This window comes from Varanus komodoensis, unplaced genomic scaffold (genome assembly GCF_004798865.1).
Source record: "Varanus komodoensis strain SLA01 unplaced genomic scaffold, ASM479886v1 scaffold4, whole genome shotgun sequence".
NCBI lineage: Eukaryota > Metazoa > Chordata > Lepidosauria > Squamata > Varanidae > Varanus > Varanus komodoensis.
The window spans coordinates 20,434,363-20,578,541 of record NW_025335941.1 but is presented as its reverse complement, the minus strand read 5'-3'; the positions used below and the strand labels follow the sequence as shown (position 1 = coordinate 20,578,541).

The following is a 144,179-nucleotide window of genomic DNA, read 5'->3' as shown; positions in this document are numbered from 1 at the left end:
TTTATTACATTAAAGAACCTGAACTGGCTTACATAATCCTCCTGATCTCAATCTTATCCTCTCAACAACCCTATGAGGCAGGTTAGGCTGAAAGTCAGTGACTTGCCCAAAGTGAGCCAGGGAGCTTTAAGGCTGAGTGTGAACTACAACCTGGATTTCCCAGATACCAGTCCAACACTCTAACCAATACACTACATTGATTTAACCTTACTTGAGGTACCCAAGTTCAAACCCATTATCTCAGAACAGGGATGCTGCAGTACAAACACATTTACTTGGAAAGAAGTCTTATAAGATTGATATGAAAGGAACTTCATTTCTAGCAAGGATGCTTAGGATGAACTGCTGAGGTTTGAAGATATGCATTTATGGCAATAAAAATACAATAAAATATTTATTTTATCTGCAATAATGCCTAAAGCACACTTGCCAAATAAATTATATGCATGCTTTTAACCATATAAATGCTTGGAGATGTTAACTGCATAACCATGTGCTATTTGTTTTATATTGCTAAACAAGTCTACGACTCATGGGGGAGAAAGGAGGGCTCTCCATATTAGTCAAGCCATAATATCAGCAGCTTTCAAGAAATTAAGAGTTCTTTTTTTGCACAAGAAAAAAGTTTAATTCATGAGCTTGCCCTGAGGGATTGTTCTGACATGTATGTCAGGTGAGAAATGCAGATTTTAAAACATCTTTTAAAAATGAAACTTGCTTTGTGGATGATAACACCTTAATAACAACATTTTAAATTGAACTTGCTTCATGAGTGATATGATCTTCATAATAGGTTGGACCAAGGTCCCATTGCAGTCACTGGCAGAAGTCAGTCATGAATTGACCTAACTTACATTGATTTAAATGGAAATTACTAGCTAATTTACTCTGAATCTATTCTATTTCCAGTTTGGTTCGCAGCTCATTTTCTTACAACACAATCTTAGGCATATTTCTTCCGAAGTATGGTCTGCTAATTTCAATGGGACTTATTCTCCTGTAAGTGGGGCTCAATCCCAGATAACCCAATGAGGTTAATTTATTGATCGATGCCTGTAGGATTGTCATAATGGTATATCAGTCCAATGCCTATATATACATTTATGGAAAAAGTTATGCTTTCTTGTTGCCTCAGAGAGTTGGGAATGATTTTTTACAAGACTTAAGTCAGTGCTATATATCCTTATATCAGGTTCAGGATTTTCTTAAGACATGTCACATGAACAACAGAACATCTGATGGTTTGGAAGTAATGGACTTGGAAGTATGGAGAAACAAAACAAAAAACAAATTAGTTCATGGTGTCTCAGTGCAATAACAAGATGCTGGTTTGGTATTAGAAACAAATGATAAGGCTATTATACAAACTGTCAATCAAAAGCACACTTTAGTTGCTGGGGGGTGGGAGTGGGTAGAGAAGGAAGGGCAGAGTAGGAGCCTCATACCAGCATTTCTGTCTATTTACCCATTTAATCCAAGAGGAAATGCAGGTACCACATCCCTGCAAGCAGTTTAGAAGGATAACTGCATTGTGAAGAACAATTTACATAGGCTGCAATGCTATACATCTCTACCCCGAAGTAAGGTCCATAGAGTTTAATGGAACCATACATACGAGTATATAGAATTGCAGCCTGAGACTATGGGTAGTCCAGGTGCTCTTTGGATCAGATTGTATCTGTCAATATAATCAAGAAAGGTATCTGTTTCCCAGAATAGTCATTCTAATAATAATGTCCTCCTATATTTTCAGTTATATGTGCTTTCAAAATTTAAATCTGTATATCTACTGAGTAACCTTAGCTGAAAATCATTGCTAATCCAATTAAGGTAGCCTCAAGAAGAATGTTGCGCTCAAACAGAAAACTCTTTATCAAGATAAAAAACCCATCTCTTCTAGCTTAAATTTAGACATTGTTGGGCAAGAAGGAAGTTGGCTCACCAGCAGAATTCCTAACTGTTCCCAAGAACAACATGAAGTGGAAACTTCCAGTCCAGATCCTTACTGGTAGATCTCATGGAGACAAAAATGTAGCCCTCCAGTAGGTGTGCGCAGCCTGGCTACAATTCCCACCATCTATGACCACTAGCCATGGAGAATGGAGCTGATAAAATTTGGAATACAATCCTATCAGGAGATCTACAAGTTCCCCAATTAGCATGCCTTTTCCAGCCTCCAATCCTCGGTTTTGATGTTTTACGCAGTGGTTCAACCAATTAAACCAAACAATGGTTTTGAAGGCTCACAACTTCCAGGAAGTCCCAGCTCTGCTAGCTGGGGCATGCTGAGATTTAATGAGATTTGTCTGCCTAAACATGAATGGGATTGCTCCTTAACTGATTAGATCTACTTAATTTTCATGGGACTAATAGTTTTGAAAGAAAAAGCATGCATTTGTGTACTATGTAGTCCATCTATAGCTCGATATGCCATAGCTTACACCATTTCCAAGCGTTCCTGCAGCCATGAAAATTCCATTCTATAAATATAAACTCTGCCTCATTCATGGAAGGAAATTTAGGAACCAAGCTGTACATTGCATATTTTAGATGATGCGCATTCCAGCAGCCACCAGCACAGGAAAGGTGGATCACCTTTAAGAAGATTTAAGGAGAAAAGGAAATGTGGCTTCTAAAATTGTGCTCACTGTTGGCAGTTTATGTAAGTTCTTGCATTTAAATCAGAACTCTGTCTTCCTTTTTTATCTGTCTCTTTCAATTGATGGAAAGGAATTGCTTTTAACATGAAATTCAAAAGATAAGAAAATACTTCTCTGAATTCAGAGTATTGGTAAAGAACACATCCAAGTTCCAACAGTTTCTTCCTTTTATTCTGATCCAATAGAATCAATCCATACCCAATTAATTGGGAGGCTGAGAAGTAGGATGGCCATTTAGAGTCAGAACATTAGAAGTTTTAGGGCAGGATTAGCATCGTGGCAAGCAGAGTCTTGCGCCTGTTGAGAGGGTCCCGTTGAGCTCACTGGGGGCCCACTGACAATAGCCACCTTGGCATACCTTTTCTTCACCATTGCAACCTGTTTGTTCATCTGCTTCTACATCTGGCCCAGATAATGGTGATGGTCCAAAGGAGGAGCAGCACGTGCCACTGGCCACTTGTTTACCACCTGTCAAACAAGCAAGTGATAGCAGTGACGGAGGCATGTTCAGACTATCACTAGGCAAGGTTAGACTCAGACTGTACTAGGTCTCTGAAGCTGTCCTGAGACTTGACCAATTCCCTGGAAATATATTTCTGTGCACTGCGTATTGTTCTGGGGCCATGCACCTCTTCCTCTCAGCTTACTTCTCTCCTGACTTCTGGCCATCTAATGCTTACTTAACCCTCTAGAGACCTGCCCGTCCCGACAACAGATGAAGAGAATTGCCTTGTCAAAGAAGCATGTTGTTATTGCTTCCTTCCTTCCTTGAACAATAAGAGGAAGAAATGTCTCATCCATGTACCCACATGTCATGTTTGTAAAAATGTTCAAGGTTTCTAGTTTCACTTGTGTAAAAGATATATCCTGGTATAGGAACCAATTATTCACCAAAAAGTAACTGGCTGGCCTTCCAAGAAAAGGGGTGGGGGGTGGGGAGTAAAATGGGAAATTATTCATTATTCTATTCACACTGAAAAGGAATAGGAAGGAGTGTTTGATTACACAGGTTCTTTCATGACCAAACTAGCTTTGGCATGCAAGATCTTTGCTATTCAATTCCTGAAGGGAAAAGATTTCCTCAAGTACCTACAGAAATTCAAGCTACTTAATTCTCCTCAGGAAGGCACATTTCCTCACAAGTGGTTGGATGGCTGGCCAAAGACTAATGCATTCTGACTGCCCATCTTCTACCTTATTGAGTAAACCTACCTAGATTTGAGGTGGAACAGAATTAGAAATGAAATAAAATGATATCTTAAACTTGCCTCTACAGAAATTCTGCAAACACAAATATTATTTGAGCTGTTGTTTTGCCAGTTCTTAAGGTTCTTACTGAACTGAGAATCAACTTTATGTGGCCAATCAATTTATTATTGTTTAAAGAAGCAAAGCATCTTTATTTGTTAAATAAATATTGTTGGGTTTAGTTGGGCTGCCACACAATTGCAAGGACCAACCTGAATGTAACACCATTTCAAATCAATCAATAAAAATATTAACTTGTTAAATATTGGGTATATTTAGCCCACATTTTTATTAATTTATTTTTTGATTTATATCCTGCCTTTTTCCTACAAAGGGCTCAAGGCAGCTTACATCATTCTCCTCCATCTTATCCTCACAACAACAATCCTGTGAGGTAGGTTGGGCTGAGAGTCTGTGACTGGCCCAAAGTCGCCCAGTTGGCTCCATGGCTGAGCAGGGACTAGAACCCAGATCATCTGAGTCCCCGTCCCATGCTCTTAACCACTACACCACACTGGCTTGGTGTCACCATGTTTCTAATCTTTATCCATACCATGAAAAAATCCCATATTTAGTTGATGCTGAATTGCTTTCATTATTATAAAAGATAATGCTGCATTGTAAATCCTCCCAAACTTTAATCAAATAATATGAAAAATCATGTAAAACTGAGAGATAACCTACTTCCAGTGTTTTCTTATTCCCTTTTACCATTTGTTAGCATTTGCATATTTAGTTTCCTTTGTTTTTCAAAAATTTGCTTCCTTTGACGCTAAGGATTAGGCAAATTAATAACTTCAAATTGTTTAACAATCTCCTATCTTCAAAAAAATCACTATCTGCAATCACCATCTGTAGTTTAATCTTTGGTATGTAGTATATACTTGAGATGTTGTAAAGGTGTTTTCAGCTGTGAATTTCTCCTGTATCAATGAACTGAAGAATTTTTCCCCACCCTAGAGAACCATGTTAAACCTCTACACTGAGGAATCATGTATATTTCTTCATTTATTACACTTTGCTGCACCCTTTGCCAAAAAGCTTTCTGGGAAGCTTACAAGATTTTGTATATTATTATGTATATGACAAAGGCTTGCCCTAAATTTGTCAAGACTTGTACATTTAATGTGGCATGATCCTTCAAGGTAAGGTGTATGCAATGATCACCTAATTCAGGGCTTACCAACATTGTATTGTGAGAAGAGGAAGAGGAAGTTGCAGCAGCAGCAGCAGCAGTTTCACAAGCAAGTTCCAACAAGTTCCACCAAGTTCACAAGCAGGCACTACAAATTCAAGTGCTTAATTTGATTTCCAAACTTCTTGGTCCATGTTCCTTCCTCCTTTGAACAGTTTCTGCTAAGAGAGAAGAACGAAGGGCCAGCCCAAAACATCTTGCTTCACCAGATGGGCAGTTCAATCCTTTTGCAACACTAGCAATGGGCCCACATTTTCCACCGTAAGAGAAGGCAGCAGCATAGTTTAAAGGTTGCTGGAAGGCTGCACGGCACATGCAGCACCCTAGTCCAACACCTTCCTGTCATCTCCCAACATCTGCTGCCTGAAGCAACCACCTCACTTTGCCACATGCTCAGTACAGACTATGACTGAGGACTTGATGATACGGATACCATACTTCCAGAATCTCTTGCCCTTCTTTAGCATACCTTCAGGGTGCTTTCCCCTATTCAGAACTGATGTTGTATAATCTCTTGTTATACCTTTAGTTCTATGCTTTCATCATTTTAGCTGTTGTTATAGATTTGATATAATATTTTTATTGTCAGGTTTTTAATTTTTTTTCCCTTATGGCATCTCAAGGGCATTGCTGGAAAGTGGGGTTCAAAAGGCTGTTTACTTCAAAGGGCGAATAGCAGCCAAGGATTGATGATGCTGATGCTGATGAATGAAATCATGCAGTGGGGGGGGGGGGCTACTCTGCACATACTATGGTCTGACCCAGATTATGGGCTCCATGGTGTTTTATCTCTCTCAAAACAAAGGAAGTAGTCAGTGCAAAGCATACTTTAAAAACAAACATGCTTGATGTAATGTTTATTTGGGCCAGAATGAATGCCTGTCGCATTTGCTGTAGATTTTATGCTGGTAAAGGCCTTCAGGTGAAAAATCTGCTGACACAGTGTGTGTCACTAGTAAATCTGATGAGCGACTTTGACCAAGTTACTCTTCAAAATGCTGACCAAATAAAAAGTTTTGAATATTAGCAGAATATATGCGAGAACAGGCGTATGCGAGAACAGGCTGCAGCAACTTTCTTAAGCTGGTGCCCTCCATCTGTGAGGGACTTCAGCTCCTATCAGCTGCAGCCAGTATGACCAACGGCCAAGAATTCTGGAATTTGTAGGGCACTGGATTGAGGAAGGTCGATCTTCACAGTTCCGAGGCAGATTTTTGCCCCATGAAGGAAATCCTCTGCATGCTTTCCTGAGATAACTCCTCTGAGTACAGTAGAACATGACTTCCAAGTAAGCATATTTAGGAATGTGCTTCATTACTGTAAATTCAAAATGCATTAAGTCAGAAGTATGTCAAAATGCATTTTTAAACCATTTGTATCTTCTGTTTGCAACCTGCCTTCTGACTGTGGTGCTCAGGGTTGCAGGGTCCACAAAATGAATTATATCGGATACCCAAAACTTAGTCATTTATAGACTGTCAAAACTAATGAGCACAAGATTAAAAATATGTGATTAGATTATTCCACAGCTGGACTGAAACTTCAATTTCTTTTAGTTACACAAACATTTAAATAATCTAATTAGTTACCCTTGTTAGATGTTCATTCACTATCAGTTGAACTTAAGATGGCTATCACATTCAGGTCATTTGAAATGCTGTTTTCATTAGTTATTATTCTGTCTCTGCCTGGCATAAATGTAAATGAAGGCTTGTATAAATTTGTCAGAATCATCCTAATGTTATTCCATTTGTCAGGCGTAGGAGATCTTTATTGCTTCATTGTTTTCTGAGCATATTTCTGCATTTGTCTTTTACATTTCCTTTTATATGAAAATGTTCCCATTCTTGTGCCATAAACCAACATTTTCCACACAAGTGTTGCTTCTTCTTCTTCTTTAAGAGATTTAAACTTATAGAATTACTTTTTTATTTACATTTCTGTAGTGGAGTTGGCATCAATAGTGACATGATTGGCATCAATTTATCATGAACATTGAGCATATAAAGGGGAAGTGTATTCTGTATGCATGTGTGTCCACAATTACTCTGATTCTTGCAACTTTACTCAAATACTAAGTTAACAACTGATTTAAAATGAATAAAAAATAAATTAAATTGCATATATGCATTTGGCTTCTATAAAGCAATTGTGCAGGACCTGAGGCCTAGTAAATGCTTAAACCAGAGCACCTGCAACTTGAAATCTTGCACATTCCTACATCGAAGGATCAGAATAGGTGCACCTAACTAAAATGTAACCCTACAGTGAGGTTTACTTCTGCATAAACATGTTTAAGGCTTGTTGTTGCTGTTGTTACAATATCCACAAACCTGGGAACAAGTCCTCTTGAATTCAATGGGATGTCATTTGGCCTGGATTGCATTCTGGGGTTTCACCTGATACCTTGCATTTATTTTCAAGGCAGTCTCTGTATCCACAAGTTCTCAAACTTGTGGTTGCTTTGCACATGTATTTTGAGAAGCCTAAATTGAATTCTAAGCAGTTCTCTTAGAGTTTACAGCACCTTCAGGGCTGTCTTTTACTGGCTTGTCATATACAAACAAGTTGTGACAAAAATACTTCACTTGTCAGTGAAGACAGAACCAAACTGATACAAAATATATCCAAAGTGAAACCAATTTTCCTCTTCAATGGCTATTTAAAATGAAGGTTGTGATTCCATGGATGCGGACGCTCATTATGAAAATTTTCCTTTCCATTTACTCTTGTTCTCTGTTAAAATTTCACACAATTCAATTATGTACTGAGAAACTGTATTAGAGTAAGTTTTGCTGGTGAAAGTTTTGATTGTTAATTCCAAATCTCAGAAATGGTGCTTCTTTACTCTAAGGTTACACCACCAGGTGGGAACCAAGGAGTGAGAGTAAAACCACATTGGTACACTGCAAGTCTTTAGCATCCAGCTTATGTGGAGCACTATCTAGCCATCTGAAAGCAGGAATAATATTGTGCTTTCCATAATAGGAGTGTACAACTTTTTCATCCCCATGTGTCTGCTTTGCAGATGAGTCTTGATGCAAAAAGAAATCTTATAATGGGTGTACAGAAGAAGTCTTGCTCCAAAACTTCAGACAATCAACACTTTCAGGTATGTCAAAGGAATTCTAGCTGTGCTTATAGCAGGAAAATTATTGCAGCATCTGTCCTGCACAAACTATTTCTTCCCCCTCTTTGTTGATAACAAGGAAGTGCATTAGCCCTTCATCTTCTCAGGTGCAGTTCAAGTATAGCAGGTTGGTAGTTCCACTTACTCTCCGTGTGGGGACACATCTATTTGAAAGGCTCTTTTAGGACACTGCAGAACCACTGCATCTACAGGTTGAGGATCCCCTTGACCTTGATGTGCTTTTATGTGCCAAGGCTCCACCCATTCCAGTAGCCATTGATCTGGAAAGACTATAAAAATGGCTGGGATTCCACCTGGACAATAGCAAATGTGGTCTGGTTCTCGCCACGTGAGACTGGTTAATTGGGTGGCATATACATCAAATAAAAAATAAATAAATAAGCTGCAATGACTTATTCAGTACATTTGCATCTGTCTGTCATGTGTTGCCTAAATCTTTACTGGGAAAGGGTTGTCTAGACATCTGAACTTGTCGGGGTGGGTGGATAGGATGGTTTATACACTGTCATGGATGTTCTAGGTGTCTGGATGGTTTGTAAACCACTGTAGTCACTCTCCCTCAATGGGTTCAGATGTATAATTACCTGACAAAGATAATTATGCTAATTAGGAACATGGAGAGGCAAAATGAACCACAGTCGCTTATTTTTTCCCAATGATCATGCGAACCTGGCCAAGCTAGCTTTTAGGTGGCTTGTTAACTACTCTGACTGGCCACCCGCCCCTGGTTCACATGTCACAACAACCTAACCCTTGTCTGGCAACTGTAATTAGGGAAATGTGGTGGTGAGCACAGGGCAGTTAAATAGCCACAGAGGCTTATCGGTCATAGTCATTTCATGCTAACCAGAACTGTATTACCCTACATGGCCTAGTTCCTCACACAGCTATTCCTCACATCTGTGGCTGCCAAAGGCCCCAAACCGACAGTTATAAGCCCCATTGAAGATAACATTGTTAAGTCAATTCTCCCTTTCTTGCACACAGACAGACATTTGGGGAAAGCCCTCTATTTTATTGGTTAACTGCTCTTCAGTTTTATACCACACACACACACACACACACACGCACACTGACTTACAAAAAGTGCTGCATTGGTTCTCAATTTTATCTTTTTCCTTGTGAGTGCCCCTTATCCTTCACTGTAGCAAAAATCCAGTTGCAGTGCAAAGAATAGCTTCTGTGTACCGAGTTCCTTCCAAGGACCCCTTATAAGTGCTTCAGTGTCCACAAGTATCCTAGTAGCTCTGTTTATGAACCACTACACTCAAGAAACACAAAGGAAGATGCCACTTTTCAACTGAAGAGCTAACGGTCTAATTAGAGGGCAGGCTTATAAAGTGTTTGACATAAGCTTGGCACCAGCAGCACATAACAAGCATATTTTGTTTGTCTGATGAAAGCCCCAAAAGATGGTTTCAGCACACCATCTACTGACAACATGCGCATTATTTGCACATGTGCATACAGTGCAGGATTGGGGATTAGGAAACAGACAGCAATACTGAGTTTATTTTGAGGATGAACTAAAGTCTTTGGAGTAGAATTAGGCAATCTTCTTTAACTTTGTGCTCACTTTAGAAACCACTGATTTATCGACACATGTTTAAAAGTACCACACTTTGCTTTCCCAATTATATTTTGCTTTTGCTTTATTCAGCTACGCACCAATAGGATTTGGGTTATATATGATTATGATGTGATTCTGAAAGCACATCCCTACATGTGACTGAGCTCCATATATATTTCACAGGCAGCTTTTCTATTCCAAGAGGAAATTGTGACTGAGGAAAAGATTAGGGTCCTTGCTTGGGAGAAAATTGACTTTAAAAAGCTGCATTGAAAACATGTGTGCCATTCATAGATGCACACGCTACCTAAGTACCAAAAACCAACCTGTGATAACCCACCTGAGTAGAGAGATTCTAATTTTTATTGAAGGGAGACTTAGCAGACACATTTTTCTTTCATGCTCAGAGTCTATGAGGTCATTTTAGTTAGAAATGGATTTTCTTCTTCAGCGCTATCACTCAAAATATTTTGCTTCTCCTGTAGTCTCTGGCTTAGATCCTTTGCTTATGTTATTTGCTGTAGAAGCAGCTTCATGCAATGTTGCAATAGTACTCAGGTCAAATAAAAACTGGTATAAACTTTTGTTTGCTTTCATAGGTGACCAGGAATCAAACAAACAACTCTCTCTAAAATCTGTGGTGGGGAGAAAGGGGCACTTTTACAGCAACAAGAGCCCCAGCCTTCATGGCAACTAATGTTGACTGGATGTTCTAGTCTATTCCAGCTCTCCAGTTCTCTTCGGAACAAAACAAACCCCTCATACACATCTCTTCACACAACAGCTCCCAGAAGAGTGCTTTGGGAATATGCAGGGACTCTGTCAGGCCTGAAGCCACCAACTAACAGATTTTTCACTCAGATTTGAGTGTGAAATGGCACTTCCTTGTTCATTTGTGCTCCATGGGCACTCAGCAGGGATGGTTTCGATCCAATGGTTTCATTCCATCAGTGGAAGAGATACTGGTGCCAGAACACAATTCCTGTTTCCCTATTATGCTCATGCATACCCAAGCTCTGCTCTGAAGAACTGGGGGCCCTCTGGGACATATCTGGGCCATGCATGGGGGGACTGCAGAGAGAGAACAGGAAGTAGAATGACCATTGGCCAAACAGAGGTCCCATTGTGCAAGCGGACTTCCACTTGCATTGCACTGGATCCAGCCCAGCACATACCCCTGTATGTGCATATACTGTAACTCTTTTGGCATATTAATACTGCGGGCCCACGGCTGTCACACATATCAATTTCATGCAGCCCATGCCATCTCATAGCAACCTTGTTCATTTTTTCAAGGGCCGGGCTGTCATGTGAACAATCCTGCAGAAAGTAACAAAGAACAATGGTGTCAATTTATGCTATGAAAAGGAAAGTATTTATTTTCCTAATATTTAGGCTTTCGTAAAAAGAATGCACAACTGTCTCTCATCCATTTGTGCACTTTTTACTGTCATTTCAACATTAAATTTACTTTTATATACACAAATCAATTCCTTTTGGCGACTTCAGTTTTACAAATGCAGTAAGAATGTTTCAAAAATACAATTTTCCAATTGATCTTTTAGCTTTAACAGGAGTTATTTTACTAAAATATATTCATAAATACAATTAACCAAGAGGCTTCATTATTCCATTTATTCAATTTCAGCAGTAACTTTCTTTGCCTCTCTCCTCACTATTTTAAAATGAAACCGCATATACTAGTTAATTATGTGAGCTATATGAAAGTAAATGAATTAGAGTTAATAAACATGTATAAGATTGCTTTACATGCAATCTTATACATGCTTTACTCATAAGCAAGTCGCATTGTATATGAAGGGGGTTACTGCCAGGTAAGTGGGTATAGAATTGCACTCTCGGAGTTCTGTGCTTTGAGGTATTCAGTCAAATTCATGTCACCATATGCACTGGGCAATTTCATTACCTGTACCTGTAATAAACCAAGTTAAGATTTCAAAGATGTCTTTGTTTACTACAAGATAGAAGATTTAAGATAATTTGCCACATCCTGCATATGTTGTTGTTTTTCCAGAAAGAGAAGAGAAGAGAAGAGAAGAGAAGAGAAGAGAAGAGAAGAGAAGAGAAGAGAAGTCAAGTCTTCACATTACTTGGACACAGTCACCCTTGGATGAACTTTACTAAACCATAAATGACTTGGTACTGTACAGAATAACAAGCCCATTGTGTATAAACTGGGGATGCAGGTAGCTGAATGGATCTTTTGTAGCAGTAAATACAGGTAGCATTACAATATTACGTTTAATTTGACTTCCACAGATGTTTCTGATGAAAATGTGATAATGTAGCCATTCTAGATTATCTAATGTTTCACAGAGCTAGCCTTCAAAAGTATCTTGTGCTACCACCTGAAAACCTTCTGAAGCTGTGCCTTGGAATTGACATGCCTAAACAAGTAATGCTTATTTTAGACCAAGAGATTTGCTGTGGCTAAAGCTTGTATGGATGTCATGCCCTCTGAACTGGGTTCACATTCCCTAGTGCTAGATGTACAATGGTGGACTGTTGTGACAGTGATAAGTTAAATGTACTGTTTACATGCTCAAAGGTCATGTGAACCATTGGAATCTCTTTACTGGCAACAGGGCTAGCCTTGTAACTTGTCAGGGACAGATACACATACAAAAAAGTGAAGGTACTGGTCAAATCATATATAGCATTACTAGTGGGTCCTTACTTCATCTAAATGTAGGGCAATTAGTGGGGGTGGAGCCAATGAGGTCTTATATGTGCTACCAGGTAGTCTTGAGATGTTTTTAGTGATAAAAAGGAAGATGTTAAAGATTGATAGCACTACTATTTTGAAAATAAAATAATCACCTAGGGAAAACCAATGAGGAGAAAACCAAGTAATATTCTGAAACATCTTTTAATTATTGATATTGCTGTTTTTATCATGAAAATTATTAGATTTTAATCTAACAATTATTCAGTTATTATTAAGCTAGAGTTTTTTGTAGAAGCTTCTAGAAAAGGCTGTTTCATTTGTTAAAGAACTTCAGTACTTTGCATAAGTTTTGGTGATCTGAAATATACAAGTGACTTAAACAGAATTAAGAAAGCATAACTTGGGCCTTGTAAATCTCCTAAGAAGAGAGGTAGTTGAACAGTTCCAAGATCTATTTGTGCTAAGAAATGGTTTTGTAGGTTGCTTCAACCATGGGATGTCACGTTTAATTGGTCTTGCTTTTCCATTTGTGTTGCAGCTGTTAATGGGTAGGCCCAAGGCAAAATCCATATGATTAATGGTTAATTTCCTATGCATCTCAAGCCTACTTGGAAGCGTTTATTTATATAAGGATATTGGGGATCATTGAGTTTCTGCACTTAGCCAGTGATAAGGAAAATGGTTTCTTCCATCCTAGAAATACTGGAAATAAATAATAGGGTTGAAGCATGATTCGACTGCAGTTAAGGGTGAGTGCCAAATCTTGATGCTATGCTTGTTGATCCTTGAGATGTCCCACTCTGAGATAATGATGAGCAGGACAACTCAAAACATTTTTCTGTCTGAGGTCAAACAGCAAATGCTGCCACTTTCAGTCAAGCTGCATGGAACCAGAGGCTGGACAGGGTAATTTGGCATCAGAGGAAGAACATTCCACAAGAACTTATTAAACCCACAAGATTTAATCAGTTTGAATTAGCAATGTGCTGCCCTTTCAAGATCCCAAAAAGCAGATCCTTGAGACTGCCACCTGGTGTAGTGGTTAAGAGCATGGGACTGGGACTCAGAGGATCTGGGTTCTAGTCCCCGCTCAGCCATGGAGCCAACTGGGTGACTTTGGGCCAGTCACAGACTCTCAGCCCAACCTACCTCACAGGGTTGTTGTTGTGGGGATGAGATGAGAGGAGGAGAGATGATGTAAGCTGCCTTGAGCCCTTTGTAGGAAAAAGGCAGGATATAAATCACAATATAAATAAATAAATAAATAAATAAATACTCTGCCTAATGGTAGAGTTGGTCCTGCACTGAATGACGGATCTGTTGAGGGTATGCCAGAAGACATGGTGTTGACCCATGCAGGTCTGTTTACAATTGCTAACTCTTTCAAGGCAGTTGAACATATACCGTATTTTTCACTCTATAAGACACACTTTTTCCCCCCTCAAAAGTAAGGGAAAATGTCTGTGCGTCTTATAGAGCGAATGTGTGTGTGCCTGATGCCCGGGACGCTGCCGGCCACCTGCACCATGTGGCACCACCTGGCCGGCACGCACTCGGCGCACACTGCTCCGCCCCCCCCCGGCGGAGGAGGAGGAGCCGCGGGCTTTAACCCGCCGGCCGCATGGAGAGATGGACTGCTCACCCCCACTGCCCGGGAAGACCTGCCGTTGCCGCCGCTGCACCACCCGGAAGACCACTGCCGGCACGCTGCCGGCCCGGCTGCACCACACCTGGCTGACACACGCTCGGCGCGCCCTGCTCCACCACCCTCCTCCAGCACAGGTGAGAGCTGTTAATCACAGGTCGGTGTGTGTTTTCAAATGGCAACCCATCTTTTAATGAAGCCCATGGGGAAGTGATGGGGAATGTGCCTGTGATTATCAGGAAGCTTTCCATGGATCCCTCCTCTAAAAACTACATGCGTCTTATGGTCAGGTGCGTCTTATAGAGCGAAAAATACGGTAATTGACTCAGAAAAACAACAACACACCAGCCATTGATCTGCTATTGTGCATCAACTGTGACTTAATCTTCAGAAATCCGCTTTTCACAGCATGGAGATGAACATTATTGCCTGCTTATTGACAGAGATCAGACTGCTGTAGTACAGCAACAGCAGCTGGTTCAAAAGTTGTCAACCCGAGGACCTCCCGCTGGTAGTTGTGGTAGATAAATGATATTTCAGATTAGCACATTGGAAATCAATGAGTCCTTCTACATACTTGATAATGCTCCCTCATTTTGCATTCCAGACAGGCCAAATGGGAAAGTCCATCAAAACCTTTGTGTGTAACCAGACTTGATTGGAGGACTGTGTTCAACTAGAAACCCAAACTTCTATTTTTTCTGAAATAAAGCTGCATAGGATTGTTGCAGCCCTAATAGGTCTCAGGTCATGTTACATTCAAAAATATTTGGACTGTGACTTCATACAAAGATAATTTGACACTGGTACCAATTAATCAGAAGAAGAAAGATGAAAAGAAGAAAGAGTAAAAATTGAAGGAAGATGCATCAATAATATAAGATATGCTTATGATGCCACACAAATGTGAGAAAGCAGCAATGAATTGAAATGACTCCTGATGAAACTGAAAGAAGAAAGTGCAAAGCAAATGAACAAATTATGAGTGCAGAATTTTTAAAAGAAGTTTTACAGAAACAAAAATCACAACTACAGAAGAACTATGTGGCTTTAATGTCAACAATGAAGAACATGAAATTGTGGAAGATTTTGCAATCCTTGGCTCAATCACCTATGCACATTGAAACTGCAGCCAGGTTGGACTTGGAAGGGCAGCAATGAAAGAAATAGAAAAGGTAATAAAGTGTAAGGACATTTTGCCCATTGTATCCGTGATCACTATGTATAGATGTAAAACCTGGGCAGTGAAGAAAGCCAGGAAGGGAAAAGATACTTTCAAAACATGCTGGATGAGGAAATTTGTAAATACCCCAGACCAATAGAAAAATGAACAAGTAAGTCAAGTCAGAATTTTCTCTGGAACCAAAGATGATGGAATAGATGCCGCTGTTCTTTGGGCATATCATCGGGAGAGCAGTAGTGCTGGAGAAAGACAAAGGCAGTACTTGATATGGTACCCAGATGGGGCTAATTTGGGAACTAGACAAGGCTTCTCCAACCTAGTGCCCTCCAGACAATTCTTACGGAATTCTGAGAGTTGTAGGCCCAGCACTTTTGGAAGGCACCAGGGTAGGAAACAGGGCTTTGGTGTTTGATTAGTGACTTCAACTTGAGTAACTTCACTGGATGCCCCATAGAGCAGTAGTACAGAACCTTTTGAAGCCTAAGGGTCAAATTCCATTTAGGAGTCATCTCCCAGTAGTGTTTAGGGCCATAACAAGAAAGGGACTTTGTCAAAAGCAATAGGGAAAGGACCAAAACTCTGAAAATGCCAGCATGTTTTAGCTTAAAATTCCATGGGACCAGTCTAATATGACTTTTCTGCTGCCAACTGTCTTAAACCCACTGCCAAGTAAACCATTTTTGCATTATTGCAAGAACCCAGCTTGGCCACTGAATGGGAGGAGATAAGAACTGGATGGAACTGGGGTCTGGTGGCTACTAACCCTTAAGCAATATATTTCAGTGTTATTCAAGCAATGCTAGCATGACCTGCAACAAATTGTTAGAGTATATGTGGCTCTTCCCTCCTAAAAGGAGTGCCCCTGTTCAGAAATTCAGCCAGTCATTTCCTTCAGGTACTGCATCTAATCCATTCCCATATGTTCTGTCTCTTTCTGTCTTTCTCCTTCTTAACTACCACTCTATATTCCATTTAGTCCTCGGAAGGTTGTTCTTGGAGGGGAGGGGGGATCCTTTAGATGTTTTGTTGTACTTCTTTAAAACTTGATGTGACATTCTAGGGGACCCCTACAAAGCTCTGCACTCTAATGTCACTGAGCAAGTCACTCAGCTGGGTCCAGGGATCCTCTAATACCCACCTCTTCTCCTAACCTGGTGCTGCCACCACATCCTACATGCCAAAGTAGACAGTGCTTTAAATTGGTATGTAGTGCCTACACCTTCCCCACTACATTTTTACTCAAAAGGAGACACAGAGCCCCCAATTCAGATTGGAGAGTGTGGGCAGGCTTTTAAGATACAGATAGATCCATGTGCCTACAGCAGAAAAAGAACAAAGAAGAGGAAAGAAAGAAGGCATCGCTGTTCGATACAAATTCAAAGTAAAGTCTGGCTTGGCCCAGATTTGCAGAGAGCAGTGGGACTCTGCCTTCTATATACTTGGCTGTGCAATTCAAAACAAGCTTGCAGGATGAGGTATGTTATTCCTAGAATCTGCCTGTGCCAGAAGGGACACAGTTAAATGAGTAAACACATAAGGAACATAAAAGTCAGCACAGCTATTTGTTACAGAATAACAAATGCTTCTAATTCCAATACCAGAAATTAACAAAACTGAGGCTTAAACAGCATTGCTGATCACCAGCCTTGCACCTCTTCATTCTTCTCTCTGTGATTCCACCATCTCCTCTCTTCTTCCTCCCTTTACTCTTGTTCTCTTCTAACCAATTAACTTTCTTTCCTCCGCCCTCTGTATTCTCACAAAGTGCCCTTCTCAACTCTCATTCTAAAACTGACTTTTTCCATTAACCCATCATTCTGTAAGGTAGCCAGCTAGTTCTTCAATTATTCTTCTGTTATCCTTGGGGTGTGTCCAAGTACAGTAATACTTCTGTCTGTTCCTTCATTGGGCCTGTTTTGGCTGCAATCAACTTGCTATTGGTGTAACCTATTAACTGATACACATTTAAGAAAGCATGAGAATTACGGAGAAGTGTTACCTTGGCAATCAGACTGATTCTTATTTAATTTATTGACTGATCTGGGACATTTCTGTATCACACTTTGGCTAAATAATTCCCAGGCCAGTTTACAAACAGAAAAACAATAAAATCACCACAATGAAAATATCACAATTAAAAACATGTCAATGCATATCATTTCTTCATTGTCCTGTATCTTCAAAAGGAAATCCTATTAAGTAAGTCAACTGTGTTCAGTAAAATACAAGCTCAAATGTGCATGGACAGCATTGCAGCCTGCACAAGCCATTTGTATATCCTGAGCAGCAGTAAGAATGCCTTGATTGTTAGTTTCACTTTTTCCTGCTTCTTCCAAGGTATGGCATTTCTGCTTCTCTGCATCTTTGTCTGTGTACTGGGCAGATGTCTATTCTAGGTTCAATAGAAAATAGAATGCATCTCTGCTGAGTGTCTTTTTTCCTTGGTAGAAAGATGAGGTGTGAGTCAAATACATGAGCATAATAAATAGATGGATGCATGGGAAGGCTACAGTGGTGGGGTGGCTTGAGAGGCATACCATTCTGTACCAGTTTATTATCTATATTGCTTAATAACTCCTTGTGCACATCGTGCAATTTTGTTGCTGGCCCCAAGCTTAAAAATACCATGCCAAAATGCTGCATGCAAAGTGAGCCTCAAAGCTTATGAAAGCAATGCATGGGGCTACATTTGTCAGGAGTTTCCAGAACTAGAATAGGAAACATTCAGTTCTGTGTGCAGCTGGCTCATGTGCTGAAGAATCAAACTGCAGCTTGCAAGATCTTCATGGCATGATGTTCTACCAAGCTCTGAACCTGTCCCACTGACCCAGGCTGGCCACTGGGCATTCCTGGGTCTTCCTTGACACACAGAGTCACAGGATCTGTTTTATTCCTGTGACTCAAATCCTGTCCCCAAATTTCTGAGCCACCGCTGTCAGATGCCTACAGCTCAGTCTTGACAAGCTGCCTATAGCACAGCTGAAGGCCCTCTGAAACAAACAGAACTTACTTCGGAAAATGGTCATTTTGTCCATCTTCAACAAGATTGGATTTGGTACAAAGTTCTTCTAATAAAGAAGAAAACAACAACAACGAAACCCTTTGACCACAAAAGCTGCTAAACAGTGCATTCCAAGAGCAGCACTCCTGATGGTTTAGCACAGCTTGATGACACAGCATCTGGCTTGCCAAAGAGACCAGCTGTTGAAGTAGTGTAGATCTTTTGAGCCTAATCTTATACAGCTACTTTGGCATTCTTTGACTTTCTGGAAGCTGAATACTTGCAATCAAAAGGAAATGGCAACAACCTAAAGTACCCACTGGTGAAACAGTACAACTTGAATCATGACGGAGTGCATGCTGACTTTTTAAGCTACAGATACGGCATGTGTGCTTTGCTCTGTTGTAAAGACTCTCAGAAATTTGCTATCCCACAGGCCAAGCACATAATAAAAACCTGTTGTCCTCAAGTTGAATGCCATGCCATATAAATGTTTTTGTTTTATGTTTAATGGGAGAACTGTGTTAGCCATACTCCACCCCACCCTCCAAAAAATCCCTATCACAGCTTGAATCCATAGGATAATCTTGCAAAGTATCCAAGCCAGAGTGCTGGGCTTTTAACCACTTGTCAGAACCATATGTTTATGTATATTTATTCATAAAATGCTATATATATATATATATATATATATATAGAGAGAGAGAGAGAGAGAGAGAGAGAGAGAGAGAGAGAGAGAGAGAGAGAGACACCAAATGGAGCTTGAAACAAGGGAGGGGGGGGGAAATCCAAATAGGCAATCAGCCAGTTAGGAGAAATGATGGTGAAACACAAAGCTTGGCATATTCATTGGGGACTGGTGTAAAAAATTGGAGAGAATGAGACTAATACAGCAAATAAATTTCATCATCCAATTATTTTAATGTCCTCATAATCCAAATCAAATATTTGGATATGCTGGCTAATGTGAGTTTAGATAACACTTGAAAAGCTTGACTTGGAAAAAACTCAGAAAAAAGCACTGGCACACAATGCAAAAACTAATCTAATTGCAGCATTTGTGTGTCAGGGGAGTGAAGTGGGGTATTGTACAAAACTAGGATCATATATTGGAGGTTAGCTAACAGTTTTTATCGTGTTCTTTTTATGTGGCATCAAGCTGTCTTGGACGTATAGCAACCATAAGAATAAATGGCTTGCAAGTCCTTGACAGTCCTACTCAGCTGTTGCACACTCAGTGCTGTGGCTTACTTTATGGGAAGCATCTCATATTTGGTCTTCCCTTCCTTCTCCATAGCATCATTGTCTTTTCCAGGGGCTCTTGCTTTCTCCTGATAAGCCCAAACTATGACAGCCTCAGGTTCATAAATTTTGCCTCCAGTGCAAGTTCTGGCTTGATTTGATCTAGGACCCACTCATCCTCACTCTATCAGCATTCATTTTACAAAAAAGTGTTTGGGGAACACTATTTGCTTGTTCACCAGAAAGTGAGGAAAAGATATCGAATACAATTATTTATTTTGAGGTTCACTTGAGAAAATACCCCAAAGGTAAAATGAGATGCCACCACATTCTGATAAACCAGAGGTTATTTAAAGGAAAGCTTTACTTTCCTTTAAATTAATATTTGTTAATTAGAACAAGATTTCTCTGTTTAAATATCAAAGTCAAATAAATACATGCCATGAAAATAAGCCATGAAAATAGCAGAATCATTTCTGTATAACAGTGGTGGTGAATGTGTGAACCTCCAGATGTGGGTTGACCGTCTGCCCTAACCAGTATGGACAATGCTGAAGAATAATGGAAATGACACTTCAAAATCCTGAAGTGCTTTCTTCATCCCTGCTCTGTTAAAACTTGTTTGCTGAATAGCTAGTAAAACGAACATTAGACTATACAAGATTCTATTGAGTTCATATAACTTTTATTCTTATGCTTCTAATATGACTTGTAGCTTAGCAATTAAGAACAAAATTTCTCAAATTTACAGAAGGTTCTTTCCAAGTCCGCTTCTTTTTGAAACCTGTATCTAAATCTAGTCTGTTATATCAGCAACAAAACATTTTAAGCGTTTGCTCCTGTTGGTGTTTACTTTCAAAATACTTCTTTGGCTGTGTTCCAAAAACAAACTCCTCTTCACTACATTTTTAAAAATGGATTTACATTTTTTTTCTAGGTAAAGAAAAAGCAAGCCCAGGGCATTGTTCCATACCAGAATTCCCAACGAATAGTAGTTTAGTATCTTGAGCAATGAATTCAAATGCATTGGGATTATAAATGCATTCCTTGGGCAAAGTTTCTTCAATACTTTACTTTTCCATTTGGGACCATAAATATCATATTTTATGTATCTAATCTTGGATATCAGCTGCTTTAAAGATTTATCAAAGTCTGATGTTCACAGTTAAAACAGAGCATGTGAGTTTTAAGATTTATTCTGGAAAGTCTGTGGCCACCCAGACTGTGTATGCATGCGTGTGCGTGCACACCCGCACACACACGGAGGGAGGGAGGGAGGAAAAATGCTCCCCTTCATATTCCATATTACAAAAACATAGCCTAGTGTAAATTCCCCTTGAGTTGAAGTAACTAAATTTCCATTGCACATTCTTACACTCATTTTACTTATAAATAGATCTTCAGAAATAAGTATCCAATTTTACATTGTATAATTCACAGCTAATTTGCTCATCTTGGCATATGTACATCAATATTTTGGTTTTGTTGTTGGTCTTTTGGCACTTGCATGCTTCTTCTTACTATTGTACCAAGTGCATTAATTTTAACCTGTTTGAATTAACCTTAGTTTAACCTCAATCCTTTGGTTTGCATATTTGCTGTTTAAACCTTTAAAATTTGATCTATTAAAATCTGTTTAATGAATACATGTTAGGATGGAAGTGAAAGTCTAATGGATGCTACCATTGACTTACACCCTCATACTTCCATTTAATTTGGGGGTAATTCTGATAAACCTACTGGACTGTATTATAATTGCTTCTGCAAGCCTCTTAATATATTGCCACAGGAGTCTGATGTGTGATACAAACTTTGTTTCTATTACTACAGAACTTAAAATGGCTGCTGCATTATTTTTCAGTTGATTGCTGAATTTTGGTTTCTTAAGTGTTCCACAGTGTAATTCAGAACTTTGTTGCACTCTTCCCCAGTTCTCTACAGTATTTCCTTTAAATACTATTTTTCCCAGAAACTTTCTCTGTTCCATAAAAAATGTTTTTCAGTCTTACTTTAATTTCTGTTCCTGTTACTTTTTATGATGGCAGAGAATATTATGAACTTCAGTATAAGGGAAAATAAAATGGCTGCTGGACTAGATTCTGGTTCTCTGGTGTTCCCTACCTCTATTACATGTACCTTTCACATTGCAAGTGAGGGTTCATGTGGATGAAAGTTGATTCATGCAAAACACTGTACACATATAAAAATGAATGTGTTTGGAAGATGGGTTCTGGCCTAGCTTTCTCGGTGACATTTAGTTTTCCATATAAAGTCTTATTTGCCTAAGAAACATTTAATCATATGCTGCAGTTTGAAATGCAGAAGTGAAAATACAGGTTTATGTTTTTGCCTGTGGTTTGTGAGAATGGCGCCTGAGCAGGAGAGCTCCTTCTTTAAAAGATTTGAGTAACCAAGAACTTGAACTTGGGATCATTGGATAGTATGTAAATTACATGAAGCTGGTGTAAGTGAAGCCTAACACACTGCCAACAGCATTTGCTGGTATGTCAAGTTTCTTTGGAAAATTTGTTGCACCAGCAAATGCCATCGGCATAACATTAGAGGTCACATATGCTAGCACACGACATAATTTAAGATAACGTTCATGTCAAAGTGAATGATGCCCATTGTTTGCACTTGGTCGCTGTTGTCCGTGGCACATATTTTCAAGTATATATATATTAGGATTGATGTCCATGCCTCACTGATGTCAATATGCACAGCCTCTTCTTGTAAAAACAGCACCAAAAATCATTTATTTATTTATAAAATGGTATGCCGTCCAATTACTAACATCTCTGGATGGCTAACAGCATAAATAAATTGACGACCCACTCTGGCTGCAAATTAATAAAATAGAATAATAAAATTACACTTGATATAATTTTTTATACTTTAACTACCAGGCAGGTTCTTGAGAACTTAGCTAATGGAATTAAACTTGCTTAAATCCCTAGTATCTCAGTCCAGTTATAATTTGGCCTGGAAACTCCATTTCTGAATATTCTGGTAGAGTTATTAAGAAGAAAAGTAAATGGAAGCATGTTTACCAGGTCAGATGTAGGAATTCCAAATCAAAGTATAGATCATTCTCCATTTCCAAAGTATCAGAATTGAATATTTTAGCTTGGCCAATTTTCTCTTTGGGAGAAGTAGCATGTCTCATGTGACAGGTATTGCACAAAAAAACAGAGCCCTAATCATTCTGTTCTCTTAGAGCAATCACTGGCACATCAGCCTTTGTTCTACTGGCAATGTGCAATGCATAGGAATGTTCTAGAATATATTTTTTTCCCTTTCAGAATTGGAAGTATTCTTTAAAACTGTTGACCGCAGAATAGCCTGAAGACACAATATAGTTTAACTGTTGATGCCTTGGAGCTTAGTAGGGACAGGACAGGAAGTCTTCTGGGAGTCATAAGTAAGTTGCTCTGAGTTCTGAGGGAAAGTGGCATGTAAATATAACAAAGAAAACAAAGGAAAAAGCATGTCTCTGCCCAACCACTACATGACATGACCAACCTAAGCTATGATTCAATTGCTTGCTTCTATATTAATTAGACTCAGACACTTTTTAAAAATCTTCTAAACCAGGAAGGATTTAGCCCATTTTACAGCTGTATGGTAATTCATTACATCTTTGCTGGCAGGTTTTCAGTAGATCTACTTTTATTCACCACTTTGCCCCCTCTTACTTTGAAAGGAAGGTAGGTTCATGTGGAAAAATACTGAATTCTCTGCACCACCATGCATACAGCGGTCTTTGAAGTGAAATGTATGAAACTTGTAATGATCCAAGATTGCATACCAGAGAGCCAAATATTAGCATGACCATTTGCCTGACATTTTAAAAGAATGTCCATCTCCCTCTCTCTCTCTCTTAGTCCCTGTTCAGGTGCAGAATCCACAAACGCATATGTAATAATTGATTTATATGTGTAAAATGAGCTGACTGTATAGCAAGTATTCAGGATTGTAAAATTCCCCATTTCACTGAAGGATCTGCATTTCATATGGGTTAAGTTAGAGCATGATTTTGTTCTCTCCCCCGCCTTTCTTTTTTCTGTAATTTAAATCAGTCTTCTGGAAAGTTGGCTTAGGCAACAGTGGTCTTCTGCTAAAATTAACAAAACTCAAGAATATCCTACCAGATTCTGTTCTAAATTGTTTCCATCTGGTCCTTTAAAAAAAAAATCTAAAAACTTAAGTAATAACATTTTTCTCCTTTACCTGGTTTGACTTCCAAACTTTCAGAAACAGCTTTCTTTTTTAATGTACTGATGAGTCAATTAAAGTGGGCTAAATCACTGCTCTTCACAGACCTCCTAAAGGAAGCATGAACAATCGGTAGGGGACGTCAGAGCTCGTCATTGTCCTTACCCTATAAACACCCATTCTTTTCGCTTTGGGTCCAAGCCATACCACGCCCTTTTCTGAAAGTCCCTTCTATTTCAAAACCCCTTTCCCTTTTGGCAGGGCAGGGCAAGAGCTCCAGTATCTCAGTAGACTCTTCCATGCCTTTGTGCTTGCCTGAAGGATGTGGTTCTGCCTTATCTCACAGTACATTCTACTGCACAAGCACTTGACATTCTACCCCCAAAGGGCAGTGCCTCTGTGAGTGCCTGGATCGAGCGAAAGGCTTGCGAAAGAACTGAGGATACTCACAGAATACCCACATCCACCGTATCCTCTGCTCTTTTCTCTGGGATCCAGGAGTTGGCAGTGGAGAGTGCTACAAACTTTCACCAATGCCCCCATATGATTTCTCTAACGATTTTGACCGTATGCTGTTTTGAAATATGCTCATAATGCAATACCATAATTGATCTTTCTAAAGATTGCAGCAAATGATAAATTCTGGACTTGAAATAGTTTTCAGATAACTGTTATTGCTCCCCCATATTCAAACCGAGATGAAAAGAAAAAGTCACAATTGCTGGAAATTGTGTGATTATGTGAATTTCCCCAAAGTTCTGCACAGGAAGTATACATTATTCCTATCCAAAAGGCTTGAAGGAAGGTTGAACAATCTCTGTTCTTCTTGTAGTTGTGATTATTTGTTTATTTGTTTGTTGCCTTTATATACTGCCCCAATAGCCCAGAGGGTCATCTGGACGGTTTGCAAACATTCAAACCCCATACACAACAATAAAATATCCAAATAAAACACAAAATGCTAAAAACAACACTAAAATTATAGACAGCAATAACTTATTGCTTTAACTTTTTGTAAGCTAAATATTTTATTAAAGTTCCACATACCAGGAAAAAATAAACTTTAATATTTATACAACCAAAAGCACCACAATAAAAAGTCTCAAGTGAAAAGTATTTTTGTTCTGCCCTGTCACTGTTAGGCAACAATATTTTTGTTTCTCAACGCAAAGGCAGAAAGGGAATGATATTCCTGCTACCTGTATAGCTGCTGTATTCCTGCAGAGTAAATATGAGCCAGAGGTCTCTCAAGACCTTGGTCAAACAATGGAATAGTATGGTCTGTTCATTTATTTTTTTCAACTTATATTCTGCAATTAATTATTCCCAAGTATTTCTAAGCAGATTACAAAGAAACAATAAAAACAACATATCATAATAAACCATATAAGCCATATAAACAGTAACAATATAAATAAAATGTACAACACGCAGTGCAGGAGTCAGATATAATTATATAAAATATTATATTGAAACTAAAATAATACAGAACTATATACTTTAACATTGAACAGTATAAAATCAATTATTAAAATGTCTGGAGATAGGATTATTTCTGCCTCACACCAAAAGGATTGTAATGGTTGCACCAAGCAAACTAATCTCAGAAGGCTTCTCCATAAATGGAGCACGACCACTGAAAAGACCCCCCTTCTATTTGCCATCTTCCTTACATCCATGGAGGATGGATCTCTCAGAAGGGCCTCCTCACCCAATCTTAGGGATCAAGGAGGTACGTATAGGAGCAGGCAGTCCTTCAGGCATCCGTTTAGGGTTTTATATGTTAAAATAGGTTGTACTTTTTGAGATACAATCACAAGTTGTCTTGCTAATAACAGGCAATGGTATTTCTCAAGCCGAATCCAACTTGCCAAGTCTAATTTACATAAACCTATACTGGTATGAATATCCACAATGACAAGAGTAAGTTCCTAAACTAGATGAAATGAATTTGTGAGTCAGTTATCAAAACTTACAGCATAAACATTTGGTTTGCTCCCAGTGTCAATTGAATGTTTTTGATCTCTACAAAAATGTAAATTATAATGTTTACAAAGCAAGTAATACTTTTTAAAATATTCCATTTTAAATCACAGGAGATCTATAGGCTTGAAGAAAAGAAGGAAAGAAGAAAAGAAGGAGAAAGTCTATACTAAAGTATCTATAGTATTTTAAAAAATCCTTTACATAAATTGGAACATCAGTACAGGCAGTCCCTGAGTTACAAGAGTTATGAACAACCCATGCTTCATACTTACAAATGAACTGCTATAAAACCTATTAATTATTTTTAAATTACTGCAGAAAATCATCATCACCATAGAGAGAGAGGAAGCAGAGGATGAAAGAGGGAGGCCTCCAAAGCAGGTCTTCTTGCCCTGACCATCCCGAAAGGGAAATCTCTCTGGCATTTCCTTGCTGCAAAGAGGAGGCACTGGTGAGTCGGGGGGGGGGGGGGTACAGATATTGGTGGTTTTTTCACTTTTATGGGGGTACTGCACTTGTATCACCCATGAATGTGGAAGGCTGACTATACATGACCCAACTTACATACAAATTTGAATTAACTCATTCGTAACCTGGATACTGCCTGTATGCATCTTTCACTGACTCTTAGAAAAGAACCATTTTTTAGTTTTCAAAAATCTATTTCAATATTTCTTATTCTCTTTCTCTCTCTCTCTCTCTCCACACACACAAACACACACACACAAAATGGAAATTCTAGCAGGAATACCATGCATCTTATTGTATTTTTAACTGGAAAAAAATACAAGGAGCAGTTGCTAGACTTTCCTTTCACCAGCAGATACATCCACAACTGAGCATCCTTTCGGCTTTGACCCAGTCGTGTCCTTCTTTCTGGTGCTATTAGTACTAGCCCTCTGCTCTTCCTCAGTAGTACATTGGACACCTTCTGACCTGAGAGGCTCATCTTCCAGCATCATATCTCTTTGCCTTGTGGAACTGTCCATGGGGTTTTCATGGCAAGGATACCAGAGTGGGTTGCCATCCTTCTCCAGTGGATCACCTTTTGTCAGAGCTTTCTGCTATGACCTGACCATCTTGGATGCCCCTGCACAGCACAGCTCAAAGCTTGATTGTGCTATGCAAGCGCCTTTGCCACGGCAAGGCAGTGATCCATGAAGGGGGTGAAAGACCTAGGGATCTCTAAATATAAAGACACAAGCATCATTTTTGCAGCAGAAGGAATTTTAGAAATATCTTCACTGCATTCATTGCAAATGTAATTGTCCATCTCCATAGGGAACCCCAGAAAAACGATTCTGACTAGTAGAGATGCAGTGTGAGGATCTGATTGCTGGATACACCATGATGGGACCCCCAAACATTTTGGTCACATCAGGGCTATATTGCACCTTTTTAAAAATTTGCTTTAAAAATTATGAAAGGATTACTGAATTCTTCAGTGTTCATTCATTAATTTTTAAGGCAGGCTTTCCCAACCGGGTATGCTTTCAGATGTGATGCACTACATCATCCCCAGCAATCTTAGTTGGGGATGATGGGAACCATAGTCTAACACATCTGGAATGGTGCCAACAGTTGGGGAAAAGTGCTTAAAACCCAAATCCATAGAGGAGCAAGGTTTGTTAAATTGGGGGATATAGGCAGCTTAGGAATAATTCAGCTCAGGGAAATCACAGAAGGTTATCATCCCTTTTTGCAATGTCATGTCTACAATCTACCCACTGACCCCCAGGAGCTGTTTTTGAGCTTTAGGAAAGTGGTCATGAAGCCTGAACGTGGAAGTCTTTAATAGCATTTCATTTGGTGCATTGTTTGCCCTGCCCCCTGTAACTTTCTACAGTGAACATTGAAACAAAAATGAACATTGTAAAACAAAGTATGAAGTTAAAAGTTTTTTATTCACATTAAATATTTGTTAAGTGTCAGATTCTTCTAATCTTTCAAACACAGTAGCTTCATTTGGTTCTAACGTCATAACCTTCCCAGAAAAACTTGCTATTAGATGACAGATTTATCTCACAAATACATAGAGCATTGTTATGCAAAATTAAAACCATAAAATATAAAATACTGCACGAAAATAAAATGCAAAACCGAGTAAAATCAGAATAGAATAATTACTGATGTCTCTGAACACCATAATTATTTTATTTAGCCATAATCACTGCTCAAACCACACACTTGTCTTGCTTGTAACACTCACCTTTTCAGTGACCCTAGGCTAGCAGTTTACAAATTTGCTATTAGATTGGGAATTGATTGCATACTTCTTAGCATGTGCAGTATGCATCCAAATAATGCCATGTCTGTACACAGACTGCATTAGTTGGAATAGCACTTTTATTGCCTAATCCAGTGCATTTTCCCTCCCGACCATTACCACCAACACTAGTCCCTGGTTCCTCTCAATAATGAACATTTTTAAATTAATTTTTATTGTGAATTTCAAAATCAAAACTCAAATCAAAAAGAAGAAAAAATCTATTTAAAAAAATTACGTATCATAGTATCCTTACATGAGATTTAAATGAAACTACTAATATGATAACATATATACTATGTACCTCGATTTTGTGCATACTACTTCTACTAAAGGTAATTATGAATGAACTCCCACAAAGGAGCCCACATATTCATATATTTGTCTGCTTCTAAAGTATGTCTAAAAGCTAACCCTTCAAAAATGGGGATTTTCAAGTCCTCCACCCATCTTGTTACTATGGGTGGCCATTTGTCCTTTAGACATTAGTCTTCTAGCTGTCAAAAGGGTGCAGAGAATCCATTTACACTGACTTTGTGATAAGTTCCAAAGGATAGGCATATAGTTTCTCTCAAGAATGTTCTCAACAGAGAAACAATAGAATGCAGCGGGGTGATGTGGCAGAAAGCTTTCCATTTTCTGAGGCTTCTCTCTCAACAATGTTTTTGCATGTTTGGTGTACTAGAGCTGGGAGGCCACCTGCTTCTGCCCCTGGAAGATCAGCAGGAGAGGTATGGGCAGGTGATGGTTGCTGAAGCCACACTCACACCTGTACTGGATCAGTAACTTGGGTTTCTTTGGTGAGCTAAGTGTACAATGATTGTAACAAGTATACTTTCTGCCTTACCTCACTAATGTAGTCTTCAATATTTCTGATTGAAACAGAACGACAAGAATGATTGCTGGGAAAAGGTCAAATTTTTAGTTCACTCAGGAGTTTGCAAGCACAAGTGCTTTTGGGATTAGGCTGTTTGTCAAAAAAAATCGGTAAAGAGTCAAGTTCTTATTAAGTTTTACATACAGACTGGAGAAATTTGAAAATTGACCTTTTTATGAGACTACAAAAATCTTGACACATTTCAGAACATGTCTACTGAGAAAATTAAGCAGAAGTTTGCTTTCTGAAGAAACAAATATTCAAATGAAAACAAAAAGTTTCTATATAGAGAGAGATCATTATGGAATATATGGTCTTCTCATGAGCAGATTTTGGAAATAATATTTTAGGATATTAACCCGAAAGCATGCCTCAGTTCAGATGCCACAGGAAACCATGTTTTTCTACTATTTGCATGAACCTGCATGAACATCTTGCTTCCCTTTCCTTCTTTTTTCACAAGCTGCAGGAATATTCAGAAAACATCTGCTTTGAATCCAAACTAACAATGTTTCTCTATGACATTTGAACTCCAAAAACTATGGTTTTTTTAAAACTATGATTGCTGAGAACAGACCAGGATCAAATGTTCATTTCAGATGCTAGCTTGTTGGAAACCCATAGTCGAAGCAACAAAAGTTTCCTGCATATCATCTGCAAGCTTACTTGTGGAGTGTGCTTCCCCTCAAAAACCCATTTTGGATACAAGAGAGCTCAGCATGTTTCCATTTCAGTACCAATTTCCTAAGCCTATGGTAACAGGGGGAGACAGAATACTTCGTAGTTTCTAAGGGCCTCAGCTTCCTTCCTCACCCACCTCATCCTATACAGGGCATGGAATCAGCACAGCCGTATTGAGTGGCACCATGTTGTAGTCCCATGGAACAGCATAGACTTAGTACTTAGAGGTCATAGCTTGGATCCTGCGGGTTACAAATGAGAAAGAGCTTGGAGTAAACACACCTGAACACCTGTCCTGAAGGAAAGTAAAGAAGAGGTGCTCACAAAGCTCAATGCTGACTCCACTGGGAGTATTTATTTATTTATTTAAAATATTTATATGCCGTCCTATTTGCAAAAAGCCTCAGGATGGCTCAGTATTTTAATGAAACTTTACCTTTTTTTTTTTTTGGAGTCACATCATGACAGGAAACAGGAATGATCTCTGAGCAGATAGTTCTGACTAAATTTCACCCCTACCTCATATTTGTCCTCATTTTGCCTCTTGTACTGCTGGTTCTTTGGCAATATAAGGAATTCACAGGTAACAAATGCCATGAGTAGAAATGTGCCCTTAAGGATAGAAATGTGCAAGGGAACCTAGGAATAATTATATCCTTGCCCCTAGCCTCCCAAGCTGTGGACCTCAGTCTCCAGTTGTGTTAGACTTCAAATATCATCATTTGCAGTTTCCATGGCTAATTTCTGAAGATGATAGGGATTATAATCTTTTCAAACACATGGGAGAGGGGTTCTGGTTGGGGGAGGCTGCCCTGACCAACTGGCACAAGCTGAGTACAGGATATATTGATATACAAGAACAGAGTATGTGGTTTGTATGTACACATGGAGATTTGGTAGCTGGTCTCTTCCGCAATCTGGATTTTTCCATTGCAAACTTTTTGAAAATTGTGCATTGAAAAAGAAACTCAACACAAATGCCCTGAACTAATAATCTCAAGGTACTGCTGGAATAATGACAGCATAAAAGGCACACATGGAAATAGTTCCTAGAAAATTACTTTAAAACATTTCCAATTACTTGCAGGTCACTGGGGATCTTATAAGGAAGATTTGTTTTCTAGAAAATGGACCAACGCAATCTTCAACCTGTAGCCAGATTTTGAATCCTTTTGAAACATTTCTTTCACTTTTTTCCCACTTGATAACTCTGAAATTCATTTTTTCTTGATTGTGGTAACTTGCAAAATATGTGTTTATTAATGAAATGTATCACAAGAGGCTTTTTGCACTGAGAGAATGGGAAACTCATTGAGTATTGATGCACTATAATTGTTGAATCTAACCTGACATTGAAAAATGACACAATTGTTGCTCAGTCTCTGGGCGCTTCGGAATACCATTCGATTCTATACAAATGAAACCTCAAAACATCCCCCAACAAATGGGAAACCAATGAATGGTTAACTTGCCATCTTTCAAACAGATGTAGACAATCCAAAATAGTCAGTTCCAAAATGAACACATGGAAGTTCCCTATAAAAATATATTGAGATGCTTAAGAAACTGAAAATTTAACTTGCTTTTAAAATCCTTCTCAACTGATATGGACAATTGGTACATCTTACTTTAATGTTCCTACCTTAAATACATTAGCTCTGAATAATGTCCTGCTGGTGTCACTTTCAAGTAAGCATACTACAGATTGTACCTTTCCCAGGATTGAAAACTTCCAGTTTATGATTCAGTTATAATTAAATGTGAAAAATGCTTTTCTTTCATTAACATTAAGAGTCTAGCAATTGGAGGAACTGGTTGATGCTTCTGGACATGAAGCAAATGGACCTGAAATCCTTTTTACCCTATCATGTCCCAGATATGACATACACTGCTAGCCACAGAGCAACATACAGTATATATCATCAACATCAAATTTTTACACAGGCTTTTGCCATGTGTGAATTGAGGTAATGTGGAGAGGGAATGTGGACACACATGAGCCCTGACCTCTGATGTCCAGCCACAGTCTAATTCTTTGCATGTTCATCAAGGATTTGCAAAGGGTTCTTTTCTATAGACATCACTCCTGCTATTTTTAGTTGTTTAAGTTTGACCAACCTTTTGTTTCTTTGCCACTTGGAGCTCTCTTTCTGGGAAAGGAGGCAGATTATAACTTTAAAATATATAAATAATCATTTAAAACCCACAGGGTAGTTTTTTAAACTTCATTCCAAAACTTTAGCTACTACTGTCTCAGTACTGAATATGGATATGTAAAGGAGCAAAACTCAAGCTTGTCAGTGTCCCCCAAATTCCACCTTGAAATTAATTCTGACTTGCTTTCATATCAAATTGTAAGTTTTTCTTTTTCTCACAAATATTTGTGAATATTTTCATGCATATTTTCCCAGATGTACACAGCTGTTTATACATTTTAAATATACACCTTTTCTCCCATTGAACATACTGTGCCCTTGTGCATTTTTTCAAAAGTGGATCATTTGCATACTCTGTTTTCAAATGTATGCATTGTTCAAATCTATCTTCTGGTTGTCATCTCATGAAAAACAATTGCAGATTGTATTCCACGAGGTTTCTGTTGATGTTATGTGCTGTCAAGTCATCTCCAACTTATAGTCACACTATGAATGTCCTCCAAATCATCTTGTCCCCAGGAGGTATAAATTGGTAGATAAATGAAAAAAGGTTTTCATGCATCCCTTTTCTAATACCCCTCAGTTCCCCATTTCTTTAAAGCCCTTTCAGCTGCACATCTCAGCAGGCAGGGCGCTGTGAAATCTAGCCCTCCTGAGCTCTTCCCATTTCTCTGTTAGCTGAACTTCCCATCGATGCTGTCTCCCAGCAACCAACATCGCCTCCTCAAGGGGAGAGGCCTCTGTGTCGGGCAGACTGCTCAGTCCCTGCTGTGAGATCTGCCCAGCCCCTAACTCCTCATCTGGCCCTATTATTGGTAGACCAGGGCTCCTGTCGGCCCCAGCTGTCAACCCTCATCTCCGGTTGTGCTATCACCCACTCCCATGGCCTGGTTGGCCATCACCTGCATCACCCTGGACTAATAACTCATCTCCCTGCCCCCAGACAGTCCCTGACTGTGATGCTGGAGCTTCCTGAGATTCTACAACAGTTTTGTCTTCACTATCTGAGCTTGAAATCCCATCAAAGCTATACATATGCATTCCGGTACTTTGCCCTGGTGCCCACACAGAACAGTCATGAAAACCAAGACATTTTCTATTTCATAATATTTGCCATTCCTGAGTTTAAGCCTACTGTGGGAATGAACTACTTTTCCTTCTGTTGAATACATACTTTCCCCAGGATTTAGCCTTTCTTACTGTTTGATACTCAGCAGTAATGGAAACCACACCAATAGCTTTTTTTAAAAAATGTTGTGACTTCCTGAGCTGGATCGTCTATCCACATTCTTCTTTTGAAAAACAAAATGAATGATGCCTCACAAAAGCACTGCTTGTTTAACAAGTATCCCTTGCTGTGCTTAATGATAATATAATACTCTGGGTCAGAAAGAAGTCCACAGCCAATCAAGTTCAGCACAAAAGCAATAGCTCCACTTAAACCTTTCCTTTTGAAGAATAGAGAGGTACACAAGCATTTTATTGGCATTTTATAATAGCCTTTTTAAGCAGTGGATTGGTTGGTATTTTCTCTTATGTGGATCAAATGCAAAATTACAAAGAACAGCATTAGTTCCTTCCCTTATTTTAACATGATTTGTTTCAAAATAAAGTTTATAATGCAGGCATCGAATAAAAGGAATACACATAAACAATACAACAAGGTCATTAATTCAGGGGGGAAGGAAATTCACTTATGACAGTCTTTTGTATGTCCTGGAAATTCTTGTGGGACACTTACAGCAAAACAGCTTAAGGATAAGCTTACCAACAACATTGATGATGACGATGACCGACAGACAGATGATAGATAGAGGATAAAATTGACAGAAAAAATATAAGCAGCTGTAATTGCTATCAGAAAGTGATAGGAAGCTTGACATGGGAGATAAATAGAACCCATGGCATCCCAATACCTTTTTTCAAAAACTGGGGTTCTCACTAATTGTATTTGCTGAGTAGGTTTGGACATAACCATGGTTTCCCACTGTTGTCTGGAAGGTTGCTTGGGAAATGCCTCATCATGCGCTATAGATAATGCTGCTGCTGTGTAAGTTCTTCATTCTGAAAGTTCAAATTATGAAGGAACACTGCTTTAGGAATTGCCTGCAATCTAATTTGGAGAAATTCCTGGAAGTAACTGGCAAACATGTCCCTAAACTCCCACACTGGTGGACAATGTATTAATCAATCTGCCCTCTCCTCTTATGGCAACAGTGACTATATCTTGTATATATTAGGTGAAGTATAATATGAACTATTTGGCTGTGATCAAGTCATCCAAGAAATTATATTGCATTAAGACACGCTGGCCATAATATTGATTATCACATCATACATACTTGGATAAGCATTTCTCAAAGTTTCATGTTAGATGCTACAAGAAAAGCAGGTTCTGAACTTAAACCAGGAAATGTTAAAACTAATTTTCTTTTAAAAGCTCAGGAAAAGGAAGGGAAAATTGTGATATCTACCTTTGTGATCGTCTGAGGCCAGAATGTTTTGATTCATTTGTCTTAACCAAACAGAAGACCAGTCAAATAAATAAAAATGCAAAATACTTGATTAAAACTTTATTTCTTTATTTCTAAAATGTACTGCTTGGCTTTCAGTGGTCAGTCAGCATTCCAGGCAGATTATAAAATAGCTAAGAGTTAGTCTAACCATAATGCTAGTCTAACCCTAATTACCAAAGCAACCTAAAAAAGGACAACAATAGCATGGCACAAAACTAAAATCATAAATAATACAAATTTCACTGTATATCAAAGTTTCTTCCTATGAAGAATGTGAAGAGCAATTAGAATATCCAGTGCTAGCTTTTATACATACCTCAAATAAAATAAAGAGGTTCAAGTTTTGATGGGGTGAGCATATTCTTGCCATTAGTGCATAACATTATTTATGCATAACATTATTTCGTTGTGCATTAAAATACCTAAATTTCATATCTAAATCAGCCTTATCAGTAATTAAGAATACAGGTATGTCCATGCCAATGTACACTAGCTGCTGGTGAACACTACTGCACTGATGTCCTATTTGTGGGTTTTCCCCAGGCAGCTGGTTGAACTGGATAGATCCATGGAAAAGTACATCTCTTTCATGTCCTCAACCAGTATTTTCAATAAGATCCAGGGATTCAGATTTCAGTTTTTAGGGGGACAAATTCTAGACATACATATGTACGAAGTGTACATTCCAGTGCTGAGTTGTAATGGCTATATAGAAAAACCCAGACTACAAGAAAGAAGCATCATCATGCTCACAGGAATGTTGGAAGTCCACAGAAGGAGAATTGCAATCTTTAGGAGGAAAATACCCCAACCTGCCAAATGAGAACTGGCCATGCTCAGTGGGCATGGGAAAGCTGACTGGCTTGGTGTGTGTAAAGGGAAAGAAATGGAGAAGGAAGGAAAGGGATATAGAATGGAATATCCCGAAAGAAAGCATGGAAATTTGAGTAAATATAATGTTTGTGTTTGTTTATAATCATATAGGTTCAGCATGGGTGTATGCCTATCCCAACACATGGCTGAAGTCACTAGCCCCACATTATATCTCTGGAGGGAAAGAATGTATCCTAAGATCCTTTCAGAGCCCAGGTTCACATGTCTCCATCTTGCTTATTCTACTTCAAATAAGAATAATATATTGTATCGATACTTTCTCCAGACAGAGGGAAGGAATATGGAAAAGTCATCTCTTCAGACTATGTTGTAGCTTTCATAATGCCAATCTAGATACTTGACTGCAATATCACAGTATCAAGAACAGCCCTTTGTCAAGTTCATGTATTGACTCAGGATAGCACACACTATAGAGAGAAGCTAATAGGAAACCAGTAATACAGTGAAGCAACTCTGAAAATCGATCACACGTTAGAAATAATTCCTTTAGAAATTCTGAGCTTGTTACCAAAACAGAAATAAACACAGAGTAGTCATATTGATCTGAAAGAGTCTTTCACTGAATTCATCAATCCCTTTTAGCTGCACATTCAGTTCTATTTTACATGAATCAACATTTTTACAAAGAGGATATTAACTTGAAGAAATTAATGTGCAATCTATATAGAGATTATTTTATTTGATTGTTGCATATATGAGTTGGATCCATGATCTGCTTTCCATGAGAGGAACAACTCTACTCACAGAATGCCCCTTATTTTGGGGATCCTCCCTGCATCTTAAACACTGCAGGTCACCCCATTCCGTGAAGATTGCTAATGCTCTGTATAGTATTTGCCGGGGGCTGGAAGGAGAGTGACACTTGTGAAAGGGATCTTGGGCTACCTGGGGACAGCAGGCTAAACATGAGCCAGCAACGTCACCCTTAGATGTATAGCCAGAGGTGTGGCTTCCAGACTGAGACAGGTGCTGGTGCTGCTCTATGAGACTCTGGTGCATGCACAGCTGGAGTACAGGGTCCAGTTCTGGGGTCCACATTACAAGTGTGGCATAGCAAGGCTGAAATCAGTTCAGTGCAGTGTCTCAAGATAACCAGATTTGCAGGGGGATTGCCATCTGAGGTGAGATTATGGGGACTGGAACTTTTCAGTTTAGAGAGGAGAGGAGACTCTGAGGAGAATTTGCAGTAACATACAGGTATGTGAAAGGGTGTCACATGGTGGAGTGGCATGGCTTGTTCTCTGTGGTGGAGGAAATGATACAATCCAAGGGGGCAAAGCTAAAGGAACTGGGTTTTAGGTTGGATGTCAGGAAGTACCTCCTGGCAGCAGATAGGACCCCTAGGATATGGAATGGGCTTCCACAGGAGGTGGTGGAGACCCCATCAGTGAGGGCATTCAAGGAAAGTTTGGAGACACCTATGTTAGACATTATATTAGTGCAGCTGGCTTGTGCCAGGGGTCAGACTAGATGGCCCAAGGCACCCCTTCTGACTTTTTATGTTTGCACATTTCTAAGATAAGCTTACATTTTATATCATCACCACTACCACCACCACCACCACCAAAACTGATGTTTTTATGTGCCATCAAGTCATCTCCAATTTCTGGCAACCTCACAAATGAAAGCTTTCCAAAGCGTCCTATCCATGACAGGCACACTCAGGTCTTCTATATTCAAGATTATGGCTTCCTTTACGGAGTCAATCCATGGCTTATTTGGACTTCTTTTTCTTCTTCTACCTTCAACTTTCCTTAGCAAGTTTGTCTTCTACAAGCAGCTTTTTCTTCTCACAATGTGCCCAAAGTATGGCAGCCTCAGACTGATCACTCTGGCTTCTAAGGAAAACTCTGGTCTGAAAACTCTGGGACCCACTTGTGTCTATCAGTCCAAGGTTCACAAAGCATTCTTCCAGCACCTTGTTTCAAATTCATTGTTTTTCTTGCCGCCAGCTCTCTTCACTGTCCAGCTTTCACGCCCATATACAATAGTGTGACTGATCTTCACCTTGCTCTCCAGTGAAACATCCTTTTGTAGTTCCTTCATTGCTGCCCTTCCAAATCCCAGTCTTCAAATTTCCTGGCTATAGTCTCAGAATTGATGACTGAGCTGAAGTATGCAAAGTCTTTCACAATTAAAAGCTATGTAAATCTAATGGTTCTTTTAAATGTCCATTCAAGACCATGCCTCAGCAAAATAATTTGCATTGCAACAAGGAACAATGTATTGTTGTGTGAAAAATGTATGGCTTGCAACATGCTACAGAGGGAACTGGGAATTCTGAGCTGTGTCCTGCACCAGCCCTTACATGAGGCCCTCTGTGAATTTTCAAATGACTGCTGTAGGAGTTTTTTAATCAACAATTTTAGAGTTATAGCTTTCTGTATGTTAGAGGGGGCTTACTTTGCTTTATGTTAACCTTGATCAGAGATTTAATGTTCTTAGTGCCTTGAGAATAAGCATGTATGATAATTTTAAATGAAGATATTTTACATATTTAATGTGACTTTATTCTATTTGTATCAATACTTTCATTCTAATATCTGAACCTTTGTAATCCAAATCGGATTCTTTCACATACAGTTCATATTCACCATTTTGTATGTTCCACATCTCCAATTGCCTACAGTATTGCAGGGGTAAACCAGGACCATGGTTTCTGTTTATTTCTCATGTGGAAACCCTTCAGAGGTCTGATCAAATTCCAGTCCAACACAGACATGTATTTTCTTATAACTTGTCTTTCTAATCTTTTGTTAAAAAGTAAGACTTTTTACTTTTTATGTATTTAATAGGATATTTTACTGTGGTTGCTCCATAGGTATCTATGCTACTGTATGGCTTCAATCTTAAATTTGCTGGAAGGGGAACTCAGAAGCCATGAGATTTTTCAGATCACTTTATCCAAGTGCAGTGAGAAAGGTCAAACCTCAGAGGGGCAGATCTGATCTCTCAAATCTTTCCATGAGACTACAGAAACAACTTCAGTTGATGCTTCTCCAATATTAGAACCTTGATGTCAAAGAATATGAATAGGAGGCATACTGAGGGTTTTCTGGGAATCCACAGCCCTCCCATTCTCCATAGCACCATCTTTCCCACCAAGAAAAGGATAGGACCTATACCAACAGTGATGCTTGTGCAGTTCACTGCAATTGGCATCAGTGAGAGGAAAACAACGTAAACAAAGGAGGTGAGGACCAAAAGGGCAAGGAAATGCCTCTCCTCCCTCCTTCTCATGGAGGATAAGTCCCAGTGGCTACCAGTACCTGCCCGGCTGTATGCTTCTCCATATCATCCGCATGCCTCTGGGGAACTCGAACAGGAGAGTGCTGTTGGCCTTGTGTCCTGCTTATGGATTCCTCTGGGCAGCTGGCTGGCCACTGTGTGGACAGAATCCTGGACTAGATGGACCTTGGTCTGAGGCTGTTCTTTTGTTCTTAAGGGACTGGATATCAAAATAAAAAGGAAAGAGAGAGCTTCGAATAATGAAATACGCAACTAGAGCAGTGTTGAAGAGGTATTAGGGAAAGGAAAGCTTCCTTCTTTTGCCCAAATGAGGAAAACAAAAGGAAGGACAAGCTTGCAGAAAGAAGGTAAGAGCTAACAATAAGCCTTTTGAGGAGTCTGCCACTAGCAACATCAGCACCAACGATAAAAAATTTATTTAAATATATCAGATCCAGGGAGCTAGGGAGAGGCTGGACCACTGAATCACTGGGGGACTACTAAAGGAGGACAACGAGACTGCTGAGAGGCAAAATCTATTGTTTCCATCTGTCTCCATCTGTGGAAGGCGCAAGACTGTACCTAAACTGGGGCACGCCTAGCTGGACAAGCCTGGCTGGGCTTTCCATTCTCTCTATCCTCATCTGTAAGAATTAAATCTAAGGATTTCCTTATTTCTTTAAGGATCTGCTTGTGTTGTTGTGTGTATTCCTTTTCATTCCCTATATTTTTAACATTATTCAAAATAGGCTAAGATTCCATGAGGAGGGAAGGAAAGCACAGAATAATTCCAGTGTATTAAAATTCAGTTCACATCTTCACAGATGCTGTTGTTTTTTTGCTACACTGAATCTAGCTGAAAACTGTGGAGAGATGGAGGTGAAATGTATATACAAGCCTGAGGGGAAAGTAAGCTCTGTGCTAGTAGTAAAACTGCCATTTTTGCTTGGACTCGCAAATTGAAAAATGAGAGCTTTTCCCCACTTTAAGGAAAAATAAATGTTCTTATATTCAATGGCTATCTTTTTATTCAGATGTTGTATTCAGGTATGTTGCTTTTCTTACTCTTGCTCGTGACAACATTGAGATCCCTTTTATTGCCTTCATCTTATTTTTAAAAAGACTCACCGTGAGATCTCTGTGTTCCCTCTGATCAGGACAACTGATAAAGCCACAAGTGATACGAAATTGAAAGGCGTTTTCATTAACTGTAAATGTTGGCATGATATCCATGTATAAATAGATCCTAAATGCCATTAAGTGTCAAAAGAGTACTAGAAACCTTTAGAGCAAAAGCAGCTAATAGTTCTGTAGTACCTTTAAAATTTAACAGGTTAATTAAGTCTTCCCAGATGGATGCCTACCATACCACCATGGCAACGCACTGTTATACAAGTTGACTCAGAAGTTGCAGTGCATTTGATGGCGCTTACTCCTAGGTAAGTTTGTCTAGGACTGCAGCTTGAGGGCACAATCATAAATGCTTTTAGAGAGAAAAAAGTCTTACAGTTCCCAGCATTCCTCATGCCTGGCAGGTTTTTTTCCCTATCTAAACGTGCATAAGATTGTTCCTTACATGTCTTAGTTTTCAAGGTGCCATAAGCTCTTTGTTATAGTTGCTGCAGCAAATGAGCATGGCCACTAACTCTCTGTCTCCAATTGCTTACAATTACTCTATTGCATAGAAAACTATTTTCTAAAAGAAACAGGGCATTCCTCCATGTATTTTCTCATAAGTCTTATTCAGCAGAACATACTTCCAAGTTAAGTACAAATAAAACTACAGCCTAAATTCAGTTCTGTGAAATCAGTCTTATGAAATCAGCACATCCATTTGTGTTTTAGCAAATTCTGTATGCAATTTATTTTGTGTTCTTGCATGAAAAAATGCGCTGTGTATAAAATGACTTTATACTTGGTTTCACAATCAAAAACGAATAGTGGATAATGCAGAAGTAGTGACACAACATTTAGTAACAAGTTTTTCTGTGTGTGTGTGTGCGTGTGTGCGTGTGTGTGCGCGCGCACACGCATGTGTGTGTGAGAGACAGAGAGGGAGGGAGGGAGGGATATTTGGATGTCTAGCACACCTTAGTGGACAAAGCTAGTACTGCTGTTTATAAACAATTTTTTTAAAGACAATCACCAGTCTCTTGCTACTTTGAATAGTTGTATAGACAGTAATAGTCTTAGTTTCATTTCTTGCAAATGAACACAACTTAAATGCATGCAATTCCTTTGTACGTATGGTTCATTTCCTTGTCATGTAGCCTACTAACAGGGGATGCTTATATAATGTCACCGGTGCATCTATTGCACCAATAGCATTCTTGCACAATCAATATCTGTTAAAAAAATCAAGGATCTGTTGTCTCTCTTACACACACCCAACACATGATACATGTGAGAACAGGGCCTAAGCAGAAGCTGCAGAAAAGGGCTGCCTCGTTTTGACTTGCATCTTCTTCGGTTCATACTGGGGATGGAAGCATGTGGTATGTGTTTGCTACTGCTACATGCTAAATTCTTCCAAAACAACATTTTGACATTATCACAAATGCTCAACATAAATTTAGACTACAGCGATGTGCCAAAGGCTGGTTTAACCTAAAATCAACACGTGGAAGCAGCATATAAACCAAGTGGGCAAAATGTGGATCAGTCTGGTAGATTGCTGAGAAAATTGAAGGTGATTAGCAAGCATTTCTAATTCCCAGTTGTTTAATAATAGCAGCAATAAAAGGACTCCCTTCCTGATCTAAATTATACTGATAAAATGAAGAAAACTTGTGGTAGAAAGGATGACCAGGAATGAATTTTTATGTGTGGAAGGACTGCTAGCTCTGTTCAGTTCTAGTACTCTGACCAAATTCCCAGACTTAGAATGGTTTGAATAATAAAGTATGTCTTCTGCAATTGGCTTCATTTGGTGTATTTCAGGTTTCAAGTACAAGAACAGGAACAAATAAGATCTCTCAAACTTGTGGTCTGTCCACCCCTGCTATAAAGAATTTACATCATCATGGGAATGGTAGCCATTCAGATAGGCTGGGGTGACATTTTTCTGCCATCAGACTGGTGTGGTCTTAGAAATAGGATCTGATACTCAGTAATACCAAAACCTAGCTAAAACCATGCATTCATAGAATCATAGAATTATAAAAGACACAGGCGATCACTTAGACAACTCCCTACTCACTGACTTCCATACAGACTGAAGTGCCTGATCTTGCCTAATCTTGAAAGCTAAGCAGGGTTAGGCCAGGTTGGAATCTGGATGGGCGACTTGAGTCCTGCATTGAGCTGGTGGTTGGACCTGATGGGCTCCTGGGCTCCTTTCAACTCTATGATTCTATCATCCAAGAATCTACAATGCACGATAGAACTACAGTCTCCTGACATATAACTATCCAGATTCTGCTTAAATACCTTCATCAAAGGAGATCTTATTGTCTCCCAAGGCACTCTGGCACTGTTGAAGAGACTGTATCGTTTCACTGACATCCATCCATTTCACTGAAATCCATCCACTGCCAATTCTATTTATTGGCACTAGTCCTGTGCTATGGAGCAGGAAGCAGTCAGCAGACCAATGGTCAGGGATGATGAGCTGTAGTTCAATAGCATCTAGAAGGCTTAAGATTCCTCACCCCTGCTGCAGAGCAACATAGAAAAAGTCTGTTCCATATGTTCTATAACAGATCTTCGGGTATTTGAAGGTAATGGATCTCCAGGTATTTGTATTACTGCACTGAGACAGTGAGAAGGGTGGGATATAGAAGCTTTAAATTAATTAATTAATTAATTGTGTTATGTTCCCAATAACTTCTTTTTCCATGGTAAACATAGTTCTTTCAACTGTTCATCATAGGATTTGACTTTCTTGTCACTTACCTGTACAGCCAGCTCTGTCAAGCTACAATTTCCCCATATGGATTCTTCAGATTCAAAGGAGTTGGAAGGGCTGAGATGAGCAGATAACTTTGCAGTTTCAAAGTTAAAGAGTGAAGGCATTCAGACAGAGCATGAGAATCAGCCCGCTATGGAAGAGGCAGAAGACATTTCAGAACAGGGTGGGATGGTGATTGAGGGGAAGTTATTTGACCGTCTAAGAAGATGACAAGTAAAGTGAGTGACCAATTAAGAAGTGTTCAATGATTCTGCTATCTAGCATTCAGGCATAGGAGTCACCCTCAGAATGGAGTCAAGACCTTTCTGACGGATGTTTCAGTTTGTTAACATGGATAACTGCTGCTCCCACATACCAAAGAGAGTGTAACTTTGATTTATGCTATTCGTAACATGTAGAGTTCAAATAAAGGGCTGTGCTTCTAAGGTTCATCTAAGTCTGTGGGAGAAGGCTAAAGTGGTGGAGATATTGCCTTTTGAATCATCCTTCACTGGATGCATACCACTTTGTCCAAATCCTTCTTAAAGCAACCCCTTCTTCCTTCTCTTTCTCCCCCTATATTTTTATTTTATACTGATAATTTTAATTTTATATTTGTAAATCAATGTATTTTTTGTATTTTTATATTTAATGGTAATTTATTATGTACTATTGTATTTCAATGTATTTTATCATGTTGTAAGCCGCCCCGAGGTTTCGGCAAGGGGCGGCATAGAAATGTTATAATAATAATAATAATAATAATAATAATAATAATAATAATAATATCCAGCATGGAACATAGTATTCCAGATTCTGCCAGACAAGCACTAGAGTAGGTCCAGAGTGCTATTTGGGCATTCAGAAATAACTGAAGTTCATACATAAGTGGAGAGCAGGGCTGCTTCACATAACTTCCCCCAGACATTTTGCATATTATATGCCCCCTCCTGATGCTATTTGTGTGCACAGGTCCAACATTTGTAGGTACAGTCCTACATGCCTACAGCATGTGATTTGGAACACATTATTATTGCATTGTGTAGAGGCCTACATGTGTGGAACTGACTGACTGCACATAGGCCTCCTACTTGCAGATGCTCAACGTGTATGTGCAGGTGCTTGGGAGATGGGCTGCATAGTGTGTGTGCCATTGGGAGTGGGCCTAGACACTGAGGCCCTGCTTGCATATTAAGCTAAGGTATTTTTGAACACCCAAATATATACATTTACTTTTCTTTATCTGTACACAATGTTTCTCTTAATGCAACCTAAGTGTGTATTAATTTGCTAAGCAACTGTACCACACTGCTGCCTTATTTCCAGCTTATGATCAGCAAAGAACCTTAGATTCTTTTCATATATACTGCTCCCAAGCCAGATCTGGCCCTGCCTATACTTACACTTAGTTACTTATGTTCTGCACCTTCATGCAGAACTTTATATGCAGAAACTCTGTTGAATTTCAAATTGTTGATTTCTGATTAGTGTTCAGAAAGATGGATTGAATTTTGATTGTGTCATCATTGCTATCCCTCCCACCTTTATGTCATCCACAAATTTAATAAACATCCCCATCTAAGCTCTCATCCAAATCTTCTATAAAAATGTTCACCTAGAACTGTCTTGCCCCCACTTCCATATTGATAAAGATCCTTTACGAACACTCACTGACTATGATTGCTGACCAGTTATGGATTCACCTAAGAATAATATTGTCCAGCCCATGTTTTACCATCTTATGAACAAGGATATCATGAAAAATCTAGTCAAATGCTTTCCTCAGATCCACAGCATTTTCACCGTCTCCTAAACTAGTAACTCCATTAACAAAAAGACATAATCTTGGTCTGGCGTGATGCACTCTTTATAAACCTATGCTAGTTCATAGTTATGTAGTCTTCTAGATGCTCACAGGTTGGCCTTAGCATCTTTCCCAGGATTGGGCAGAAGTTTTCATATCCCAGTGGAAGGGTTAATGTAAATGCCTAGATATCGTAAATTATAGAAAAAGGCTATGAAGCACATAGTGGTAGAGGGCATGCTTTGCGAAGAAAAAGTCCCCTGATCAATGATCAGGTAGCAGGTAGAGTGAAATTACCTATTACCCTAGAGAATTGCTGCCCACCAGAGAAGCAACAGTGGGAAAATGGATAAATGTCACTGGTTATAAGGCACTTTCCTATGTTCCACATATATTACTGTAGATGTGGGAATATGGCATTGGAATCTGACCTTGTGACTCCTTGATATGCGAAGTATTTCTCTTGTCCACTCTATGGATGGCTCTGTTCTGTTCAAGGCAATTTTGAGAGAACCAAGGTCATATGTTCTGTTTCTAAGATATTCTTATTCAAATGTTGCCAGTGTAACTGAAATTGCATTAGTCTCTTCCACCAATCTTCCACCTGCCCTTGGCTTTCATAAACCGTAATGCCTTTGCTAGTAGTGTTAAAGAGCTAGAAAGTTACCACACATTATTTCATATTCAAACTTAATGGATTTACTTATGCCTTTCTTAATTTTCAACCTTCCTTGTGCCACTGCATACAGTGTACACTGGCCTTAAAAAACTAGCTCAAATCACATTATACTGCCTCTGACAACTTCCAGACCAGTCTGCTGCATCTTTATTTTCTCCTGGCAGTTGCCAATACTGAATCTTATATGTTGGAGAAAGGACACTCATTACCAGACACCAGCTTCATGAGGCAGTTTTCTTATGCAACAGAAGTGGTACAGCAACAACAGCCCTGAGTGGAATGGTGTAAATTGGTGTCCTGCAACAGTAGGGGCTTGGACCCGATAGTCTTCATGGCCTCTTCCAACTCTACTAATCTATGATTCTATGATTCTAACAATACTGCTGTGAAAAATAAATAATAACCTCTTCAAATATCACCAAATGGATACAATGCATCATGAGATGTCCTGGAAAAAATAAGCACAAAAGAAAATAGTGAGCAGGTACAAGGAGAAGGCAAAGACTGATCCACAAGATCAAGAACAAACTTTAAGAGTTGTTGACTACTTCATTGTCATCTTGCTCCTTGATTGTTATGCCATAGATAACCCTGTATCGTGAAAATGTTGTTGATACTTCTTCCCTGATTTGGCTCATCTCATGGAGGGAAGTGAGTGACCATCAGCTTTGTTTGTTCTTCAAGGACATGTGCTCCACCTCATCCAAGTGGTGACAGAACTTTAGAGTATCAGGGAGTAGATGTTGGGAAGGTGGAGTTCTTGCAGTCTGATTTTAATATTTCTACATTGAAAGAGCTACAGGTACAGCAATTTGACTTGATGGTTGTATAACCCTAACAGGCAGTGCCAAGGTGGATTAAATCTGGGCATGATTACATCAGAGCCAACATACACAGTCTTCATCTTACTGATCAGATAGCATCTACTGGTAGATGTGAACTCAGGTTTTCAAGATTCAGGCATCATTCTTTCTGGCCTTCCATTCTTTAGAGGACTGCCATCTTTTTTTCTTTTCATATTAAGATAGCAAGGTTGTAGTAAGATTACATATGCTATTTAAAACACATGCACATATTTAATTATGGTTTACCAAAGCTTAAGATAAAACACAACTGAATGATCCAGTTATGCTCCTGCCTGTTATATCTTGTTGGCACAGGACAAAGCATGGAACAAGCAGACTTTAGTCCACTGCTATTTCCCATAATTTGGAGCTGCTCAGTCTTTGAAATAGTGAAAGATATTCATTATGGATGTGATTTCTAAGATCTTCTGCAGGAGACTTTTCCACCCCCACCCTCCAAAAGCTATATTGTTTCCATGGATGCTGCCGTATAATCTAATTATTCCTGATGGGTTGCCTATTGTAGCATTGGATTCTTCAAAGGAAAGGAAAACAGCAAGGTAGATCATTTCAGCAAAATTCTTTTATTTGTTTGGGACAATGTGTGACAAAAGCTCTAGCTGGGAGGGGACGGAAATCTCTTTTGAGCCTCTTTTCATTGGGAATCTAAATTTCTATAATCATGTAAAACATCTCTGTGTACTAGATATTTTATTCCTTTCTTTCCCTGGATGATAGAAGACATTTCAGACCCATGTTTCTTTTTGCTTCTCTTTGAAAAAATAAAGCACTTGCATTGTAAGATTTACTGTAGAAAAGGAGGAGTAACACAATCCCAGGCAACCAGAGAATGCAGCCCAGACGGTACACCTGCAGCTTGTGAAAGGGATAATTCCATTAATCCCAGTAGGGAATCTTTTCGTGATAAGACATGCAGTGGTTGCAAGGGAACGGATATATACATCCACCTCATTAAAGGGTGCTTTAATCAGCTTTCTGTTATTAACACTGGGATCTCAATGCCCTGATGAAATTCAGTGTGGAAATCTTCCTGATCTAAGACTTACCCCACTGCACTGTTGTTGACCTCTGCCTTTGTCCAAGCCAGTCTCTTAATAATGGCTGGATGCATAAGGCAGCCCCTGGCAACAACTAAATATACATATCCTTGCCTCCCTACCTCATGTCTGTCAAGCATGCAGCTGGTTGTAGCTAGACATGACATGCTAGCCTTGTTGTGTATGGTAATAGAGAATTGTCAACTCCTCATTTTCACACATTGCACTGACTGAAATGTAGGGTGTTGATGAATTTGTTGCAAGATCCATGGTTTTGCTTTGGGTTTTTTTTGGGGGGGGGAGGGGTAATGTTGACCATATGAATATATTAACTCTTTAGCAGCAAAATGTTTCAAACACTTCTAGAATGTATGGCAAGTCGTGTTTTGCTACCCCTTCCACCAGGTCATGATGGGTGGAAATGGTCATGGGTCTTTCAGTTATATATGATTTGATGCAGTAACACATGTTTAAAGTAACTGTAGACAGATGTTAAAGGACAAGGAAGAACACTGCTATAAAAGGAAATTAGCATCCTATGGAATTCCATTGGCATTCTAACTCCTAACCACTAAAACTAGTTTGTTCTTTGAAGCTAAGAGTCTGGTGAACCAGGAAAAACCTCATTCAAAACTGCTCTGAGTTCATTAGGTGTCATGAAGTCATTTTTAATTTTCCTCACCCCCTTATATGCCACATGAAAATAAACACACCAGCCTTCCTCGCAGGGTTATTCTAACAATAACTGAGATAAATGTTATTCCAACTCAACAACAATAGGAGCTGTTAGGGTCTATTTCTCCCTTGTATTCAGTGGCAATGTTGTGGGGCCAAAGCAAATATTAGTTAAGCCATGCTATTCTCAAATTATTTTCTTTCTTCTTTGCCCCTTAGTCTACTTACCACCCTACAGGACTGAAGAATGTTAATTTGCCCTAATGGCACATTAATTATGCTTTTACTTACTTGGGTCTTTAAATACATGCATGGAGATGAGGGTATCCACATATATAAAATCCCCATAATGTTTTAGCAACTGTAAACAAGTCCCATGCATGTGCTTGGAACAGTAACTTGAAGACAATGTGCTGGATCCAGATTCTGCCTCCTCTGTCATGTCCTCAGCAGTTCATGTTCATGTTATTAGCTCATTTTTCAGCAGGTCCTCTGTGTATCATTGAGCCCTCATTCTGCAGGGCTCCCTGGCCATCTGTGTAGATTCAGAGGCTGCCTTGGGAAGGAAGAAGAGGATAAGATCATAGCTAGGTTGCATATGCCTGAATATGGATCCAACCTGCTTTATCTGTTGCATATGTCTGGTTATATCTGAGCCTCTATTAATATAGATGTATACAACAAGAACCCCTTTGTCCCTGTTTCTTCACATGCATTTTTAAGACATGAATAATAAGAATGATTGGTACTTGGGAAAATGCCCTACACTGGGACCTCAACACTACATACTGGCAGTGGCTCTTCTGGGGTTCAGGCCGGAGGTTTTCTAGCCCAACCTGGAGGAGAGGAGAGTGAACCTGGGACTTTCTGTATGCAAGGCAGATGCTCTCCCACAGATGCTTTATCCTTCCCTAAGAAGTAGCATCTGAACTCAGCCTTAGGGAGGCTTGAGGATTAAAGCTGTGCATTTGTTTTAATAACTAATGAAAGAGGAAACAAAAGAGCCCATTTGTTTCATTCATGCGAGTTATAAAAGGAATGGGAATTCAAACAAATGAATGTTGAATGCAAAATCTATTACTAATTCACTCCTTTTTTTCCCTTTAATGCATTATTCATTAGCTTCTATTGAGAGGAAGAACCTCCCCCCCCGCCCCCACCCCACACACACTGCTTGCAATACCAAGAACAGCCTCTTTATGTCACGAAATGTTACTGCAAGATGATGGACCCCTTTCAGCCCAAGGGCCACACTGCATTTTGAAAAAGTTCTTGGGGGGTGGATTCCAGGGATAGTTGGGGCCACACACAGAAGGAATTTGGCCAGACCACCCAAAAATGACAGTATATTTTAGCTTATAGCTCTTACTGTCAGTAGCCAAATTTAGGAGAGGCATTTCAGCTAGGGCTATGCTGAAAGAGGAGCATTTTCTTTCAGATTCTGATCAGCCTCCTTCAATTGGACCGAAGAGAAATTGCTTTGGAAAAGAAATGCAAAGAAGAAAATTTTGGAGAGATTTCCATCAACTGAGTTCAAAGTCCTTATGAGGTGGCTGAGAAGTGTGCACAACTGTCTTTTTTATTGTAGAATCTTCTCTCCAGCACCTTGCAGTCTTCTAGGATTCCCACACTTCAACTAAAGCCTGGGCAAATACAGTGGTACCTTGGCTCACGGATGCCTCAGTTCATGATCAAATCGGGTTGCGAACAAAAATTTCATAAAAATTTTGACTCATGTTGTGAACTCTGCATTGGGTGGTGACCACGATTGTGGTCATCTCCCCCCCCCCCCCGAGTGGGGAGATGGCTGCAATCGTCCTGGGGACGGGGGGAGATGGCCAAGATCACACCTGTCTTTCCTGCACGAGCATGCCCATGATTGCATCCCTCTTTCCTGCAGGAGTGCAACCACGATCTCAGCCATTCCCCCCCAGCATGATCACACCTGTCTACCTCCCCGAGCATGCCTGCGTTCACGCCTGTCTCTCCCCCCCAGTGTGCAGGGATGAGGGGCGCATGCAGGGATGAGGGGTGTGATCATGGTCATGCTGGGGGGGGGCGGAAAGATGGCCAAGCTCATGCTTGGGGTGGGGGGGGGAGATGGCTACAATCTTTGTTGTTCTTTGTCACTTTGCTTTACATTTTTCTGATTTAAAAAATAGTTATAAAACGGATTAACCTTATTTACATTGAACCTTATGGGGAAATTTAACTTGGGTCACGACCAATTTGGGTCACGACCAGAGTCCTGGAATGGATTAAGTTCATGAGCCAAGGTACCACTGTACATCATGAGGTGTTTCTTCCCACTAGGGTTTTCCAAATAAGGACATGCAGGCAGCCTGGGAAGGAAGGAAGGCAGGCAGGCAGGCAGGCAGGCAGGCAGGCAGGCAGGCAGGCAGGCAGGCAGGCAGGCCCTTTTGCAGCAATCTCAGCAACCACTGTCACTTCACAGTGAATAAGTAAGCTCAAAATCACCACTGAAAGAAATTCAGAATAAATTATAAAATGCCCCAAGAATGAGACAATTAAAAAGAAAGCCTGTTTCATGGAGAAGAAAAAGGCAGAATACCTGAAGATATCATGTCAGATTGACAAGGAATTCCTGGGTGGCCCATTGAAATGAACGGACAAACATAAAGTAATTACAGTAAGTAGGGGTGAGATCTAAATGGGATATCCATAGTCTTTGATCTCACAGGATTGCAGACCTCCTGCGAAGGAGGCTAGAGTGCAAACAGGATATGTTGTATTCTGGCAGACCAGGTGACCTCCTTCCCTATGCCCTATAATGCAGCCTTCAGTCTTATGACATCAGAGAAACAACCAACGTGGATCTTTCTACACCAGCTGCAGGAGAGGGGTAATTCATGCACATATCCGTAGTCCCACAGTTGGCACTGTTGTCTGACCTCAGATCTGGAAATCCAAATGATCATATGGCTCTCTAGATGATATCCAGGACCTGCTTCTAATAAGTTATGTAAATAAATGAAAAATCAAATGAATATACAGGAAATTAAAATGTTGCATTGGAAATAAGTGGAGTAATTTGAGCACAATTCTATGGAAATGCAGACAGAAAAATGGTCTACCATCCCCAGTGACTGGAACATGATGAGGTTATAGGCCTTTCTTCTGTTAAAATTGATATAGGGTTGAACCTTAAATGATTTTTGTTCTTGCATATCCTTATTAAGTATCATGGATTCCAAAACTGGACAAATAGTTTCATGAATCCATATGGAGCTTTGGACATATAGTTCTTGAAAAAAGAAAAAGAAAACAGAACCCTTATGGTCTGGTACAAATTATTTCTTTAATTATGAAGACTGCCAAAAGCAGTCTGTGACATCGCTTAGGAGAATTTTCTGTTCAAAGCAAATAAGTAAGTAAGTAAGTAAGTAAGTAAGTAAGAAAAATCACACTGGCAGAACATCTGGAGAATGAAGAACAATACTGAAAGGAAATATTGGTCCTCATCTTTCAGAAGCACAGAGGAATGTATTATAGGTTTAAAAAAAACCCTCTTCAAATTCTATCTGCAGCACATCAGTCAAAAATATCAGAAGCTGATACATGTGTGGCACTAAACACCAGTAAAGTTGCATCATATTAATACAGCTACATATTCATTCATACTGATAGTATTGCAGTTACTAGGGGAAATTAGGGCCTTTTCAAAAGTCTGCTTTTCTATATCATCAAAACTGGAACAACGTGCTAGCAAGGGTTTCTTTATTTAATTTATCTATCTACTAGGTTTATATGCCACCTTTTTTTCTTTTTTAAAGGTCTCAAAGCAGCTTATATCATTTTCTTCCTGATCTCAATCTTATCCCCACAACAGTCCTTTGTGACAGTCTGTGAATAGCCCAAGAATACCCAAACCCTTGTGTATATTTAATGAAGCTCTTTGGAACATGATCTATATTTCCTGTTTTATTTCATTTACAATTTTAGGTAGATTTACCATATATAGCATCAGTATATAAAATATCTGGATTGACATTGTACAAACCTAAAAGTTTTGTTTTGTGGGTTTTCCTGTTCCATTACATATGACTTAGTTGATGTGACCAAAATGATAATTTCATGATGATAATGAGCATAGATAAGAAGATACACTGCAATCAGTACTTTGTACTTTCTTCATCAATGAGCTCTAAGCACTGAACAAAGCTAGCTTAATTTTGGAGTATATTAGGCAGAAAACATTCATGATTCCAACAAAGCACTTGAATTACTAAATAACAACATTGCTAATTGATTCCCTTAGTTTGGCAGACTTTGAATCAGAAGCCCACAGAACAAAGAAAACTCTGAGGGAAACATTTTGCTCCATTAGCAGATTATATAGCCATTGCTAAAATAATTACTGGATGAGCATCTCAAGCTATATATGGAGAACAGTATCTGGAAACTTTCCAAACTGTTACCAGCAGTGACATGTTTGGTAACTGTTGCTTAAGCTATACTTACTTTGATAATGCGCATTAAAGTATTATGTAATCCTTCAGGCAATGCAAAATATATATAAAGCATTAACTAATAATACATTGCTGTGCCAAACCGTTCATCACATGCTTGGAACTGCTTATTATATCTTCTTTGCTCATTCTGATTCTTTTCTTCAACACTGTCAATATTTGTAATAAGCTTTTTTGTGCAACTGGCACAGACTTTTTTTTAGAAAATACACATGTACCAACCACTGGATTGCATGATATTCATTAGTTGAATAGTAACAGCAGCAGCAACAATACTGTTTCTCCCGATCTGATTTTTCCCACTCTGGTAACTGAGCTGCCTTGTAATAAGGCTGGTATGAATAGGATGGCTAAAATCATTGCAAAACGATATAGCGACTAACCCAGTGAGATCTAAGGTGTGTAAAATAACTACTTTGAAAGAAGAGGGAGAATATTCTTGCAAACCATCTGGAAACTTCAGTTGGTAAAGAATAGAATGGCTAGGCTGCTCACCAGAACTGGCCGACAAGATCACATAACACCAGTCCCTACCAACTCCACTAGTTACTGTTTGAAATCCAGGCCTCATTTAATGTGTTGATGCTGATGTATAAAGCTCTAAATGGTTTAGGGCCTGGATATCTGAAGGAATGTCTTCTTCCATATACACCTGCCCAATCTTAAGATCATCTGCTGAGGTCCTTTTCCAGGAGTCCTCTTTGAAAGAGGTTAGAAGAGTAGCTAAGGGTTCTCTAAGGGCCTTTCACTGGTAAGCATCCCGGCTATGGAATCTGCTCTCCAGAGAGGTGTGCCTGGCATTGACTCTTGATTCATTTTGGTGCTAGATCCAGACCCTTTTATTTAGAAAGCATTTAATGGCTTAATGTTTTTATTGTATACTTTTTTATATATTGTACGTTAGGATTCAAGTGCTGCTGCGGATTTAGCTGTTTTGTTTTATTCTCTGCAAGCTGTCTTGAGATCCTGAATGGATATAAGATGGGGCACAAGTGGTTTTTAAATAAATAAATAAATAAAATTCTGAGTACCAGTACTTGGCTATCAAATGACACTGGTAAAGAATTTTCAAAAAATCCCCTTTCTTTCTTTCTTTCTTTCTTTCTTTCTTTCTTTCTTTCTTTCTTTCTTTCTATTTTTTTACAATGTAAGAAGAGTTTTATTGGACTAGAATGACAGTTATCCTAGACCTTTCTTTACTAATAGGATCTTTGGAAATCAGTAGCATGGTTATAGAGCATTAATAGGTTACTCTGTTCCTATTTATTTAATTATTTATGGCAATCTGAGAGTGAAGACAGATTATGTGTCTGTTGGATTTTTTCCCAAAGCAGAGAGTTGGGCTTGATGGCCTAAATAGCTCCTTCCAACATAGAGATTCTATGATGCTAACAGTGCATTTCTAGGGATATCTGTTCCAAAGGAAGACCCAGTAATTTCAGTAGGACTTGCTCTCAGATAACTGTGCACTGGATTGTAGCTTCTAGCTGTGCTTCAACTCTTCAGGCTATTATAAGTGATAGAAAGATGGACACAAGCAGGATGCAAAATCTCTATGTGGAAATACCGAGATGGCTCTTTTGAGTACATAGGGATATCTGGAAAAATGGACAGTCAGTGTGGTATATTGTTTTGAGTGTTGGACTGGGACTTGGGGGTCCCCACTCAGACCTGGAGCTTCCTGGGTGACTTTTGGCCAGTCACAACTCCCACAGAGTTGCTTGGAGGATGAAATGGAGAATAGCAGAACTTTGTAAGCCTCTTTGAGTTTCTTGAAAGCAGAAGAATGATGGGATATAAATGCAGTATAATAATAATATGGAAAACTCAATTGGGATTGCTGAATCACAGTACCTCAGTCAGTACCTCAGCTGCAAAATCAGTTGTTTTGCAGGCTGGCACAACACTGTTAAATAATCCAGTCTCCTTTTTTTCTCTTATTTTTTCCAAGGAAATGGATGGATGGAACAGTTTAACAGAACTTTGTTAAATGTGTAGAGAGTTCTTCCTGAAGAGCAAGGAGGGTATTAAAAACATGCTTTAAATAAGCTGATTTATGCATATACTGTAACTGCACCCATAATGAGACAACTGGGTTCTCTCTTTCTCTTGCAGGCTACTATAACTTTTTGTCTGGACTGCTGAACTAGGAGGAAACCATTATGTGACATGCAAGTCAAACATCGATGTGACATAGTGAATTAAAAAACAAAATAAGTAGCTGTCTATACCAAAGATTATTATGGCAGCACTGTCCATAATATTACACTTTCTACAGGTGACAGGCTGTTAGTATGGAACTTAACAGAATGGTAGAACCTGGTAAACTGATATCTTCCTGGGAAAACCCAGTCCATATTGTACCTGAGCAACTGAGAATAAACTAGTTCCACACAGGACCAAATAGATAAAACAATCATTTTCTGTTGTATTCTTTTTCTGCCTCATTTTTCCATCACAGATAGGGGAAAGATAATGAAAATAACCAGACAGCACACACTGGATAGTTTTAAAGATGAAGACTTAGGTTAATGTAATTACCCTCAGTATCAATATTATACCCAATCCACTTAAGACATCTTCAGACAGATGCATTTATGCAAGATTTCCTAGTTCAATTAACCCTTATTGGAATTTATATTGAACTAGGGATGTGTGAGGAATCAATTTGAGGGTGGAAATCCATTGGATTACCTGGACTTGGCTCTCTGGACTTTGGTCCACTTTGCAGTGACCCAGAGACTGAATCCCTGGTGATAAATCCCAGAATTTGTGGGGAACTTGCCAGGAATTGAGGCCCTCATGCTGTGCACACAGTGCCCCTTTCCCCCATGCACCACCACTGCCACCAACAGTAGGTTGATCACTGGGAAGGGTGCCTGGGAGCAATGCTCTTAACAGACACGTCATGCAGTCTATGAGCTTGTGGTATGCTATCTTGAGCTGTTGTTCCAGATTCATAACTACCTTGGTACTGGATATTGGCGAATCTATGACCCAGGTTTTGGGTGCACTGCAGTTTTCTTTCTTGGACCTTTTGCTCTCTACTCTCTACAGATTCTTCCACAAGTAGTAGTAGTAATAGTTGTTGTTTCTTCTCCTTCTCCTTCCGTGAAGGGCAACATTTTATGGAGATCAGCATTCAATGATATTTTAAGACAACAAATACTTATTTCTTACATTCAGTATTGTTTAGAGTCCTTTATGTAAATTGTCATATCTAAATAATTAAAAGGCAATCTTTTCCACTAAACGGATAACAAAAAAACTGAACACTGTGTAAGGATTAGATAGAGGTGCACTGCCTAACTGGTGTAAGTTAGATGTGACTAAGTTTTTTTATATTTATACTGCAATTCAGTGACCTATGAAATCCAAAAGTTTGAATTAAAACCTCAAAACTACTCAAAAATTAAGCCTTAGTCTCTCTCTCAATCTTCCTATCCCTCATACACACACACACAAAGTTCTTTTGCTCATTTTGCACTATTGGAAAGAATTAACCTTAAATAGGATTATTTGTTTCAGGATTGCAAAATTAGTCATTATTTTGTTTGGGAAATGTACAAGAACAGTATGGAGGAATGCTGTACATGTTGCCATCCTGCACTAAACTAGATGGCCTCAAGGCGCATTTCACCCTGTTAAACTGTGTGGATGGTACTTTCCAGTTGGGCACTTGTACCTTGCAGAGATTCCAGCGAGCAGACGAATCTGTGACTTGGGTCTACAATTCTGACAGACATCCAGCTCCAAAGAAATAGTAGAGCTGGAACTAATCACAGCATGGGATACCAAATAATACTCATATCTGTATTGTCTATTTGATGACCTGCTTCACAGGTAATGACAGCTTATGAGTTCAACAAACCATGAGTGATTGGGCACAAGCAAAAACTTGTTAATGGTTTAATCACTGGGTTATTTAGCCCCCAAACAACCTAATGGTCTGGGTTCACATTAATAACTTACAAAGAAGCCAATCATGGATTGTGAAGTAAAAGTCAAAGAAGCAGGCACATTGTTTGCAGCATACCTGCTATCTCCAGCTTGTGCACAACAACCCATCAACAGGGGGTTGTCATTATATGTGAACAGCCCCAGTACCTTCATACTAATTTCTGACATTTTGGAGCCTCAGTGCAGATTGAAAGCCCTTCCACAACTTGTTAGACCAAAAGGCATTTTGCTGACTGAATATAACTTCCTGTGGAAAGGCCAGCCATTAACCTGTGAGGGATATGCCAGAGGTGGCAGCAGCTCCCCAATGTTGACCTGAGCCCTCTAAATTAGCCTGCTCTGCTGCCAGAAGGTATCCTGCTGACTTGAGTTACAGTGGAGTATGTTCTCCAATTTCCAATGTTGAAAGAAAAGTCTGATCGCCTTTTGTATGTAGAATGGAGGGAAGGGGAAGTGCCATCATCTCCTTTGCCTTGGGCAGCTCAATGTCTTGGACCAGCCCTGTCAGGTGCTGTTATAAAGTGCTACTAAATAAATTGCCATCATTCTGATTGGTGGGAAGAAGGAGGGAGAGGTCTATACTGCAGGGAGCCTAGAGAAAGCACAACAAGTGGTTACATATATCAGTGCTCCTTTTCCCCGGGGTGGTGATTGCAAAAGAAAGCTAGCTTTTGTGAGGGCCAAAGGGAAGATGCTTCCTCTTCTTTACTTTTCTTGTGGTACTTCTTGAGAGTAAGCACTAGCTACATGGGTCTGTATTGTTGAATATGCCTTGTTTTATTTCTACATTTGTGAAATATACAGTAATTTGAACATTTCTGTTGTTGTTTCATTTGTCACCACTAGAGGGAATGCTGTGTCTTTCTAGCTAGTTGATTAAAAAATACAGTTGGAGGCTATGGATGGTACAGGGAGGGGTGTGGTGAGAACTGGAAAGGATCATCATCATCAAATCTAATTAATACACAACAAAATGAAACACAACAGCAAACAATGGCAAATGCTTCCATTCAATTCTTTTATCCGTCTTATAGAAGCAGCTGAATTCTTCATGCTGCTGATTTTAATACACATGGCAGATAATAAGGATTTACATGCTATTAGAATGTTAAAAATGGGAAGGGAGGGAGGATGAAGGAAAGAAAGGGTATCAATCTGATTAGAAGGACTCATTGAGCATCTGTTCAGGCTTCCATGTGGCCATGCTCTTCTCAAGATTACTATAAGCTGTATGGCTTTGAAACATCCTACTCCTTCTCTCTCCCTCTCTCGCTCGCTCTCTCTCTCTCTGTGTTGTGGGGGGTTTACCTTTCCAACTGCAGAATTCAAAATCCTCATGGGACTTTACAAGTGTAAAGCGCTCACAATTCTCATTAAAGGAACAGTACATTTATGTGTTACTTCTACACATCCTAAGTTGAAGGTCGATTCTAGGAGGTTGATAGGCATGTCCTCAGCTGGATGAACGTATGATAGCTGAATGCAGTATTCACAAACTGGTTTATCAGCTGTGCTTCAGGTGTTGTGGCAGAGGCCCTATTCTCTTCCTTACTTCTTCATGCTGGATGAAGTGCCTGCTTAAATGTGAGTGCTGGTGAAGTGTCTTGTGAGTGCTGCAACATCAGGGTGGAAAATGGAATCACTGTGGAAATCAGCTATGCCTTACAGCTACTTCTGCACACACCCTCACCCACCATGCTGACCTCCTGCTTCAGCTTGTTATTTGAGCTCTTGGTCATCTTTGTGCCAGGTGCTTCATTTGGCCTGTGAACTGGTTATTAGATATGAGATGCCTGCAAAATGGAACAGAGTGAGAAAAGCATCAACATCTTGGAAAGCCGTGGGTTAAATTCTCAGTCCCAGAAAGGTGAACTGATTGTTTGGGTTTCTAAGAATGAACTCCTCCAACTTTTCTTATTTTCCTGTAACTATAAATTAACTTCTTCCATGACCTGCTCCTTTAAACTCTCAGTCACTTGCATTGAAGCAAATGGCTTTTCATGTAGATAAAAAGGGAGAAGATATCAGGCTTGAAAAATAAGCAGTAGTACATCTTTAGGCCACGAAAGACTGACTAATACACAGCTGTTAAAACACAAGAACAAGAGTAGCAAGTGTAGATGAAAAGCAGGGGCTCGCTTGCTTATGGCATATTTATTTTATGTATTAATGTTTAGAGTCCCTTTGTGATGCCTGCAAGGTATTTCACCCTTTGCCTATAAACCCTCCCACCCTTAACTGTTTTGACTGGATCTACTGAAAACCCTTCTAGAAACATCCCATCTAGCATGCACAAAATAATTACTTGGCTCCACACTTGGTAGTCACTAGATCCAACCAGTCTACTCTAAGTAAGACTGTGTCTAGCTGCAACACATAATAATTCTACCTTTTGAGAACCTGATTTTTAAAGTAACCTCCACACCATTCTTTAAGTGAACATGTTTCATTAGCAGAATGCAAGTATTTATCTTGCCTTTTATGCAGGAAAAACAGAGAATGACCAAAATGTTTCTCTAACCACAAAAAGCTACCATTCCCTTTACCCACTGAAATTACATTTAAGTACACTCTCAAGTCCTTGCTTTTCAACTAATACATCTAAATGTCTATATCATACTAGAAACAGACAGTAGGTGGCAATACTGCCTTAAAAATGATCACAACGTTTTTGTAAAAGGAAAAGAAAACAAATATAATTTGCAGCAGCAATCTGCCCCAGTGTATACTTTGACTTTTATTTCACAATAAAATGTTTCTAATATCTAGGCTTTTATTACATTCCTTCTATTTAAAGCACAGCACAGCTGTATTACAATGTGCAAGCATCCAAACTTTACATAACAGGCACAGAAGCTGCAGCTGAGTATTGATGTCTCTTCTTAATGCTTCAAGGAGGTAGGTTGGAACACCTGGATTCAGTGAGTCTGGTGAATCTTTTGCATACCTCTATTTACCAGGTCTGCATTTACTAGAGAAACAGTTGGATCTGAATGGGTCTTGCTGTGCAAAGCACCCTTATGATAAAAGAAAAAAGGAAGTTTTCCTCATCTTGCTTAGACCTTTTCCTTTTCCTTTTGCTCTTGGTGCCCTGTGGTTTCACTAACAGGAGGCAAGAAGACCACTCTTGAATCCCCCAGGAATTAGATGTGATCCCGGCCTTGAGAGTATGACTCAGATCCTAAGTTGTCCATCCATGGACATCAAACAAAGGCTTCTTCTGGATCCAGCGGAGGCTTTTGACTAGCAGAAGGGAGAAGATAATTTCTTCCACTTCACTTTGAACTATCTTCCGTGAGAGGGATTTCCAGCCTTTTTGGACTTGTTGGCACATTTGAAAATTTGAGGAACTGCCTTGGACACCACAACAAAATGCCTAATCATTAGGTCTCTGCTTTGACATCTATCTATGGTGTCTAATTCATCTAATTGTTGGCAGTGCAACACAGCTAATACTTCTTTTAAACATGCATTTTGGCAAAGTCCAGTAGTTGCTTCTTTTTGGCAGAAGGTTATCACACAGATAAATTTTGTTCTGGAATGGTGTTTAATATTTGCTGATGTACACTTTTCAAATTATTTACCAGCTTCATGGAAATTTAAAAAAGGAAGGTGAAATGGATTCTCCACACCCTTTGACAACTAAATATTCTGATATTATGAAACTGAAACAACAAATAACCATCTCCTATATTACCATGGATTGAAAATGTAACAAGGCTTTCAACGTTTGAACAAGTAGCATATAGACACCATCTTCAAATACATACCTATTTGAATGTTTGGTTCACTTTTGTTGAAGTCTATGTGTAATTCTTAGGAAGCTGTATGCATTTCGTACAAATTCATGTGCAAACCAATTTTCAAAATGGGTGAAATAATTTTGTAAAATTCCAGATTTTTCATTTCCCCATGGTCTCCAAACTGAGGACATCTTTGTAGATGCTACATGGTATTATGGCACCCATCCCTGTTCTATACTGTTCTAGATTATTTCCAACTCTCCATAGCAGATTTTGAGGGGTTATGGGAAGATCCAGTTGACTTCCCATCTCTTTCCACCAGTGGGAGTATTCCAGTAATGTAAAGTCTAACTCAGAAATCCCCACAAAGTACAGGAGGGGCCAATTGTTGTGCTGGTCACAGACCACTGTGAACATTTCACCGAAGGGCAAGACTGCTGCATAAGAGCTGCTCATTCTTTGCTCTGCCAGGACATCATACATTTTTCATTTACTCATGAAAAAATAACAAACATGAGTTTCAGGTTGACAAATTATCCTCTGTGCTGAAGCTGGTGGAAAGCACCACTGTGACAGAGATGGGAACTGGTCAATGAACAATTAAGTCTAGAAAGAAAATGTGCATCCCCTTGTATGTCAAAGGAAAGTTTCACACAACTCAACTTTCTGAAACATAGCCGGAGACCAAAGACTCTAATTGGCTGTGCTAAGAGTGCCCCTGAAGAAGGACTATATTAGAAGTGCACTGGAATTTATTTATTTCATTTTTATACTGTCCTGTAGCCAAGGCTCTCTGGGCTGTTAACAAAAGTTAAAATTAAACTAACATTTTAAAAATATACACATTAAGTTAAAAGAAGACTACCATAATAACAATAGCAATTGCTATGATTTAGAATAGAAGCATAGCAGTGGTTCAGAATAAAATGGAATATATAAAAACAAAGTTTAAAAGTGAAATTATTAAAAAACTGGAAAAATAAAAAGGTCTTCTCCTGGTGTCAAAATGAGTACAAAGCAGACACCAGGCATACGTCTTTGGGGAACTCATTCCAAAACTGAGATGCCACAACCAAAAAGGCACTCCTCCTGGTAGCCACCTGGCTCAATTCCTTTGCAAAAGGCTCCCATAGAAGGACCCCAAAGATGACTTCAGGGTCTGGGTAGGTAAAAATGGGAGGAGGCAGTCCTTCAGATAACTTGGCCCCAAGCTGTTTAGGCTTTTGAATGTTATTAATAGCACTTTGAATCAGACCCAGACTTCAACCAGAAGCCAGTGCAGCTGGAAGAGGACTGATGTAATGTGTTCTCATGAGCCAGTCACCATTAACATTCTTGCTGCCATTTTTGGTTCAGTTAATGTTTATGGACCATTTTCAAAGACAGCCCCATGGACAGCACATTGCAGTAAACCAAATAGGAGGTTGCCAGAGCATGGATAACTGTAGCTAGGCTGTCTATGTCCAGAGAGAATCATAGTTGGTATATCAGCTTAAGCTAAGAAAAGGTGTTCCATGCCACAGAGTCCACTTGTGCCTCAAATAACCACTCTGGGTCCAGGAACACCCCCAAACTATGAAACTTGTTCTTTAGGGGGAGTGCAGGCCCATTCAGAGCAGGCTGAATATCACACAACTGGATAAGAGACCTACTAATAGCACCTCTATCTTGTCTGGATTGTGTCTGTTTGTGGGCTCTCATCCAATCCATTACCTGAATCAGCTACTGATTCAGAGCAGCCATTGCCTCACCTGGGCTTGATGAAAAAGTGAGGTAGAGTTATTATCCACAAATTGATGATACCTAAGCCCATACCTCTAGATAGCCTCCCCAAGAGGTTTCATGTAGACATTAAACAGCATACGAGACAAAATAGAACCCTGGCACAAAGCAATAATCCCCCAGCACCACTTTCTGGAATCAGCTGGGCACTGCAAATCAGTGCCTCCTACTCCTAGCCCAGCCAGCCTATCCAGAAACATGCCATGGTCAATGGTACTGAAAGCCACTGAGACATTCAGGAGAGTCAATATGACAGCACTCCCCACAGGTCATCCCACAGGGTGACCATATTAATGTGCCCCTGGATTGTCTGTTATCATTGTTGTTGATTTGTTTTGGGCTTTTTCTCCCTGAATTTGGTGCCTGGCTCCTTCCCTCTTCAACTGGCAAAAATGGCCTGGTCAGGAGATCATGTAGAGCTATTGAAGGGAAATAATCTGGATTTTGATGCATGCAGAGTTAGTTTGATCTGGAAGACATGGCTGAACTGATGTTACTTGAGCAGTAGCATCCTATACCCCCAACAATGCTGCCAGAAGGCAAACAGCACTTTGGGGCTGTGGCATTTTTAATTGTGAAAATGGTTCTAGTGGGAGGAAGGGTTAAACAGCCCTTCCCTTCTAATACTGCTCTGAAAAGATGGCATTTGTCTGTGGCTACATTTCTCTCTCTCTCTCTCTCTCTCTGTGTGTGTGTGTGTGTGTACACATGTGCGTGTGTATGTGTGCATGCATGCAATGTCAGGCAACCCAGTCATGGTTTCCTGCATGAGGTATAGCTTGTCTCTAAGCCAAGTAAGTAGCATACTTTCCTTTTCTTTCTTTTTCTCGCCTTTTCCCTTTCTTGCAATAACAGATCTTGGTCTGACAAAAGATGTAAGCATATACATTGTATATTCTGGTTCTCTAGCATCCATCACCTTGTAGAGACAGGGGCCAAATGAAAGTTAATAGTCAGCATCTGTGGTTCCCACTCAGCCTAGCTCTGGAAATCAGTGGAATCTACTTAGTACCCATTAGGAACTCACCCCAGAAGTCACTTCCCAGCCCATCTAAAGCCTTGCATGGGCATCAGAACTGAAATAGGAGCCATGAAATCTGCTGGGGGGAGAATGTGTGTCAGGCTACTCCCTGGACCATCTGTCAATTTTAATTGGCTATCTCCATCAGTGCCTGTGGGCTTCATTGGATGTGTATTCAGGCAGATTGAAAGATTTGGCTGCATTGAGATCATGCCAGTAGATAACACTGCAGCTTCACTGGCTTGCTAAAGCTAATAGCATTAGGCATGTTACTGCCACACCATTTGGCATTTTCTATTGCACTTAAATGGTCTGACTGGTATGGATACTGCAAGCAGCTAGCTCTTACCATTGTTACTGAATGTTGCTGCTACTGGGGTCCGCAGTGAATGAGGCTTAGCAGGAACAGCTGATTTGATACATTATCTTGCATTTCTATTTGAAAGACACTGCTGTTAAAATCACACAGTAAACACCTAAATAAGTTGATTTGCACATTGCTGTAATCCAGACATTTATTTCATGCATTTACTACTAGAATGTATACCTGCCCTTCAGTGGCTCATGCTCATTCCCAGAGCAGCTTATGAAACAATTTAAAAATGCAAAACCAATAAGACAGCATGGTTTATAACCTTCAATCAAGACTTTTACATTTTGGATTTTCTTCTTATGGGCAGCATGGCTGGCTTTTGCTTTCTGTATTCCTATCAACCAGCTGTCCTAAGAAATCCGTAATGAGACCACTGGCACCCAAACATATTACACACACATTGGCATTTTTAAAATTCCAGATAAAGTAATATATTAGTACTTGGAATGACTGCCCAAAAATGGATATTCCACATCACAAGAGCTTCAGATTGCAGTGGAAACAGCAAACAAAATGATCTTCTGGCGTGTATGATCACATTGTGGACCAGAATGGGGAGGGGAGTGCTTAATGGAGGTCCAACACTAACATTAAGCAAAAGTGTATGAGTTAGTTAAATCACATGGTTGCCACATGCATAATATACTAGTTCAATGTGGAAATCTGTGGATATGCTGGGGTTTTCTAGTGACAGAAGGTCAATGGTACTGGCCTATGAATTGAGCTACATCCCCCACGAGCACAGAATGAAAATAGACAGAATTGAATTAGTAGCAGCCAGATAAAACTGTATGCAAGTGACCTAAAGAAGAAAGTTTAATCATATAATAAATGATTTTTATTACTCAGAGGCAGGGACAAATATGAAGACATATCAGTATTAGTAATGTGGGGCTGAACAGTCAATAAGACAACCAGATCAGGTTTCCTGAATGGAATCCTATAGATTTTTGGAGAGTCCCGGAATTCAGCACAAACCTTCATGGCCTATAAGGGCAAAGTGTAAAATAGTTATTAGGTAGCTTGCTAAATGCAGAATCTATCCTAGCACAACAGAGAAAGCCAAGGTTTGTGCTACTGTGGCTAAACCAGATTAATAAAATACAGGCATTCCCTGAGTTACTAATGTCTGAGCTACAAACAACCCATACTTATGAACAAACTGCCATAAAGTCTATTAACTTTTTTAAATTACTGTGCAAAATCATCATCACCATAGAGACAGGAAGTGAAAGGGGAGAGAGGGAGGGCTTCCAAAGCATCACCAAAGAGACAGAGGAAATGAAAGGGCATGGAGGGAACTGTCCAAAGCATCACTTCCTGCCCTGCCCATCTGGAGAGGGAAATCTCTCTGGCATTTCTGTGCTGCAGAGGAGGCACTAGTGAGTTTGTTTCAGGGGAAGTGAGATTCAGGATTCGTGGTTTTTCCACTTTCACAGGGGTCCTGTGCCCCTAACCAGCAATATGTGATCCGAGTTACACACAAATTTTACTTAAAGATGAATTTCTGTTTTTTCATGAATGGAACTCATTCATAACCAAGTAACTGCCTGTAAGGGCAATGCAAAGCAATTGCTTTATTACCATATTACAAAAGGCTCTCTTCATTCTGATTAGGTAGAACATAGGAAGCCGATGTATCAAGTCAGACCACTGGTCCACCAAGTTCAGTATAGTTTACAGTGTTTGGAGAGGGGGAAAACCATGCTTTCTTCAGCCTACCTGGAAACCTAAAATGTGGTCATGAGACCTTGGGCATTGACCTTCCGAAGTTTATAGAGACAGTTTATAATGGGATATATAGAAATAAAAGCAAATTCAATGTACACACCTATCTTGTTGGAAGAAAGAATGCCACATGTAACAGGTGATGTGTGCAGGTCTTTTCTCATTTTCTGATTATTTCTCAAGACTTATTGTGTGTATTAATTTCCATTTAAGCTGGATTACTAAGATTATCCATGCAGCTCATGTGTTCTAAAATCTCAGCATTTGTGCTGCTTAATCCCACTACAGCAATATGAGGCAAAGATAACATCTTTCCATGCCCTCTTGTTTTATTGTATTACTTCCTTCAACCACAAAAAGACAAGTAAGTCCCAGCTGGTTAGGATGAAATAATGGAGTACACATGCACACCTGCTACAATGTTAACTTTTATTTAGTGTCAGCCGCGTACTCCGTGATTCATAGAACATCAAAGCAACGTGGTTTCTGCTGCATTGGTCAGAAGGGAGCAATTACAGCCTGCAAGTTCGGATAGGAAAGGAATCAGGTGGCCATGAAGATGCACACCAATTGCATGTCAGTTTGATGGCTTAAGAAAAGCTTTGCTGGGAAACGTGGTTCTCCATATGGATGCCAGTATTTTTCTAATACGTCTTTGTCTGATGTAATTTCATTATTACTTTAGAAAAAAACTTTTTGTTTATTCTTTATTGAAAGGGTTTTGACATTATTTAAATGCCTTTTTGGGATTCATATTGTTTTTAGATTATTTAGGACGTAATTCTAGCACCCCCAGAAAGCATCTGGGAGGCCATGAGATATTTAAGATACCCAGGTCCATGTTGGTAGAAAGCACCCTGACCTCACAGACTTCCAGACCCTTCCCCAACAGCTAGCATAGGAGGAACTGTCCTGGCTTTTCTCCAAGGTTGGAAAAGCAGCCAGCCTGAGACAGGAGTTATTTGCAGACCTCCCCACCCTCCTTCTCTGCCTCTCTGAAATGCTATTGCTAGACAGTCAAAAATTCTGCCTTGCAAAAAGGCAGGGTGGAATAATAAGGAAAGATAATTTCTTCTGCTCTGCATAATGTGATCATAAGCCTCACATTACAGGGATTATGATCATCACTATAGGACTGAGCTTGTACACATATGATCTTAGTCTCAGATACTAATTAACTTATGTTAATTATATTAACAATAAGACTCAATATTTCTGCTTCATTAGTCATGTGTGAAGTTATTAACTGATTCTTTCCAAGACCCAGAATAAACTTGTCCAATGTTTGATGCAGTTTGATGCTAGCATTCATGACAACTATATGCTACCCACAATATCAGAAGCTGTATGTCTCTGCTGAATCCAGCTTCTTTTCTGCTGGTGGCAGCATTACCTGAATGGAGTTCCACTCAGAAGGTTCCCACTGGCAGAAATGGAGAAAGGAATACCATCTTTTCTCTGCAGCCCACTGTACTGAAAAAGACAGAAACTTTACTTCCTTGCTTTTCTAGCTCTAATCCTCACTTTCTGTGTACATTTCTTGGTTTTTTTTAGTCCTAATAGTAACCAAACAGGAAAAAATCCCATATTATTGAAAGTGTTTTGTAGTTTCTTTAGGAAGTAACTACTGTGTGCATATCTGAGAATTAAGCTGCATTTCTATAAGAACTTTACTCCATGGGAGTAAACCCAACTGAATATGGGGAGATTTATTTGCAAGCAAACATGCATAGGATTGTGCACCTGGGCATAGTAAATGTATTCATTTATTGTTCAGTCAATAAGCTGCCTAAGGGAATCATCCAACTCATTCACAAATAATGGCCCCAAAACTTCAAGCAGAGATACTGCATGAAACTAAATTGACATTATTGATCTTTGAAGTGTTCATCAACATTTACTGAGAGATGTATTGGACCCTTAGTCTGTCACTACTTACACTGGAAATTAATGCTTTATAGCACAAGAATGCTCCAACCAGCAAAAAAGAGGTTGGATTTTTATTTTCGTATGTTCCAGCAATCTGTTCCTTAAGAAGAAAAAGTTTTAACTTACCATTGCTTTGCATTTCTGAAATGGGAGCACCTCCTGGAATTTGTGTTAGTTATTATAGTTATTAATTAAACACATACATATATAAAAGCCTGACAGTGATGGTTTTACAGATTTATAGTTCAGAGCAGCCTTCACGTGTGCCTTGTTGAAAGGGAGACTGCACCCAGAATGGGCAAAGCCTGTGGGCTAGCCCCAAATGTTTACATGCTGGGCATGGACATCTACAAGAGGAAGCCCGCTATAGATCTCTATATGCATAGTTTTGTCTTTGGTCTGAAACTCTGAGCTATGAAGGGTTATATGTTGCATAGGTACATACTGTAGGTTATATGATCTGTGCATAGGCTATATGATGATCTACACAAAGAGGTGTTCTGTTTCAGATGTCCATGTGAACAAATGGACATTGTGAGTGGGGCAAGCAGTATCAAGAGCTTTCAGGGGCCAGGACAACCTATTCTATGAAACCCTATTCCAGAAACCCTATTCTATGCATGATTCCATCTGATGCATATAAAATCATAGAAACATAGAATAGTATAGTTGGAAGGGATCATAGGGCCATCAGGTCCAACCCCCTGCCCAGTACCCCCTGCTCCAAGTAAAACCATCCCTCTCAGATGGCTGTCCAGTTGCATCCTGGATGCCTCTAGTGTGAGAACACACACAACCTCCGTAGGTCATTGGTTCCATTGTCATACTGCTCTATCAGTCAGGAAATTCTTCCTAATACTCAGGCAGAAGCTGGCTTCCTGTAATGTGAGCCTGCTATTCCATGTCTTGCACTCTGGAATGATCAAGAAGAGATCCTGGCCTTCCTCTTTGTGACAACCATTCAAGTACTCAAAGAGTACTATAACATTCCCTGTCAGCCTTCTCTTCTTGAGGCTAAACATGCCCAGTTCTTTGAATCTAACCTCACAGGGTTTTGTTTCCAGTCCCTGGATCATCCTTGTTGCCCTCCTTTGAATCCTTTCCAGCTTGCCTGCATCTTTCTTAAACTGTGGTGGCCAGAACTGGATGTAATGCTCCTGATAAGCTGAACCTGTGCTGAGTAGAGGGGAACAAGTACTTCACTGGATTTGGAAGTGATATTTCTCTTACTACAGCTTAAAATAGCATTTGACTTTTTTGCAACCACATCACATTGTTGACTCATGCAGTTTGTGATCTACAACTACAAGATCAATCTCCCTTGAAGTATTGCTGAGCCAAATATTCCCCATCTTGTAGCTATGCACCTAGGTTTTCCTAGGAGCAGAATTTGGCATTTGTCCCTATTGAATTTCATTGTTGTTTTCAGCCCAGCATGCCAACCTATCAAGAGCACCTTCAAACTTTTTTCTTTCTTCTGGAGTGTTAGTTATCTCACCTGGTTTTGTGTCATCTGTGAATGTGATCATTGTTCCCTACACTTCCTCAGGCAAATCATTAATAAAAATGTTGAAAAGTACTGAGCCCAGGACTGAACCGTACAGTATCCCACTTGTTACCTTCACCCAGTTTGAGAAGATGCCATTGATGAGCACTCCTTGGATCCAATTCTGTCGCCAACTGTAGATCTAAATGATAGTTGTTCCACCTAGCCCACTTTTAGGGAGTTTGGTAAACAGAATATCATGGGGAACTTTGTCAAAAGCTTTGCTGAAGTCAAGATAGATTATGTCCACAGCATTTCCATAGTCCTTTAGGGAACTTACCCAATCAAAAAGTGAGATCAGACCAGTCTGGCTGGATTTGTTCTTGAGAAATCCACGTTGGCTTCCAGTAACCACATCATTATTTTCAAGGTTTTTGCAGGCTGACTGCTTTATAACCTGCTCCAGAATTTCCCCGGGGATTGATGTCAGGCTGACTTGTCTGTAGTTCCCAGGTTCTTGGGTTTTTCCCCCTTACTTGAAGATGGGGACAACATTAGCTCTTCTCCAGTCATCTGGCACTTCCACTGTCATCTATGATCTCTCAAAGTTAATAAATAGATGTTCTGAAAGTTCTTCTAGCAATTCCTTTATGACTTTATGGAATTCATCAAGCCCTGGAGATTTGAACTCATTCAACTCAATTAGAGGATCCTTGACCATTAGGACCTTAGCTGCCATCCTGCTCCTTCAGCTTGTACTTCCCTTTTGTAAGGAATGCCAGAGGTCTTCTTTTGGGGAAAGTCTGAGCCAAAGTAGGAGTTGAGCACTTCTGCATTCCCTTATTATCTGTTATCATGTTCGTGTTGCCACCTACCCTGCAATCCCATATTCTTATTCTCCTATATTCTTCTTTTATAGCCTGGCCTTCCTTCCACTTCCTACACATGTCCATTTTGTTTTCACATCATCTCTAAGCTTTTTGTGAAGCCACATGGGCTTCACATGTGAAGGAGGCATAGAAATATGCAAGAATCCAGTGTGATGTAGTGGTTAGAAGTGCTAGACTGAAACTCAGAAGAGCTGTGTTCTAACCTCACCTGGTCACAAAGCTCACTAAATGGCCTTGGGCCAGCCACTCACCTGGACATCTCCTAGCACATCCTGATCTACCTTGCACTCACCTGTGCTGAATAGCATGCAGCCACATCAATCTCCATAGATAGAATAGCATAGGTAATGCAGATCCAGACATATAGGTCTCAGGAAAGGAGATGTGCACCAAAGGACCCTACACCTAATCATCATCATCATCATACTATCATCATCATCATCATCATTTTATGATCAACTTGCAAACAAAACACTTCTCATTCATGTCACAGTCATTCATACTAAAAACACTTGCCTGTGCCCCAAATCACTTATTCACTTTCCTGAAGTAAAGAAAGTATTTTCAAAATACTCCAGGTACTTCACAGTTAGCTTATGCATCTCATTCTCCCAGCAGTAACAAGAATTCTTAGGTTACCACTCAAGTATGAGGGCCTTTCCATATTGTACCAAGCAGAAATACTTTAGTCTTCCTGCTTATAGGGTACATATCACCTTTTATTTGCACTTCAAAAATGAGACATGACTATGGACCTTGTTGAGCATGGCAACTTTACTTTTCCGAGTAGCAGCAATGATCTTATTCACTTACATGCATCACTTTAAAGTAGCTGTTTTTTCCCCCTCAATCTAACTTTCCCCCATAAAATCTAGCATGTATTTTCTTTTCTTTCAAAAGTTCTTCTTATTTTCAGTGACCAAAACATGGAAGGCACTAAAGAATGAATCATCAATCATCAGGATTAAGTGTACAGAGTTTTGCAATGTGCCACAAACTTGTATCTGAAATCAATTTGTCAGATACAAGGCCTTCCTCCATACATATTTTAGTCCATATGGTCTTCAGAAAAGTTCTTGATGTGGCCAGAATGATGTCTAGCATTGTATTCAGAAAATTGATTTAGAGGAGGGCAAAAATAGCTTTTAAAAAGCAAACAGTATCAAACCTCAAAAATATTATGACACTGAGCTGTTCATAAACATGTCACAGGTTGTATTGACTATTGTGTGTATGTGTGTGAGTAACAAATAATTATATCTTCAGAACAAAACTAACTTATCTCAAAAACTGTCCCTGCTGTTTTCTTATTGCTACTAGTTTGCTTCTTAATGCCATAATTATTGTTTTTGAAGGGTTAGGATTTGTATGGCTGATTCAAGAACACTCAGTTAAAAAAAGGTTTAACCTAACGTTATGACTCATACGAGTTTATGTACACACTAGAAATCACCCTAAGGTTTTTTTGTGTGCAGTGGTAGCCTCATCATCATCATCATCATCATCATCATCATCATCTGAAAATCATTTCCAGCAATGATTTCAGAAAAAGTAGCATTTATGAAACTATGATATGGTTAATATGTCCATATCAAAAGCCCCATAGTGCAAAAAGTAATTTGGCATCTTAATTCATGTAGAGGAAAGAAGACTTATGGCAATCAGAGGATTTCATGAAGATCACAGGATTTCACAATGATCCCAAAGCAAAATATAATATTTCTCATCAGAAGCTGATCTGGTTTTCAGAACCAGATTAATATATATGGTTCTCACAAGGAACTTCACTTTGCATTAGCCTTACACGGTAAAGACTCCAGAGGCAAATCAGAATGAGAATATAAGCTTCATTAAAAGAGATTAATTCAGAGCAGACAAGCAGCAGTGCTGGAAAACTCACAAAACAGAAAATGAATTACTGTATTGTCAGCAGTGAGCCAGTTGTTAGATTTCCATTTTCTGGAAAGTCAATAAACAAATGTTTTCTCCAACTAGCTGAGAGTGATGTCTGAAGTGTACCTTAATACATCTTCAATCATACAAACTTCACATATGCTGACCCATGCCAAGTTGTTTTCATCCCTTGGAATATATATATTAAACTATTGACAACCTGACAGCAAAATATTGGGTTTGATCCAGATTTAGGGTTCTGAAACTAGGCCCCACCAGCCTCCTCAAAATGCTGCTTGCAATGCAGGGAGATTTGGGTTAAGCTGTGGCATGGGGACAGAGCCAGTCCCTGAGCCCTTCTGTCTACAGAAGACAGATCCTGGATCAGGTTCATTATGTCTGCAGCACCAACAATGCCATGACACAGAGTAAAGCAAAACAAATACAAGGTCCTGCTCAAAAAAGTATACCGTTTAAACTTCAGTATGGCAGAAACAACAAGGGGAGAAACAATAGTTATAGGGTATAAATATGTATGTCAGAAGCTGTAGGACATAAACATTTTATTCTGCATATAGGCATGTGGTGAACTTGAGACGTTTTCTTGGCAGTGAAATATTGAGAGACTCTGCTCAGACTTGCTCTTGGGCCATCCTGGACAGGAAATGCTAGGTAAAGTTTTCTGTTAGGAGTGAGACCTCTCCTAAGCAACATGGTCTTCCCTGAGCCTAATGTGCTTCTGTGGGTTCCTCGCTCCTCATTCTTTGACTTCTTGTTTACCAGAAACAGCTGCCTACAGTTTAGCTTTGAAAATGTGGAAAATGCACATAGCCTTAGTTCTTGCTTGATAGGATGACAATTACCCATTCTAAACATATATATTTCCATATTTTGCATGTTGCAAGTGACAATATTCTGATGAAACTGTTAGGAGAAATACCAGCAGCATCTATAATTATTTTTTCTTCCAGCCATAAATTGAAGTGCATATAGATGTACGTGTACATGATGTACTACCATGCTTATTTATGTATTTTGTCTCAGTAGAGTAACACTGGTTTCCCTCTACCCATCTTCTTCAAATGGCACCTATACCCACTTCTGCAGCAAATAAATTCACTAGTCTTTCTTCCCCAATGCTAGTTCCGATTGGCTTGTCTGTCTCATGTTGTTTGTTAAAGACCTTGCATGGTTATGCAACCACTATTCATTTATAAGACCATACATTCAAACAATCATGCAGTGTTGTCTGATTCCCCTGAATTCTCAACAGCAACAACATGGCTACTGTTTCCAGAAGTAAGTCCCTTTTTAATGTATGTCTAAACCAACGATGATGCCAAAAGCTTGATCAGTCACATGAATCTAATTTTCATATGTATGAGTGCCAACTGTGATGTGCTACAATTATGTTTGTAACTGAACATGTGATTTAGCACCAGTTCATATTTCTGTTTGCACCTGTACAGTATGTTATATTCATATAGTTCAAAATGTGTATGTGCGTATTTCAACCTATTAGAGTTATATAGAGTACTGTAAGCACATTGACAGAGAGGATCCAGTGGACATCATTTCATCACTTGGATTTCTGAAAGGCTTTTGACAAGTCCTTTACTGAATATACCTGAGCATGCTTAGATTTCATGGAATAAGGGAGGTGTGTCCTTCTACGGATCACTAACTGATTGAAGAATAGAAAGTTGATAATACTTTATCCCAGTAGAAGGCTTTAAACAGTGGGATCTCACAGGGGTCTGTATTATGACCAATGCTTTTCAAGCTATTTAGAAATTATCTGGATTTAGGAGTAAGCAGTGAAGTGGCCAAGTTGATTGGCAACACCAAACTATTTAGGGTGGTTCAAATCAAAAAGGACGGTGAACTGCTCCAAAAGTGTTCTCTCCAAGCTGAGACAATGGGCATCCAACTAGCAAATGCAGTTCAATGTTAACAAATGTGAAGTAATGCATGTTGGGGCCCCAAAATCCCAACTTCAGGTATAGGCTGATGAGATCTGACCATTCATGACTGATCAGGAAAAGGATTGTGGGCTTGTGGTGGACATTGCAATGAAAATGTCAACCCAGTGTGCAGCTGCTGTGAAAAAGCCATAGTAGAAGTTAGGCATAGTTGGGAACAGTATAGAAAATAGAACTGCCAAGATCATACTACCCTTATACAAATCTTTGGTGCAGCCAAACTTAGAATATTGTGTACAGTTCTGATCACCACACCTGAAAAAGGACATTATTGAATTATAAAAAGTGTGGGACAGGGCAACTAAAGTGATGAAGGGGTTGGAGCAACTCTAGGAGGAACAGATACAAACAGGTATTGTTTAGCTTCAAAAAATAAAAAGGGATAAGTGGAGTGGTCTTTAAAGTTACGTTTGCTGTAAAGAAAGTTGAGAGGAGGCATTTTTCTCCTTCTGTCATGATACTAGAATGTGTGGTTGCCCCATGAAGCTGATCGGCAGGAGATTCAGGACAGATACAAGGAAGTACTTCTTCACACAGTGCATAGTTAAACTATGGAATTCACTGCCACAGACAATATTTATGGCTACCAATTTGGATGGCTTTAAAGGGGGATTTAACAAAATTATGGAGGGGAAGGCCATCAATGGCTATTAGCTGCAATGGCTATGTGCTACGAAGATGGCATGCCATGTGCAGCAAGTTGCTGAGGAGCTTGGTCAGATGTGAGTCTTGCACTCATCCTGCTTGAGGGAACCTGTGGATCGCCGGTTTGCCACTGCGTGAAGAGAGTGCTGAACTAGATGTTCTATTGGCATGGCCCAGAATGCATTTTTTATGTTCCTATGTTCTTAATGACAACAAACATTAAATTAAATCAAGATAATAAATTGGAGTTTACCAGACATACATATAGAACTTTGGGGATTTTACTCTTTTCTGAAAGCTTCCATTTAAATGGAAAGAAAACCCAGACAAAGATAATACAGTTTGTTGTTGTTGCTGTTGTTGCTGCTGCTGCTGCTGTTGTTGCTTTTGACAGGGCCAAATGCAAAGCTGAGACAGCACGTGCCTCAAATCCCATTTTAGATTGGTCTGTGGACTTTACAAATTGTGAAGAGGACGTCATTTGTTAACCTTGCTTCAGAGTTGGCTTTTGCCGAGTTCAAGGAATCTTGATATGAGGCATAGCCTTTGGGAAAGAATAAATAGCCAAACAAATTAATGTTAAATGAGCTGATGTTAAAACAAAGTTCTGAGCTTTCCCACAGAGCAAAACTAAATAAGGGAGATTTTTCTAATCAGAATGAGATAATGAATGAGAACAATTTATCAACTGAGGGATTCTTTATGATTATGAAGGATAGCAAAGGCATTAAATCCTACTCGTCTGAATATAATAACCTTTTGATTATACTAGTGGATATACCTAAAAAGGGTATCTCAGACTCCAGTTCAGGGAGTGGCATCAGTAATTTAAAAAAGCGGGATGCTTAGTGCCTACTGAAAAGTATGTGGATTTTAAAATGTTCTCCATGAGCAGATATGAGATAGTTGGAAGATGAAGGACTAGGCTCCCCATAGAGATCAGTTAAATTTGACCTTCCTCTAACAAAAAGCATGTGTTCAATGCTTTCAAATGTTAGTAGGCTGAGTCCCACAATTGATGTAATTGGATATATAGAGAAGAAAGAGCTATCTGTGGAAAGAGCAGATGATAAACCCTGGTTTTAGTAACTAACTATTTAAGCAGCAGGATCACAAACTGAAAAGTCCCCCCTTTACTAAGGAGAGAAAATAAAAGGGGGTGTTACTGAAGTCTAAAATGAATGGCTATAAGCATTTTACAAGACTGTTGGTATTAAGTAATTGCAAGGTGGAAGTCTGGAGTACAGAATATTCAGTTAATGAAACATTTATAAATATGCATTGAAATTATTGGGATACAAGGAGGAAACTGATTTCTGTTACAAGGAACTTATTAATACATGGTATGGAGGGTTGCCTCTTTTGTGGTCATAGCTGCAAAATGAGGGAAGAAGTACTTAGACTCTATTGCATGTATAATGTTATAAATTTTAGAAGCAATGCCTGTTATTTCAGGAGTATGCACTAATTTTAATTTTACTTATGGTAACTGGATATCTGATTTTGACGTCTAAGCCATAATTTCTTCCCAACTTTGTTGTAGGAGAGAGTGTTGTTCATGCAGGCACATGACACTGTCATTTTTAAGAGAACATTTTAACCTTTAACAGTCTTACTGATAAGACTTCATTGGTCTTCATCATATTGTTATGCAGATTTATGCATTTATGTTGAATTTTGCTTTGTGCTGCTATGGTTGGAGGAGTAATACAATAAATATTATTTATTCCTGATTTGAAAGCTTGGAATATAGCAGAGGTTATTTCTGAGTTTTCATGCTACTAGGCTTGTAAATCTTGTCCAGTTCCAAATTATTTTGGGATCAGTTCTTCCATCAGTAGTTTAGACCTTCCATACGATAGTTCCCTTGTGTCAGCTTCTGTGCACTTGGATAGGCCACGTTAAAATGGGATGGAATTTAGACTAATACTGGATGTCAGAACAGGGCATGTTACAGAATAACAGTGTTTGTCTGAAGGATAATGGATTATTTTCAGATCCATGCCATTGCCTGGATGGATTAATGATTAATATCCTGATAACTCTAAAGGGAAGCTTTATAGTCCCAAAAGCAAGTAACACCATTTCCTACCTTTCTGCCTCTTAGATGTTTACATGCTGGTTGGTGCTTATGTAAAAATCTATGCTTAAGACATACATTCTGACAATTTCTTATTAGTTTTAATTAACATTTCAGGAAAAGAATTCAGGATTGCTCAGGTACACACAGAGAGTTCATGTATGAAAAAAGAAGTAGAAGAGACATTCTAAGAGGAGTCAGGGGAGGTGGAGCTACAGCTTCACTCACAGCCCTGCTGGGTCATGCTGGCCAGGGGGAAAGGTGCAGACAGAAGTTCGTCTCCATTTTCCCTGCAGTGAGAACATTTTACTTTCCCCACTGTTACTAGTTACAAAAGAAGAGGACTCATCCTTAGAGGCCTTTGGGTCTGGAATCTAGAAGGAAGACCATCTCCTCTTCTGCATTCTTCACATGGCATGCCCTGTTATGTGTTCTTCCATCATCTGCAATACTTCTGCAGGACTTTTTCCCTCGCTCCCTCCCTCCAAAGCAGCTCTCTATGGGCACCATGGGGCTCTCTGTAGCAACAGATCCATCCTGCCTCTCTAGCCAAGGGGAACCTCTTACTAATCATAACCCACTCCAGCACTCTAAGGGTTAGGCTTTGTAACTTTTAACAGAAATGTCAAGAGTAGGAATCTAACGGTTAGACCAACATTTGACCCTTCACTTGTTTTGATCTCATCCACCTCCTGCCTTCATTATTATTTTTGAAAACAAAAAATGTATTATGAAAAAAGTCAAAAAAAAGAAGAATGCAGTAGACTGCAGGGAATTAGCATAACCACTGTGAGCCAAACTTTCATTTTAAAAATCTTTTTTTCATCAGATAGAAATCAGGCATCAACCATGAATGTTGCTAACAAAAGGTGATGGTTTTCTCTTTACTAACAGTGCTGTTGGCTAAACAGCTGAATGGTACAAGGACAGCAGTAATCTGCGGTGACTTCCTGAAACTGAATAGATAATGGATACTGTCAGCAAATACCAAGATACAGGATTTGTACTGCTGCAGTAACAATAACTGCTTTAACTGCTATAATCTGCTTCTGACACTGATACTTGCTTCTGTTTGTTTCTATGTTTATTTTTTTTGAGCTGCTTTCAATATTTTGCATAGAAAACAGGGACACACTTATTGAAATACATAGACATTTCATTGAGGAAAAAAAACAATGGCATTTTACTTCTGGATCTGTACCAAAACAGTACACACACACCACACCAACACCTGAGGCTTTTCTGATGTACCCAGTACTGTCACTTGAATGATCCTCACAGCAATGGCAAAGTACTGTTTGCTAGCATGATCAGAAATGACCTGAAACAATTGCTTTTGGAACAGGGCAGATCAGTGGAGGACACGGAAGGAACTTCCGCTGACTTGTCCAATTCTGAGAGCAGCATGCTGAGTTGATTCCTGGGTTGCTCTAGCAACCACTATTTTATCTTTGCAACAGCAGTCATCACCATTAAAATAACTTATTTAGAACTGCTGAACTGCTAGCACTATACTGCTGTATGCCTATGTGTGTGAAAGCCAACTGAGAATGTGAGCAAATACGCATGTGTATGTTTTGCAAGCAACAAAACAGCATACAAAAGGCTTGCTTAATTGGTACAGCTCATTTGTTTTATGAGACATATTTGTAAGTGTTAGCAACCATAGCTGCCCAGAAACAATGCAGATGATTGTCGATGTACATCTGATAGTGGATGCTTCCAGAAACTTTTCATTAATTTCCATTTGCTAGCAATAGCTACGAAAGAATATGTCTACAATTATGCCTGAAAATATGAATCAAAGCAAATTCGTGAATAGGGCATTCACAGTATTTTTTTTACTTGTTGGAACTTTCCGAACTCTGACCATTTCTTCTTCTTATCACCCTGCCTACTTGCTGACTGGCCTATTTTTTCCTCTAGAACACAACACGGATATGCTTGAATAGAAGGGAGTGAACATGACACACAGAGAGAGTAAACATGCTGGCAACTGCACCAAAACGAGTATGAACAGCAAAAAAAGATTCAGCATTGGCCTTTTCTGAAGAGCAACTTGTAACTCATCTCTTCCCAGGTACTGCCCCAGGTGACCTATGCAGTAATACCAGGCTTCATGAAACTATTTGTGGAAGAAGAATTTCTCTAGGAGGTGGCAGACATTACTGAAAAAGAGGTGGGATTATTTCAGGGTCTCAGTGCCAAAACCAACATAATTTTGTGCCAGGGCTGTGTAGGTTCCAACGCCCTTGGTATCTGCTTTAGGCCGGTACTTTTGTAACAGTTGTCAGCTGTTAGCAACATCCAGAGAAGTTCCAGCATGGCTATGGAGAGGACAGGCATGCAGGACAAGCTGATAATTTCCTCAGGTATGGAATCCATAAATATATGTAATGCACTGTAAATCCCACCTTTCTTCCAAAACTTGTCATTCAAGGTGACTCACAAAATCAGGGTAAAAACAAATTCATAAATTAGAAACACAAGTAATGGAACACATGGCACCAACCAATTAAAACCTTCTTCAGCAATGGGCTACCTTATATGCCAAAGGTCTGCCTCAATAACAATACCTTTGCCTGCCAGCTGAAAGACAAGCAAAAGGCAGGTGACCTTGGCAGGGGCTCCCAGAACTTGGGAGCAACTTCTACGAACGCCCTCTCTCGTGTCCCCACCAAACGTGCCCTGCTGGTGCCAGGACTGAGAAGAGGGCTCTTCCAAAGTTCTTAAGCCCAGCTTGTATGGAAGAAAGTAGTCTTTCTGCTAGCCAGGTCCCACGGTACATAGAGCTTTCTAAGTCAAAATATAGCATCTTGTATGCTATTGAAACAATACTGCCTTAGATGTGAAACAGGTTAGCAGCTCTTCCTTATCTACTAAGAAAATAAAAAAGGAGAGGAAGAGAAAAAGAGAAGACAATGTAAAGGCAAGTCAAAAGAATTATGTATTTTCACTCTTGTGCTGCACTTGCTCTGCTTTCCTCAGAGTTCAAAATGGTTTACACTGATATAAAATAAATCAACATTTAAAAACTAAAATCAGGAAACCATAGTATTTTCCCTGCTGGGAAGGCAGCATGTTCACTAGCTCTTGGCTAGTGGGTTAAACAGGATGGTATATTGTGTTTTGTTTCCTGAAGAGTTTAGTGTATACATGTGTGTATCTATGAAAAATGAATTTATAGTAGATATTACACTGAAAATCTACACCTAAATTATCTTGGCTGCTTCCCTGAGAGGTCTACAAAATGAATGATTCCTGGGGGGCTCCTATTTTGACTAGACTCTTTTCAGAAATAGATAAAACATGTGTTGTACCCCCGTACTGGAAACAAAGCACAATTTATCCTATCTTTAAAAAGGGCAATCTACAGGAACCCTACAACAATCTCCCAATTAGCCTTCTAGATATTTCTTCTAAGCTTTATGCTAGGCATCTTCTGAATAAATTGGAAGATTGGGAGGAGGAAATGTTTATTTTTCCATCCAGAACAGGCAGGATTTCAAAAAGGATGAAGCACAGTAGATCACTGTGCTACTTTGAAAGCCCGCATTCAAAAATGTGAGCCGCCCCAAGGCTTCGGCGAATGGGGCAGCATAGAAATGTTTAAATAAATAAATAAATATATCAATGGACATCCAAAACAACTATATGCTGCTTTTATTGACCTTACCTCTGCCTTCGACTCCATTGACAGGTTTTGATTATGGGAGAAATTAGCAAGGTCCATTATTGATAATTGCCTTCCTAAACTAATAATTGAACTAAATACTGATATTACAGTGAGAGTAAGAGTAGGGCCCACAAGAGTTCCTGTCAGATCCTATCTAATTGGAAAAAGGTGTTAAGCAGGACTGTCTACTTGTTCTCTTTTTATTTAATTTTTATATTAATGATATTGTAGTGGCCTTGAAGTCAGAAAGCCTTTTCTCCCCCGCACTCAATGGATGGAAATCTCTGTGTTAATGTATGCTGATAATATGTCTTTTATTTCTTATACTGATACTAGAATTAGAAGATTACTGGCCATATTAGCTGCTTACTGAGAAAGGGAAAAACTAAAGATTGATTATAGTAAAAACAAAGATAGTTGTCTTTAGTAAAAGTAGTATCAATCATAGATAGACAAATAATGCTCAACAAATAGAGCAATGTCCCTCTTTTAAGTACATGGGTATTACTTTCCACAAGTCCCTTTCATGGAAGGCACACCTATCTACTGTTTTGATAACTGGCCAGAGAACAGTAGTACTATTTTGGCATTATTTTATTCTAAAAGAGGGCAATTAGTTGCCCCTGCACTCAAAATATTCAATGACAAGGTGATAGCTCAGATGTTATTTGGGGGTGGGATGACAAAGTTCATTGCCCAATTGGAAGTAGTCCAACATAACTCCATAAGGAAGATCTTGGGCCTCTCCAGGGCACTCCTGCTGCCTATTTAAGGAAGTAGGGGTACCTTCCATCACTGTTATAGTACACCTTGCAAAGGATGCCAATAAAGATGCCACCATAGTTGAATCATCCAAATTTTCATCCAGGTACCATCAAAAACATAACAAATAGAAGTTTTTCCCACTACCTGGCTAATATAACCAGTGCCCCATTGAGAAAGGCTTTAACATCTTTTCACCTGAAGACAATGATCTCTGCACATCTTGAAGGAAAATATTGGAAGCTCCCTGTTGAGCAACACCTTTGCCCCTGTGGTGTTGGTCAAGCAGAGTACATCATTCATTACTATTACTATTATTATTACCCATTTACAATAAGATCAGGACCAAATTATTAAAAGTAAAAGCACTTAAGGGCTCCAACCTTGAAAAACTATTCTACCGCCTTGCAGTGTTCCCAGCTGTCAGAAATCAAGTTGCCACTTTTGTCCTGCTCTCATTTAAACTCAGAAAGAATTTTTTAAGCTCTTAGTTGTATCATTGGCCCTATTTTGCTGTACTCTTTTATTTACAACTTTTATTATTTTATTTTATAATTTTACTATCTCATTGTTTTATTATTGCTATTTCATGGTACTTTTATGTTATGTTATGACTTATGGTAACAACAACAGCATTATTTACTTACTTATCTTAGCTGCCTTGTAAGTATTTTATGCAGACAAGCCCTTTTAATCTGAGCCAGCCAGTTTTCTAAATAGCAGAGCTTTTGGCAGGCAATGTTATAGGTGTTTTGGGAAGGTATAGGGATTTTTTGTAGTTATACCTTTTGAAACCATTGTCTTTTGGTACCCTTTGCCCCAGTTGTCTGCTTGTTTTCCATACTGCATTCCAGGTATTTAGTATGTGACAAACATGTGATAACAGTATGTCAAGGTTCACTTTGCTAAGTGTTTGGTCTTTGACCAAACCATACAAACCAGTGAAACTGCAAATCCTTTGGCAGTATCAGATATCAGAATGAAAACTGCTACTATTGTGATGTGTTTTTATTTGCATCTTGTTTCCTAACGGTGTAAAAAGCACAGGTCTCTTCCCTAGTCCCATTTGCTTTCATTTGTTTCAGATCCTCCCGCCCCACCCCGCCCCGCCCCCCATGATTATTCTTTCTGAATGTGTTTGTGTAGGTAGAAGAATTACATTTTTATTGGAAGGGTAACATTCAGCAAGAAACTGTATTTTGAGAACATTTATCCTTTTTATTATTTGATAGCTCATTGTAATTGCAGAATGAGAAATATTCTTTAAAAAATAAAAGAATTGTGCTTTTGGCATGTGTTCCTACTTCAAGAACATTAGTGTAATTTATTACAATAGTTACCTGGTAAGCTGCTTAGCAAAATGGGTGTGAAGAGAACCATTATTGATTGCCTTCCCTAAACAGAATGACTAGCAGGTGATTTTAAATTGAGCAACATTTTCTATTAGAGCCCTATATTTCTGTATTTGAAAATAATCCCAGAATTAGACAGAGGAAAATCCTATGGGAAGTACTTGACCCTCCAAGGCCACACAATCTGGGACAGTTTAGCTTAGTGGGGGGAAAGTAAATAAAGGAAGTCATGAGAAAGGTGCACAAAATTAAGCAGAAAGGGAGATATTTTTCTCCCTCTCTCATCATAATAGAAACCAGTGTTACCTGAAAAAGCTGACTGGTGGAAGATTCAGAACTGATAAAAAGGAAGTACTTCACATAGTCAATAACTCAGCTGTGAAATTCACTTTGAAAAGATGTAGTGACTGTCCTCAATCTGGGTGACTTTAAAAGAGCATTGGACAAGTTCATGGAGGAGAAGAGTATCCAATGCTAGTAGTTTGGTGGCCATACACAACCTCCAGTATCAGATGCAGTGTGCCTATTTACCCCAATTGCTGGGAAATATGGGTGGGAGGGTGCTGTTACACTGCTTGCTTATTCCTAAAGACAGCTGGTTGGCCACTGTGTGAACAGAAAGCTAGATTAGATGGACCCTTGGTATGATAACACATAGCTTTTTATGTTCTTATAAAGTAATTTCTCTCTTTCATTCTGTTGCTTTCTTGTCTTTTTCTTTTGTTCCAAAGGCTGGTAAAACATATTCAGATAACCCTTCACATCTTGTTGTACTCTAAAAAAGCTGTTTTAGATACAGTACAATAAACAGGAGACCTTCAGAGAAGGACATTCCTTAAATAAACCAATCTGAATATTTAAGAACAGAATTCTTATTGCTCAGCATCTCTTTGGCTACTTAAAACAATTGAGCTGGCATCTATGTTGACTTGAATGCTAATAGTCCCTGCAGGCTATTTGAGTTAAAGAGCTGTTTGTTTTATTCAATTGCATTTTGGATTTTTGTTTAGTTCCTCCCTTGAGGATACTTCAAACTGGGCTGATGTATGCTTGCTTTCTCAACTCATTATATTCAGCTATTATATATTCACTAATCCTTATGTTTAAATTAGTAATTGTTGAATTCTAGTCTAATTTGCTTTTATTACATGTTCCAGTAATTAGAATACTTTAGTGTTTTAGAGTTTCTTTAGTGAAAAAGATTTTGAATCTAAATCACGCTGACTCTGATTGTAAGCATATATACCAAGTTCCTACATCCATGACCCATCATGTAGAGGAGCCCATGTAATTCAACAATGCTCCAGTACTATGCCATATCAATATATCTTCTTTCATTCCTGAGAATTCCACCTGCAACATAAAGATGCTCAAGGTAGTTTACAATATTCCCTTCCATCCATTTTAACCTCACAAGCCCATGAAGTAGGTTAAGCTGAGATTCAGTAACAGTCCCAATGTTACACAGTAAACTTCATTACTGAGTGGGGACTAGAAACCAAATCTCCCAAGTCCAGGTTCAATACTTTAACCAGTATGCCCCCACTGACTTTCTTTGTATTTTTTAAATCTTTGTTTCTTATATTTCCAACTTTTATAATCCCTTTTCTCTTGCATATTAGGACATATTCACCTGGCACTTAATTTCATTTGATGATTTTGTTTTAATTTCAAGTTTTGGTACATTATGTCTCTTTGACAACTACTCTTCATCAGTGAAAGCTTTCATCACCATATGCATGGGATATCCATAGTACAGTTTGATATAAATGTGTATTTACATAATATAGTCTGCTGCTGGCAAAGAACTAATTTTCATTACACATGTGACATGATTCTTCACATTCCAATTATTTCAAGAACAACCATGTTCCCATACCAACATCCTAACCAACCATGCTAAAATGGCATGAAAATATTATGTTTTCTGCTTTGCTGCTTTCCCCCCCCAAAGTTTAGGATTAGGAAAATGGTACATGGAAAGAGGCTGGAGAACTAGGAAGAAATATGGGTGTAAAAGTTCTTTGTTTCTTTCACAGGGTTACTATTACTGTTTACTTATTCAGGTGCTGAACTATATATTCCTGCATAGATGGGTGTAAATGTATTCAGCAATTATACTGACCTCTTGCTCTGATTGGAGAATTAAGGCAGTTCACACATGTATTGTAGTACTTTTATTCTTTCCTCTGTGTGAACCTCCTCACCTCACAAAAAGGTACAGGCAGAGCAAGATAACAGTTATTTTCACAGACACAATCCCTCATAATACACTGGCATAAAGTATTAATCTGGACTGGATTAAGGAACTGGAAAAATAATAGAATTAGAATGCATCTGAAGCATAGGTAACTTAATCTACTTCGCTGATATCAGCCATGCAGCTATAAGGAATCAGCTACAAGTTGCATTGTATTCTTCAGATGGGATGGGAGAGATTAAAGGGTCATTCTAGCACAAGTTTGTGGATTGTACAGTTTGCAAAGCTATGCACACTGCTGGTATGAGCTAGGAACAATTTTGGATCGGCTTGCATTTTCATGCAAAATTTGCAGGGAGATGCACTCAGGAAATTTGTCCACACATGAGTATTAAAGATGTTGCAAAGTGTCTAGAATGCTCAATGAAGATCCAGTATACTGCATTATATTTTATTTTTGATCTGAACTTCACAGCTAAGTATATAAGACTTGCCACTTAGATGCATGTTAACTACAAAATTATTATGAAATGGTAGGAAATGTGTGGGTAAGTTTACTGGTCAGAAGATGGCGTTTGTGTCATTGCACGACAATCACTGAATTGAAATCCATGTTTTTGTTTTTCAGTGCAGCTACGTCAGTGAACAGCTTTCCTTCATTCTTGTTCCAGAAGCAATCAGAAATATAGATGCTACCACTTTAAATGATCCAAAAGAGGATGGGTTATTAAAGCCAATTTCCTGACATGACTAAAGAATTCCTGGTAAGGGTTGTCCAACTGGTTTCTGAAAGCATATTATACCCTACAGTTAATGAGGTTCCATAGGTAGCTTTTCTCATGGCTATCATCTCCTTTATGGAAGGCATTTCTCCAGTTTCAGACCACAACCAATCTAAAAGCAGTTGCTTCTCTCTAGTACTCTACATAGTTCTGATGTCTGCAGATACAGTGATTAAATGTTCCTCTTTCTGATATTCCTTTACATATTTGAAATTTGTAAGAACAAATCTTCCCCTAGTACCTCCTCCTCTTCAGCTTCCTTTTCTGAGCTAGATCTTGTTGGTTCTTGCAGACTTTCCTAATGTGGTTCATTTTCTAAACCATTGAGTGTCCCTTTAGAACCCTCCTCAAAATGTAATGACTAGAAGAGAATTCAGTACTGAAAATGAAAGGCTGAATACAGTGGTGCTATAATTTTTTCAAGTACTAGGAGAGTGATGGTTTGCCACTGGGTATTATAGTGAAATGTTCAAAATTCATGATATGTCATTCCATGTCAAAGTACAGAAAGATAGACAGCTTGATAGATTATGTTTTTTAAAGAGGTGTAAAATATCAGAGACTTCATGATAACAAGTTTAGCACTGTGATATAATGAATAGCTACAGGCAAGAGGCTGGAACAATGGCTAGACAGAGGGAGATAAAAACTCAGTCTGAATCTACCATAATAGACCCTGGACTCCATCTTAGCACGTTATGTTGTAGGAGTGAAACTGCTGTAGTTATTTCAATATCACTTTTCCTTTTGCTCCACAATAGTCAACAAAGTTTTCTTAGTTACATCATGAACTGCAGGCTACTTTTGAGTATAGAATGGGGACTACATTATAGCTGTGGCTTATTTTCTAGACAGTTTAATGTAAAGCTCTGAACTTGCCATGCTTTTATCATTGTGGCTTGGATGAGTTGCATCTATTGCAGTCTATGGAAAAGTTAATGTCCTTGAAACGATCTGGGCAGCAGACAACTTCTGTTCTGAAACTTTGTCCTTCTTGGTTGATTCTAGCTGGCTCAGCAGTTAGGCTGATAACACACTTCTTTGAAAAAGGTGGTCCCTGATGCTTATGCTATTGCATAATCACCCCTTTAAAACATTTCTCCAGAAACTTTTGGCTCTAGAAAATTCCTAGCCAGTTTACCTTAGGTAAAAGTGACAGAGCAGGAAATGGGTAGTCAGTTTCAGGTTCTCTTCTCTTTGGAAGATATTGATTCGCTGGAGGCATTTCATTCTGGTTTCAGGCTAGGTTTTGTGGCAGCAACTGCCTTCGCCATGCTTCTGGTGATAAAGTGCGCATGTGTGTCCTGTGCTATCATGTGGTGCTATTGGTGTGAATTTTCAACTGAGAAAACAAGTATACAAACAAACGTTTTTCTACCACCACATGAAGTGTGTATGCTTTATTTTTTCTAGGCCATCTAGAATGCCATCTGAACTGGTTTTAAACTGACTGGTTTTAAATTGATTGTGAGACCTGAGCTATTTGTTTAATGTATGATTTTTATCTTTGTTCTGTGCAGCTCGAGTTTTGCTTAAACTGAATGTGACATCTACTTTAAATAAATACCAAGTAGTTTTCTGAGGCATTTTAATTTGGGAAATGGTGTAGGGTGCATATTTACCTCCACCCACCAGCACTATGACTGCTTCTAACTAGAAAATAGATATGCTAGGAAATCTAATTCTGTAATTCATTTTTGGCCTTAAGCATGAAGGAAGAGAAAGCAACATTTTTGACACACCTGTTTAACATGTCTTGAAATAAAGAGTTTCACTTCCTTATTGACAATTCTTCATATGTCAAAAAAAGAAAAGAGAAAAGTCGGCTATTTAACACCATAAATTTTGAAATTCACCTTCTTGCATAAATAAAATGCATCCAAAAATGACTTCTATTGTCATTGCCAATTTTGATAACTGTGTAAACAGATATTCACTGTAAACAATTATGCAAGTCTTTAAAAAGAAAGTTTATGTGAGGAAAACAAACAGTAGGCTTTCCAGGGGGAGGATAAATACAATAGAATATCAAAACCTGCTCAACCCGTTTTGCAGTGTTTTGGAAGCAGATTGCATAGTGTGCCTCTTTAAACACACATGTTGTAAGAGCCTTATAAAGGCTTTACCAGGGCAGTATTTTTTTTTCAGAAGACCGATGTGGCAATTAAAATAAGTAGCTTTAGATGCAACTTTCTACTCACTTACCTGGGGGTATGAGCCACTGAACTTAATGGACCTTACCTTTGTGCAGGCATGTATTGGATTGCATTGTTACAGTCTTTTTCAGAGAAAGTAAACTAAAACTCTTTAAGAAAAAATGATTGCCATTTTTAAAGTATGTGGGTTTTTATATGTGGCTAAACAGTTTTGACTTTTTCCATTTTTGGGTTGCTTTTAATCTTATTCCACACGAGTATTACTTGGAAGTATACTAAGAGAAAGTGAGATCTACTTCTTAAGTGTCCATAGGATTGTAAGTCTGACTTATGGTTACCACTAACTTTGTGATCCATGGGCAGTAGTATGGTTGCTGACCTATTAGGAATTTGTTTCTTAGTTTGTTTTTGTATCACCCAATAGCCAAGGATCTATGACGGTTAACAGAAGTTAAAAACACACAAACAGAAAAGAAAATAAATTAACACAAGGTAATAAAACCACAGCAATCACAACGAAATCTGCAGAGGCATAGTGGTGGTACAGGATAAACTCTAATACTAAAACTAAAGTTAAAAAGAATAAAAGTGACTCCTGGTGCATCTTTTTGGAGAGCTCATTCCATAGTCATGGTGCCACAACCAAAAAGGCCCTTCTCTTGGTAACCACACTCCTTACTTCCTTTGGACGGGGTCCTTGAGAAGGACCTCCAAATATGACCTTAGGGTCCAGGTAGGAACATATGGGAAGAGGTGTTCTCTCAGATAACCTGGCCCCAAGCCATTTAAGAGTTAACTTTTGCTTCTTGTACAGTAATATGTGACTGGTAAACCACTTCACTTTCTTAATTATACTGTTTGTCTTTTATCTATTCCCTTAATCATGTGAGGCAGTTTACTGTCATTACCTCATTAATCTCACACACTATTCTTTGAGGTGTGCAAACCTTCAGTATTATTCTAACTTTACAAATGAGTAGCTGAAATTGAGAGATACCAAAAGTGTTTTAACTTGATGAGACTAGAACAAAATATCTGATTCTAATTCTATAATCCTTGCCTAGTCTTTAATTGCCTCCAAAGAGTTCTAAAATGTTTGGATAACCCAAATGCAATACAGGAGCAATATGAAGTTGAGTTAATATGTACTCTGTCTTAATTACCATCGTTTCTTGCTGCACAGTAATGCAAATCTATGATATTAATATTATTCTGTGTGCTCTTTTGCAGTACAGTCTGGTATTTTTTTTTCTATTTCCTAAAACCACAGGAAATTCAAACGCCTAAACCACATTAAGTGCTCTTTTTCTTCATCATCTTCTTAAGTGATGTCCACACATCTGTCTGTTGTGGCAGTTCAGTTCTGCAAGGCATGTCTCCTTCAATAAGGCAAGTACGTTTTCACCACAGGATATTCTAACCATCAAAACATAGATGCCACGAGGCTTCGGCAAGGGGCGGCATAGAAATGTTATAATAATAATAATAATAATAATAATAATAATAATAATAATATAACTACACACTCCCTATCACATTTACTGTCGGCTATGTGACTGACCAGAGGAAGCCTAAAAAGCAAACTAGCAATAGAACAGCGTATGAGAACTTCCCCAATATGTACAGTGCAAATGTGCTTTCATCTATTCATAGCAACTTATTTAAACAACAGTCACAGAAAATCACTCAGCTTTTTCCACTAGCAGTTTTGTCAGCAGAAGGTGACAGGCTCTGCTGCATTCTATGCCCTGTTGGCAGGGGCAGGAATCAAGGCTTTCAGTATTTTTTCCCTTCATCTACGGCAGAAGAAAAAGTAGTGCCTCTCAATGGCCACAAATGGAGCAATATGATCATCAATGCATGTATTTTTCTTGGAGTTGGGAACACGGTTAGGGATAAGTGGCTGTTGAACCCATTGGATTTACAGCCTTTCCCTCCCTGCCCACTCACATGACCCTGACACACCAATCTCCTGTCCCCTTTGACGAGATCACAGTTTTGACTTCATTGAAAGTCACTGAGAAAATTTCTGAGATGGTTGGGTGGAGCCGAAGTAAAGCCACCAATATAAAAACACAAACAAAGCACAGCAACATGAAACAACCAACTTCCCCACGTCAGCAGTTAGGGCTTGAGGTTTTTTTTGTTAAATCAGTCCTATGACCGTAAGAACGCTGTCTAGGAACAATAGTTCTGCTGTCTAAGTTATATTATTTCCACTTTTCTTGAGCAGGGTGAGCAAATGTCTGCAATAATTAGCTGACATTTAGATCCAGTTTAAAGCTTCTAGTTAAGTAAATGACAAAGCAGCTCATAAATGTACCATATGTACATAGTTTCATAAACATGAAAAGACTACACTAAAGGCTTGTTTTCTATGTCTGGTGATTCTAATAAAATCTCTTGACATTGCAGAAAAGCTGAGATTCAAAAAATGGTAGCCTGAGATTTCAAGAACTAGGTCTACTACTAGGAGAAATATTATTTACCATTCATTCACGGGAGCACATCCATGAAGCTTAGATGAGCTTCAATTCTCAAAATGCTATACAGCATTTCATAAAATTACTAGGTGGTGCTATGTAGCATAAACACAGAGACCAACAAACTAACAATGGGGCATTTTTCTGCACTGAGTATGTCAGCATATATAATTTATTTCAGCAACAGAACATGCAACTATGGTTTCACTTATTTAGCTGATGAAGTAACTTCAAAACATCAGAAATGATATATCGACAAATGTTTATTTCAAATTATCTATGTGTGCAATATGATAAACACAAGTATAACTACATAAATTGGCCTACATGCAGCAACTGATAGCAATGATGACATAGTTATATACATATTATGATGCATAAGCGTGCACATCTAGCAAGAAAAATAAACCCCTTACTTAAACACAGAGACGTTTAAATTTCCAGAGGGTTAGCTTTGTTCATTTGATACAGCAAAAACAACCTAGTATTGTGGTAGTATAAAGAATAATAAAACCATTGTTTGTTTATATTTCTATTCCACCTTTTTCTTTTTTTAAAGAACTCAAAGTATCTTTACATTATTCTCCTCCTGCTCTCAATCTTATCCCCACATTATCAGCCCTGTGAGGTAGGTTGGGATGAGAGTCTGTGATTGGCCCAAAGTCATCCAGTTAGTTCCATGGCTGAGCAGGGATTAGAACCTGGATTGAGTTCCTGACCCATGCTCTTAACCACTATATCACACGGTCTGTCTTTGGTATCATAATGGTATTATCTAGACCATGAAAATTATTCCATAATAAATCTGTTAGTGTACAGTGTGCCGCAAGATTCCTTGTTCTTTATGCAAATTACAGACATGCATGTGAAGTCTAAAATAGCTTAAATTTAGTTTTGCCTTATGATAGGTTTAGTAGCAAAGACAGATCATCAGTCTAATTTGGCAAACCACAGGTTGTTATAGTAATCTACTAAGCTTTTTTTTCTGGAAGGACAGATCTAAATATGTTAAATTTATTAGTAAAGCCTTACACAAGTATTTGTTTAGTCTGATCTAAAGGAAAAGATAAAGAAGCTGTTAAGCACAGTGAATGCCTTTGTAAAGGGTAAACAGTACTTTCAATTGTACTCTCTGGGAAAAAAAACCTGCACACATCTACTACTTCCCCAGTAATTTTATCAGGAAAACAGAGGCTCAGATCTGGCAGGTAGAAGCTACAGCTTATTTACTGTAACCAATGATTTGAAAAGATGCCAAGGCACATTTACATATTCATTACTTCAGCAGAAATGGAGGCATCATGATTCTCATCAAAAATAGTCATCTACCACAAGTGACTAATATCACCTTTTTGTTAGCAAGAACAAACTACACCCCCTTTAGTAACAACACATTCATCTATTAGTGTCTCTAAAAAGCAGAAAGACACTTGTTTTGTAATGTAATGTTTGGACTAGAAAGGAATACTCTCAAACCCTGCCATTGGAAAAAAAAAAGTTAGCAGACATGGGGCATTTTCTCTCTACGATGCTGCTTCATATTGATGCATTTTAACTAGAATCCCATTCATGAGACATTAATTCTTACTTATATATTTGGGCAAAACCCTATGTCTATCAGGAAAAATATAATTGTAATGCAAGTTGGTATAATTATTTTAGTTAAGAATGAAATCAGTTCTATTTTTTTCAGTCTTTGCCATTCATTTCTCAGATTATTTTCAGTTGTGCATGTCTATATTTCTTAATATTAGAGCAGAAGAACAGGCAGGAAAGTTTAAGGAGGTAAACATGTTTAGCATGGAGAACAGAAGATTAAGGAAAGACATGAAAGCAGTCTTTAAATAAATAAAAAGCTGTCATGCAGAAGATGGTTCTGTTGCTCCAGAGGTCAGGAACAAAATGATCAGATGAAAGCATCAGGGAAGTGGATAAAATTAAGAGGAACTTTCTAATGTTAAGTGCTGTTTGACAGTGGAACAGATGACCATGAGAGGCGATGGGATCTCCTTTAAAGGAATTGTTTAAACTAAGGCTGTTGCTGCACCCTGTGCTGCATATCTGAACTAACCAGATATTAGACTTCATGACCTTCAAGAACCCTTCCAACTTTTTAATTCCATGATAATACTGTAATGGTATAAACCAAAACTATTCACTTGATTTTATGTATCTTCAGTCTTTGCTTGAACTACCATATGAATGTGTTACAGAAAAGACTGGAAAAATTAAGTTGGAATGTGACTTTAGCTGATAAATGTTTTTCTTTTACTTGATTATTTTAAATTGTTTAAAGCATATCACAGGTATAATAGAATTGTATGCCCTGTAACAGAATGAAGAAATAGAATATTGCAGGACACAGTTAACATTAACACACAATTTTCCCTCTTCATAAACTCTTATCTTCATGCAAACTCATACTGAATGCTACATTTTAGAAACAAAGCTTAGTTAAGATCGTTCCATCAGTTAAATCATCAGCATAGTGTCTATTACTGGGGTTCCCAACACAAGGAACATGGGCACATCTGTGCTTGGAAACTCCTCCCTTCATGCCCAACATGTTCCTTGTCCCTCCTAAATGTAAACATATTTTAAAAGGCACAAACCAATGCAAGTTTAGATAGGAAAAGGGGCCTACAACTCCTAGAGTGTCCCAGCCATCCATCTAAACTTGCATAGGATTGCACCTTTAATTTTTTTTTCTTAAAGCGTTTGTTAAAACTAAGTAAATAAAATTGGGAAGCTTGTGCATTGCAAAAGAAAGCTCTTGTCTCCAACATCATCCATAGTTTCAAGAATGTCTCTGGGCCTGATAGACATTCTTTAAAAAATATTTTAAAAGGTGGGCAACCTAGCATTTTAGTTATTATTATGTCCAGGCAATCAGTCAAAAGGAAATAGGGTAACGTGGGAGTAGTGAGCAGCTTTGTATGGGCAAGTGAGGGTTTTAGGACTGTCCTGGAGGCTAGAGGAGACGGGGAAATGAAAAACATGTTTTTGGATGGTGATTGTTTCTCATGTATTAATTGGTTTGTTTTTGGTGTGATATGTGGTTTTGTTTGCTGCTGAGGGTATTTGGGGTGTTTTGCATACATGTGTGTGCTTCCTTCAGCATCGCACTCTCCTTTGGGATATTTTGTTATGCTTTGTTGTGGGGGGCGCAAATATGCAATCTATTATTTGGGACTGAGATCTACCTCTATCTTGTGTTTGGTTTCTTGGACAAGTTTTTCTTCTTTTAGCTTGACCATTTTGAGCACAGACTAGATCTCCACCCCCATAGTGATCATTTTGGGAGAATGGCCAACATTTCTAACGTGCCCAATGACTCATTCTCTATTTTGATAATATACTCCAGTGTCCTCTGAATCTCTCTGTTCAACCAACTTCCTTTTCTAAATACTGTTGTTGTGAAATGACTAGCACTGGCCTTGTAGTTAAATCCATTTTTATATTTACTGGATACACTTGGGCATTGTCAATCTAATCCAACTCACAGGAATGTTGCAAGGCTAATTCATAGCCTTATGGTCATTTGGGGCATTACCCTGAAATCTGATTGAGAAAACATCTCAAAAGTTCTTGAGGAAGCATGAAGAGCCTCCCTTGCAACATTGACCATAAATACACACACTGGGGATTTAATACCGGTTCTAGATTTGAGGATGTAACAGAGCCCTAGAAATCAAACTTTTGAGCATGAGCTCAATTTTATGGAAAGTTAGGTTAATGAAATTCTACACGCATCGTGCATGTTGGAAGTATTTTTGTGTACGTTCTTTTCAGCTCCTATGCTGCTTTTGTGTTGAGCACGAATTTTCGTTTTAGCAGAGAAAGAGATAGAACTCAGAGGGTGTAAAGTGTGAACGGGTCCACTGGAGAGCGTTTCTCTTCCTCCGCTACTCCTGTTGTTGTCAGGGGTAAAGAGCAGAGTGCGGCCCACTGCCTCTGTTTTTGCTGGGGGCTACGGGCAGCGCGTGAAGAGTCAGAAGCGGCCTGCACATTCCTGGCTGCTTTGTGCTGAGGCTGGGAGTGCCTCTGCAGTTCGCCTACCTAGTCGTCTGATTGCCAAATGTACACATACCCACGCAACTCCTCTAACGAATTATAAGGTACGGGACACTCCTTAACTAGAATGGCCTCACTTCACTGCTTGAGCAGAAACGGAAAAGCGGAGAGAAAGATCTACGTTTTCTCCCCGTGGTTTTAAAAATGAAAAAGGTGTTGAAGAAGAAGCGTCCTCCTCCGTGCGCAGCCATTGTTTGGAGCGGTGTGTGTGTGTGTGTGTGTGTGTGTGTGTGTGTGTGTGTGTGTGTGTGTGTGAGAGAGAGAGAGAGCGAGCGAGCGAGCGAGCGAGCGAGAGCGCGAGAGCGCGAGAGAGAGATCAGGGTGTGAGCACGTAGGGTGAGCGAGAGTGCATGTGCCTGGCTGGCATTTTCTCCGCGTCTCAATTGCTTGGTAGGCTGGGAGTTTCTGTACCGGGCTCAATAGGTGGGTGTGAGCTGGTAAATAAGTGAACGAGGGAGGCCGCCCTCGGCTTGGAGTCCGGCCGCTCTCCCTTTCTCCGGGTGCAAGTGCAGCTGGGCGGGCGGCGGGGGCTGTGTCCAGGCGGAAGTGACGGCCGCTTCACCTGCTGGGCGCTCAGGGGACAGAGGAGGGCGGCGCAAGGCGGAGGCTGTCCGTTGGGAGAGTCGCTCGTGAGGCGCTGGCATCTCTCTGGCCGTCGTCGGCTGCTGCCCCCGCTATGGAGTCGTTACTGGCGCCGCACTTGCTCTGGACTCTTCTGCTCTTGTGTTCAGGTAAAGGAGGAGGAGGAGGAGGAGGAGCGCGCGCGACACAAAACCGGGGACTGGGTCCGGCGCTGAGGGGAAAGAGCCGACCAACACCCGGGCGCGGCCACGCTGCTGTGCCGTACCGCCCGGACACCTCTCGCCTCCCTCCGGCTCCGCCGCGTCGCTGGCTCCGCAGCTGGGCTCCGGCAGCCGCCGAGCGCCGCTTTCGCGGAACAAAGAGTCCGCGGTGGGGGCGGGGGTGCCCGGCGCGCGGGGAGGGCGCTGGGCAGGTGGGAGTTGCGGGATACACTGGAGGGCTACTCAGCGAAACGTATATTGCCTCGCTCGAAAGTAAACCGCTTAAAAAACGAAAAAGAGAAAAAGGAAGAGTACGTTACCGGGCTGGGCTAGGGGAAGATATAATTGTGTCCGCTTGGTACTAAGTAAACTTCTTGATGAATCTCTACATAGTTTTTTTTTTCCTTCTTTTAAGGTGAAGCTCAACTTTAGCCACTCGCCCGTTTTCCCCATCCTTTTTCTGAGCCCTTTCCCTGGCGGGCGAAGGGGAGACAGGAGGCATCCTGGCCTCCCCGCCCCGCTCCGCTCCCACCCCCACCCTGCTGATTCACCCTGGCTGAGGTCGGGGCTTTGTTGCGTGAGCTGGGCTCGCTTAGCTGTCCTTCCCTACGCCCTGTAGCAAAGTCCTCCTCTCGTGAGCCACGCGAGATTCGTGTGTGTGAGAAAGAGGGAGATGAACGACAGCTTTTTTCTTTTTCTTTTTGGAAGGTGTATTTTCCCACGTTTTTCTTTCTGGAGGCAAAAGGGCTTCTCAGCTTTAACAAAACATACAAGAGACCCAGTGCCGGAGAAGGAAATTACCTGGCTCGGTGGGTACTGTCAGAAGATTCCAGACTCATTGTTTATATGGATCTTCGACAGTAGCAAAGCCAGAAGGGCTGCAATAGTAACAGGGGAGGAGCAAGGCCCTTTCAATATATTTGATCAGGGCAGTGGCATGGCCTTTTCTTCCCTCCCCTCTCGCGCCAGGTTCCAGCCCTTCTGGGGAAAGGAGCGACCACACATTATGGAAACCGCTTTAAAAACAACAAAACAGGGTACAACTCCCTTCAGTTTAGGACTGTCTTTAGCGTCTCTTCAGAATTTAACTACTTTCTTAAAAGAGCAGATGGAGAAGCTGGTTGAAACACTGGAAATAAAGTAATGGTATTAGTAGTTGCATTTAGGTTGCAGTCCTATACCCACTTACCTGTAAGTAGGTCTAACTGAAATAAATGGGGCTTACTTCAGAGTAGACATGTTGTGCTCTTAGATTAAGTCCATTCTGTTTTGAATAAACTGGTTTTACCATGTAAAATGTGCTTCTTAGCCCTGTACACTTAGATCTGCTTTGTGCAAAGTGATTTCCTATATGAAGAAGCTTTCAGGATAGGAACAATCTGCCAACTGTGCTGAAATAGACCCATGTCTATCACCTTTAGTTCAGTAGACAAAATTGACAGGACTGCTATTCTGTAGCCGAGTACTAGTAGTTGGCTGAAGGCTTAATTCTTTGTATCTCCAGTAGCAGAACTGGGAAAGCCCTTTTCCTGCCAGCTGGAGTGACAGCATGGGCTAATTTGAACAAACAGACAGTATTATGTTGATGCAAGAGTTCTTGCCTTAAGTGCATGCTGCAAAATACGTGTGCATTATGTTGCAGAGATAGTAGTGTAATGCTATTTGCCTAAATGGAAAGGAAGTCCCCATAAAACAATTGTGCTAGGTGGTCTTATTCCAGTGTGTCATTCTTGTGATAATCTAGAAATACTGCTTGGTATTCAATCTTTGAATATGATTAGTTGGTCTTTATGTTAAGCCCCTTCTTAAGTGGTTTGTCTGGCAAATGTTAAGACTCAGATGTTTTGTTGTGATAATTGTGTTTGTAGGTGCATTTGTAGGTGTTCTCCAATATGTATCTCCTTTGGCTGCTAACTTACAACAAGAAATTAAATTTTGAACTGGGTTTACTGTCTTTGCATGTGTACAAATGACATATTTATTGTGAGAGCTATCTTCATAAAACTGAATTAGTTAATGAGTATAATTAATTGTTGGAAAACTGTTCTTATTCTTTATTTCCTTCCCTCAAAACATACCTACTCAACTACATGCAATCAAATCCAATATATACAGCACCTGTGGGGTTAAGAGTTATGCAAAATAAAAGCTTTTCAGCAGTTTTCAGTTTTTTGTTTCCTGTTGAAATATCTAATGCCCTGACTGATGTCATGCTTGCTTTGGAACATTACTTATGGGGTAAAAAAATCTGGTCATTAAACAATTCTTTGAAGTGCATAGCAGTAGAAAAGGCTTTAACTTAAAATAATCAGGTACTAATAATTTACTGTTTGTAGTATTACAAGTGATTGTTGATTACAACCTTTTCCTGAGAAAACATTTTAACTTAGTTCAGATATCAACTATCATATTTTCATTTTTATCCAAGTTGTGAATTTCTAAAATGCAAAATAGCTAGTTTGATTAAGGAATTATCCCCAAATATTAGAGAATAGTTATTCCTCTTCAGAGAAATCTAGTTAGCTGATACTGCTCAACAAGTGCTTTTCTGAATGTTTTTTTTCTAACCTTGAAACAATGAGTGTAAATTATGGTACCAATACATTACAATACATACAATACATTAATCGATGTATTGGCTGATTGATTATGAACCCTTGGAACTGAAAACAGCATTGTATATTTGAAAGCTAAACAATTACTTGTAAGCACCAGATAGCATTCTTCAGGGACATCCAGTGGAAAAGGAGATAATTCACACCTCCTTTTCATCCCCATATGTTGCCCTTGCTACTTCTGAATTTTTGAAGCAGAGCAAAAGATCTGTCTAATCAAGCATTCTGTTTGCCTAGTGGCCAGTCAGATATCTTTGGGAAGCCTGCAAAACCATTAACATTTCCCAGCAACTGGCATGGGGTTGGGTGGAGGGCAAGGAGCAGGCAGTGCATTTCCTCACTAAATGGGGATGAAGGGCACAAGAGTATCTCCTAAGGAGGAGAGAAGTGCATACCTTGTAGTTTGCTGTCATGCTGCCTCCTTGTGACTTAAGCCACTATCAGTTGGGGATGATTTGATGTTGGACCTGATTGGCCAAGTGTGTATCATTTCTGCAGGGGAGAGGTTGACAGTTTATAGTACTAGACCAGGGGTCCTCAAACTTTTTCAACGGGGTCTAGTTGAAAAGTGCTGGCGGTGGGCATGGGCCTGCAAGGCGGTGCCAGCGGGGGGCGCGGGGCAGAGTGGGGTGAGTGCAGCAAGGTGGGGGCGGGGCGTATGGAGATAGTTTTCTCCCAGCGAGTCCAAAATGATACCTGTGCGAGCAAGCTACGCGTGCGTGGCAAGTCCAAAACCTCTGAGGCAGGCCAAATAAATGGGCATGGTGGACTGGATCCGGCCCGCGGACCATAGTTTGAGGACCCATGTACTAGGCAGTGCATACTAAAGAGTAGTTAATGACTAAAATGAATAGATGATCTCGGTTTTGACCTGTTTAGGCATTGCAGTGCAATTGAATTTGTACAATTCCTATTTTTCAAACTAAAATGTGTAAACAGAGTATGAGTAGCAGTGGTGTACTTTTTGTTCAAGTATATAGTAGTGATGAATTAAATTCTAATTGTGCTGAGATTGATACAAGTGTTCTCCTCAATGGGATCATCATTGTCCATAATTGTCAGTTGTAAAATAGATCCAGTATTATCATGTGTATCTTTTCTTTTACATATGTATATACAAAGTGTTTAGAGCTGTATTATGTTAGTTTGAAACTAGCATTGGATACCATAAACTGAGAATATTGTGCTATTACCACCTTACAGTTGGGAATATACAAGATATCCACTAACTATACACTAACAAGTTTTCAGATAATTTCAATCCATGTTAAAACAAGGAAGACTTTCTACAACACACTAAACTTTCCACTATCATGGCACTTATCTGCTAGGCTTAAACTTTGCTAACTCTCTGGTAGCTTCTTAATCAGTTTTGAATCTTGAATTAGTCTGTCGCATCAAAAACAAACAAAAGAGGTACCAAGACTTTGGGAGGGAGGCGATCTGGAGATCTCTTTAACTGGCTTGGTTTGTATGATATAGCACCCTTTATGTGGCTTGTTTAACCCCGGATGGGGCATGGTGGGTGCTCACTGCCAGTTTGAATATGAAACTCCCAAGTTGTGCCAACCATCAATTATTTGAAGGTTACTAAAATGAAGTAAAAATTTAAAAATAAAATATACACTTTTGCATAATCCACAATTTGTAGTAGAGCTTTGTAAGAGTTGTTAAACCTTCAAACAATCCATGATGACCAGGTTGGGGCTTGCATATTTCAAATGATGTGGCTTATCAGGAAATAAACAACCCACATTGAGTCTGATATGTCAAACAGTGCAGGCCTCTATATTAAACAAGCGGTACTTAATTAGATGCTTAATTTGGGAAATTTCACTTACCTTATTAAGAGTCTGAGTGGAGCTTAATATTGTAAGGGGAGTGTAGGGTTCTTAATTTCATTTTCTGCAACATTAAAGCAGTAGCAGATTTTACAGGAGAAGGCCTGTAAGAAGAGGTACCTAAGCCATCTATTACTTACTATTTTTTTCTGAAGTTGCTATTAATAATTATTGATTATTCTCCCCCACTTCCCCCTAGCTGGGTCCTTAGATAGCAAAGACCTTGTGAGAAAAACCAGAGAGAATGGAATTTGCAGGGTAGATTCTGTTGATCTATTTATTTAATATGCATGCGCACACCTACTTTTAAATAATTTTTTAAAAAGTGGTTTGCAGATAAAAACAGGAAACAGTTTTAAATAAAGCATACAATTTTAAGAATCTCTCTCTCTCTGTGTAAAACAATAAAATGTAAAATAAGAAGTATAGGCCAGTGTCAGTTAAAAATGGGGTGAAAAATCTAAGTTAAAGCCTATTTAAAAAAATAATTGGAGTGAGCCAAGTGTACCTATTATGGAAAGGTTTGCTGTAACGATGCTATTGCCCAGGAGCCTCATACATCTTACCAGTGGACAGTACACCAGGGCCTGTACAAGCACTCCTTCACATAATCTGATCTCAAGCAAGTAAGGTTTGAAAGATAATGGCTACCACTTGAGCTTGAAAACACTCTCAACCAGTGCAGCTGGTATGGAATTAATGTTATGCTTTGATCTCCTGTGGGGTATGGTATGGGTAAACAATTTGTTTGCCAGTATAACATGTTCACACTGTAATTACTGACCTAGGGTATTGTCTGGCTCCATGATCAGGGCATAGGCAAGTATCCTGTAGTAGCAGGGTTCTGTGGCATTACTTGGATAAGAGAAGACAGAGTTAGCCAGTATGTTTGTAGCTCAGTCCTCTTGGTTCTATTCTCCAGTTCAGTAGAATAGAGGTGAAATGATATCAGGACACTGATCAACTCTGTGTATGATGGTGTGTATGATAGAGAGGCAGTGCTTCATACTTCTGGCCCTGACTTAAGGCCCTGACTTGGTTATGCATTTAACTTGAATACTTCAGGCTGCCTTGAGACTGGAGATAATGTATTTATTGTCACTGGGAACACCTTTAAAAAAGAGCAACTTTAGTTCATTACACTTAAGAAAAGAGAATAAACAATAAAAATATGAAAGGGTCAGGTAAGGAAAAAAGTAAGGAAACATGAAGAATGGCATGATAGGCAGGGAAGAATGATGAATGAAGTGCCCTGTGTAGGACATTGCCATTTCCATACTCTTGCCACATAAATAGTACTCTTTTCCCTTTACCTTCCAGTTTAATCCTGTAAATAACGAGGGTTGTCTAAAGCAAGGATCCACAACAGGCAGACTACCTCTTTCATACTACTTTGATAGCAGAGAAAGTCTCTTCTAATCCTGTACCCTATGACTGGTACAGAAGAATAAGATTGAATACATTGAGTAGAAGCTGACCAGGAATGTGGTCATGTGGACGAAGTAGGACGAATCATGTGGTGCATTGTGATCCAAATGGAGCAGCAACCTTGTCTAACCACTTAAATCTGCACTCAGTTGCCTGGTCAACTCCTTCAATACCTCCCCTCATGAAATGTTCTATTTCAGCTGGAAGAAAGGGGCAGTTGTATTTAAGTGTTGAATGTGAAAAGAAGCCTTTTCCTAGACACTTCAACAACACAGAGTTGTATAGTTGAATTTTCTCAGTCCATTCAAGTTTAAGGCAAATGGCCTGCTAGAAGTTCTGCCAGTTTTGGAATGATCAACCCTTATTATTTCCAATATTTGGACAAGAAAAAGAAGTCGTAATCTAAAGAAGGCAATCTGACTGTGCGATAATACACGTTATGAGTCACTTTTTGCTTGGAGGAATTTTTGGGGAGGGGTACAACAAACTGTCCACCTCCTGTTTTCCTCCTCTTCAGTAGGCTTATGCAGTCTTTGTTCCAACAATAGCTCTTGCTGCTGTCCTCCCCCAGGGAAAATGTGTAATAAATCCTATTCATCATATTGTAATGCCCTGCTGGGATTATGCATATTTATTCACTCTCTTGCTGCTGTTATGTTCTCCTTCCTCCAACTTTTGTAAGTGTTGCATTAATAATTTTGCAGAGCGTAGAAGAAATACTATAAATTGTATTGGCACCTGCAATATCGCCACCAGTAGCATTTGACTGCATGGTGAAAAAGTCCAAGTGAAACAGAAAAATGTGCTAACAAGACACTGTATTGTTAGCTTTTGTCAAGTTACATCCAACTGGATGATGTATTAAGTCCATTTACCATGATGCAGCATGCTACTGTTTAACATAACTTTACTTGATTTAGGAGCTGCATTAAAGTAAATGTTCATTTCAGGGTTTGCAGTGATTCAGATGTATATCATTTTTATATATGTTTGTTTCTAAAAGAAACTATCCCACCATATATGTTTGATTTTGAAATTACTTCTCTGTGATGATGGGGAGATGCATGCTGCTGAAATTGCTGTGTTCTAGAAACTTTCATCTCCTTGTTGTTTTCTCCATGGATGAACATTAAACAATGCCATCTGATTATAGGGAGAACTTCACATATTTACTAGCAAATGCTGTTGAACACTTGTATTATTCCCAAGATAGTCTGTAGCAACCACAATAGCTCTTTGAGTAGCTGCTCTAAAGATTACTCCATTTTCTTTCTCTAGGGGAGTACTGCTTATACAAACAGACTTCACTGATTTTCTTATTTAATTTGTAACTAATGGAGTACCTTCCTTTCTTTGACAAAGCCCTTTACAAAACGATTTAATGGAATACATTTATCTATTTTTTTATTTCTCAATGTTTCTTTAAAGCTCTATAAATAGAGTCACATTTTGCTTTTACTTGTATAAATTGTAGCTTGGGGCACAGTCCTAAGGATTGTGCCTTCAATGCCCATAAGGAATTGGAGGTTTACAATCATTTAGTGCAGTGTGGAAGGAGCAGCAGAAGTTATCTTTACTTCTATTTTCCAGCTCTGCATTTTTGCTAGATGGGGGGTTTGCCCATCTTTCAAAGGTGTTTCAGAGCAGGAGGGAAGGAAGCTGGAAAAGCACCAGAATAACCTGTATTCTCTTGTCTCTAATCTGCTCCTCTCCCTGCTCATTTGGCGTATTTTGGAACTGAGGGCAAAGGTGGTCAGATATTTGATTTCTACTCTGAGATTGAAGTCTCTGGGAAACTGAACTATAGTATGGCTCCTGAGATGCTATCTAGAACCCATGGAATTACTCCCTTGATGAGCTAAATTTTCTCAGGCCTAGAATAAGTTAAGAATCCAGAACTGTGCAACAATTTGTTGTGGTTATCATATTTCTATTCCACTCATAGTGGAAACTTTCTGGGTAGTTCACAACATTTAAGTCATGCCTCCAGATTTCAACCAGGTCCAACCCTGCTTAACTTCCAAGATTAGGCAGGATCAGGCACTTCAGGCTATATGGAAGCTAATGATAAAGCTGAAAGTTGTGACAATTGCGTATTTGTCAGATTGGTGCTTGCTGCTGCTTATATGCCCAGTGGGTAAAGCAGGATAGTGAGTCTCAGGTCCAGTCCATTACTCAAACCACTATGCCAAGCCAGCAGTGTACATAGACAGGTTCTGAAATCATGAGAAAAGGGAGCAGAGTTGTGCTGGATAAAGCATGTGGCAGCTGTGAAAAATGCCTAGTTTCATTTTGGGGATAAGTTCTGCTTGCCCAATCTCAAAAAGGACTGTAGAGCAGTAAAAAGTATTTAAATGAACAATCAAAATGATCAGGCCTGGTGAGGTGTTAGATGCAGGACCCCCCCCCCCCCCCCAGTAAAGCTTTTCAGTTTAGGGGGAAAAGAAGATCCTAATTTCAAAGACAGGTGTTGGAGAAAGAATGGGGAAGTAGGACAAAGATGGATAAAAGGATGGATCTCACTTCTTAGCTCTAGTTCTGCTGGTTCTAGTGCCGGACCCATCCAATGTCAGCATTTGACCCTTGACAGATTACCTCCATGGCAATGCAGTACTCAGCTGGAATGGGGGGAAAAAGGTTCCTCATACTTGTGATAAAGATTTTTAAAATTACGTATGGCATGAATAAAATTCAGAGAAACATCTTCCCCAATAATACTAGAAATCTAGGTTATACAATGAAATACTGTATTGAATTGTTGCTCAACTCTTTTGCTGTTTTGGATAAATTAATTTGTCACTTGGTGTGTATGAATGAAATAACACTGATTATTGAAAATGTCATACTTTGTGATTTCTGCTGGTTTAGATTTGTATTTATTATCACCTCTAAGTGCATTATATGCAAAATTGGATATACAAATAAACCTGACTTGAATTAAACACTGCTATGCACTCTCAGTGATGTCTTTTTTCTAGAAGATGTGGAGCTGGAAAATGTTCTCATGCACTAAATAGATTCGAATGTGCTAAACCATGTTTGGATTATGGGTTGAATCTGATAGTTGTTTCTCACCAGTGGAGGGAACATTCTTTCCACAAGTCAGGTTTACCCATTTACTCTTAGTAGGCAAATTTATCAGCTCCCCACTCCAGCTATTTCTAAGGGTTGGTGAAGCCTCTATAGTAGTATGATATATAGCATAGAGGGCTGCACTAGTAAGCAGGAAAGGAAATGTTAAAATGAAATTGTATGTCCCACCTTGTGGGAGCCTAAATGTTTTCCTGTAGTGTAAATCCACACTTAGACACAGCTTTGTATATGTACATATGCACAGTTATTTGAAAAAAAGTTAACTACAACTTTGAAACTGCCCAGTTTGAATGGTGTATCCATATGTTAGGTTTCTAATTAATTATCCTTAGAAATAGTAATGAACAAATCCAAGTTTACATCCCAGCTCACTACAGAGGTTTGATTAGAAAGCTGAGATTGAATTTTCAAAGACCTTTGAGGAGGAAAACAAATCTAAAGGATTTGCAACGGGTGTGTTTAGTATCTGTGATCATATTTTGAATTTTATGTTGCAAAACATCAGGTTCACTAAAAGGAGAGATTTTGTGACTTCAGTTTATGCATGCTTCACAATCCCATTAGTTTGTATTAAGAAATGTTACTGTGAGTAATGGGGCTTACTTATGATTAAGTATGTTCAACTTAAAAGCTTAATGAACTCTGCCATACATGGTTGATGGGTGGTTTTTTAGTATAAGAAGGAAGTAGAGCTCCATAAGGGGCAGCCATTGTCATCAAATCGCCTAATACAATGCTACAAACACAAAACAAAACTATAAATATGTACTGGCTAATAAGCACGTTATCTCATCCATAGACTGTGCATAAGATCACATAACAAACATGCAGTGTGTAATTAAAGACTTAAGCAATTGTAAAATGCACATTTTTCTAGCACACTTTCATCTTACAGATGAATCATACTAATACAGTTTTTAAAATATTCCTATTTTCTGTCAGCCTAACACATTTGAGGCTAAAAGGTGCAAAGTAATAACTAGGTAAGCCCTCACCCTGTTTTGAAGCTGACTGTGGTCATGGTAAGGTAGAGCATTATGTGGTATGTTTTGTTTACCATTTCTACATAGTGTGCAAAGATATCAGATTCTGCCTCTGCTCAGCTGTTATAGGAATGCTTTGCAATCTTCCTAACAATTACAGAACATCAAGTACGTCCTGAAGACTGATTTGGACAATTGCAGGTTTTCTCTCCCTGCCCCCCACCAAAGCTTTTTGTCACAGTTGAGTTGGAACAAGAAATACGGGAGTGTGCAAGCAAGATGAATACTTACGTTGTTGCCATGTTTTCATTTAATTCTGGTTTCATCTTTTTCCCCCATACTATGTGGATAGTAGGGGGTAAAAAGAAGAGATGGGAGTTCTGCAATTAAACCAAAGTATGAAGAATTATGTGCTAAAATAAACTGAATTATATGATTTGTTTCTAATGTAACATTCCAATATTAGTTCCCAGTGCCACATGACACCTGTGAGGAGGAGGATTGCCCTGCACTGGTGATGTTAAATTAAACATAGGTCCATAGAGGGAACGTCTATCTTTTAAGCAACATGACATGTACGGAGAGTAAGAGATATCTTGTGTATAAATGTATAGATGTAAGCCTCTGTGGTTAAACAGAATGTCTTAACAACATAGTTTCAGAAATGCTGAGTATTTAGACTTGGGAAATTCAGAGAGAATTATGTTGGGCATTAACAAGATACCTTGCCTATGCTGCCCCTTTTGTGGCTGCTGGTTTAAATTTCTTTTGATCTCAGACCCAGTTTTGTTACTTTTTCACATGGTGTTCAAGCATCTCTATCTGTGACTATTATGTATTACTCTTCCACTCTTGGACACACTCCTGCCCAAGCCACCATGTGGTGGTTAGAGTGTAGGACTGGGAATCTAGGTTCTAGTTTCCACTCAGCCATGGAGCATGATGGGTGATTTTGGACCGGGCACACTCCGTCAGCTCAACCTACCTGGCAGGGTTGATGCTGTGAGGATAAAATGTAATTATGTAAGCTCCTTAAGTTCCTAAATTAGAAAAGGTGGCCTATAAATGCAATGTTATCATCATCCAAACACAATACACTGCAAACTAATCTGTTTAGCATCATGCTGAAATGTTTTGCATATGGTATGGCTTTCAACCCAAAATGACTGGGGCACCCTAAAGTTTATATCGTAATTGTTCCATGCTGATGTTTCTGTTAGCAGCATGCTCAGTCCATTCAATTCCACACTACAGGTGTTGCCCGAAGTGTCTCCCATATCATCAGGATTCATAAAGCAGCGTTATATTATGCTATTCATGGGGGATCTCCATGCCCTTGTTAGTTCCTGCATCTGTTGTATAAAGGAAGAGCTGCTTTAGAGGATGGGGTCATGCAGAGACAGTACTTGTAATGTACAAAGTGCTTTAAAATTCCGAATGTCTGTATTATCACAGCATGCTTATTTATTGACTTTTTATAGGCTATTAGGCTTGGCATGTCTTTCCTTGGCCTGATTTCAGTGTCCCAGATTCCTGATGTGAAGATAATTTGTAAGCTGTGGATTGAATTCAAACTCTTACAATGTACATTATGGGCTATCACTACAGAAATCGTGTGTAATTATAATCTGCTTCCTCAGTGATTGGTTTCTATTGACAGTCCTATTGATCATGCAACTGGTTGGTATTTTCCTTCCTGCAGCATGATTCAAATGCTGTATAATCTTGATAATTGTATCTCTATAGAGCAAGGTCATCAAGTGCTGTTGCTAGGAAACCTGTTCAGCTAACTTTTATTTAGAGAACATGAGTTTCAGAAAACATTGCAAACTCTAAAAAACGAAAAAGGACTGTTAAAGATAAATTCAAGTAGATATCTTTTGTACCTCTCTCATTATACGAGGACCCATGGGCATCCCATGAAATTGATAGGTGGAAGATGCTTTAAAATGATATTGAACACAGTCATTGTGGATGAAAGTTCAAGCTATGAGGGGTATATGTTTCCATTTTTAAAACTATTACTGTTACTAAACTTTAGCTTTGAAACTATTCTTATAAAAATGACTTATTTTTACATTGCTCTTATTGCTCAAAATAGCACTGATGTTAAAATGTGCAATTAAAATGTCTATATTCAGTTTTACTCTTAAAACAATTGTAACAATTATTTTATTGGTTCAGTTTCATAAAACAATCAATTTTGTTAAATACAACAAGCTATTCCTGGTTTATGACCATTGCCAATATCATGATACCATTATAAAATTCTTTGGTGCTACTGCACTTGGAATACTTTGGTTTTTATCACTGTACCTAAAATGAAATTGTAGATTTAAAAAAGGCAACCAAAATGATAAAAGGGACTGGAATGAACTCCCTTCTACAAAAAGGACAAGCAGTAAGGCTTTTTAGCTTGGGGAGGGAAAACTAATTGGGGAACTTGATAGAAATGTATAAAAGTGTACATGGGATATAAAGTGGATAGGAAGACATTTTTGTTCCTCTCTCATTAGAAAACAGGATCATCCTGTTACCTGAAACATACTTTCTCACAACACTTAGGCTAACCACTTAGCCTGAAATCTGCAGCCATGTTGTACTTCCTGTCCAGGAGGGAGCGGGGTATGGAGAAACCTGTGTGAACTCCTGGGACAGGATGACTGGATGTCAAAGAGGGTAAATGAGAAGTATCTTCGGAGCCTGGGACCAGTTGGAAGCCAGGTGAAGCCTCAATAAAAGTAGCAAATTGCATTATAAATTACTAGTAGGTGAGAAACAGAGAGCGGATGTGAATAATTCAGAGATAATCAACAGACACATTAGAAAGGGGAGTTTCTGGATAAATAAAGAGTTTTCTGTAAACTAACAAATAGAACAAAGAATAATAGGGAAATGAATTTACTTTGTATCCGGACAACATGTTATGACATAGGGTATATAATGTATGTTCTCTGTACCTCATTCGAGGCTCTGATTTGGGAAGCATCTCCCCTTTGTCTCCGTTTATTCTATAGTGCACCAGAATAAAACTGCTATTAGCTCTAAGTCTTGTCTCAGGCTCTGTTTGGCTTTGGGTCTGGGGTCCACCCAGGGTTTGCCCCTGCTGTTAACTGGTTTCAGTCCGGTAACAATCCCATGAGGCTAATTTGTAAGATACCCTTTAAAAGGTGAGTAGACAAATTTATGAAGGATAAAACTTCAAGATATGAGTACCCTATATTGTCTCCAATATTAGAAAGTATGCCAGTTGTTGACGTCCATGAGCAGGAGGATCCTGTTGAGGGTTTCCATAGGTCTCTGGCTGGCTACTGCGTAAACAGAATGCTGATTTAAATGAGCATTTGGTTGGCTTCACCGTAGATCTTTTTTTCTGTTCTTAAGTTTAAACGTGATAGTTTTTAAAATTGTATTTTCTCATCAATCCCTCTTACTAAAATATGAAAAGGCTAAAATGCACGTGTGTATTCAGGATAGCAAAAATTACAAAAGAAAAAAATCTGTCCTGTATATTCCTATGCATGTTAGCCTTTGAAATATTTTCTTTGAAATATTTCTTGAAGTTTTTGGCTGTTGTACAGATATGTTCTAATAACTGGCATGCCTAATTGTGTACCTCTGAAGTATATTGTTCTTTTAAGCATAGCATTTAAACAAGTATTACACTGATGTTCTGGGAGTAGATGAGGCAGAAAGGGCTGCCAAAAGCTTTAAATCTGAAAACTCAATGGGATTGGAGGACTGGGGGTGGGGTTATATACAGCTATTTAAAACTAACTGTCTTTATCTGAAAACAGAACTCTGTGACCCTGCTGTACAGTTGTACAGCAGACTGTAATGAATTCTGTGCTCAGTGCTGAAGATTAGCTGATGTTAAGAGTGTTACGCTCTTTTGTTGAGAATAACTAGTGAGATGTTAATGAGATGGACATTAGGGTCCTGTGATTTTCATTAAGTCTGTTAATGATATCTTAGCGATGAGGTATGAAAGTTCTGTGTTCGTGTCTAACTCCATTGTTCAAGTGATACTTGGGCTCAGCTTGCTGTACCTGTTTAGTCCAGGGGGATAAATAATACAGATTGACAGATACCTGTGTTAAACTGACAGACAGATCATTTTAAGTAAGCCATCAGATATTCCAGTACAAGACTCCAGGCTTTTGAAGTCTGGAGACCTCTCAAATAAAATCCTAACATTTTTCTGATATGACAAAATTAGTATAGTAATTATGCTCATTCTTCATTGCAGTTTCCAAAAGCCTAAATTTAAGGGGTTTTGTTTTTCAATCTTTATGAAACAAGTAGTAGAGCTGTTTCCCATTTATATATTCTTCTATGTAAGGTAATAGCTAATGCTGACAAAAGCCCTCTATTTATAAACGTTGTATAAATGTTGTTTTACATTTTTCATTGTGTAAAAGGTTAAAGCAGAAAATACCACTACATTGATTATTAATATCTCCCAAAGTCATTTCTGTGACAACCCATTTTACTGGCTGAAGCAAAGAAAGATGAGACAGTGGTATTTCCTCCACATCCTCTGCTGCCACTAACTTCAGTTTGGCTCCTCCTCTCTCAGAAATCTCTTTTGTAGTAATTATTCCACCTGATCCTTTTGAAGCTTTATTATGTGACAGTTGGCACACTTCTTTTATGAATATGGTTATTTTGCTTTGCTCCCTACTGCACCCTGGGTGAGGTCTGGTGGTTAGGGTGTTGGACTGACGATCCAGGCGCTAATCCTAACTCATTTATGAAGCTCACTGGGTGACTTTTGGCCAGTTACTGACTCATGCCCCAAATTATCTGACAAGGTTGTTAATTGTGAGGATAAAATGGAGCTGTATAAGCTGCCTTGGGTTCCTCATAAAAAGCAAAAAGGAGGGGTATAAATGCAATGTCGTCATCTTCTCTCTTATTGTATAAAGTTTGGTGGGATGTTGGCCAGACTTTGTAACATTTGTCTTGTTGGGAAACTAGGTGCGAGTTTTCTACAAACTCAATGTTTCTGTGCATAATGGAGTCCCAAAACCTGATCTTTCTGCTAGGAAATAAGGGGCAAGGGGTGTTGTAATCACTTCTGGCAGAAATGGAGAAGAGAGTTCCAGAATGACCCATGGTGCTTTCCAACCCCCTGAAGATGCCCAGCTCTGTTGTAGGCCTTTATTATAAAGTTTTAATTGCTTTGAGTCCTTTGATAAAAGGCATTGTTGGCAGCAGCACAGGGATCCCAGATATGGGCTACTGTAGTGGCATGTAAATTGAAATATTAAATGACAATACAATTTAGTAAGTAAATTGCAGTTGTACTCTCTGAAACGTGCATGATTACGTTTTGGTATAATGACCCTGTAAATGCAAAATATTTGAAAACTAATAAAAATTCTGCCCTTTGGGAACAAAGAGCTAACATGAACAATGTGTGGCTGTGCTCTCTTTCACATGTGTCTCTTGTCTTAGAGTAGACTTCTCTGTCTTTTATATTGACTTTAATATTTTGGTTTAACAATTCTAGATCTAACTGAGAGTGTACAAATAACTTCACTTGAACAAACCATGCTAACAAAGGCTCAAGGAGAGAAAGTTACATTATTCTGCACATATACTCTTGGACCAGAAGATGATGGTTCACTTGACATTGAATGGAGTATATTGCAACCAAATCTAGAACAGCCAGTAAGTAGAGGTTTCATAATTTATAACCATTACATAGGTTTCACCTTCTTTTTGGATTTGGATAGCTCTTTGGTATGTGTGTTAACTAAAAAATGTTAAGGTTGAATTAAAATACTTAATATGATCTCATTGAAAATAGCTTCAGGAGAGGTGTGTGTGTGTGTGTGTGTGTGTGAGAGAGAGGGAGAGGGAGAGGGAGAGGGAGAGGGAATGAATAGAATAGAATAGAAATTATAATGAATAGAACAGCCTGTCTAGTTGCCATCTAGGATATCTCAAGGCACTTGGTTGGAAAATGCTGGAGTAAAACATACATAATAAAGACTCTTCTTTTTCCTCTTTCAGGTAATCATGTACAATTTAGACAGGGTTTATGATCAATATCATATGGCTGGACGAGTACAATTTGTTAAACAAAATCCAGGTTCTGGAGATGCCACCATTGATATTCTGAACTTAAAACCAACTGATACTGGCACATACCAGTGTAAAGTGAAGAAGCCTCCTGGTATTCAAACCCACAGAATCCAACTTACTGTACTTGGTAAGGTGTTCCTCTTTTCTCTCTCTGTGCACACAGATTACCAAGCCACATGCTGCTTTGAATATGCAACCTCTAATTGGCTGTTTTGTAGGTTGTATGAAAAATGAACACAGAAACTTTGATATATCTCTAGGTTAAACAACCCTAAGTTAACCTATGAGTGACCCAATGGTAAATGCATACCTATGAACAATACTGTGTTCTGAGTTTTTAAGCTTGTTTGCAAGAACCAGAATGAATCCTAACTCCAGTTTATGACTACATTTTATTATTAAGGGAAGCACCCTTTTAGATTACAGTTTTGTGAAACATCACTTGAAAAAATAGTTGTACAAGGTAGAACCTAGATGAAGGGCATGATAAAAATACAGCCTATCTGGAAATAGTTCCAATGTAAATTAGGATAAATACTAAATTATCTTTGACTATCTAATGAGTAGAAAGGACTCATTGGAAAAAGACCCTGCTGCTAGGAACAATTGAAGGAAAAAGGAGAAGGGGATGGCTGAGGTTCAGGTGGCTGGAATGGGTCATTGAGGAGTTGTGTGTGGGATTGGGCAGACTCCGGGGATGGTGGAGGACAGGAGAATCTGGAGGAATGTTGTCTGTGGGGTCATGAAGAGTCGTACACGACTTTGCGACTGAACAACAACATAAAATAACTTAGATCATAATTTTTTAGTTTGCATCACAAAATTTTCTAATGTCCTAAAGAGTGATCTAATTTAGCATGTTGGTTTTACTTAGGTTTAGTAACCAAAAAGTGAAAAGAAAAAGTTTACCCCAAGATTTTTTTTTTGTCTTAATATACTACTATTTGACTTGAAATATTTGAGGGAAAAATTAAAGCGCACTAAATGTAATTTACATTTTAAATTATGTAGAAAGCTATATTTGAATACTGTAAATATTTAAAGGCAGTTGCATGTAGTTCCCATACACACACTATTTGCATTTTTTAAAAGGTACTGAAAACTGGCAGATGAATACGTTTTACCAACTGAAAGAACTGTGCATTCTATGCTGCCAACACTCATCAATTTCATTAGAGTTTTACTATCTTCCACTGAGGTTGCTGGGGCATCTTCAGTTTCACTGTCAATACTTATTAGTTCCATTTGACACTCTTGACAAATTTGATTCAGAACTAGTGGCACCCTGTTCTCTTTTGCTGTTTGTGCTTGTGAACGATTCTCCAGAAGCAAGAGCTTTTAAGAAACAAGAGCAAGCTTCTCAGTGCATGTAGTTGTTCATTTATTCCTTCTTTTTTGTATTGATCCGAAACCCTTCCAGTTAGATTCACAAGAAGCTGCTGTTGGTAGAATGCTTAGACTAAATATGAGAACTTTGGACAATATTTAACTGTTACAAAATTCTTTCTGCAGTATGAGAGGACATCTGACCTTAGTATCAGTAACCTGCTTCACATTAACACAGGAAAATGTGGATTAATTAACCCATGATTTGTCACAGCAAATGCCTGGCACATTCTGTGGTCATTCTGAATAGTCATACTCCGATATGGTTTGTTATATGCCATTTGATCCTGGACACCATAGATTAGTCATTGGTTAAACAGCCCACTATACAAGTAACTAACCTACAGTGACTGAGTTAGTATGTCATATAGAAATCTTAGAAATCCTAATCTGGGGCTGAATATGCCAAAATGCTGCATAATGTGCCCCAACACACACCACAGCAAAACATGGGTTAATTAGTTAACCCTTGACTTGGTGCCATTTTGTGTAAACAGCCCTGTTGATTATGTTTGTCCACTGTTTAAACTCTGTCATACTCTAAAAGAGAATGGGATGGTAATTCACAGTAGGTGAAGTTGTTTGTTGTATTTTATCCTGTATTGACTTTTCCACTTAAGAAAAAAGATGTGCAGTTGGGAATATAGCTTGATCTAATGTCTCAACTTCTTTTTCTTGATCTGCTTTTGACATTTTGTCTACAAACCTTGCAAAGCTTTCTTGTCTGTACAGCTATTCCTAATGGATCATGGTGATACTAATCATGAAAATGAGAGTCCTTTTTCTTCTTCCCTTAACTGGCAGGTTCATTGTTGGCAAAACTGTACTGAGATGTAAAGGTTTTTCTGCAACAAATAAAAGTGGTGCAAATATTTTATTTTAAAAACTAATATAGAATGTTTAATTTTATTCTAATTTTTATTAGGGAAACTTACTTTTTCTCTTCCTGATGGAAAGAGTGCTCACCTTTGCTCTGTACTAAGAATGTAGCACCATAGGGAATCATTGTCTGGTCTCTGAGGCATTATTATGACTGATATTTTTAGTGCACTGTTATTTTCTAACATATTTTAGGGTCAGAGTGTAAACACTTCCACCTTTTCCAGCTCCAGAAAAGAAATGTGCCACTGCTCTAGAGACTGTTTATTCAAAATATTAAACTGTTAAACAGTTTTTTTAATTTTGATTTTATCTGCACAACTGATAAGGTGAATTCAATTCATAACTTGATTTTTGGATTGCACTTAGTTATTTTAAGATGTTATAAATACCATCTCTAAATAATGTTCAGTGAATAGGACAACATTAACTATAGTCAAATAATTTTGAACATCAATTCATTGTTGATAATAAACTTATGACAAGGAAAATTAAACCACTTGAGCAGCTTAAACCACTTAACAGCAATCAGTATTCACCAGACAGTATACTCTTGATTGTGTAATACAACCTCCGACTTCGTGTTTGTGTTTCTTAGAAGATTCCAGTAAGGATCAACACCATGTTGCCTTTTAGAAAGCAACACGTAGGGTGGTCTAGTTAAAGGAACACAGTGCTGTATCAAATTTATTCTGAATATATTTATTCTTGCATTTCCTATCTTGTTCATCCTCTGTTAGGAATTTGCTGCATGTTTATTTTCATTATTTATTTGTTGAAACCTAAACTTAATGAATCTACATTTCTTCCAGAAAGTAGGGATGAAGAGAATCATAGATGTTAGAGTGTACCAGATCTTTAAAAATTTAAAAACAAAACAAATACAAACAAAAAAACTAGCCATAGAGTAATCTGTATTTTTGATTTGTTACTTGTATAATTCTACATTGGCTTATATAGTTCTGTATTCATATAGGGCAGGGATGGAGTGCTGTTGAAGGTAGTATATTATTTAAGACTTTTCATTCATAGTAGATTGATTTTCCTTTATTAGAAAAGCCTTCAAGAACTAAATGCTATGTTGAAGGATCACAGGAGATTGGAAGGGATTTTACTCTGAAATGTAAATCCCAGGATGGCTCTCCAGTTATAAACTACTACTGGACAAAAACCAGTGGTACAGAAGAACTTCCAGCCACATCATCACCAAGTATGTTTATACATTATTACTTTCTGACTGATTGTTAAGAGCATAAGTGTGTAACCCTTTCTACCAGCAATGCTAATTACCAACCCAGCTTTACTAAAGATAAAATCAAACTTTTGTATGTACTTTTGTATGGAAGCCAAAGAAAGATTGATTAATGGTAATAGCATTTCTGATGAATTCCTAAGCCACTGCTATCTCTAGAGAAAGCTCAGTAGCATGTGAGGAAGATAAGACTGCAGGCCTGTGCATACTTGTGAATAAACCCAGTAAAATAGTGGGCCTTCTGAGAATCATTCATTGAGTTGTACTATCACTGGTTACAGTCTTTACCTGAGGCTTACCATTTAACCCCAATGTACGTAGAAATGAAATACATGAAATTCTGTGTAGTATTCCCTCCCTAAAATATAATGCTTTTAACTATGCTAACTAAGAACAATTCAGAATTCTCTTCTTCTTGGGCAAATCTCTGGACTTAAGTGATATGCCCTTGCTTTAGAAAAACAAATGTTTACATGAACTAAATTGATACAGTTTCTGTAGTGGTGTGCTGATTAGAGTACTGGACTGGGGACCAAGGACATTCAGCTTCTAGTCTGCAACTCAGTCATGAAGCTCAGTGGGTGAGTTTGAGCCAATCACAGATTCTTAACCCAGCCTATCTTACAGGGTTGTTGAAAGCATAAAACAGCCATGTAAGCTGCCTTGGGTTCTTCACAAGAGGGAAGAAGATGGGAGTTAAATACAGTGTAATGTAATAATGTAATAATGATGAAGTATAATAAAGTAATCAACGTTATTTTTAAACTCTTTTTTTGTAATAACTTAGTTTTGAGGACAATGCACACACACTCAGAAATATGTTGTAACTTAAGTAATATAGTTGCATTGGGCATGACGTAAGGGACTGTTTTCTTACAGGTAAGGGAGCCATATGCACAGTTAAAACCCTTTTTTGTAGCTTCTGGCTCCTTAACCAATATCGTTGCTAAAGGAAAGTGGTGCTCTTTATCAAAAATCTTTCCTCATTGTCATCAGGAGTGGCAGAAGTGGAATGAGATTTCAAGCTACGTGTGGAGTTATGTTACACATATAAATAACTCCTTCTGGATAACGGTTTTTGTCTTTGTAATGTTCAGTGCAACATGGCACTGAATTTCTTCCATTAGGAAGCATGATCCTGGAAAAATGTAAACCTTTGGTAACATAGAATTAATGTTCTATTAAATTATTAAATTATATTAAATTATTTTATTTTTCCATATATTTAAAGCATAAAGGCAGGTTGTTCCTCTTTAGTAAAGAAATTATCTTTGTTAAAATTACTGAGCCATAAAAACCATAGAACATAAAGACCTCATCGCATTATACTATACATTTGCCTGGGTATGTCAGGGGATCCCAAATTAAATGGATGAGTTAAGGCTGTGGAGATGATAGCAATTTTTCAGATTTCTTGGCAGTACCAGATAATATCCCTGATAGCATATTAACTATGATAATGAAGCTTGTTCCATTTAAATATTCTGTAAAGTGACAGATAACATTAAACTTGCAATGCATGGTTTATTGATTCTACCATTAAATAAAATACGGTGTATATCATATTTTTGCAGAATTCTAACCATTTTCTTTGATATTTACAGATACAGGTACAGGAGATCTTTCCATAAAAAATGCTTCTCAGGTTTACTCTGGCACATACAAATGTGTTGCTACAAATAGAGTTGGGACAGATGAATGTGTTCTTGTGCTGAATGTCACACCTCGTAAGTATTAGCAATTAGGCAACAGTGTGATAATAGAAAGATTTTTCACTACCAAAATTATCTCATACCCACCCTATATCATTTGTTTTATATGTTTTAGCTGTGAATAAAACTGGCACAATTGTTGGAGCTGTCATAGGGACTCTTCTAGCTGTCTTGTTATTGGCCTTTTTCATCTTTTGCTGCTGCAAAAAACAAAGAGAGAAAAAATATGAAAAAGAAGTACATCATGATATCAGGTTTGTCACTCTAAGTAACTTGGGATAGCATCTCAAACTTTTGCATTTTAAAAATGTTGACACAAATGTCTGTGGTTTAGCTTGATGATATCAGATGCAGTCCAGTCATAATTTAATTTTTGTCTCCACTTTACAGTTTGAATTATCAGAATTGTTAGAGTCATGGATTAAATGCAGTGTTGTGCGAGGAGACTTCAAAAGTTTGGTCTCCATCTTGCAGTCCCTACATGCCCCCTAGATTTGGTTTGGAGGGATTCCCAACTGTCTGGAGCAGTTCTGGGGCACATGTAAGGGCTCTAGATGGAAGAGGAAATAAGTTTGCTAACACCCTTCATTCTGCTGGTGGACAGCTAGCATTGGATCAAACTCATTTTAATCAATCATCAAAATATATCTTAATAATACACCAAAGATGTATAAAGCCTAAAAACCCTAAAATCCATATCAGAATAAAACAAGTAGAAGCAGAACAAAACATTTTAATCTCCTTCACCAAAAAGAAATAGATTATTCAGTGTATGCTCCAGTATGGTTCTCTGGGAGACTGTTCTAATGAGGAAGCTGTTTAAAAGTGGGACCTTTCTTATGTTACCTGTTCATGCACTTGGTACTTAAAACTTTATTTACAATTCTATCTTATCTACATCTATTGAGAAGTGTCATTGATTTTGATGTTGATTACTTCCAGAGAAGTCAGTACAAAATTGCACAGTTAGTAGAGCAAGGTCCCATGTTTGAACTAGTCCAGAGTAGTTCAGTTTACATAAAACTGTAATAGATCCATTAGAATTGCATGCTGTTCTTAGCTTTTAGCATTCTTTTTGCTCACTTTCCTGGTACAGGACCATTTCCCTTTTTTACTTCGTGGTCTCTGTTCATCACACACATGGGTGCTATGCCTGTGCAGTATCTCTGGAAAGATGGTGTAGATAAGCTTAAAATGAAAACTTGGCCTCATTGTAAAACTGTTATTTTTTGTTTAAATGTGTATCAGTTTTGCTCCCTGAAGCAGCCTATAGCAAAAGAGCTAGGGAAGTAGCATTAGAGGACCATGGGGGGCTGAGTTTGGTGCAAATCAAGCAGAGAAGGTGGGGTTTATGAATATCATTTTATTTTCCAAACACTGAAGGAGGTGCTGTAGTTGCAGGGATGTCGTGCTTTCCATGCACTTAAAACAGCACTATTCAGTCATACTTTTTCTCCTCGATCTGGCTGTGATAACAAGTGAATAGCGTGAGCTGTATGTCATGGCCGCTTGTTGCACAGTGTCTGCAGTATTACTAGTGCAAAAGACATGACTTCTTTCCTATGCCCACAACAACTGTTCATTTTCTTTTTTACATATCTATAGAAATTGAGTACTGTATGGTAGCAATTCTAAAAACTTTTCATAAACAGGTCCCTCCCTTCCTCTCTAACAGAGCTAGATAATACTTTAGAAAACACAGAAAATCTAACAGAGCTAGATAATACTTTAGCTAGAAAACACAGAAAATCTAACAGAGCTAGATAATACTTTAGAAACACAGCCTTTCTATTAAAGCTTAACAGGTTACAAAATGGTATAATTCAAAGTAATGATCTTTTTGAAATGTGGGAGAACTATCTGCCCATGCAAGGAGCTGAATCCAAACTGAAACATCTCCTCCTCCTCTCCCTTTCAGAAAAGTTCTGACTCTACCCTCAGGGTGGCTCCTGCTGCTTGAAGCTTGACAGCAGGAATGCCAGAGGCTTTAATAAGTACACTTGCCTGTCATCTTACAGAATCAAGGAACTTACCCTCAATCTCCATCCCACCCTGTTCTGAAATGTATTACTATTTTTCCGAGGGGGTGGGCTGGTTCTCATCCTCTAAATATCTTCAGGTTGTAACTTTAAATCTGCTAAGTCATCTGCCCTTCTGCTACATCCTCGGAATCAGATGAATCCATCTGAGCAGGCTGTAACATGTCAGAACTGAGCCTCCTCTCTACAAGAACATTAAAAAGTGAACAGAAAAAGTTCCACTTTACTTCACATCCACAGAATTAGTTGCTGTTTTATCATTTTCTACTTTATAAGAAGAAATTGTTCATTCTCCCTCCACCCCAATCCAGAGTTGCAATGCAAATCTCCCCCTTTAAAAGGGCAGGAAGGAGAAAACCTTCCCCCTGCTTAGCAAGCATAACTAACATCAGCGTGGCAGTAGGAGTACTACATAGCACAGGGGAAGTAAATAAGTAGAATCTGTGCTACTATCTAGCACAGGGGCGACATTCCATTGAAATGAGTGGTATTAAGTGTTGCTGTTAAAGCCTTTTAAGAAAATTCTTAATATACTTGATTTTTCAGAGAGGATGTACCCCCTCCGAAGAGCCGTGCTTCAACTGCCCGCAGCTATATAGGAAGTAATCGGTCATCTCTTGGTTCATTGTCTCCTTCCAATATGGATGGGTATGCCAAGACTCAGTACAACAAAGTACCAAGTGAAGACTATGAACGTCCTTCTCAAAATTCAACCTTTGACCCACCAAAGGTAGCTGCACCTAATCTAAGTAGAATGGGAGCTATTCCTGTGATGATTCCAGCACAGAGCAAAGATGGTTCTATAGTATAGTATGTCATTTATTTATGCTTTCTACAGTTCAGTACCAGCATTGATGGTTATCTTGTTCCAGTTCTACACTTTTAAATATACACAGAATTGACCCGGAGCATCAAGAAGTGTGCTTGGTTCACCAGCTTTGTATTAAATTTTGACCACATACACTAGACACCAGATCTTTGATGAAAGCATTGTGATCTGGAACTACACATGAAACTCTGGCAATATTTAAATTCCATATGGGTTGTTAAAGAAATACTTAGATATGAATTTTGGAAATTACAAGATACTGAACTGTATGACATTATGTGTTTGTCCTTCCATTTTTAGAGTGAATGAAATGTATCTGACATCTGTTACAGTGTGAAATGTTTTGTGTAGAAGTTTAAAAACACTGAATTTTTGTATTATAGATGCTAGATTATTTTTCTGAACAATTTTGAACTTTTACAGTGAATTGTTAGGCAGAATCAGCTCATTTGATTTTGAGCTTAATTGCTTGACCATATTCCACTAGTACTTTTTCTCTTGAAAAATAGCATCAAATTGCTATGGCCAGGTAGGCAATCCACATGCTTGTACTGTGCTGTTTATTCAATGAGTGTAAACTTCTGTCTACCTGGAGGGCTAATACTGTGTGTGTTCACTAAATAAAGAAGATAGGCATGTTTAACTGCTTATTTGACAAAGAAAGCAAGCCTAAAATTCGGCTTTGGCTTTTTGTAAGCATACTTTTCTTTTTCAAATTGCTATTTCAAGTGCCCTGAACAAATATGCCCACTTAGCATTCAAGTGTATACAGCAAATTTGAATTTGGGTTTTACTTAATAAGAACACTAGGACAGCTCTGCCATTCTGTGATCCTAAGTTTGTGCATAGGATATTTACTATTATGTCGTGGTGACCACCTTTTTGTCTAAACTGAGAAGGGGGCAGATGAACTAAGGGCTTTACCCCTTGCTATATCTGTAATTTTCATATCTTCAGAAATTGTTTCCAACACTGGCAGATAACGGTTAAAAACAATCACTCCCATTCGAGTCCCTATGCAATTATAATTACAAAATAGGTAAGAAAAATTTATAAGTAGTTTAATACAAAGTGGCTTACAATTATTTAGTAAGAACATGTTATTTCCCCCATTTCCTGCAATACTTTAAAATTTTAAAATTTCAAAATAATAGCCAAGCTGCCGTTATACTAGTATACAGTTTGTTCTCATCAGTAAAGTACAGTGATTGCATTGTGCGTTCTTCTTATATGAAGACTTGTGTGTGTTTGTGTTTGTAACTATAAAAATTTGCTTGAAAAATTATGCTGTATATATCTCTGTTTTTCTTACAGTAGCCAGATTTGTTCACTTTCTAGAATAGGTATACAATGTCACATCAGTTCAGTTATGCATAGTATATAAGCTCTTATTGCTAAATTTAGCTACTGAACTGGATCTTTAAAATGTAAATAGTTTTCATATATTGTTTAGGTTATCTGATGCTGTTGGATCTCAGATCCTTTTTCCTCTGTGCCTTTTCAATACATTTTATGCCTGATTGTAAGTTAAGTTTCAACTATAAAAGATCCTGGTGCCTATCTTTGCTTTTCATAATGGTGCTAGAAGAATCTATAATTCTCAACACAACACTGTGACTTAATTCTTTCTTACCTGATGTTTATTTTTTTTTTTCTGCCAATGTTTTGGATGTTAAGTGAGTGCATAATGTCCTGTATTGTTGCCATGTCTATAATAGTTTAATTGATCTTGATACTGTGCTCTATGAGACTTGTTCACCTCTGCCACTGCACCAGACAAATGGTTACTTAGGACCTTAACCTGTGGTTGAGTCCTTTGGAAAAGAGGAGGTTGATATAGAATATAATAAATTTAAACAGGCAATATGAAAAGCACCCTCCTTGAATATTAACATAGTAGCACTGTGGATTCTTTTGTTTGCATTTAAACATACATACTGGCAGTTAGATTTAATCTCAGCACTACCCAGAATAAGGTAGTTCAATTTTGGACTGTAGTAGTTCAAAATGAAGGTGGGGTATTACATGTACCAGTGCTCCCATTCCTGCATCAAAAGAAACCATAATAGTATTAAGCTATATGCTCCGGAGAAGCTATTTAACACTTTTTCCATGGTGTGCAGATTTTCTGTGTACAGTTTATATGGGAATATCCCTGTATTCTGAAGTGGTGCACTTACCTGCAACAATGCTTAAAGGATAGAATCCCCTAACCTGGTACCTTTCAGATATTTTGGACTATAATTCTCATCAGCCCCACTGGGATGGCAAAGGTTCAGGAATGCTGGGAGTCATGATCTAAAGCATCTTGTGCCATCAAGTTGGGGAAGACACTTAAAGAGTAAAATTGGCTCATCTTGAACATCTTTGAACTGTGTTGCACAGTTGATGAATATTAAGTGTATCCATCTGGTATTCTAGTATTCTACTCTTGTAGTTTAAATGTCCAGAATGCATAATTGTGTAGTAGTATAGCAGTCAGAAGAATTTCTGCATATTTAATAACTTGTCACCTTATATAACAATAATAAGTGGCAGAATTAAGGGTGGAATCATGTGCTTTCCAAACAAAGCTCTCAGGCTATGGAAACTTGACAATGTCTGTTTGTTTATAACATTGCATAGAGATCCTGGTAACCGGAACTGACACAGTAGTTCCGTATATTTTAGGTAAGAACTGACTTGCGACAGGCAGTGCTCCAAGCACTTAACTTCTATACCCTACCAAATGACTAAAACACTGGTCTGAAGGACACTACTATTATAAACTGGATAAGATCCCAAAATGTCACTTTGGGTAAACTGAGATTTTCTTCAGGCTGTACATGTCCCACCTTCAGGTATTGCTTTGAATTCCTAAGAAACAGGAGAAGGCAGCTGTTATACTTTGAAAATGAGAAAGATGTGGTATTGGATGGCACTCAGCACTGCCCAACACCTTTCTGCTGTCCCTGCATGCCAGTGGTAGCAGGGTGGTACATTGCTATGGTTTCAGTTCATAGCTGTGGTGTTGATTTCTGGAGAAGTACAACTGTACAACCAGCCTTTGAAATCTGGGGAGAGGGATGGAGAATGATAAGTATATCTTTAATGATAAGGTGTTTACTAGATTGACTTAGAGTTTTTAAAATGTGCATTGGCTGGATTAAGTAATTGACTTAAGAATAAAAGTTAATGGCATGCACTTACAAGACAGGGAAAGATAGCAGAATTTAAGCATCTGTTATTGGAGACAGATGAGGGTTAGAGCAACAAGCAATAAAGTAACATCAGGTTCTATATTAATTTTAATATAAATATTTTAGTGCTAAATATAAAATTATGGTCTTTCTGACATGTGCTTGCGGTATTTAAACAAAATATAGACTCTAAGCAACCTTTAAGTGTATAGATAGTTAACAGGACTTTGATTAGCACATCCTCATAATTCTTTATTGCATTTCATTGGCTTTTTAAAAAAAGTTAAGGAATTCTTTTGTGAGAAGTGGAAATTTCATACAAAATTTCATATTCCTTGCAGTAATAAGAAATGAAATTTTAAACCCATGTTCTTGAGTTTGGACCTCATCATTGTTGTGGAAGTAGTATCTACACTGTATTTCTTATGAAGATATTTCTTCTTGGCGCACAGAATGTTGTTGCCCCCAAAACTGAAATAATCCTCTAGAGTCAAAGGAATAAAAGCCTCATAATCACTTGGATCTTTTTATTTTAAAATGCGGCAAGTTGAGCAATAATACAGGACATTTATGAGACACCGTCACAAGGTTTGGATTTGGTAATGAATGCAGTTTGTCTTTTTCAGATATTTTAGTGCAAGCACTGAAATTTGTAGGACATGTCCAAATTATTGTAGTTTCATAATTTGTGTACTACTTCAAATAAAGTTATTAGGAAAAACAGTTATTTTGAAGTTCTGCTGCAGCGTCTCTGTGTGTTTTCCTACTTGTCATGGATGATATTTCAAAAGAATAATTTGTTGTAAGTATTAATCATGGTCATTCTTCATTTCCTCTCTGTCTCTTAATGGAATCCAACTAAATCAAAGAAAATGAAATGGGCAATATTCCTGTAGCTGCCTGAAATGATTCTCAGTGCTTGGATAGGTGCAAATGGAACACTAACAATATAAAGTAAATTGGAAGCAGGCAGTTTATACATTTGTTACTGTATGATTAACAGTTAATGTATAACTTAATGTGAGTATAATAGATAGCAATCTATAGTTAATAGTCTCTGCTGTTTTGTAGAAGTACTCTAACCTAGCAACCATTAAATGGTATGACCATCAACTATACTAATGCACTGTTCTAGAGTGCAAATGTAGCTGTTTCCCCAGTTCCTTCTCTGTATAACAGCTTTAAGAAGACTGCTGTAGAAGAGAAAAAACAGCAAACCCAGCTTGGATTTTGAGGTTTTCTTTTTGCTTTGAGTAATCAAGACTTAGTCGATATGTGTTACTTGTATACTAAGTGAGCTCTTAATAATTAGAATAACTTTATATTTGAGTTAAATGCATTTTATATAATTTTAAATCTAAATGGAAATCACTTGTCCCTGAGGATTTGCATATGACGTGTCACTATACATGTAAATATTCATAAGATCATATAAATGTGTCAATGAAGAGTGATATTCATAAATTTTGTTAATTTCTACTTCTTTGTGTAGCTCAGGGAATTAAAAGTTGCAAAACATTTGCCAAAAACCAAATGAGCAGCTTGCCCTCGTCTGAATCTACCAACATTCAATGTTAAGAAATTAGTCCACAGCAATTTTTCTGTTTAAATCATGTATTGTACAAAGGAATATGGATGAATGTTTTCTGTAGAATCAAGTATAGATGAAAGGAAAGCTGTCTCTTTCCTCCCTCCCTTCTCTACATCTTTATGTTATCTTCTTACATTGCATTTGTATCCTGCCTTTTTTCTTCTTTTGAGGAACCCAGAGTGGCATACATAGCTCCATATTCTCACAACAACCACTTCTGTGACATAGGTTAGGCTGATGATTTGTGACTGGCTGCCAATGAGTTTCATGGCTGAATTGAAAACTAGAAACTGAATTTCCCAAGTCCCCAGTCCAACACTCTAACCACCATACCATACTGGCTATCAAAGTAGTGCCTGTTATCTAGTGTGAAACCCTCTCAACTTATCTAAATACAATTATATGAAAAGCAGGCTCTTAAGAAATCAAGTCTTATTTCCTGGGCTCCGAATAAATTAAAGGAAAATCCTGGCTTTTTTAACAGTCCCATAATTATTTAAGGGAGTTGAGGGATAGGCTGTCACATGGATCTGTTGGGGCAGTGTAACAATCCCTTTGCTGCCTTCAGCCTCCATGTTTACAGCTACCAAGTAGTAATGACACATTATCAGCTCTTCCAATTAGACAAAATGGGGTCCCTTTCCAACTGTCTGTTGGAAAATCACAGGAAGTTGGCCAGAGTTTTCCAAGTGTAAGCATCCCAGTTCTCCCACCAACAAATCAACAGAGCTTGGCCAGGCTGATGGTGATGCCAAGGCAATGGGCAGAGCAGTGGCACTGTGGAGGCATGTGTAGCTACCTTTCACTGGATTGTCACAGGAGGCCAGTTCCCGTATAGAGGACCTGCTGTTCAGTGATGAAGTCCTCTGCTTTCAAAACAGATGAAGTCTTGGACTTTGATGGCTAAATGGGGACCTCAGCCAATAGTTACTCCTGCTGAAGATGGTGAGGTCTGTAGTCCAGCAGTTCTGGAGGGCACCAGGCTAGGGAAGGCAGGTAAAGAAGGTAAAATGATGAAGATTGAAGTAACAAACGTTAAAGTTGGTCTGATTAATCTGTCAGAGCAAACACTGAATACTTAAGATAGGACTTTATATTTGAAGCTGCCCATGATTCTGATAGGTTCCTATAAGAGAGTGTGAGAGAATTTAATACTTGCTGCCACCGCCACCACTACTGCTGCTCTTCCTCCTCCTGTTACATAACCACTCAGTACTACAAAACATACTCCACATGCAGAAGCTTCCAGGTTGAGTCACTAGTATCTCCAGTTTAAAAAATAATAATCAGGATCAGGTAAGGGGAAATTCTCTGCCTGAAACTCTGCGGGGAGGTATCCTTAGTTAGATCAGGCAACACTGGATTAGGTAGACCAGTAGTCTTAACTGATGTAAGGTAATTTCTTATGTTGCCAATAGAAGATATCTTCCCTCCACTGTGGAATACCTTGATTGAAGTTTGAACTAATGGATGAGTTTGCACAACATGGCAACCCACCATCCAAATTAGTTATGCCATGTGGATTGTTGATATTCTACACAGGCAATTGGGCTTGCTTTGCAGTATTCTCACTCTCCTTCTGGGATCTTCCAGATGGTGTTATAGAGGCTTGTGCAGCTCCAACCATGAAGACCTCCCACTTTTTTTTTTTTTTTTGAGAACTTTGGCCACTGTCAGTGCCAGCTGCTCTACCAATACCCAAGTGCCATATGTAACCATGACATCTATAATTCCCTATTATAAAAGCTCAGATTTACTAGATAAGATTGTAAAAAAGAACACTTTCTTTTGGCAGCTCTCAAAATTGTTCACAAAAGGTGGTGGGATATATATCTCCCTTTTCTGGATGTATATCCCTTCTCTAAGGTCTTGGGGAATTATGAAAAAGGTGGAGAACACTGAGAATTGTCAAAGCAATGCTTCAAATTTAGTGGACCCTCATCACCCCTTTTGAGGTCAACTTCTCTCTGCAACTTCCAATTGTATGTGCAAATTAATCTACATGCAGCTTCACTTTGTTAATGTCCACGGATGTTACCTATCACAGTTGGACTGCAGGAATTTAACAGGACATTGACCAGCAGAACTCCATGTTGTGGGCAGCTGGTCAGTGCATGCCTGCAAAAGAGTGATTAAAAAGAACAACATCTCTATTGCATGCATTTCTATCATCTCCCTGCACCAAAAAGGGTGGTGGTGGTGGTAATAGGCCAGTGATGGTCACTTCAAAGTGCCCCTTGGGCATCAGTGGCTGAAACTGGTGGCAGGATGGACCAGATATACAAAAACAGCAACATATTAATGCTGCCCCTGCCTGAGTGCCTTATTCACTGCTTCTCAAAATATATGATGGGATCAGTCTTCCAGGTTCTTCTTTGTGGTCTCCATGCAATCACACATAAGGGCTTTGCTGCTCAGCGCAAGGCCTAGAACAGAGCAAACTTGCATAGCTCATAGCTCTTGGGGAATTATGAAAAAGGTGGAGAACACTGAGAATTGTCAAAGCAATGCTTCAAATTTAGTGGACCCTCACTACCCCTTTTGAGGTCAACTTCTCTCTGCAACTTTCAATTGTGTGTGCAAATTAATCTCAGTGTCACAGAATTGGCGGGAGCCCTGCCCCTTCCAGAAGTCTGCATAAAAGGAGGGACCTAGTCCCTCAGTTCCTTTGGACAAGTACCAGCTTTACAAAAGGTATAATCTAAAAATATTAGGAGATTAAGTTCATAGTTAATTGCCTGAAATAAATGTTGTTTAATATCAGTTAAAATGCTCCTTTAAGAAATGTAGAATTATGTTTATACATTATAATTATTTGTAACAATGTTTGAAACAAGTGAGGAAAGAAGTACTGCTTAAATAATTTTGTGAAAACAAAGTATATGCTGGGTTATACTCTTGTTAAAATGTATCAAAAATACAAATGTCTAGTATGCTAGTTCATTTATACCATATTTTATGTTCAAAGTTTTGATAGCTTTTGAGTTTAGTGAATGAGGAAAGATGATTCTTCTGTGGGCTTTGACATAAGGCTTCTTAAAGCAAAGGATCCATAACATTTAAAAACATTTCCCCAACTAATTCCTTATTAATGACACTTCCAACCCATTTTCTTGTTAGTACGTTTGATTGTCAAAGCAGAAGGTGCATCTTTAGTATTACCTATAATAATTACAAAACTTTCTCAGAAAAGTAGAAAAAGCAGAAAAGTATATGGCTAGTACATTCAATCCTTCTAATGGATGGTCACTACCATGATGGAATAATAAATTCACTTTAATTGGATTATTCAAACGTGGTAGTTGCATTCTATTTGAACTATGTGCAAATTTTGTGTGCATATTTTTATGATACTACAAACTTACTTATAACTTTTAGGGCGGAGACAGAAAATAATATGTGCTTCCTTGTAGCACAGTTTAGGATATGATAGGGCTTAGCCCTCCAGATGCTGCTGGACTCGAGCTTCAATCATCCATGCCCACTGGCCATACTAGGCCTGATGGAGATTGAAGTCCAGCAACATCCCTAGCTCTGTCATATCCCATTTTCAAGGAATTGTATGCCAACCTTAAAGGTTTGGTATTGAGAAATAATTTGCTTTGCTAATTCATGAAAGATAACTTCAAATATTTTTTTTCTGTGTGGTAACAATAAAGATGAATAGGTCGTGCAAACTGATCCAGTCAAAAACCTATTTGGTTCTGTTTAATTTTCATTACCCTTCTATCCCTTGTTGAGTTTTTATAAATTCTAGAAAACTAATTTAGAAAATGTGTACATCTTGAATATATAGGATCTTTATTTACTCAAATAATATGTAGTGATAATTTCCAAATTTTAGGATGAAATAACTGTAGAATTCTTCACATAACATAGCAATGACATGAAAATAAGGATGGCTAGGGTGAATGAAGGCATTATGCACTCAGTCATCTAACATTTGACCATGTGAAATAAGTTACTTTATCCCGAAACAGATATGTCATCCTCCTCAGTTACCTGAAGCACCAGTTGTCATAAAATACACCCCAGATACAAATAAGAATAAGTAACAGAAATGTCAGTTCTGTGTTATAAAAAGAGTGAATTCGTCTAAGGCATTTGGAGACATGTTTCTTGGTTCACTGCTCTTCTAGGAAGATATAAATTCATGAGACAGGTCTTAATGTACCAAATAAAATGAATATTTGGTAGAAGTTTTCTTGTGAGAAGGCTGTACACTCTGAATTTATGAATTTTACAAAAAAGTTAAGATATTTATTATTCCTTATTTTCCGCTTAAAAACAGGAAGAGGTGACTTTATTGACTCAGAAAATTCTACAGTAAAAATCCATGTACTAGGCAATTTGTTAGGAAACCAAAATCTTGCTAACCAGGGTGTTCTGCTTAGTCTTGTTTCTAGTACATGTCTTCTTATGGTGCATGTTACAGAATGCTTGTTACATTCAGGTTCTTAAAAAGCACTGTAATTATGTTTGCATTAACTTTGAAGAAGAATGGTAGCTTCTGTATAAAGTAAATATCTATGTTTGTTTTATTCTTAGCTAGCATACTTTGTTAATGTTCTTTCACTTTTCACATCTGATTTTCTTTTGCCTTCGTTTACTATTCATTATTCTTCGTTGTGGCCTCTGTGCATCACACATATGGGTGCTGTGCCTGCGCAGTGCCTAGGCCAGAAGATTAGAAAGCTAATGGTTTTTGGCAGGAAAAACTCCGCTCCCTCCCCCCACAGTATAAATAGAGTGGAGCGTCCGCCATTTTACTCAGTCTCTGCGACCGCCGTTCACTGTGCCTCGTGCCTGTTAACGTCTCTCGCTAGATTTTTCGCCTTGTGCTCCTTACAGTTATACCTTTTTCTGCTTACCTCATTTCTCGTTATATTCCAGTTCTTTCTCCTCTTCCTCGTTGTAGTTCTTCTATCTAAAAAAAATCCAAAAATATTATTCTTACCCTCTGTACTATCATCTCTTTCTTCTTTTTCGCGATGGCACAGCAGACGGCATTCCGCAAGTGCAGTGAGTGCGGCTCCAAAATGTCTCATGCTGACCCGCACGATTTATGCCTCCTCTGCCTCGGCGAGGGGAATAGGACCGACAAGTGTGGGCATTGCCTGGCCTTTACTAAACAGGCCAGGAAAAATAGGGAGAATTGTCTCTGTAAGCTGCTTTGGGATCAGGCCTTGCTCCAATTAGACCACTTGGTCCCAAGGCCTATCCCTTCCTTAGCTGTACCACCGCAGCACTCTGCCTCTGCTTCAGCCGTGCCCTCTAAGCGCCCTGCCTCTGCATCAGCCGCGCCACCGCAGCGTCCTTCAGACGAAGGCGCTGCTTCCATGGAAGCGCAACAGCTACCTTCTCCTCCAACTAAGCAAAAGGAGAAGCGTAAGCACTCGGAACTGGACAAATCCTCCGTGCATAAGAAGCCGAGGAAAGGCAAGGTGGCTAAGGCGACCCATAAGGGCAAGAAACTCGACCGCCCCAAGCACCAGTACTCGGGTTCGTCAGCGTTCTCTGTACCGACCGCCGCTACGGTACGACTCCCCCGGGACTGACCCTGCAAATGGCGATGCAGGTGACTCCGCTGGGATCCCCCAGGCCTGTGCCTCGGCCTGAGAGCGTGTCTCCCCCACCGGAGCCACCACTTCAGAAGTCCATCTCCGACGGAGAAATTAGAGATTCCCCACCGGGACAGCATTCTCTGACTCCGATGCCTACTGCTGGGCCACCTGAGAGAACACAGTCGCCACCTAGGCTTGGAGCCGCTCATTGGAACGCCAGGGGGATGACTGGCCTATGCCGGGTTATGGTGGTTTTCCTGGCTGGAGTGGCTATCCACCCTATGCCTATTACCCTCATGACCGTCGTTCACCATCGATCCCGAGAGAGGCGTCGTCCACGTCCGGCCATGCGGAACGAAGACCTCCACCTTCTCCTGAGACGTCCTCGTCTAGCGAACACTACCGCTACCACCAGGACTTGGACGAGTCGGAAGTAGACTCCACGTCCCTGGATGTGGTCATCACTTCCCAAGACCCTGGATCCCTGGACGAGCCTCATGTTTCCTTCTCGGAACTCGTCTCTCGTCTGGTTCGGTCACTGGAAATAGAGGCCTACCATCGCCCCGGCCCCAGCACCGACCGATTTTATGATATCATCTGGGGAGAACAGTCCACAACCATTGCCTTGCCGCTAATTACCACGCTCCGCCAGGCAATGGTCCAGCCCTGGGACCAACCGGCACAACCACAAGCGACATCTCGTCGGTACGAGTCTATGTACCGGGTCAGAGAGGAAAATATTCCATTTTTGCTGTGCCACCCTAAGCCCAACTCTGTGGTGGTCGAGTCGTCCCAGGGCAGGGAGGCTCGGGGCCATATAACACCCCGAGATAAAGAAGGGAGGAAAGTTGATATGATTGCACGTCGTGTCTATGCGGTTGCAGGACTCAGCGTGCGCATATCGAATTATGAAGCGACTCTGGCATGTTACCAGTACTTTATAATGTAGAAGCTGGATAACGTTGCCTCCTCCCTTCCGGACCAACAGGCAGATCTAACCAGGGTCTTTATAAAAGAGGTGATGCAAGTCGCCATACAGCAGTTGTCCACAGCAAGACATCACGTGGACACTGACTCTTGGGCCATGGTCAGTGCTATCTCCTTACGACGACATGCGTGGCTCAGAAATTGTAATTTTACTGAGGTGATGAAGCGGAAGATAGAGGAGATGCCATTCGATGGCACTGGTCTTTTCCACTCGAAGACCGATCGAAAACTCAAAGCCATCCACGAATCCTGCATGACAGTGCGTCGCATGGAGCTCCCACAAACTAAATGTAAGTGGTCATGGTCCAGGCCTTATGGACGCCAACAGTACCAACCCCACCAACATTACCAGCAGAGGCAGCTGCGTAGAAGGCAACAGCCCCAGCAGCGCTTCTCTCAGGGCTGTCAGCGCTTCGACTCCGAGAAATGCCCTCGTTGACGGTCCTGGCGAACCAATCCATCTTTCCATTCCCCACCTTCCCCTCTCCCTTTCGGGAGTCGGCTTCAAAACCGACTCCCCATTTGGGAGACCATTACATCTGATAGGTGGGTGTTGTCCATCATTCAGCTTGGATATAGAATAGAATTCAACATCGTTCCACCATCGAGCCCTATTTGATTTACGTCACCATCTTCGGTTCTGTGCGATGAGGTCTACCAACTTCTTCATAAAGGTTCGATTCGACAGCTTTCCCGCACCGATGGGCTTCACGGATTCTATTCCTGATATTTTACGGTCCCCAAACGGGACGGTGGTCTTCGACCTTTCCTGGATCTCAGGAATGTCAACAGATACATTAAACCAAAGAAGTGCTGGATGACCACCTTACAGAATATCCTTCCATTGCTGAAAAAAGGGGATTGGTTCGCCTCATTGGACTTGAAGGGTGCTTATTTTCATATCTCTATCCATCCTTCCCATAGACGCTTCCTGCGATTTACTGTTGGATCCGATATTTTTGAATTCAGTGTGGTCCCATTCGGTCTAGCTATGGCACCGAGAGTCTTTACAAAATGCATGGCTCCAGTATGCGCCCACCTACGGCTTCGGGGTGTATAAGTCTACCCCTACCTAGATGATTGGCTCATTGTGTCACAGACTAAGGCCAACCTCCTTGTGGCTGTCCATGTGACTTGTACTTTGCTTGATAACCTTGGACTATGCATTAATCTTAAGAAATCGTCACTTACCCCTACACAGGTCAGCGATTTCATCAGGGAGCGTATCGACTCCATTCTACAAAGAGCGTTTCTTCCTCCATCCCGCGGAGCCATGCTGTGTGCCCACATCCATCGAATCCGATGACTAAGGACAGTGCAGGCCGTCACCATACAAAGACTACTGGGGCACATGGCGGCCTCAGTGGCCGTTGTGCCTTACGCAAGACTCAAACTTCGGCTACTTCAGTTGTTCTTCAACAGATCGTTTCACCTGCAACGGGACCTACAAACCAGGCTTCTTCGGATCCCATCCTCAGTCCTTCACTCCCTGATATGGTGGACTTTTACATGCAAACTGTCTACAGGCATTCCGTTCCATCAGCCCCATCCAACTGTGACATTGTACACCGACACGTCCTTCATCGGATGGGGTGCGGCATGTGCAGGACTTCAGGTCCAAGGAACTTGGAACCGACAGGAAGTGGGGAGACATATCAATTTCCTCGAACTTCTGGCGATTTTCAACGCTCTCAAATCCTTCGAAACTGTTATACACAGCCAAGTTGTGCAGATTGCATCCGACAAAATGGCTGCTGTCTTTTACGTCAACAAGCAAGGTGGAACGAGGTCTCCGCTCTTGGCCTGATTGTCAATGCAGATCTGGGATTGGTGCATCCCACAGGACATAATGCTACTGGCGGTGCACCTTGCAGGGGCCGACAGCGTAGAAGCGGATACACCGAGCAGGCAGATGTCAACGACCCACGAGTGGGAGTTGGACCGGACAATTTGCACCAAGTATTCCAGTTATGGGGATACCCAGACGTAGACTTGTTCACTACCCAAACAAACAGGGTATGCAAACTGTTTTGCTCCACAGCGGGTATCGGACAAAACTCAAGGGGAGATGCCCTCATGATCGATTGGAGCAACCTGTTATTCTACGTGTTTCCTCCAGTTTCCCTTCTGATTAAGGTGGTATCGAAGATTGTCCAGGACAATGCTACAGGGATTTTGATAGCCCCATGGTGGCCGAGGCAACCCTGGTTCACTGCTCTCCATCAGTCCAAAGGTGTTTTCCGTCGACTTCCACCGGTCCCTCATCTATTGACGCAGTGCAACGGAGCAATCTGACACCCAGACCTAGCCTCACTCAAACTGACAGCGTGGAGCATTCGCTAGATTCGGTCTCTCTATCGGTTCCATTACCGTCTTGATTCACTGGATCCTCTCCTCAACGGCATACGCGACCAACTCCTCCTTCGGGATCGACAGTACCCGTCTCGGATTCGACGTTTTTACATCCTGATATCAGAGCGATTCTCGAATCTGCACTAAGACCTTCTACACGCCTGTCTTACTCAGCAAAATGGAAAAGATTTTCCTCCTTTGCCGACTGTCATTCCTTTTCTCCGGAATCGGCATCCATTGAGAACGTTTTACAATTTCTGTTCGAACTTCACTGTTTGGGACTTAAGCCTTCGTCTGTAAAGGTTTACACGGCTGCTATCTCACATTTCTGTGGTACCCTACAAGGCTCATTGGTTTTTTCTCAACCTCTGATTCGTCATTTTCTTAAAGGAGTACAGAATCTACACCCGTCAATTTGCCCGGTCACGCCAACTTGGAGTCTTTCTGTTGTACTCCAAGCGCTAACAAAACCACCCTTTGAACCTCTGGTGATGGTGGATCTACGTCTTGTATCATGGAAAACTGCCTTGTTGCAGTTACTTCAGCCAGAAGGACCAGTGAGCTTTGCGCTCTACGCATAGATCCACCATTTTTGAACTTCCACAAAGAAAAAGTGGTTCTTTGAATGGACTCAACATTTCTTCCTAAGGTGGCTACATCTTTTCATTTGAATCAGGATATCACATTGCCTGCATTCTTTCCAACTCCATCGACTCCAATTGAGTGCTCTCTCCATACACTTGATGTTCGGCGCTGCCTTGCTTTTTACAGATCTTATACAGAATCCTTTCGGAATTCTAACAGACTTTTCATTAAATATGCTGATAATGACAAAGGTTCTCCAGTCTCATCTCAGTGATTATCTAAATGGATTGTGCAGACCATTGTGTTGGCCTACCAGTTGGCTCGGATGGACTTACCTACACTTCTGAGGGGCCATTCTGCGCAAGCAGTAGCGACTTTGTCGGCTTTTGTGGCAGGTGTTCCGCTTCAAGATATTTGCAGAGCCGCAACCTGGGCTGCTCCGTGTACTTTCGCCAAGCATTATCGGCTTGATGTGCGCGCCAGACAGGACTGTTTCTTTGGCAGAGCAGTGCTCTCTGCCATTCTTCAGTGACGACACCTCCCTCCTCTGAGTCTGGTAAGCTTGCTAATCACCCATATGTGTGATGCACAGAGGCCACGACGAAGAAAAGCAGGTTGCTTACCTGTAACTGATGTTCTTCGAGTGGCCATCTGTGCATTCACACAACCCACCCGCTGGCCCCACATGGTGTTTTATATCGGTTCCATACTAATCTTACGGTACCGATGTGGCTTGCTGTGGTACTGTCATTCTCTACTAGGGGGCGAACGTCGGTCTTCAAGACTGAGTAAAATGGCAGACGCTCCGCTCTATTTATACTGTGGGGGGAGGGAGTGGAGTTTTTCCTGCCAAAAACCATAAGCTTTCTCATCTTCCTGCCTAGGCACTGCGCAGGCGCAGCACCCATATGTGTGAATGCACAGATGGCCTCTCGAAGAACATCAGTTACATGTAAGCAACCTGCTTTTACCCTGCTTCTAATTTCCCGTGATTAGGCTCAGGTGCTAGTTAACGGCATGGATAAAGCAATAAAAGCATGGGCATTAAAGTTGTTGACTGGTTTTCAGCTTTATACTAGTAGAGTCTGATTGGACCCAATGAAGTGTGAGTGAGTTAAGTCACACTTTAGCACTGTGCTGCAAATCTGTTGCATTAGTGCATGACTTCACCCATGTGACAGTGAATGAAGGGATCATACAACTATGTAGTTAACCCTCCATTGCAGCACAAAGTCCCTATGTAGAACTGTTTACACTGAATATATCAAAGCATTTAGACCCTGGCTATGTATCGAAGCTGTTGTAGGCTCTTTTGTAACGACGTACTATTCAAGTCAGCCATTGGGGTCTATTTTGCATGCAGGTAAGGGAGAACCTATATTCTTTTTGGCACCAGGTAAAAACCTTTTTATTTACCTGACATTTTAATATTTAATTTTTTACTACTTTTATTCTCATGCTTAGCCACATTCTATCTAATTCATTGCATTATACCTTATTTTATTGTATTATGTGGATTGTACTTTTTCTGTTTGTTTATTGCTTATTTGATTATGTTGTAAGCCATCCTGAGACACTGTTAAGAAAGGGGTAGAAACGCTGTAAATAAATAAATAAAAGTTGTAAGGAGCCCTTCAGATAAGTAAATTACTTTGTAAACTACTGAACTAGATGAGGTGTCCTTAGAATATGTATGTAGAATTTGATAAAGAGCAAAATTATAAGGAAGAAGATCAGTTATTTTAAAATTATTACAAAAGGAAACCAAGAGCCATATGCACTGCAGGAAAAGAGGAACTCTAAAAATGGAAAATGTTTTACTTTAAAATTCCAATTTGTATTGAAATATCCCAAGGGGAATTACAGGTATGGCTGTACAAGTAACATTGAGCATTTAATTGCATCATCTGCTTTCCACCTGGTCCTTCAATTTTACTTTGGAAATGTGATTCAGAAGTACAAGCAATTCTCCAACATCTGCTATTTTTTATAATGATCTGATCCCTAAGAATGATTTGTTTTCCTGTTAAAAACATAATTTATGTTTCATAATGTGAACTAGCCTGCCCCCCTTTAACCAACATCAGGTAATTTTATAATGCAAATCAGCACTAAAAAAAGCCTTTTCTTTACCCTTTAAAAAACAAACTGAAGATTTATGTACAAAACTTCCTATTGAGAGATCAAAAGCATATCACCTGTATGTAATAGTGAAGTGTTGTATGAAAATAAAAAGAGAATTCTGTACCATTTAGATTGATCTTCTCCACATTGAATAATTTGAACTGGCTTCACTGGGGAAGTGAAAAAGGGTCTTGGATAGTTTACAGAATCTAAACTGATTTTATGGGCAGAATCCCAAGGGACATTTAGGCCCTTAACAATTGCTTTGTACCTTGCCAGTTCCCTTCTGTAAGTGGTGGGTCCTGCCAATTCTTTTGGCAAGTGTACGCAAGGGATAGCACTTCATAGGGAAAACAAGCAGAAACATTTGTGAGCTCCACTGCCCTGATTCCTCCATATACAAACATCTCTGCTTATTTTAGACTGCCCTAGAGGTTATGAAGTGCTATTGTGCAAGTGATGGTGGCTACTTGCCCAGCAGAATTGGCACAGTATGAGAGGATTGGAGATATAAGTTCCCATTGGATTTTGTCCACATTTGAACACACTGAAATATTCAGCTACAACCATTACATGCTGATGAATCTTAATCGTTTGTATTCCAGTTCATATGTCAAGAACTGAAAAGAAAAGCTCTGAGATGTATCTCAAAACAAAGCAACATGCTATCTTTTAAATAAAAAATCAGTAGTTTGAAGAGAACAAGCAGTGCCTATGAATATTACTTTGTTCTGAGCATAAGTCTCAACATAGCTCCTTTTTCCTTTCAATTTTTGTATAATTAATATTATACAGGGGGATTTAATTTTTATGCAGGGGATTTAATTTTTCAGATAATTTAGATATTTTTGGAATGATAATGTTTTTGAAAGCCCCACCCCCATCGCCCTGGTATTTGTAAGACAGAGAAATTATGTACTAAATAGCATCAAGAAGTCTTTAAAAAAAGGAAAAAAAGAAAAAGAAAAACCTTGGCACATGAGGAGAGTTGAAGACCATACCATAGAACAAATTTTATGTTTTGGAGATTGAAATTTTGCTTATGGAATGCTTACCTGGAACTAGAAAGAAAAATTTGGTACTCCAGGCAATTTTGGACAAGACAATAGCCAGATGGTGAGAATTCACCAGATGGTGAATGGAACATAAAACTGGTGGATATGAAACATTATTATATTTGAGTGGGTTCAAAACATACTTACTCATCTGCTGCAAACAGAAATGGACTTTATTCCAATTACAAGTTAGGGTAGATAAGATGTTAGTAAACGATTGATTCATACTGGTGAGCAAAGGTATCTGTTGGTTCATGAAACAACATCTTTTGTGGTTTTGTTTTAGAAATGGCTAAAGAGTAACTGGTTTTGATTCAGTTTCAGGATTCTAAAATTTTAACTTAGTTATAAAATTTCCATGCACTCTTTTCTAAGGATCAAATTAAAATCAAAGCAATCATGGCTGATGTAAATTGGAGTTTAAAAAAGCCAGTTAAGCTAGACTTTTCTTCCTTATCTTGTCTGAAAATAACTCTTCCCTGGCCAAGTCATTTGAGAATTTAACACATATTCCACTTGGCAGGCTTTGTACAGCACTGAAATTCCAGACAATGTCCTCTGCTTGGTTTGAGGGCAGAGGTTATCAAATCCTCACAAATCGAGGGTTCTAGCATACAAGAAAAAAAGATGACATTGTTCATTAAGTACTATACTGCCTTGGTTATAAAGATTCCAGAGAAATATTCATGAGATAGCTTAAACTGTTGCTATTATTTTCCTGGAATTGTTAAACTTGCTTTGCCATTGACCTTCATAAAGTATGTGGCAAGTTTCAGTCTTTCTGAATGAAAACAGATTCATTCTGAAATTCTGTTAAAATGTACTTTCCTTTGTTAAGACCAATGGATTTATAATAATCTGTTGAATATATTAAGTGTTTTATTGATTGTTAATATTTTTTCTATTGTAGTATGACCACGCATACAGGATGGGTGACCTAACAGTGGTATAAACTTGAAGAAACAGCATTTATATCATGAATTTCAAGTTATGGAGCAAATGAAGTACTGTATATTGTATTATTGTCTTTTAGAGTCTACAGACAAGATGGTAAAGTAGACTAAGTTTATATGGGTAACATTTTGCCTCCCAAATGTTTACAAAAGCATTCTTTAACAATTTCTTTATTTAAAGAATGCTAGACATGAAATGTCTGAAAATGCCCAACAGCATTGGATAGACATGCACCTTGAAAAGGTTAACCCATAAAATAAAGTAGCTTGCAGTTCTGTATTCAGTTAATTCAATTGAATTGCATATAATTTTGAATTACACTTGGCAATGAATTAGTATGTTTGAAACAATGTGTGCCTTTTATACTAAATACTGTGCTCTTTTTAATTTTATGGAAATGATTTGACTACTTTTTATAAACTTTTTTCAAAACATTGTGCCTTGTAAGTCTTACAAGATACACAAAATAAAATTCTACATGGATATAGAATCAGTTATACATACATGATGATTCTAATGAGTTGGATGATAGTTCACAATCATTTGTTTAATTTACACATATGTTTATTTATAAAATGCTAAGAATTGTGCTCTGAGGACATTTTCAGTACACTTATATACTGTCTCTACCAGGAACTTTCGGCTTTGAGACAAATAGGAAGCCAATTGAGTAATGAGCTCTCCATGACATTTTCTTATCAGTGAGTGGGTCATAGCATTTTGTAGGTTCTGAACTATTTTTGCTAAAAAATAAAAAATAAAATAAAAGCATTTAGGACACATTTGTTAGCACGCTTCTTTATTATGAAGTTGATTCTAGTTCATTGCAGTGGAATGGATTTTGGCTTGATGTTTTGATTGTGTGAAAGTAATTTTAAAATGAAAAAAGTAATGTTTTGAGGTGGACATCTATTCTAGAAATAAAAATGTAGAGTTTTATTTCACTGATACAAGAAATTGTGAGGGGTGAATCTGTACCCAGTTAGGATACAGGCAAAAACTTGGTCCTTGTTTGACTTGCATCATTTATAGCATGTACCACAGAGGAGGAGAAGTAGCCCTCCAGATCTTTTGTTGCATAATTTTCATCATCCTGAATCTTTCTGTTATTCTCCTTTGGCTCTGATAAGGCCAACATTTAGATGGTCACAAGTTGACTCCTGCTCCCCAATAAAAAATATAATCGAATATATAATGTCAGGTACAAAGCATTGAGAAAGACATTCACATCCTAAACCCCCTGCTGGGATAACTGTGGTTATCTCTAAAGCTCAATTTTTCTGAGCTAGACTGCTGAGTGAGCTAATGTAATAACCTTCCATTCAGCTAACTGTTCATTCTTTGTTTGAGTGGTGTGTGTTGCTCTTTCAAGTGAAAAGGGGATAGTTTATTACCAGGGATTATGTCCTTCTGTGTGCATGGTGATTCATTCACAGAAAATGTGCATGTTCAGAAAAGCTACAATCTTTAAACGTCTGGATTGGAAATAGATCTCCTGAAGTTGATCAAACTGTTGTGAATTAAGAAGTTGAAGAGTGCTGTCATAAACTGGCAGGGTGCACACGCTAATGCTCGCTCGCTCTCTCTCTCTCTCTCTGGTGGGTGTGGGATTTGATACAATGAAGCCAAAGATGTCAAAATAAAACAAGGCTAATGAATTGAAACAAAGATCATGTATGCAAGCTTGACGCAATAATTGGCTAATGCTATAATTGCTACCGAGTCTCTTGTTAGGAGTTAACAGTATATCTATGAATGTGCGCACACTTTGGAATCGTGTTTCCCTGTGAGACCTACATCATTAAATTTTTTTAAAAAGCAAAGGTCTGGGAGCCACGTGTCAGTATAGCCAGCCCCTCTATGCTATCCAGAATCTGTCTACAGTAGATGTAAAATTAATGTAATCAAAGTACCTGCGCCTGATTCTTCTCCCCACCACCCCTGCAGCATTTTCAGAGGCTCAAGGAGCTGTGTTGAAGAGGAGGGAACAGGGTGGTCTGCTTTTACCAGTCTGGTTATTTGTGCCTAAATCTGGATCCAGCTTAATATGCTCATGAACCAGAAAGACAAGCATTTAAACAGCTTTTATGAATTTCTTTCACATCAGCTGGTATTTACTTTCCTCCCCAACTGTTTTAAATTTCTACTATTTATGAAAACACTGTGGGGCCTCAACACAGGAACTTCTAAAGATGCTCAGCCAGAGGAAATTGCTGCTTCTACACAGGTGTTGTTTTCTCCAGTATTTTTATAAGTAGTGTGGGTCTATAGGATGGTGTAGAAATACAATCATTTCTTCTTCTAGCCCATTCCCCAAACTGCTTGTTCAACTTGAATGTTCAATTACAATTGTGTGGTGTTCTCTTTTTGTTGTCATTCCTTGTTATTGTCTGTTACGTATTCTAGCTATTCTAATCTTTTTAATATTTTCTGATGTTATGATACTTTGATTGCAGTTTTATCATCTGTTTTTATGGGCTGTGTAAACTGCCCAGAGAGCTTTGACTGTGGGGTGCGATAGGACTGAAATAAATAGATAGATAGATAGATAGATAGATAGATAGATAGATAGATAGATAGATTGTCTGGACATGGGGTAGAAATAAGTTTAAAACCAGGCAACAGGACTAGTGCTGCACTGAAAGTTCTCAATAGGTAATTTTGTTAGAAAATAGAGGCGGGGCTCGTGTGTAAAAATTCACAAGCTACCTGCTGCATCAAAAGGTAGGATAAAGAACCAGTGTGCTATAATTGAATGCTGGGATTGGGAAGACTCAAATCTTCACTCACCCCAGATGCTCAGTGCAGCCTACTTTCCTTACATGGTGGTTATGTGAGTGAAGGTGGTGGCAGAAGCCATGGGCTCAGCACTGAGCTCTGTGGGATATAAACATAAATGTGCACATCTTTGGATCATGTTGGCCTACCCTCCTGACAGCCAAATGCTGGGGAGTAACATCGGGATACCTTAAAGACTTGCATATTAGTAAGCAACTGAATCCAATGGTGCCTTAGCAGAAAGCCCTTCTGCTTGTGCAGTTCAGGGCATCCACTTTTCACTGATTCCCACCAAACATTCCATACTATATATCCTTGGTATGCCTTTGGTACCATCTACTATAGTGTCCTTTTGGATTGGTTGTCCAGACTGAGTGCTGAAAGCACTGTGGTGTAGTCAATTCCACACCTATTTGGATGGTTGATTCCAGGAGCTGGTGCTGGGAGACTATTGCCTTGGCCTTTATGCTATGGGGTTCCCCAGAGCTCTACTTTATGGCCCCTGCTGTTCAGTATTTTCACAAAACCACTCAGGAAAATAATCCAGAGATGTGGGGTAAGAATCATATGAAGAGTACACCCAAGATCTGTATCTCCTTTTCATCAAACCCAGAAGAAAAGTGTCCTGTTTGGCAGACTGGACGAAGACCAATAAATAGATGCAGTCAAGAGATACTGGGCAAGACAGAGATACTGCTTGTGGGTAGTGAGATGCCCAGCTAAATGATGTTCAACCTATTCTGAAGGGGGTTCTCTCCAGCTAAAGAATCAGGTTCATTGTTTGGGGTGCTCTTGGATCAGCACTGTCATTGAAGGCAGAAGGGGCTTTAGTGGTGAATACTGCTTCTATCAATTTAGGTTGCTAATACCAGCTCTGATCCTACCTCAACAAGAGGTGGCTTGATTGGCTCTTCATTTGGATTATGTTGAACATTGGTATGCCTTGAAACAGTTAAGAAGTTTTGACTGGTACAAGACAAAACAGCAAGTTTGTCAACAGCGACTGGCTGATATGATTACACGAGTGGCCTATGATCTGCTTTGTGTTCCACTGTGAGTGAGCTCTAGCCCATTTTTGATTGGACCCATTTCATGTTTCAGTCAACATCACTTGAACTTGCATCCCACGAATATCAGCTCCCCACAGCTCTTACACAGTGAAGGTGAGCACACCAGGCTGTGTGTGCTTGTTTCTTCTGTGCAGGAGAGGACACTATTCCAGAATTTCGGTTGTCATGTTGACTCTTTCCATTTAGAAATGGACTAATGTGCTTGAATCCCAGTGTATCATCCTTAACAGTGGAATTTTATGTGTGTGTAAATGCACAAGTAACTGCAACTGAGTTCAATAGGGCTTAAGCTCAGGTAAGTATATATAGCATGGTATATACACCTGAGCATGCAATGCAAAGACCTAAAAATGATGTTTGATAGCAGTATGTGGCTGAAGAAAAAAATCCAAACCTGAAATAATTGCAATATTAATGAATATTGCATGATATCAGAATTTGTCAATCAGTATCATGGAGGACTGATGACAATAAGAAGGTTCACAGAAAGTTGTAGCCAATTACAAAATGAAGATACTCTGTTCCAGCTCAAGATTTGGAAATCCAATTGTTCTAAAATGAATGTCATATGGCTAATACACTAAAATCTGAGCAGATATACAGGATAATCACCTGATTAATAGTTTTTAGCTAATAATGTAATGAGATAAGATAAATGCTTACAGTAGCCAGACACCCATCAAATTGAAGAGAATCTAATTCCCTTTATTTTACTTATTTCTTTCATTTATTTTCTAGACATCTCAATGGGTATTTAGAAGAAGCCCATTTATTAAATTAGGCTAAGTAATGCAGGATTGTAATTTAGGATTACAGTGAAATGTTTTTAATACTCCTGAGAGGCTGCTAGTAAAGAAAATAAGCAGCAGAAAGATAAAATACGTGTGTGCATTTTTAGAGGGGAGTGGAATAGCCCTCCCCCGCTTTTGTTTGATCTAATGGAACTGACCAGAGCAACAACAAAGATATCTATGTGCAAAGGTATTCAACAGCTTCATTGTCCTAATGTACTGTGCAGAATGGATATCAAAGCACTCTCCTACGGGAATCAATGTTTTTCTTCTCTGTTTTGAAACTAGCTTCTGAAGCTTTGGGAAAAACTTGCTCATCAGCAAAATGGAAACTGAAGCCATGTATCAAAGTCGCATTAATTAAAACAATTTATTGAACAAAGACATGACTATGAAGTCTGCACATGCACACACCCCAATCACATTAAATCAGTTGAAGGTGGTTTTAGTTCAGCTATTTTGAAAAATTGTAGAGATTACAAAAATCAGGTTCATACATTCTACTGCTCAATGAGTTATTTGGTGTCCTACTTTGCATCACATGGTGAGTTAGCATGGTCTGTTTAACCCAGGATCAATTAACGCATGATATGCTGCAGCATATGCAGCCATTCTTTTGAATATACATTATGATGAGGATTATTAATACTAATAACACTATTATCTCTACAATGTGACAGATCTATCTATCGAGAGAGAATAGCTATGGCAATGTAAAAAGGGCAGGAGGAATTACTGGTCCAAATTGCTAGCATGGAACAGAATGCCAGGTTTAGCAAGAGACATTAATATCTGCAACTGTGGTCACTTTAAATAAAAAATTTAAAAACTATTTAAATTTAAAAACACCTAACTGTCTTCTATGCATTGCTACATAAAGAAGGCCAATGACTTGTTTAATTGTGCATCCTGAAAAACTACCTTCAATGAACTCACATCTTTCCAGCAAAGTGCCAGCAAATAAAGAACCTTAAACATTAGCTAGATAATTGCAAATTGTGGCATGCTGGCAAGCAAGAGTGCAGGAATGTACTGCAGGAATTTACCGTATGCCATGCTATCCCACCCATCACCAACAAGCACAGCAGCACTAGACAGAGATTTTAGGACTGGAGGATGTTTTAGTGTTCCTGGTGCCTGGACCAGACAAGCAGAAAAAGCCACTGATAAATCTAGCTCCACATTTTATTTACAATTTTGTCAGTTTCTTGGATTTGGAAAAAAATCAATTGAAGGTGGCTTTAGTTCTTGGGTTCTATCTTCTTGAAATCATAAAAACTACCCCAAATGTTACAATATTAAGTTTCCTCATAATAATGCAACTATCAAGTTCCAAAATACAGAGTTGGATACCTTTATTATGACTGATCAAGATCTCTAATAAAGGTATCGCCCAGCTGTGAATTTTGGCTTTTTATTTCTCATGAACCAGCATGGTTATCTTAGTTGTTTAAATTACCAAAAAAATTAATCATCAGGTTTCTCTGCAGATCCAGATACTGGAACTATCTTCTGTCTGGATGATGCAGGGTTGCAGTGCAATCAGATTTACAGTACTAGGAAGTAAGACTTCAAACCTACATATGCACTTACTTGGAAGTAATCACATTGAAATCAGCATTAATTGCTTTAAACATTTAGGATTGCACAGTAAATTTGATGTAGTCCTGTACATGTTTCTCCATTCACTGATCTTCCTGTCCTCCCAGTTGTTTCCCTACCTCACATAATTTCCTGGTCCATGTCAACTCTGTTTTCACATTCCACAGATTTCCATGGCCATTTGAAAGCAGAAGAACAGCAAATGTTGCCTCCCACTCTTGTCCCATCAAGTAGTCAAAGCCAGTCGAGATTGTTTGGCCCCTGAGACAGAAAATCCTACGAACACCTCTTCCCTGTCAGTGAAAATACAACAACACTAAATTACATAATGAATGATTAGCTGGTTTTACAGGATGTCCTAGACTGGCTGTCTGAGGCAGTTGCCTCAGGCTGTAAAATTTCTGTATGTGTGCGCACATCTCTCTGTCTACACAGGGCTTTGTCTCCGGAGGACTGTGCTATTTGTGAAAAGAGATGCATGGACAGGAGAAAAGAGGGGTTTTTTTCAGGAAACACACACACTCCTGCTCTCTTCAGGCAGCATGGTTCAAGGGAAGCAGCGGGAGAGGAAGCACATGTCAGCAAGAAGTCAACCAGTTCAGAGGGGACTGAGCGCAGCGTTCCTGTGCTTTGTTTCAGCAAGTGCTGCTTTCTCTCCACTTGCATGAAAAGGAACATCTTTCAAAATAACTTTCTCTATACTGGTCTTGATAGTAATTATTTTACACAGTAAATGTAAGTAATACATTCATTAATTACTTAGCTGCTGATACTATTTCACATGCACTCTTACCCAATGAGAATGTATTACACTGCAGTAGGTTTGTTTGTTTATTAAGTATTTGTGTTTATGTGTTTAGATACAGCAAGGCATTGTGGCTTTTGAATGCAAAAGCATAAGTCCCTAGCCTCCTTCCACATCTAGGCATCTCAGGGCTAATACAAACCTCTACTGCCAAGAAGAGCTGTGCTCCCACAGAATCGGATTATACGAGTCATGTGTGCGGGGGGAGATACTCTAGAAAGAGGATTAAATTGCCTAGGAGTTCTAGACTCACCTAAGTAAGCCAAGGAAAGGAATATACAGTACATTAGTACCTTGACTCAAGAACTTAATCTTGTTCCAGGACTCTGGTCATGACCCAAACTGGTTGTGAGCCAAGTTAAATTTCCCCATAAGGTTCAATTTAAATAAGGTTAATCCGTTCTGTAACCATTTTTTTTTAATCAGAAAAATGTGAAGCAAAGTGGCAACAACAAAGATCACGGCCCCCCCCCCCCCCCCCCCCCACTTCAAGCACAAGCGCGGCCATCTTCCCTTTGACCAAGCACGACCAAGATCACGCCTGTCACCACTGCACGCGCTTGTCATCCTGGTGTGCTGGGAGGGAGGAGAGACAGGTGCAACCATGGGTGCACTGGGGGAGGGAGAGACGGGCGCAATCTTGGCCATCTCTCCCCTGACCCCAGCACGATCGCTGCCATCTTCCCACTCAGAGGGGGGAGATGGCAGCAATTGTGCTGGTTGGGGGGAGTTGGCCGAGATTGCGCACGTCTTCCCTGCACGAATGCAACTGCGATCGTGGCCATCTCCCCACTTGGGATGGGGGAGGAGGAGATGGCTGCGATCTTGGTTGCCACCCAATGCGGAGTTCACGATCCAAGTCAAAATTTTCATGAAATTTTTGTTCGTGACCCAATTTGGTCGTGACCCAAGGCGCTCATGAGCCGAGGTACCACTGTACCTTACCCCAGATTCAAATATTACTACTCAC

The 144,179-nt window shown here is 39.2% G+C and overlaps 1 protein-coding gene across 2 annotated transcripts; it reads left to right on the top strand.

Annotated features, from left to right (window-relative positions):
- Positions 1-93,097: 93,097 nt before the first annotated feature.
- On the top strand, positions 93,098-136,945 carry CXADR (CXADR Ig-like cell adhesion molecule). 2 transcript variants are annotated; one of them, XM_044442106.1, is made up of 8 exons: positions 93,099-93,571; positions 109,098-109,258; positions 109,604-109,802; positions 112,995-113,150; positions 114,797-114,919; positions 115,020-115,158; positions 117,490-117,673; positions 136,120-136,945. In XM_044442106.1, exons 1-8 carry the CDS (start codon positions 93,517-93,519, stop codon positions 136,159-136,161), a joined length of 1,059 nt encoding a protein of 352 aa, XP_044298041.1. In that variant the 5' UTR covers positions 93,099-93,516; the 3' UTR covers positions 136,162-136,945. The 2 variants fall into 2 exon arrangements, with proteins under 2 accessions (XP_044298040.1, XP_044298041.1); XM_044442105.1 differs by lacking the exon at positions 136,120-136,945 and having other exon boundaries at positions 93,098-93,571; positions 117,490-121,674.
- The last annotated feature ends 7,234 nt before the right edge of the window (positions 136,946-144,179 follow it).

What these genes read in the sequence shown, in the direction of transcription:
- CXADR (XM_044442105.1), top strand. Translation starts at nt 93,517, where the DNA reads ATGGAGTCGTTACTGGCGCCGCACTTGCTCTGGACTCTTCTGCTCTTG. An exon ending in AACCAAATCTAGAACAGCCA is followed by an intron (nt 109,259 to 109,603) that starts GTAAGTAGAGGT and finishes TTCCTCTTTCAG; the next exon opens with GTAATCATGTACAATTTAGA. An exon ending in AATCCAACTTACTGTACTTG is followed by an intron (nt 109,803 to 112,994) that starts GTAAGGTGTTCC and finishes TTCCTTTATTAG; the next exon opens with AAAAGCCTTCAAGAACTAAA.